Source organism: Pecten maximus, chromosome 19 (genome assembly GCF_902652985.1).
Source record: "Pecten maximus chromosome 19, xPecMax1.1, whole genome shotgun sequence".
NCBI classification, from domain to species: Eukaryota; Metazoa; Mollusca; class Bivalvia; order Pectinida; family Pectinidae; genus Pecten; species Pecten maximus.
Genome location: NC_047033.1, coordinates 2245314 through 2389492, shown reverse-complemented (window position 1 = coordinate 2389492; position 144179 = coordinate 2245314). Strand labels below are relative to the sequence as shown.

The 144179-nt window shown below is 35.8% G+C and overlaps 3 protein-coding genes across 4 annotated transcripts; 1 reads left to right on the top strand and 2 right to left on the bottom strand.

The window, feature by feature from the left end:
- The first annotated feature begins 1253 nt into the window (after window positions 1–1253).
- On the top strand, window positions 1254–44232 carry LOC117317927. 2 transcript variants are annotated; one of them, XM_033872897.1, is made up of 32 exons: window positions 1254–1386; window positions 14434–14469; window positions 17049–17105; window positions 17390–17569; window positions 19260–19349; window positions 19878–19925; window positions 20723–20797; window positions 21835–21918; window positions 22166–22207; window positions 22303–22383; window positions 25424–25501; window positions 25917–25967; window positions 26766–26843; window positions 27639–27686; window positions 28336–28416; window positions 29180–29245; window positions 29727–29771; window positions 30787–30873; window positions 31403–31474; window positions 33940–33975; window positions 34476–34541; window positions 36123–36170; window positions 36515–36586; window positions 36870–36953; window positions 38564–38608; window positions 39060–39134; window positions 40470–40547; window positions 41170–41223; window positions 41640–41711; window positions 42054–42217; window positions 43112–43231; window positions 44080–44232. In XM_033872897.1, exons 2-32 carry the CDS (start codon window positions 14436–14438, stop codon window positions 44185–44187), a joined length of 2319 nt encoding a protein of 772 aa, XP_033728788.1. In that variant the 5' UTR covers window positions 1254–1386; window positions 14434–14435; the 3' UTR covers window positions 44188–44232. The 2 variants fall into 2 exon arrangements, with proteins under 2 accessions (XP_033728788.1, XP_033728787.1); XM_033872896.1 differs by having other exon boundaries at window positions 17360–17569.
- A 141-nt stretch (window positions 44233–44373) lies between these two features.
- LOC117318040 (fibrinogen gamma chain-like) lies at window positions 44374–49242 on the bottom strand. Its single transcript, XM_033873041.1, has 3 exons — window positions 49176–49242; window positions 47373–47728; window positions 44374–44379 (listed from the first exon to the last, which is right to left on the bottom strand). The coding sequence occupies exons 1-3, from the start codon at window positions 49240–49242 to the stop codon at window positions 44374–44376; spliced, it is 429 nt and encodes a 142-aa protein (XP_033728932.1).
- A 6444-nt stretch (window positions 49243–55686) lies between these two features.
- On the bottom strand, window positions 55687–137420 carry LOC117318039. The gene is made up of 33 exons (XM_033873040.1): window positions 136940–137420; window positions 99148–99302; window positions 94754–94964; window positions 94171–94230; window positions 88754–88986; window positions 87489–87566; window positions 86527–86677; window positions 85257–85465; window positions 84597–84670; window positions 83030–83093; window positions 81711–81935; window positions 80917–81110; window positions 77912–78516; window positions 77569–77645; window positions 76408–76773; window positions 75860–75991; window positions 74288–74383; window positions 72683–72797; window positions 71601–71863; window positions 71125–71236; window positions 70794–70925; window positions 70297–70446; window positions 69875–70000; window positions 68676–68774; window positions 66852–66947; window positions 65124–65219; window positions 64514–64705; window positions 64144–64239; window positions 62589–62684; window positions 61229–61324; window positions 60367–60458; window positions 58664–58788; window positions 55687–58134 (listed from the first exon to the last, which is right to left on the bottom strand). The coding sequence occupies exons 1-32, from the start codon at window positions 137016–137018 to the stop codon at window positions 58690–58692; spliced, it is 4869 nt and encodes a 1622-aa protein (XP_033728931.1). The 5' UTR covers window positions 137019–137420; the 3' UTR covers window positions 55687–58134; window positions 58664–58689.
- Window positions 137421–144179: the final 6759 nt, after the last annotated feature.

The following is a 144179-nucleotide window of genomic DNA, read 5'->3' as shown; positions in this document are numbered from 1 at the left end:
ATTAAGTTAAAATCTCTATTGGTACTGCATTACTGTTGAACTGTTGAGCGTTCGCTCCTGGTAGGAAGACTTTTGGGTTCTGTCCCTTGACCCATGTGTTACTGCTCCCATTGCATGCTCAGTATATTGGGAATAGGGGCGACTGGTTCGCATGTTGTCAGTATAAGTTGAACAGCTGTGGATAATTGTCATTAGGACGTTAAACAAGATACAGAATCAAAGCAATTCAGACCATCTACATGTGTCCTAAATATAGCAAATATTCCAGAAGCTATGACATTCATGTATGTCATAGTATTTATTCATGAACAGTATACTAAGGTATGACCAGTGAAATATATAAAATACACATTCATTATTTAGTCATTAGAATATATGTGAAATATATCTCCTTTATTAATGACGTGTTATCATGAATAAACTTATATTCATCAGGTATTGAATAAAGGTGATGTGATGTAAACTTATATATGTTATATCTTTTTGTTTTAATTCTAATGTATTCAGTTTTTTTCGCTGAGAGGTTAATGTGTCCCGATGTGTGTTAACTAGCACGACCATAGGCCGGTGGTTTTTCTCCAGGTACTCCGACTTTCATTCACCTCCGAAACCTGGCACGTCCGAAATAGCCCTAGCCGTTCATAATATGTTTAAAAAAGCAAACTACATCTGTAAATCAAGAGTTTTAAACGTAAATAAATGACAAAGACAAGTGAGTCATGTGGTCAAATTATGACAGAAAGCCTGCAGATAGAACGTATCTGAATCATATAACAGTATATACTTCATTCATAATCATATATATTTACCTCCCTACTTTCGACCAAAGTCTACAAACCACTAAAGTAACCAAAACGTTTAATAGCTGGAATTAGCAGGAAAGTTCCTCTTATAAATAGTTAATATAGATGATGGTTATGATTTATGAAACAAATATTTCGGATATGAGATTGGTCAAATTTTTCGTCGCAATACATGAATAATTTAGCGCGAAGTGTTAGGAAAGAAACACCTTATTTTGCGTCCGATTTGGATCATACACATAGTTCCACGGAAAATGTCCACCTGGTTATGCCATAGACACAACGAATATCTAGTAGTGATATAGATGAAAACCAAATAGTTAGTAATGCCATGGAAACCACGAATATCCGATAGTGCTATGGAAACCAAATATCCGGTAGTGCTATGGAAATAACGAATATCCTTAACCTTAACCTTAAGGGCACCAGTGCCAAGTGATAAGTGAACTATATTGTAAGCATGTCACCTTATCGGATAAGGACATCAAGAGTGCAGTACGTGTCGATAACTTATGACCGATAGACACCTATCTAATTACACAGTAGGCGGGGTTCATCTGCAAGCAGAAGGTGGCTTTTTATGGTGAGGAATTTCAATTTTCCTTTTGATTAGAAATCATTTAAATAACGCTATGCAAATATAATATAAGAGATATAATGCATATCTAGGAGCTATGAAATACATTTGTAAGTTTTATCTAGTATACGATTGCGCTACCTACGTCTGATCCAAAAAGAGGTTTTATATGTTACGTGTATGTTGAATATATCTCTGTAATCATTAATTTAAATAGCTTACCGATTCAAATTGAACAACATAATAACATTCTGTGTAACGATATAAGATTCCGGTTTAATGCAGTTACTAAATATGATATACCGACAGGAAACCGTCTTGTCACGTCATCGCCATAACGTTGTCATGTCATCGCTATAACATGCTTACGCCATCGCTATAACATTCTTACGTCATCGCTATAACGTTCTTACGTCATCAAAATTGCTGTCACGTCACGTCATTGCAATAATGTTGTCGCGTTACGTCGTTCATATAACGTTGCCACATCATCATCACTCTGAAGTTGGCACGTCATAGCTTAGATTTCGTCACGTCATCGTTATAACATTGCCATATCCAAAAACGATATACATATTATGTTAGTGCGAATATATTTGTGAGAAACAAAATTATTATCTTTAATTGTAATATACAATGTAATTTCCTGGTTATTATTGTATAAAAAATATTAAGATATTAGAAAGTCTAACATATATAAAATAAACCATAAATATTGTTGTTGGTGTTATATTTTCGTAAACAAACTATTAGCTTATACAACTTTCAGCTATGCTCATTTATCAACATTAACCCCAGTTGTTCCACATCTTAGGCGACCACATTCTTGTGGACCTGGGCAATATTAATTAAACACAGTTCAGCAATAATCACACAAATCACACGTTTATACGGAGAGAACATTTTTGGGGGATGTTATAAGATTCCATAACTGTATGCAAATAGCAGAATTCTGAGTTCCACCGGAACAGAGTTCGGTTCGGTGTTTAGACAACACTTCCGGAAAAAAATTAGGCCCTCGGAACTTCCGGTTTTCAACGTCTACATTGCCAACAACACTCATTCATACGTTTTATCTGAGTATCTACATCTTCGTTTCAACTGTCATCACTATGGCTGATCAACTGGATTTCCAACATTGGTTGGTACCTTATTTGAAGCAGTTTCTACAGGACAGAGGCGTTTCTTGTTCTTTTTCAAGAAAAGAACACCTCGTTAGGTTGTGTGGTCTCGCAAGTGAACTTGACCTTAATTGACGTTATCTCGACTGCGGATGATTACGAACAGATGGATATCCACAGGAGAACTGTATCAGTAGGTGATGAGACGTTAGTTCTACCTTAGTTAACGATTGTTAGTGATTGGCTCGCTGATTTGAGAGGCCTTCCAGATATTGAAATGTTATCATTTCTGATAAGATGAATATGTATCGGTATGTCAAAGGGACATGTGTGCCAGAGACAAGACAGACAGCACAACCCATGAGAAGTATGGCTTATCGTTAGTGATGCAGGAGATCCATTCTGGAGGATGCACGAGTGTTGCGTAAGTATATATGTATAATAGTACATAACGATTTTATAATGGAAACCATCATTACCTGCTTTACTTATTGTCCATCCGATAAAATATCATGTTTATATTGCAATATTGATATTATAGTATTAATATTATAATTCGGTTAATTAAATCATTACCAATACTCTACTGCTAATTATGATCTGTTCTTAATTTACATTGATGATCATAAGGACGAGAGCTTTATTAAATCTTATCAACTTCATGAGTACAACAAATTGATATATATATATATATATTATCTTTCAGTGACAACGGAACTTGTAAACACTGTGTGGCTCTGCTGTTTGCCCTCGCAAGCTTTTCTGAGCGACACAAGGATCGAGGTACCAAAGTTGGTACAGATGTTGATTCTGCTTGGGACAAACCAATTCCCCACTTACATTTCCTAGTAAAAGGGGGGATGACAAGTGTAGCACCTCTTTCTAGTAACAAGTCCCGGATCAGGAAGTCACGGTCTGCCATAACCTCATCTCCTGGTCTGATATGGTCCAGAAAACCACTTTCTTGGTGATGTATCTGTCAGAAACATTACCACCCCATAAGTCGGAGACAAAAGAGGAGGCACCAGATGGAGTTATTGCTACAAGGAGCTTGTATGTATTATGATGTTTGTACGAACTGTAAGTCTGGGATTGTGCTGTAGGAGAACGAGGTCGAACAACAAAGAATTATGTGCAGTCAATTATTGCTGTAGAATTTGGATAGTTCAATTTGAACGAAGGCGGCAAAAACTTTCTGACAACATCTGAGATGGCCATTTCAATAATGGTGACACTAGAACATACATGTAGTTGATCCAAGTTGTAAATATCTGAGACACTCTACTATTTGACACTCCAAAGATATCTGCCAGAAAACAAAATGCTAATATTGCTAATCGTAACCGCACTAAAGTTAAGATAAATTACTCATAGCGGGATAGTTTTCTTTTTGGGCCAGGCTTCTTCAAGTAAGGATCTCTCTGGTATGTTGTCTCTGCTGCAGAATCTTGTTTAGACCAGTACTTAAGTGTTGGTGATGACTTGTCAAGTATATCTGTAGATATAGTAAACAGATGGAGGAACTAATGTTAAAATGAACTGATATCTTACAATATATGACTGTAATACAAAATCAAGTCAACAGGCTGCATGATTATAACGAATTGAAATCAATGTTATGAATCAAGACCAAATATTGATTTGCTCAAACTGATCTGATTGGTACAAATATAATAGCAATATTTCCATTCCAATATCAAAAATCCATGGTTGACAATTCAATTGAATTCATTGTAATTATATAATAGCAATGACGTGTACAGTTTTAATTCAATACTCCATGCATTTGAGCAAGATATAATATCATACTTACTAAAGAACCATTCAGAAACGCCTTGGACTGAATCCCAGTGTATTTCATTACACTTTCATCTGTACGAGTCACTTTCTCTACGAACAAATCTTTGAGAAGCTTGTCAGGATTTTGGAGCTGTTTTTGTTTTTCCTCTAACTCTTGAATATCTTGGATGCTGATATCTGTCTGGGATGACATATCATTGAGTTCCACCTGATTTGTGTTGTCACCTATGTAGTCATGACCCTCAGGAGCTGGGACTGAAAATATGAAGAGATAATATAGTTAATGTAGATTGATAATGTCAACTCTTATGTACTTTTTATACACTGTTCAGTAGAAATCAACCTACATGTGTTATGATAATATTATACTCATATTATAGCCCAAGTGGAATCTATGACATACTCATACAAATACTAAAATTTTATTTGATGAGATATATATACACTGTAATATGCCAGGTCTGTTTATTTACCTACTTGTATATACACATGTGCCCACTATCTAAAGAAAAATGAGAGAACCAAAATATCATCATTTATATATATATATGTATGCCTCTTACCTTTTTATTTTCCATCCCTAGTAGCATTGCCATCATTTTCAGACATCACAACTTCCTCCACAACTGCCATATACATCTGTGTATTTTCATCCTAAAGTGGAACATTAAAAATCAATGTGAATATGAGTCTAGTACCTTTGAAGTTTAGTACATCAGATCCAGGTGTGAACACAGGTAGACATTATAGATGTATAAAAGTATAGGTTGATACAATGTGTATATGATACTGTAATACGGGTACCACATATAAAATTATTTGTGCGTCCAGTGAATAAGTTTATTGTAAAATGTTTTCCATTTTTGTTTACGTGTACATTTTGTTAACATATGACTTACCATATATGGAGTAAGAACGGATGACCATGACGTCGCCGTTTCTGTTCGCGATCGGTTATCGTCAGCATCACTGCTAGCCTCGCTGTATATTCGTCTTTTATCGGCGGCACTGGTAGATCTTTCGTGAACATGCTGTTTAAAATTGTTGTAATGAAACAGTGATGGATAGGGGTTACTTTCTGTCGGTTTGCCATCGACGGAATGCCTAGAACAAAGGCGATGGTAGGCTGGTAGGTCATAATCCTGGCGACGGAGTAGCTCCAGCCACCGTCTCCTAGCTTTTGTGTCTTTTTTCTTGGTCGGAAAAGGAAAGAACTGAATGCCCCGCATATATCCATATGTTCCTAGCTTCCTATAATCGCTAACACATCCCTCTGCGGCACAATAATAACGCGTTTTTGACGATATACTAGGTCTAGATGACATTTGAAATTTCCGCGTAAGCAAACAATGTCAAACCGGAAGTACCTGGGACCTAAATTTTTGCTAAATCACGTGACAGGCGTGACTAAAATTCGAAAATAATACGGTTTCAGGAGGAACACAGAACCCTGCTATTTGTGAAGCATTCCATATCTATATCTATATGTGTATTTATATGGGGCAAAGAAGTAATTCAAACAGTGTAAACAATAAAGTTTGTTAAATTTTCGAGGCAATCCGCTCCTTTATCAAAACACAAAAAATCACAAATACAATCACAGAATATATATAAGAAATACTGAAAATACAATAAAATACAATAAGAATAATGTTTTAGTAACTGGAGAAACCACAATGAACCCTTCGACAAACGTGGGCGAAGGCGGATACTAGCGTGACTGCATCATGTTTAAACACTAGAACGCTATGCGACCAACGGCAGAGGTATTTTGAATTCCCCCGCACGTGAAAGTATTCCGAAGAGTTCAAACACTGTTAGTGGACGACATTGCATTTATATAAAAAAATGTTGCATTATCGTCTCTACAGTGATTGGTTAAATATCGTGTACAAAGTCTGAAAAACTTAAGAAAAATATGTGTTAGATCATAAGAATTATAGAGAGTGGTGTGAAAAAACTGCTACAAATATTTATCAAGACTGAAAATATAAGAAATACGAATGCCGAAGTGTCCCTACAGGACGCTACGGGAAACAGACGATTCGGACCAACTCGGACCAAGATGTTGTTGCATGATGGCGGGAGGCGACTAAATGTGAGTCTGAAAGAGCAACAATGAATAGATGCCCCAAAAAGTACAGCAATTATGAAAAATTTAACAAATTGAATGAAAACTACTTGCAGGTCAGTGGTACAGCTATGGGCACTTAGATGGCTCCTTCATATGCTAATGTATTCATGGAACATCTTGAATCCCAACTTTTAGCATCTGCTCCAATTAAGCCATTCAGCTGGCTCAGATTCATCGATGATATTGAAATCAAATGGACTTCGAACCGGACATCACTCGATGAATTTATAGATCACGCAAACACGTTCCATCCAACAATCAAATTCACTGCAGAGGTCTCCACGGAAACTAACACATTTCTAGACATCAGTTCAACCTTACTTGACGGGAAAATAAACACAGACCTCTATTCCAAACCAACTGACACGCACCAGTATCTCCGCCCGTCCAGCTGTCATCCCTCACACACAACGAAGAGCATTCCCTATTCCCAAGCTCTACGTATCCGACGGATAGTGTCCATTGATACAGTCTTCGAACGTCGATGCTCAGAACTTAAATCACACAGTACAACAATTGATATATATATATATATATATATATATATATATATTATCTTTCAGTGACAACAGAACTTGTAAACACTGTGTGGCTCTGCTGTTTGCCCTCGCAAGCTTTTCTGAGCGACACAAGGATCGAGGTACCAAAGTTGGTACAGATGTTGATTCTGCTTAGGACAAACCAATTCCCCACTTACATTTCCTAGTAAAAGGGGGGATGACAAGTGTAGCACCTCTTTCTAGTAACAAGTCACGGATCAGGAAGCCACGGTCTGCCATAACCTCATCTCCTGGTCTGATATGGTCCAGAAAACCACTTTCTTGCTTATGTATCTGTCAGAAACATTACCACCCCATAAGTCGGAGACAAAAGAGAAGGCACCAGATGGAGTTATTGCTACAAGGAGCTTGTATGTATTATGATGTTTGTACGAACTGTAAATCTGGGATTGTGCTGTAGGAGAACGAGGTCGAACAATAAAGAATTATGTGCAGTCAATTATTGATGTAGAATTTGGATAGTTCAATTTGAACGAAGGCGGCAAAAACTTTCTGACAACATCTGAAGATGGTCATTTCAATAATAGTGACACTAGAACATACATGTAGTTGATCCAAGTTGTAAATATCTGAGACACTCTACTATTTGACACTCCAAAGATATCTGCCAGAAAAAAAATGCTAATATTGCTAATCGTAACCGCACTAAAGTTAAGATAAATTCCTCATAGCGGGATAGTTTTCTTTTTGGGCCAGGCTTCTTCAAGTAAGGATCTCTCTGGTATGTTGTCTCTGTCAGAATCTTGTTTAGACCAGTACTTTAGTGTTGGTGATGACTTGTCAAGTATATCTAGATATAGTAAACAGATGGAGGAACTAATGTTAAAATGAACTGATATCTTACAATATATGACTGTAATATAAAATCAAGTCAACAGGCTGCATGATTATAATGAATTGAAATCAATGTTATGAATCAAGACCAAATATTGATTTGCTCAAACTGATCTGATTGGTACAAATATAATAGCAATATTTCCATTCCAATATCAAAAATCCATGGGTGACAATTCAATTGAATTCATTGTAATTATATAATAGCAATGATGTGTACAGTTTTAATTCAATACTCCATGCATTTGAGCAAGATATAATATCATACTTACTAAAGAACCATTCAGAAACGCCTTGGACTGAATCCCAGTGTATTTCATTACACTTTCATCTGTACGAGTCACTTTCTCTACGAACAAATCTTTGAGAAGCTTGTCAGGATTTTGGAGCTGTTTTTGTTTTTCCTCTAACTCTTGAATATCTTGGAAGCTGATATCTGTCTGGGAAAACATATCATTGAGTTCCACCTGATTTGTGTTGTCACCTATGTAGTCATGACCCTCAGGAGCTGGGACTGAAAATATGAAGAGATAATATAGTTAATGTAGATTGATAATGTCAACTCTTATGTACTTTTTATACACTGTTCAGTAGAAATCAACCTACATGTGTTATGATAATATTATACTCATATTATAGCCCAAGTGGAATCTATGACATACTCATACAAATACTAAAATTTTATTCGATGAGATATATATACACTGTAATATGCCAGGTCTGTTTATTTACCTACTTGTATATACACATATGTGCCCACTATCTAAAGAAAAATGCGAGAACCAAAATATCATCATTTTTATATATATATGTATGCCTCTTACCTTTTACTTTTCCATCACTAGTAGCATTGCCATCATTTTCAGACATCACAACTTCCTCCACAACTGCCATATACATCTGTGTATTTTCATCCTAAAGTGGAACATTAAAAATCAATGTGAATATGAGTCTAGTACCTTTGAAGTTTAGTACATCAGATCCAGGTGTGAACACAGGTAGACATTATAGATGTACAAAAGTGTAGGTTGATACAATGTATATATGATACTGTAATACGGGTACCACATATAAAATTATTTGTGCGTCCAGTGAATAAGTTTATTGTAAAATGTTTTCCTTTTTTGTTTACGTGTACATTTTGCTTACATATGACTTACCATATATGGAGTAAGAACGGATGACCATGACGTCGCCGTTTCTGTTCGCGATCGGTTATCGTCAGCATCACTGCTAGCCTCGCTGTATATTCGGCTTTTATCGGCGGCACTGGTAGATCTTTCGTGAACATGCTGTTTAAAATTGTTATAATGAAACAGTGATGGATAGGGGTTACTTTCTGTCGGTTTGCCATCGACGGAATGCCTAGAACAAAGGCGGTGGTAGGCTGGTGGGTCATAATCCTGGCGACGGAGTAGCTCCAGCCACCGTCTCCTAGCTTTTGTGTCTTTTTTCTTGGTCGGAAAAGGAAAGAACTGAATGCCCCGCATATATCCATATGTTCCTAGCTTCCTATTATCGCTAACACATCCCTCTGCGGCACAATAATAACGCGTTTTTGACGATATACTAGGCCTAGATGACATTTGAAATTTCCGCGTAAGCAAACAATGTCAAACCGGAAGTACCTGGGACCTAAATTTTTGCTAAATCACGTGACAGGCGTGACTAAAATTCGAAAATAATACGGTTTCAGGAGGAACACAGAACCCTGCTATTTGTGAAGCATTCCATATCTATATCTATATGTGTATTTACATATATCAAAATTGGAATGATACAGAGGAGACTTGCAAGTTTTAGTTCACCTTCGATCATGGAAGGTTTATGTAAAATGTCATTTTGAGAATATATTTCAAACGTTCCAGTCTGTACTTTCTACCATGATAATAAAATCAAACTAAAAAAATAGGTTTGGGAAACAGACTAATATTGACTTGGAATTACCAAAACGGAGAAAAATTGTGCTTAAAATGGCATTATTTTCAGAGAATGAACACAATTATATGTTCTCCCAATGTCCAAATGCATCACATGTAAAATATTAGGGGTTTATTTGATCGAAAAGTATTTTAAATTAATTTTTAATCATTCGCCATTCGCGGCCTGATTGCCATCATAGGGGAATTACCAAAATAGACTCGAAATCGATATTTTTAAAAGAGAATAATCTATAAATTGAATTTCATATAAATAATCTAAGACATCGATGAACTATATCAAGTCCGGCGTAGGAATACATTTGTCGAGCTTGGACTATATTTTTTTTAAATTCCTTTCAAAAGTGATCATATTTATATGAAATAAATTCCTTTAAAACTAATATTTGTTTTAATGTGCTATTAAGTTTGTTTACGAAAGAAATCCTAAAAGTATTAACAATATGTAGACGAAGAGTGATGACGTACATTTCGGCAAGTTCTGTGGTAGACTTGCACAAGTCCCTATTTGTCAAAAACTAAATATTGTACAAAATATCAAAAAAATATAAATATAAGGATTTAATAAAGTTATATTGAGGTGTATGGGAGTATAAACCTCAATAGGTCTTGAGACAAATTTATTTATTTTGTCTCAAGACCTATTGAGGTTTATACCCCCATACACCTCAACATAACATTATTCAATCCTTAAATGAATGATTTGTTGTTTTATTGTTATACAAGTACCGCTATCTACCGGCATGACTTTGAGTTCTGTAGACTACACTCGCTTTGTAGATATTGACAGGCTAGCATATATTTCCATACTAATTTAATTTCAGAATTGTAATTGAAATATTATGACAGCATTGCACAAATAGTAATCTGAACATTTGTTGTATATTGAAAAAATATTCAAGAAAATATTAGCTCATTGTCTTGGCCTCAATTTTCAATTGATCAATTAATGAATTACTCTATGTTTGAAGTATGGAGTAGTGAGAGTTTCAAGTCTTGATCATGACTTACAAATTGTAACGAAAATTCAAAATTTACAAATCATTAAAATGAATTTGTTTAAGAAATAACACAAGTTCAACAGCAATATTATAAAGATAATCAATCACAACATTTCAGAAGTTATAAAACTACAAATAATATTAAACCTGAATATAAAATTAAGAGAATATCATATTTTTAAGTATTTTTCATTTGTTTTTAGATAATCCGGATTTCAGTTTACCGACTTTTTTCTTTTTTTTACTCACGCCCTACGCGATCATATTGTTGACAATATCTAAATGCAAAATAGCGAAGACTAGGTGGTTTCAAACCCTCATCTTCTAGAAATGTCTAAGTTGTACATGTATAAAGAATACTATCTGGGTCCATTCTCTTCAAAATCGGACAATTTGAGGTGCACTTAATACCGTTTCAATAGTACGTGACAATCGAAAATTGGGTCGTGAATTCGGTATTTTGCTAGTTATTTCAAAATACTTCCAGGTAAAAGAATAAAAATATGTTTTCATATGACCTCTTTACACACCAAATATTACTATATTGGATCCATTCTCTCGAAAGAATATCGATTTCGGTTCCACTATCGGCAATGTCGGTAATTCAACGACAATCGGGCACCGCGAATCGTGAATGATTAAAAAATCAATTTAAAATACTTCCCAATCAAATAAACCTCTAATAATTTACATATGATACAGTTGGGCATTGAAGAATATATATCTGGGTCAATTCTCTGAAAATAATGCCAACTTAAGCCCCATATTTCCTCAGTTTGGTATTTTAAAGTCTATTTCAGCAGAGACTTGTTGTGATATGCAAGTCTCTGGTTTAAGTACTAAATATTCTCGTCTTTGCCGAAATAAAAACAAGCTTTATAATCGTTCATTTTAAACATGACAACAACTGCCAATCGCACGTATCCTTAAGGGTCATCTATATAGCAGAATAATGTTGAATTTCAAACACAAATAAATATCTTAAAATTTGCACAAAAATAGTCATGTAATATACCAAAATGTTTGTTTGGACATGTTGTGTCTTAAAATCACAACTAATTTGATGTAGATGTTAACAATTTCTTCTATAGAGTTACTTTGTGGTAAGTTGTAGCATGGAATAATTCTAAGTCACAAAAATAACCAAACCTGAAAAATAGCCCAGCTATCATGCTCACTAGTGTCAGTAGCACAGGGTAGGAGCATTTATTTGACCGGATTTGACTTTATGTACGTATAAACACATATTTTGTTTTGACCTTGAAATGCAAATGGCGGCTGTGGATGATATTACACAAATATGGCATAAAGGGAGGCATTTCAGCCATTACAAATGCTCCTATTTAATACTTTTAAGACATCTGAATATAGTAAGAATGACCTTTTTAAGACAAATTGTTAAACTTGTGAGTTTTGGGCCTTTTTCAGAAATATATATCTTTTACCCCAAACTCAACGGATGAACATTATTTCCTAAAAACAGTCTTCCTGCCATGTCTAGAGTTCTCTATAGTATCTAATATGAGCATTTTGACGTTTGAAATACCTTCTTATATGCCATAATTGTGTGATACTATTCACAACCGCCATTTGCATTTCAAGGTCTAAATAAAATCAGTGTTAATACATATCATAAAGTCCAATCTTGTCAAACCAATGCTCCTATTTTGTGCTTTAGACCCTTGTGAGCAAAACGACATGACTGTTTTGCACAATAAATGCGATACAAATGAGGTAATTATGTCCCCCTGAAACATGCATTTTTCTCATGTTTTGTTGAAATTTACGAACTACTGAACAAATTAAATGTCAACAGCAAGGCCCACAGTTTGACATGATACATATCAAAATTTTATCAAGTTACTTCTATCAAATTGCACCCTAGTACGGATGTATAGCCTTGTAAAATATCAACTGTTTTGGCTGGATTTGCTGTTTAGATGCCCCTTAAATGTTGATATCAGCTGAATATTGCCGTAGTTATCTGTCACTTCGATTGTAAACCCCATGCCAAAGTCATGCAAGAATCAACCAATCAAATTGGTTTAATTTTTGATTGCTTTAATATTGCAGTTACCTCCCTTACAACAGTAATATGTTTCAAGTATCGGCTACAACAAGCAGCCCCGTGGACATAACGAATTATCATTTGTATTTGATTTATTGGTCGTTTTCGTCAAAAGTAAATGGTATCTGAAAATGGGTGGCAACGTTAACGTTAGCTATGACCAGTCACCCTGACCACAAATATCACCTAAATGTAAGCCTGTACACAGTAGTACGATGGCCGATATCGGACGGGCAAAACAGTGTTACTAGTAATACGTTTTTGTCAACGAAAAATGTACGTACATATTGTGTGTCAAAAATATCTACTGCTAGTAGTAGATAAATTTGTACACAAAAAGTGTACGTACAAATCCTGTGTCAAAAACCTGTTACTAGTAACACATTTTTGACACAAAATTTGTACGTACATATTTTGCGTACTCAATGATTGGTCTCATATAGGCAGCATAAATAGTAGTTAAATTTTTTTTTCAATTTTATATTTCAAAAGCTTTATATATGTTTATCCTTTTAAATGCTTAAGCATATACATAAGATATATGATGGTTCCATTTGGCATCGTCATTATGAGTTAGACCTAGATGTGTATGTGCTTTATTTTTAGTAATTGGTTCATCATAAAAGTAAATAATAGGATGGTTTTTTTATCATCGTATCATACAATTACAGATTGTGTTTTAGCACGATTAAATATGATATCCCATTTAGATGCCCAATGTTTAATATTATTTAAATCGTTAGATAAATTTCGAGCTAATTCAAGGGATTCATTATCACTTATAGCATAAAGAGAAGTATCATCTGCAAATAGCTTAATTTTGTTAAAGACACTATCAACAATAGCATTTAATATAAATTAAAAGTATTATTGGTCCGACGAGTGAACCTTGTGGAACTCGTGCCTGAATTGGATCAAATGTAGAAGCATATTCTTCTTTTATTACCTTCTGCTTTCTGTCCGATAAAAAGTTTTTAAACCAGTTTAGAAGATTTCCTTTAACACCATATGATTCTAATTTGTAAAGCAGACTATCATGCTAAACCCTGTCAAAAGACTTATTTATGTCGCAGAACTGATTTCTTTATTTTGATCCAGTCAGTTAACACCCTCTGCTTTCTGTCTGATAAAACGTTTTTAAACCAGTATAGAAGATTTCCTTTAACACCATATGATTCTAATGTGTAAAGCAGATGATAGATAGACAATGATTGGTTAACAGTAGAGTCTTTGGGTGTATAAATTGATGTTGCTATCCGACTCCCACACAGTAACATTTATAAGGACTATAATCACCCTTATTTCGCGCCACTAATAACCAAAGGAGCCACGATGGACAAAAGGATTGTATTGTGAAGTTTCATACATTGTTTGGTATATCTGTACATGCATTTCTGATCTTGGTTTAAAAGAGATACTCATTTTCTATAAACAAACAATATTACTAAACTATTTTCTGGGTGCTAACAGCTTACAACCTCGGCTTAGTATATGCTTGGCTTAATATATGCTTGGCTTGATCTATGCTTGACTTGATCTATGCTTGGCCTGATATATGCTTGGCTTAATCTATCATTATTTATAAATTGTTTCAGCGATGGTAGTAAAACCGCCACCGGGAATGATAAAAGGTAAGTTAAACATTTGTACGGTTTGTTAACTTTTGGACATTTCTTTTCGAAATTTTAGTCGCTTCCTATGCCGTCTATTGACTCTTGCAAAAAAGAAGGACATACTAACTTTATTAAATAGAATAATCCCTTCAGGCTCTACTGTATATATCAATTTGATTTTAATATTGACCATATGTCGTAAGTCTGCAATTATTGTATATGTCAATTTGTTTTTAATGTTGACCATATGTCGTAAGTTTGCAATTATTTTATATATCAATTTGATTTTAATGTTGACCATGTGTCGTAAGTCTGCAATTATTATATATATTAATTTGATTTTAATGTTGACCATATGTCGTAAGTCTGCAATTATTATATATATCAATTTGCTTTTAATGTTGACCATATGTCGTAAGTCTGCAATTATTGTTTTCAAATAATTTTACCCCTGCTTCTCCAAGTTACAATAATCGCGTTTAATTTAGTTGATATCCGGATTATTTCGATTTATCATTTTACGCTTGATATATAATTATTAGAGTTTATTGTAAGCATATCCTTGGGGTGTGTGATCTTAAAGCAAAATATGTGGATTATTGAAATTCATCTGAGAGATTTTTTTTTTTATTAATAATCCTCGTCAATATTTCACTTTACAATATAAAATGCAAAAGCATCCATTCTCACGGATTATTCATAAATTATCTAACTATTTTTTGTCACATGGTTCGATGACTTTCGCAGCTTTTAACTTGGATAGTACATTTCATTATACTTGTCAGGACATTATCCTACCCATGTGTATCATTTATCATCACACGAGGACGAGAGCATTTCCAAATCATAGTGATTAAAACAACAATGCAAATAACTATTACCATATTCATGGCAAGTCGAATACAATGCAAAAACTCTATTGGATTTCGATGAATGTGTGCGTGGACGGACCCCTTATGGGTTGTGGATGAGTGCGTGGTTGGATGAACCATTTGTGGGTTTTCGATAAGTGTATGGTTGGTCGAACCATTATAGGTCGATGAGAACTTGGTGTATTGTAAAACAGGGTATTGGTGTACCACAGGCTTTAGCTTCAGGTCAGTATATGTAGCATAAAAGGTAAGCTCCTTCTCCTACTATATCAAGTGGAACACTCGAAATGTCGGAACTGGGGTGTGAGCTTCTCTTCCCTATGAATTTAAGTTAAATCAGAAGAAATTTCAAATGCATGCAAACTTCAGGAACGTTCCTTAGTTTGGCATCATTAAATATCACTGCATGTTATTCTTTTGTCGAATGACAATGATTTGAAGATGAGAAAATGAATCAAAAACAGCCGTGATAGCCGGCGATGCATCGACTGTGGAACAAATATAGTCTGTGTATTTTAGAGTTGCAAGGGACACTCTGATAGGGCCAACAGCTCTGTAAACAATACTAACCGTATAAAAATAATGATATTTACTATAAAAAGATATAGTAAATACTCTTATATTTTACGGTATTATATCTCAATTTACAGTCTAAACTTCAAACGCCTGTGGGTTCACGTAGACCGAATTTATGCAGGTAAACATTAGGCCCGGTGCAACACGACTTGTCATTACAATTGTTTATAAACAAGTATACCTATTGAATTCCGTTTTCAACTGATAGTCGCCGGTATGAAAAAGTTAATGTTATCTATGGATGCTGGGATTACCCCAATGACGTCACAGCTACTTTTCCTCCCGACAGGTGGCGCTTCTTGCTGAAAGCGTGAATAATTGTCGTCAAATCAATACTTTGCGTCCGTTCCACAATTGATACATCGTCTGACCTTCAAGCTTTGCCTTGCTGATGTAGTAGGAGAAGGGACTAATATTTTTTTTCTATAGGTGCTAATTCTAACAAAAAGCAGACGCTTGTGGGTGGACGAACCCTTTGTGGGCTGTCGATGAGTGTATATGTAGTCGAACAATTGGTGAGAGGTGTATGGGTGTGTGGGTGGTGCTACCCCTTGTGGGTTGTCTATAAGTGTTTGGGTGGTCGAACCATTTGTGAGTTGTATATGGGTGTATGTGGGTGGTCCTAACCTTTGAGGGTAGTATATGAGTGTTTGGGTGGTCGAACCATTTGTGAGTTGTCTATGGGTGTATGTGGGCGGTCCTAACCTTTGAGGGTAGTATATGAGTGTTTGGGTGGTCGAACCATTTGTGAGTGGTCTATGGGTGTGTGGGAGTTTACTCCTTTGTGGGTAGTCTATGGGTGTAGGTGGGTTGATTTCTTTGTTATTGGTCTATGGGTGTGCGGGGGTCGACTCCTTTGTGGGTAGTCTATGGGTGTGTGGGGGTTGATTCCTTTGTGGGTAGTCTATGGGTGTGCGGGGGTCGACTCCTTTGTGGGTAGTCTATGGGTGTGTTGATGGTTGCTTTCATTGTGGGTGGTCTGTGATAACTCGGTGTCATAAAACATGATATGGATTGTAGAACTGGGTATGGGTGGTGAATAGAGTTTGTTTGGTATTACTCCGACTAATTTTGTTTGTTATGTTATGGCGAACAAACTATGATGAAAAATAAATTGTATTTTGATTTTTTTTTTCTGTCTTTTCAAAGGAGTTCATATTTGCCTGACCCTGATTGCAATATCTGCAAGTGCTTTCGGGAACGTTCGTAAGTTAAATAACTATTTTTACCTCAAGTAACACACAAAGCTTTTGATAGGAGATTAAACAGTATAATCAAAATATCATGTAACACAGCAATACTCAACAGTTCTTTGTTTGTAGTGTCAGTACATAGAGCTCTTTATTTTCCCCGTTACAATCAGTTAGCCTTGGATTTACTTTCCAATATATATCAATTCTCAGCTATATTTAATCTATTTTATATCACTGATTTTTAACCAATTGTCGATGTATCGACAGGTTTATCTCGAAACAATGGACTCGCTGCAGGTTTCAGTCCTAAAAGTTACACTCCTTGCCACAAGACGGTTTTAAGTGATCCCCGCTGCTTTAAGGTGATTGAACATCAAACTGTCTACGTGATGCAATGTGGGCCAGGAACTTACTTTAACAACCGGACATGTAGCTGTGATCTATACACCTCAAATTTGCCTCACCACCTGGCACCAGGTATGAAAAACAAATGTTAAGGGCAAATTAACGGCCATCATAGAAGTGTAATATGTGATCGTGTTAATGTCAGAAACTTATCAAATCTAAGATTTGCACAAATTTCCTTGGTACTATTTTAGAAAGATATGCATGAAAACCATCATTAAAGTAGAACGAAATGCATTCATTGAAAATATGTAGTACTTACATTTGGTCATGTACAAAGAAATATTACGCAAGCGATTTAAACTGTTGTGTTGTAGGTCTTTCCAAAATTAAATTGTATGAAAAGTGTTTCAAAAAAGGTATATAGGGAACAACCAACCAATTGAAAAAATATATTTTTGAAACAGCCCCTGTGTAAAGAACGTTGAGCCAAGGATAAAATGTCTGGCAGCCGCTGATTGGCCAGTACGTTATGAAGTGAGAAAATAGATATGTACTCTGATAGGTAACTATCAATAAGAAATGTTGATATAAATTTTGTAAGTCCGATTGATTTTCCCCCAAAACTTCACGTAATAATAGTAAACAGGTAAACATTTAAGATTTTTGAGAATTTTTACTGCGAAATTCACCTATTTTCAAAATGGCTACCATGGAGAAAATTTGAGCTGAAGGACCCAGCTTTTTTATTTTGATAATGTGTTATATCAGACCCTAAACTTTTGTTATAAACCATAATCGTCATATTCAATTCAAGAATTTGAATGAAATAATCCAAAACGTTAACACTAAAGTCTATGGGAAAACAATTGGTTGGTTGGTCTCTATAACTGAAGCTGTCCATGAGAGCAATTGTCTACAAAATGAAGTAGTAGATAACAGACTGAATAGTTACATGTACGATGGATTGTCAAATCATGAAAAATAAAATCAGTGTTGTATGGCGTTAGTGTACAGGTAAGCGAACGTCGAGCGATGCAGTGTAAATAGGTTGATATTGATAAGTTCTTATTCGGAGGCACGCTGTTTCAGTGGTAGGACACATGTCTACATGACCGAAGGTTCTCTAGTTCTATCCTCGGGTCTAGTTCTAGTCCCGGCACGGGTGTTGTGTTGTATCCATGAACAAGATCACTTACTTCGTTGTGTCCCAGTCAACTGGTAATGCGTACGTGGTAGAAGAGAGCAATCTGCCGTCTGTAAGTTGTAAGTTGTAAGCGTGAAATGGCAGCTCCGACTGAATTAACAACAGGCAAATGAGAAATACAATGATCGAGGCAGCTATGTTGCTATGATATAACTGTATAAAAACACCAAATCATTATTCAAAATTATTATAATAAGTCGCAATAAACCACGTATTTATTCGTATTTCTCCGTAATACATCTTACCACAAAACGCAGTGTTCCATATGCCCTATGTTGTTGTTTTTTTCAAGATTCCAGGTTTGAGTTCCTTGTCTAAATGTACTGTATTGAAGTATAAGATTTTGGCATTTAACTACAATCTTTTGTAAGTTGTCGTCAATTTTTTTTTACAGAATTGCCGAAAAATTGAATAACGCGCATTACATATTTTATAGACCATTGGTGTCATTATATGTATTTTAGAGAGAATCAGTGTATGCGCTGTTGGCGATATGACATTTATATTTTATCTTATTGTTATACGATTTTAACCAGTTCTAATCATATCTATTTTGTAGAATGCCATTGTACTGTTTTATTATTATTATAAATTTTTTTTTTTTTTTTTTTTCAGTAAATTGCCAGCAACTCTACAAGGCGATTACCTCAAGCGCCCATCCAGATCACCAAAGCATGTTGTCTTGCACGTCCGGTGCATATACACGTATGTTTACTTTATTTAAGAGCAATGTCATATATCTGTTTGGTCTGATTCTTTTTGTTAAAAACATTTCAATTTGGTATGATTGATATATCTTTAACATTATTTTACATGTAATAAGTACTGTATAAAGACAAAAAAACCAACAGAAAACAAAAACAAAAAAAACAATACAAAATATTAACTAAAAACATGTCTAAAGTCTTTATATTAACAAACCTAAAATTGATAACATTGATGTATTCTCTAATTTACCAGTAATGTACAATAATTGATTTCAAATTCAAAGATCATTTACATAACAATACATATATTACTTCAAGTTTAACATATGATATTGATTTTTTTATTATTATTTCTTCTGTTCCATTGATGTTTGTATAGACACAATTGTGCAATGCTTTATCAGTGTTTTATATTCATTGCATGCTATTAACAATACATAATACATGTGTTTAATTAAAGCATCTAAAACTTTGTCTTGGTGACAGATGCAAACAAAAGATCCGAATGTTGTTAATGCCATTTCAGATTTGGAGAGAGTCAAAACGCAACACCATTGTGTGACGTCCGACTCGAGTGAGTACCACAATAACGTGATAAAATCACGATACTTTGGCGTGACGCCAATTTCCGCAGTCTTATGATATTGGCTGACATATGCTAGTAAATAAAGTAATGTAAAAAGGCATATGATATATATCAATATCTACCTATATCAGACTTTAAAAAAGTATGTAACAATTAACAAAACAAGACAATTATAAGCATATCCAGCACCTGTTAACTGAACACCTGTCATTTACATATCTGACACATTCCATTAATAATGATATTGATTTTTTTTCGAGTCATGGAACGCGATTATCACTTAAAATATTTTTCTCTTAATGTACACTCTCTGGACCTGAATAAATATGTATGCATATTGATGTTAATTCTTTCAGAGTATAGTTTGACATAGGACTTTCAGTGACTACAGTCACCTTAAGTGATAGAAACTATGTATAGGTATTAAAATAATCGAAAAAAAAACTATTCAACATCATCAGATTCTAAATGGATTCTTTAAGCTTCATGAGTTTCTAAAATATATACTGTTAACACTTTTCATGGATTTTAAAAAAGATAAAAGTTTTCTCGTTTATTAGATCCATAGTCTGTTCCCATTCGTTTCCTTCTACTTGATCCCAGACAGCTATACATTTTCATCAGATTAAACGACACCCTCCTTCTCAAATTTATGACCAGAAACGGAAACAATACCCTTTATACGATAGATGATTACATCAGAGGCACAGTTATATGACAACATAATAAGAATATCCCCTTTTAAAATACTTGGAATATAAGTTGAATATATTTACTTTCTTCAGTGTGGAGTCGTTTACAATTTGTGAAGACCCATGATTCCATCGACTGCATGAAGAAGATAATATCGGAGATGAACGGTATGCGGAGTTTAATTTGAGATTTTTTTTTATTATTGTTATGCTATATATAATTGTACCCCATCTTGTTGCTACATAATTATATTCAGTAAATACACTGTGCTTGTTCCATAACATCATTCATGTTGAATAATGATATATTGTGGATTCGCAATGGTTCATCGGTCATTCAATAAATTACCTTTTAACAACAATATATATTTTTGTTGTCTTTGCGAGTCAACTTTTTGCAACAAACAAGCTTCAGTCTCTGATCCAGTCTCACACAAATAGCACTGTCTCTCACAAAATTCAGACAATGATACTAATCTGATAGAAATAGACCTGACAAGTAATATTTCAAAACATCGATAATTACATACAAAATATAGAGACGATATAAGTTCATCGAGTTTCAATTAATTATTCATTTACTTTTACTTCAAAGATCAACATACAAAGTAGAATAGGTAGTAGCTGACAGGCATAATGACGAAAGACGGCAGTATATTGTTGTTTTTAATTAATCGTGATTATATTATGTCGAGGATATAGCATCTTGAAAATATTTAGGGAAAAAAGAACAGCTTCACTTTAACGTCTCGACGTACATTGAAAGAAGATAAATAAATTACATTTAAGAAGTTTAGCATTACCACTGTACATAAATGTGCCGTTTATAAGACCATTTATCATATATTCATGCATACATAAATTATGTCAAACAAATATTGCAGTACTAAGATATAGTCTTTTTTCTAGAGAATTTGGATTATATCGTATGAACTAAGATAATCCTTGAGGGTGTGACAGAAAAATCTCCAATATGAGGGGTGATATACTTGGTTGTCTTACGTGAGGCTCTGCCGAGTGTAAGACAATCACGAATATCATCCGATGTGAACGATGTGAGAAAATGATACTTATTCGACCAGTGATTCTATCATATCTACGGAAGGAATCTTTGTTTTGCAATATTCGAGGACTCGCAATTTGTCCTGTGTTATGTGGTAAAGTGCCAGCAATATTTTCAAGTTATATTTGTTGTGACTTTGCAGATTACTATGGTTCTTGGAATGTCCAGAACGGACATTCGCCCTGTACCTGTAACGGTGTAAAGACCTTCATCAAGTGGCCCACAGGTATGGTGATTGAGTTATTAGCATATATCAATAAAGTTGTAGAGTTATATTGTGTGGGAACAAAATAGATTAAATTATACCATACAGTTGTATTCCCTACGCTCTAAAGCTAAGAAGCTAATCGACTTAAGTGTTAATAATAGGAGCTAGGCAAACAACAACTCTAAAATAGGAATGTCGAGATCTGGATGAGGATGAGAATGAAACAGAAAACGAGTATATCTAATACAGTGTTTTTTTCTTACAGAGGATACATCTCGATGCTACTACCATGACTCAAATTTCAACCGTGAGTATTTCCATTTCTGTAAATAAATGCATTCAGTCCAATAAAAACATCTGTGTTGTGTTTTTAGTTTAATCATTATTATTTCTTACTTGTAGATATGTACAGAACTGTATTTGGTAGTAGAGACACACACAACACAAATACATATGGGAGACGATGTGCTAGTCACAATACTAGTAAGTATTCTCAGAAACCAGGAATATAGTCAAAACCGCGTAGCGGATTCTTACAGAAGTTTGCAAACAAAATTTGTTTCATACCCCGATGAAACTAAAAAAAAATGTGACATCAACGCTTATAATTAATTTTTGAAAATGATTTTCTAATTAAAAACATGTCTTATGTACGATTTTACTGGTTTTAAATGGGATTCTTTCTCTCAAATCAATACGCAACGTCAATTGTTGTATTGTGACATCACATTTTTCACGCCATTCTCGGAATTTCCTTCATAGAAGTATGAAAAGAATTTTTCGACCAATCACATTTGAGTATTTACCATGAAAACAAAGAAAAAATAATTAAAGGAAAGTATTCTCAGAAACCGGATATAAAGTCAAAACACAAATAAGTGTCTCAGATTGTTTTAAAGTAAAAACACAGGTGTTCTCAAAAAGGTGAATGATTTAAGAAACACGATAATTGATCATAACACAAGTGAGTTTTCTCACAAACCGGTAAAAATGTGTCGTAGCAAAATGTAAGTGTTCTCATAAGTTAACGTGTAGGTGATAATGCCAATAGGTCCATGAAAACTGGATGATATTTCTTTACACAAGTAAATGTTATCAGAAGCCGAACACTAGCACGTGTCAGACATGTGTACGTTATAGATGCACTTTAGAAATACATGGAGGTTCCACATGACGCACTAGGAATATGATTATGTTTTCAACTGTCGATATATATCTACTACATTTCATTTAAGCTTTGGTCAGTCACCATTAAATTGGAACTATGGTAATATATTAACTACTTCTATTACTCGTTTGTTCTTCAAATTTGCTATGTATGACAAAACATATGTACAATACAATATTACGATAAACGATATATTGTTACATCAGTATATTACATAGTCTGATGGATAAGAGGGGCCGTGGTGGCCGAGTGGTTCAGGTGTCCCGGCACTTTATCACTTGCCCTCCACCTCTGGGTTGCGGGTTCGTAGCCTAGTTGGGCAATTGCCAGGTACTGATTGAAGGTCGGTGGATTGTTGGTCGGATAGACCATAGCTGTCGTGCAGACATGGTCACGTGGTTTCAGTGTTTCCGTTGGAGGGGTCACTTCTCTTTGTCAAAAACTTTCGATCTAAGGAAAAGTCCATGTAAAATGATATTCGAAATTTTGATACTTGCTTGTAACACGAATCATTGAAGTTTAAGTAAATTAGCTATTGTTTGTTTGTTGTACTTACAATGAAACAAACGCGTAAAAATACCAGTAAAAGCCAAATTAACACATTAATACACCGTTCATGACTTCCGGTTGGTGTAGCTGTGTACCACTACATGTACATGTATGTCGTGTGCTACAAATTGTCATATTCTCTTTGTATATTATACGTGTACTTGTGCGTTTGGTAGGACGTTGATAATGATTGGTCATAAATGATCTGTGGTAAAGTTAGAATTAGATAATTCAGTTAAATAAGGTATATTGGTATTAATAATTAAGAGTTACTAATCATGTCATAGGGTCTGAAGCGAGAAGCTGATGTACTTAACTGTTGCATTGTATACACGTGTCACAGTATACGTGTACGTATTATAGGCTAGCTAGCGTAACACTGTGGATTTGCTAGGGTGCGTGAACCTGCCTTATCACCTCGAAAAAAAACCCATTAATTTCAATTAGGAACACTGTCCCCGAATACATTCCAGGCTACTGGTGTCAAGATACGCTAAATCAAAACACGTGTACTATGTAACTAAATTAAATCAAGGTAACAATTGCAGTGTATACGTATGAAACTTTTCCTTCAGCAACATTAATAAGATACATGTATACTAATTATTGATAAACTATTTATCAATTTACGAACTCGGTTAATTGCTAATATTGTATTCATTAAATTATTAAGTTATTCAGTTAATAAGTAGAGTATAATATAATAATACAACTACATATACATGTGGTGAATTTTGCTAGGTACATGTATTTGGTGAAGTTGGCTAGGTACATGTATTTAAACCACATGAAAAGCATGTCATCCAATTCAAATAACAGTTACAATTGATGAAATTGACAAGTGCTTATAAAAAATAACCACTAGGATATACATACCGCATTCTTGATTGTCAAATTATTGCAAAAAGGCAATTGTGAAGTAAAGCATAGTTGGAGCTGGTTGGATATTATAAACATGTATATAAACTGTCAAGGCTGTATTGGATCTTTGAAATGTTAAGGATAATTAGTATATGTATGTATAATAATCCGTTTTGATGAATCTCTCTTTTAATCAATATATCAATAAATAATGTTGCTGAATCTAATGTCTTGATTATCAATATAACGTTCATTAAATAGAGCAGCTGTTGCCCATTCATTCCTTACAAGACTGTCATTTCGAATTTTAATTGTGAATTTCTGTTAACATTTTTTTGAGTGTTCTTGGAAACTTTTATGAAGTTATATTAACAGCTGAGGTCATTTAAGTCTATCCGACCAACAGGTCTTTCAGGCCTTTGATTCTTCTGGTAATCCAGCTTGTCTCCTTATCCAATACCAGGAAGGTCCTTAAATGGTCCTGGCTATAGATAGGATGTTAAACAAAATAAACCAAACCAAGTGGGTAAGTGTTGTAAAGTAGAAATAGAGAACAAGGAAATGCATTTATTTCTTGTTGTGTTAATGCATATTTCAGCCACTCGGTGCTTATTTTTCATTGATTAGATATAAATAATATAAACAATAGTAAAAGCAACAACAACAAAAAATACTAATTTAAAAAACAACAACCCCAAACAAGCAAACAAAACAAAACAAAAAATACCCCATTGTTTCTTTTAATTCTAAGTTTATTTACTGTAAGATTAGTATAGTTTATAAAACTTAAAGCGATCACTAATCAATCTGGGTAATACACGAGTTTATCTAAATATAGCTTTCCTGTGTACAATATACTTATCTACGTACAACGAAAAAGTCTATGCCTTTGACGAGAGTTGATAATATCCTTTAATTAGTTCATGTTATAATTTCGGTATTTAGTGTGGAGCTACCTGGATGCTGTGTCTAAGGCCCACACATCTACTGACTGTCTGGAACTACTGGTTCAAATCATGACGGGTACGTACATGTAGATACTTTTGAAATATTGTCTGAATATCTAAGGAAAATCTTATTTATAAAACCTACATTTCTTCACTTCTCGAACAGTAATCAGTCATACTAATCAATTTCTAACTAATGACTGGCAGTTAAATGCAGTAGTATTTTATTGCCAACATAATCCGTCGTAATTATGCCTACAAATAATGCCTGTCATGCATTATACTACTTTCTCGCATATATGGTATCGTCAAACAACTTGTATACAAATGTAGTTATATTTATCTGTCTGTCATCGAAATTCACCTTGGATCGATTGTGGCGTCACAAATGGACTGACCTGAGATCGTGGTCTTAAAATAGATCATCGACATGGCTGCCTCCGTTTCACTTTTCACTACACATTTTAACTTTAAGTTTTTATGTTTTACAGAAGCTTACCACAATATTGGTGCCAATGAAAGCTGTTCCTGCCAAGAGAACGGTATGATACTCGAGCTGTTGTCATATACATGTTTCGCTATGCGGAAACGACAGTTAATAATATTTACTAAGTTTAAATAAAATGGGCTAACGGCGCTGATACAATCCTTTACAAATGGTCAAATATTCTGCAAGCATTCCATAATTATATCTTTAAAGTCAAACATCGTGTAAGCACTTACAAAGCCTCTAAAGGTTTTGTCTGACACTTATTCTAGTCTTTTACTGATATGTAACTATTTTTATATCATAGTGGCTTATAGCACATGCAATATGTGGATAGCTCTATCGGTGATAGGGCTCCCGGCAAAAGACGAGTTTATTTCCTGGTCTGTTTGATGGATAATACATACAGCATATATTAACTATTGAAGCGTGAAGAGCAGCCTCAGTTCATCGCGGCATGCAATGAACATTTACCATTAGACATAGTCTATTTGATTGCATTGATCGACAAAACGATTGTCTTATAACGGCATAAAATGTCTTAAATTTCTAATCTATTCTTTTCCCGTATTCATATTTTTTTACTATTTGAAAACTATCGAACAAGTAATGTCTAGCCATAACTACTTCTATCATTTTAAACTATAAACGTAAGTGTACCTTCACATATTTTACAAATTTCATTTTGGTTTTGTTGTGTCATTTAATTACCATCTTTACGCAACATTTATTGGGTCCGATGCTATTTTTAGGGGCTGTTTAAGACTTGAAATACCAACACCCGTGTATGTGATAACCGCTACTGTGAAAATAATCAGGTGTTACTTATATATCATAATGGATTTTAATACAGATCACCATGTCGCAACGACAACAACTTTACCAGCCCTTCATAACAACGACTATTGCCGCCACTACTCTTCTTACCAAGGTAATATTAGTTGTATACTTGTTCAATGAATCTGAGATATGCCATGAAGAATGGAGCTTTGTCCAAGTTCACCCGACGTTTCCACGTATTGCTATTTCGTTTCCTGTTTGAAATGCGCTTACGTTTGTTTATAAATCAAAAATCATCGCAGCATTCTCTAACACAAAAGAAAACCAAAAACCATCCGCAATATTCTCTAACACAAAAGAAAACCAAAAATTTAAATGGCTTCTATTAATTGTTTGAGTCATTTTAACACTGACTATATATCTTTAAGATATTGTGTCAATATTACTATAATCATAAAAATATGAGCATAGTAGTCACAATTATATATCATGCAGATCAAACAAGTTCCTTGGTGTCATAATCAGTTTCGAGAGTATCTATAAACCCAATATAAGTTTGTTGCTATCTTCCGTGAATGTTTTGGTAAAATTGAATATCAAAATTGTTTTTTTGCGTGTAATAATGTAAAATCAATCATCAAAGCAACGGAAATATAGTGTGGCTATGGCATATTTTTGTATGAAGGCCTTTAGGTATTGTTTTGATAATTAAGATTTTAAAATACCTTTACTTACATGTATTAAAGTTTTGATCATTCCAAATGTAGCAATGTTTCATGTGATTTTTGCATGGTAAAGTTATCAAATAATGAAACTTATAAAGATATTACAGTACTGCGTTTCGTTTATATTGTTGTTGATATTGTTGTTTATAGTGTTGTTTATGGTGTTGTTTATAGTGTTGTTTATATTGTTGTTTATATTGTTGTTTATATTGTTGTTTCAGATATTCACAATCTTATTCACCACGACCAATGTCTGTCAGACCAAACAGGTATTTTAATCTTTCAAATAAATCTACGGAAAATATACGTTTCTCCTTCTGGAACAGATTGTTTCATTGTTCTGGTAGCTTTCATGGGTACTGTGTAAATATTTGTATTTTTTTTATGTTAACCTCGTTTATCGAACTTGAGTTAAAACATTATTGCGTGTTCATATCGGTATTGTATTTTTGTTTTTATTTCATATCTAGGACAAATGCTTTTAGTTTTATTCATAACTTCCAGCTCACCAAAACAACCCTCCTGAGTGTACTGCAAACATACACTTATTGACGCATGCCGTCTTCCTAACAGACAACATGGGTGTATGCATTAACAAGCATTAGGGTTAGAGATCTGTGTTTGCATGTTAGCTATGTCTGAAGTCAATATTTTGTTCGAGTTTTTAAAACTGTGTTCTACCTGATTAAAAGGTAATACATTATACTAATATATGACCGGCAACCTGAAGTTATCGGGAATCTCCCTGCAACCTCTTCATCATTTTACATGTATTACATATATAAAGTGGCGCAAATATAAATATTCATAATAAATATATCCAGCATCTTTTCTGTTAAATAAAGAATTATGTAATGTTTTTAAATCACTTGTTAATGAAAACAGTTTTTATATAACAAACGTGGAATACTGTTGCAGCATTTCAAAAATTGAGTGCGTTGGTTTATTCTGGATCAAGAACTAGAACCTGTGCCGAGCATCTCGTGTCTGATATGTACGGTACGTATAAGTACATATATATATAAATCACCATAACATCTTGTGTCTGATATGTACGGTACGTATACGTACATATATATAAATCACCATAGCGACTTGTTTGTGATATGTACGATACGTATTAGCAATATATAAATCACTATAGCGACTTGTGTCTGATATGTACGGTACGTATTAGTAATATATAAATCACTATAGCGACTTGTATCTGTTGCGTATTCGTAATATATAAATCACCATAGCGACTTATGTGATATGTACGGATCGTGGTAGTAATAAATATAAATCACCATAGCGACTTGTGTCTGATATGTACAGTACGTATTTGTAATATATAAATCACCATAGCGACTTGTGTCTGATATGTACGGCACGTGTTATTAATATATATAAATCACCATAGCGACTTATGTGATATGTAAGGCTCGTGTTAGTAACATATATAAATCACCATAGCGACTTGTGTATAATATGTGTGGTCCGTGTTAGTAATATATATAAACCACAAGAGTCATTTTGTCTGATGTGTACGATACGAATTTTTGATATATATAAATCACCATAGGGACTTTTGTCTGATATATAGGATAGGAATTTATGATAATTATCAATAATCATCGCGATGTGTGTCTGTAACATTACAAGAGTAAAACAAACAAAAAACAAAAAACAATGGGTCAATTGTCTTGGGAAATGGCATTGTCTTTTATATCAGTAAATCTCCATCGATCATTAACTTCTGTGTCATTATATATTGTAACAGTTGTGTTCGGGAAGATGGCACAAACACCAAGTAACTGCTCATGTTCAGCTGCGACCCATCTATCACGTAAGTTATATCTTAGAAGTCTGTATCACATTCCATACATTGGTATACTTATCTATTTGTAAACACTGAATTGGTTCTTAATAAAACAAAATCATTATGTAATTAAGTGTAATTATGTTAATATAAATGATATATCATATCCAATGTATGATTTGCCCGTTATCTTCGGCTTCAATACATAGTCGGCAATCGGCATGTATACTGTTCGCCTCCTAGTTGTTTATCTAAAATACATGTCAATCAGTTTACAATATCATACACATAACACCATGGTTGCACTTGTCAATTGTCTGATGGAAGTGACATTGCCGTCACTGAAACGTAACGTCGTTTCCTTCTCTATCTAATCCTATACTGATATATACCAAAATCAATTCACACTGAATTGATTCATTGATGATAAAGATGAAGAAACCAATAATATGATAGAAAATAGAGCATGATAAAAAATACATACAGTTGCCTTTTGTTTTCTTTACAGACTTTGACCCCCTTGGGACATGCGTACACATTCCGATATATGAAGGTAATCATCGTATTATATATGTTTCACTTCAACACCTGTTCCATATGATTAACGATACTGGTTACAGTGTATCTTTTTGATATTTAGACTTTTGTTTGCAATGAACGTGGCTTTTTATCACTCACCATGTCCGTTGTCTGTCGACTAGATTTCGTACTCATCCCAACTGTAGATATGTCTCATGATTGAGTGACAGAGTGGCGATAATTCCTTAGGGCGCACAACTATAAGCAGTGCATGTTCTAATTGCAGTGCTAAATAAAAATTTTGAACAACATGATATTCAAGATTGCCATCATTGCAACTATCGTGTTTATTTTGCTATCACTATTTCATGTGGACAGATAGTACTATAAATGTAAAAAAAATACTTGTCTGCAACTCTGATGGGAGACATAAAATGAGGCAGTCATAACAGGGAAAATGTTTTGAAATTATTGTTATAGTTCTCCTCGACAGAAAGTGACACGAGTTCCTTTACTGAGTAGTTACGCATTTCTCACCAGTGTTAGATTACAACGATGATGCTGCCTTAACTTCCATCTGATATAATACTGAATATTGACTAGATAAGGGTACATATACAGGACCTTTTTCCGATTGTACTACAAAGGTTATTGTTGGTAAAACAAATACTGACCTGTGTTAATTTTCAATCTGTCGTAATGGAAATCGACTAAAAACGCCTGAAAATTGCGAGTATCTTGTTTTCGATTAGTCAAAAACTGTTGAGTTGATGGTTGAAAAAAAACATTATAATGTTATAATGATTTTACAAAGTGCCTTGCAAAATACTTATATGATCTTTTATATATTGGTTCATTTCTTTATACTTGATTTTGAGTAGACCAGCGAAAAAAACATTGATTACGCCAAATTACCATAGTAACCTTTTGCGACAAAAATGCACGAAGGTACATCGACAGCGGAAATAATCCCCACGCGTATAGTTTAGATACTAATTAAACTTTCGTGGAAATAAGAATATTCACAATTGTTCATGTTTTATTTCCAGAAATTACTAGTAAATACGTGTATAGTAGTCACCACTACCCTACCCAACATGGACACACAACTGCACCGTGTAACACCCACCATAGCAGTAAGTTAAGTGTATCCTTGGTCGAGTATTTGTGATGATGTGACGTGCAAATGCGCGTGTTTAAAGAATTTTAGAACATTCGTAGCTGCAAGCATTCACCGATATTATGATTGCTGTAAGTACAAATTATGTATGTTGTTTTCTGTGACATTTTTTGTCGATATGACAATTAGTCATTGCCCTGATCTATTTAAATCTAGTTATCGCCTAAAATTGGAGTTCGCCGAAATAAGTATATTTGTACAGCAACGAATGCAACTGCTATGGATTTGTCTTTTTTCATCAGTTAGTTAATGGTCATTACTAATATACAAAATGCATCAGTTATGACGTGAAAGCAAGCAACAATAAACAATTAGCAAAAAATTGAATAAAACTGGTTCAACATTTATAGTTATTTGATTTTAGTATGTCTGGTACTAAAGTAATAGTTTACGTAAAGATTCACGTTATGCCAAAAATAGATGAAACACGAAATACCGACTACAAGAAAGGCGATAAAATATTAATTCTGATAACATACTTACAGTATGGAGCTCACTCTACAGCCTATTGAGAACGGACTCAACTTGCCTCCATGATGCCATACTGAAGATCGCGTGTAAGTAGCAGGGAATCGCTATCATTGGTATTACTCTGACTTTTGTAATATCTTACAATGGTTTACAATACACTGTTTCTCTAACCGCATTTAATTTTCATCGACCTTTGATTACAGAGTCGACTGTAGCATATTTTTTCATCAACGCCATCTTTCGTAATTTCCTTTTCCTTTATACATTTTGATTTATTCACTCCGAGAATGGTGTTTTAGAATATGTAACCATTGTATATCAATTATATCAATTCAATGTTATAATGTTGGTACGTTTGAAAATGTAGTCATGCTGATTTTTTATTTTAATCCTTAAAAAAATATCAATTTTACTAATCTAACGTTTTGTATATGGCTACATATTCACTTACTGATTGGTTTATCTATCGACACTACAACACTGATAAAACACATTACCTAGATCAGAATAAATACGAGGGTTGATTGATATGTTGTGAGCTTCTTATTGAAGGAGGTACTCAGGGATGTTCTTTTTAAGTCCTACTATTCTCTGACTATAAAGGACCGTGTACCCAAGGGCTGGTCTCATTTGGTTTGTTTATTTCGATTTTAAGGTTGAATAGACAAGCGACTTTTGCAAAATGGACAAAATCGGCTAGAGTGAAAAGTCTGTCATTGCCATTACTACCATTCACAATTGTGGCTTTAAATTTATTGAACATTCGCCTGCTTCACTTGATCTAGCTCCGTCAGACTTTCATCTATTTCCAAAGCTAAAAACAGCTTTTTAAGACACCCTTACCCTAACCCTTGCCCCAACTCTCACATGCAGTGGATGACTTTCCTACCAGCCAAGAAAAGTAGTTGTATAAAAAGTGGCATTGAGGCCATTAAATACCGCTGGCAAAAGTATATAGATACTGAAGGAATGTATGTTAAATAATACAATATGTCCGGCAAAATTCAAATCCTTCAACACGAGGCTCACAACGTATCAATCAGCCCTCGTAGCTCAAAGATACCAGGCATAATGATGAGATAAATATTATGATACCATCGCATATGTACAAATGAGGATTTAGACATATTAACCCAAAAGTCCCATATCATTGAATTAATAAAGAATATCACAGACGCTATTCCGTTTGATACATTGGTATTATTAATGAATGAACGGCGGTTTCCTTACTGTCCTCGAATGGTGATCAAACGGTATTTTATATAAAAATATATAGGACTTCGAACTTCTGTTATCTGTTTGATTTTAAATCGTGTGTTTATTACCAAAAACCATGATATGTGATTGGTGGTTATGGAATATATTATTGATACTAACATCTTTATTGTCATGGCGGGAAAGCTTCATTGGTTCAACAGCTATCCCTTAAAACGAGATTTTAATCCTCATCCGGCTTGAATTATGTTATTGTATACACATGCGGGTTAATGTTGCATTGATAATTAAACAGAATAAAAATCGTGATTTTTTTAATAAATTCATTATTTAATCATTTCCCCGTCAGTTCTTTTTGTTTTCTCGACCGGATTTTAATGTTATGTATCCACCGTCCTTATCGGGATGTTTTCGTCAGTCCTCGTGTTCTCGCGTGGTTACGTGACCGGCACGAAATACTACATTAACACTTGGTCGTTAAATATTGCGAACGCACCCGACTAACGTATTTGCCCGTACAAACAAAAGTGATACACTTGTCCATCGTACTTAGAAACCGAGGAAAAGTGTTGTACATTCTTCTATTTATTCACGTACAGTTACATTACGACCTTATAAACTGGTATTAATTGACGGAGTGCCGATTAATTGACTACTTGTTAAATAATTTTGATGATGTTTGTCATTTTCGTAAGAATGTACAGCACTTTTCGTTGTTCTCATACAAATACATTCACGCTGTTTTATAGTCCGGTGCTCTAGAACGATTTATAGAGCAAATGTTAATGTCCATGCTTCAATATTCGAACTCTTCAGAGTTTTAAGTATTGAAATCGGCATATAGAAACGAACAAACGCCGATAGATAAATGCAATTGACCTTTATTAATTCAATTAATTACTTACAGATTGTTTCTAAAGAAATAGAGTATAGTTAGAAGTTTTCGATTGTACATGCACGTTTAAAGTTTCAACACTGTGGTAAAACCACCTTTCCCGTCGTTGCCATGACAGCCGATCCAAGCGGCGATCACGATTGCACTGACAAAGTGAAAGTTGAAGTCTTATAGGCAACATACCTTTTTTCCTAAACCTACATTCACAGCTCATATTTATTTATTATCTGTAAACAATGTGACGTCATCGGAATGTATAAGCTGCAACAATTTACAAAATTGCATATTTTACATTCGGGTAGTGTAGCCGAATGTAAACAATTATATGGCCATGTTGACCTTTATTACTAATACAAATGTTTCGATGGAAACTAGTTTTATTGAAGCTCAACTCATTTATAACATACTGATTTTACATACCATTTCCCTTTATTTTAACAGCAAGAAGTCACACTGAAGCGTGCTCTTGCCATACAGGTAATTGATGATACACAACGATATTCATAAAATCACCGTGTCATTTACCACTAATATAGTCTGCATAGTGGTACATATTTACATTGTAAAGCGGAACATGTTAACAGTGTTGTTTGTAGCGCCAATCTTTATACATGTTTCGTTATATTCAAGGGATTTATTCACTGCGAAAATATTAGTGAAATGAGAGCAAATCAAAGCGACATGCATATCGACAATTGTGTAAATGAATCATCCATAAAAAAGTATAACAAAGGGTTCCTTAAATTAACCATTAAATATCACTTCAACCAAATGTTCCTCATATCGGACAATTCATTCCATCCAATCCATTGTTCCTAAATTCTGTATAATCGCTGTCAGTTCACACTTATCCACATCTTAACGTATGACTATTTGTATGGATATACTATTTATTGGTATCTGAAAGAGGAAATTCCTATTTGATAGAACGATTAAGTAAATTGAACGTAAAATAATGTTTATATCTCTTATTGCAGCTACCAGTACCCCGGCACCACACCATAGTCACTCTGTAAACTGTCATGAATATTCGGGATATAAGGGTAAGTGTTACTCTTAAGTTAACATAATGAATAATTTTACAAAAATTGCCTCACACCTGACCTTAATTCAAATAAAACAAAACTAGTTATAAAAAATATTAAATGTTGATTTACTTACAACGCTTCAAACGTAGAATTTTGAGTATTAAATTGTGTTCTTTGAATACTGAACGAGCCCTTGTTCTTTTCTACTATGTTGACATAATAACAACTAATACCTGTAATTTATCACAGATTTGATGGCCTTGTTGTCGACGAATATGTGTTTTAATTAACTTTTATGATATTGTGCTCTTTGAATACTGATCGGAGACTAGTTTTCTTCTTTTGATATCTATTGACATAACTTTATCTCTAATTTAGTAAATTTAGATTATATTGTGATTACACTCGATTGTCACTGTATATAAATTATATCATGATTACACTCGATGGTCACTGTATATAAATTATCTTGTGATTACACTCGATGGTCACTGTATATAAATTATATTGTGATTACACTCGATGGTCACTGTATATAAATTATATTGTGATTACACTCGATGGTCACTGTATATAAATTATATTGTGACTACACTCGATGGTCACGGTATATAAATTATATTGTGATTACACTCCATGGTCACTGTATATAAATTATATTGTGATTACACTCGATGGTCACTGTATATAAATTATATTATGATTACACTCGATGGTCACTGTATATAAATTATATTGTGATTACATCCCGATGGTCACTGTATATAAATTATCTTGTGATTACACTCGATGGTCACTGTATATAAATTATATTGTGATTACACTCGATGGTCACTGTATATAAATTATATTGTGATTACACTCGATGGTCACTGTATATAAATTATAGTGTGATTACACTCGATGGTCACTGTATATAAATTATATTGTGATTACACTGGAGGATCAATGTATATAACTTATATTGTGATTACACTCGATTCTCACTCTATATAAATTATATTGTGATTACACTCGATGGTCACTGTATATAAATTATATTGTGAATACACTGGAGGATCACTGTATATAAATTATATTGTGATTACACTCGATGGTCACTGTATATAAATTATATTGTGATTACACTCGATGGTCACTGTATATAAATTATATTGTGATTACACTCGATGGTCACTGTATATAAATTATAGTGTGATTACACTCGATGGTCACTGTATATAAATTATATTGTGATTACACTCGATGGTCACTGTATATAAATTATATTGTGATTACACTCGATGGTCACTGTATATAAATTATAGTGTGATTACACTCGATGGTCACTGTATATAAATTATATTGTGATTACACTGGAGGATCAATGTATATAAATTATATTGTGATTACACTCGATGGTCACTCTATATAAATTATATTGTGATTACACTCGATGGTCACTGTACATAAATTATAGTGTGATTACACTCGATGGTCACTGTATATAAATTATATTGTGATTACACTGGAGGATCAATGTATATAAATTATAGTGTGATTACACTGGAGGATCTCTGTATGATGATGTCCATCTCAACCTGTTATTTATCACAGAGTTGATGGCAGTGTTGTCGACGGATATGTGTGTTAGTTACACGAAAGGTAAATATACACCAAATACGTAGGTAGCGCGATACTTTACGTTTCTAACGTTATATTTATATTATTTTTGTTTACGTTACTGATAATTGATAACTTATTATCATCAAAGAAATAAAAACAAATCCTGATATACTCATCAATATATTTAAAACTTTATCACTTTGCTGTTCAATTGTAAATTAATTCATCTTGATAGCAGCTCTTTCAGTAATGTTAAAGAAAAAGAGTTCGGCAATCGATAAACAATGGCTCGTGAATTGCTCGATTAGAATCTGATTATGGATACATTATATCACAAGCATATGATATTGGCTGGACAATGTAAATGTGTTGATTTTTCACAGTGTGGGGTCCATTAAAAATCCTTGGGTCACAGCGTCAGAGTTGCCTTGTAGAAGCTATAAAAGAAATGGCAGGCAAGTAGGAATTGTTTTTATTTTACACCGTTTGCCACTGATTGCTTGCATATTAATGTAATGTTATCATACTTACATAATGTTTTGTTATTGTATTAATACGGAGAGTAGTATTTACTTAATAATATTTTTCTTGTTAAGTGTTCGAAAAAAACCTTTTTCCGTATATTGTTAATAAATACAGTCATAAAGCCTTTGAATTTTTAAGATGCAGATACAAATTCCCATTGCTTTTAAGTTTGCTGATAACCTTATCATAACACAAACATTTGCTTCTTTTCAGGAAGGTTCAATCATTTTGACAGAAAAACTTGTTCATGTTCCCATAACGGGACGTATGATTTGGTATTCCGTAACGTACATGGAGGTATGTTTATATGTATACATGCACATGTAGGAAAATTATACTTCCTTGGTATAGCCGTCTTTGCAGTAAATCAGAATTACCTAACGTAGAATTAACATCTACTTATTGTCAGATTTTAAAAATAATTATCAAGCTGTCTTCATTTGTGATGCTTTCTTGGGCAATTTTTTTTCTCATAGAATGAGATGTTGTTTTGTTTGGATTACAACGTAACATTTGGTTTAAAACATAACAATATTTATATGTATCTATCAATACCGATGAGTATATTTTCCTTGCAAGTACGTAGCAATGTTATGGAACATTGGTGCCATGGGTGTTACCAGACAAATCACATCGATTGGCTCACACTGTCGTTAATATAAAACTAAATGATCACTCATTGGGAAATATTAAATTGGTATCTGACGTCATTTCGTTAAAGTTGGAAATGACTTTCTTTACTTATTACTCTCGGCATTTAACTTTCAGAAAAATGAGAACGAAATTATTCCACTAGGTATTAAAATAGCAATTGTATGAATACACATAATCTTAATCACCAGAAGAGGCAGCTGCGGTATAAGTCACAGCCGTCACCAGACAGGGACGGTTCTGGGGTTCTCCCCTCCCACCCACTTAGTTGACCACTTCATTATGTGTCGTTGAAAATGTTGTCCGACATTTTGCCTTCAGTTGTTAAACCCGTTTGATAACCATCGGATGATTTGAAGTATACGTTACCATTTCTTGTTTCTTAGAACCAATTAATTGATTTGATGTTTTAGATTTGCCTTCCTAATTTCCCCAAACGGTAATGTCATGCTACAATAGTATGTAGTCCTGTTTGGCAACATAAGTACTACGTTCTGTATATTACACTGCACAATCACATCGTATACATGCTTTTATCGAAATTCTCGCTACAAACAAACTGTGAATAATGAGAAGTTAATGACACGCGGATTTTATCTAGAAATATTTTCATATTCACGGAAGTGGCTTACTCCTCATGATCGATAGTTGCTTTATCGTGAAATAAAAAAGAAATAATTTGATATCAGTAAACAGTCTTGAAAATTAGGATATCATAGATTACATAACCAGACTACTGATATCCCTTAATACTATGTTAGGCTATAAATGGGTATGAATTACAATTAGATAAGCCAACATATAGCAAGGAATGATTGAGAATTTGTAACCATTTTGGTTATCATAATTTACTAAAACAATCCAGGAGCACATATATCAGAATATGTCATCATGATATTCACTCCTTATCACGACGGCACATTTATCTGTTGGTATGACGCTGGCCTTCATGGCCTGTGGGTCACTAGTTCGAGTCCCTCTATGAGCACTTTGTTCTATCTTTCAACTAGTAGTTACTATACCCCACTGTGTTCTAGTCGATCCAGCGGTAAATGTGTATGTGATAGGTTGGAACTGGAAATATTGCTGTGTAACACCTTGAGCGGCGAACGGCTGTCCGTCTGTACGTGGCCAATAATCACAGCTATATTGCCTTGATATAGGACATATCAATATTTAAATATGTAAATCGTTGCCATAATGTTTGATGACTGTTTTTATAATCGACGTCTGCTTTTAATTCAATACAAAACCAGGACATTACCAGGACTGTAAAGATAACTTCCGCAGTACTTACACAGGTAAGTGAACCCATTACCATATATACATTATCGTTGTAGTTCAAACGTTGTAGTCCAAATCATAATGAAAATAACATTATAGAATGTCTTATTATTTCATCAGAGTTTTCAGTGTTTTTTTTAAATATTACGATTTTGATAGCAATGACTTTACATACACTGTATTTGAATTCAATCTAACAGAAAAGTTGGTAAAAGTAATCGTTAGTACGTGATCGAATACAAATAATTTGCCTTTCTGTGTTGGATTGTATAAAAAAAAACTAGGCTGGGCAATTTCAATTTTGTCTGTTTCAATGATGATTTATTTGGTAAATGTACAGCCAAAGGAAGTATCATTTTTTAGTATGTTATATGACGGTATGCTTTGGCAATAACGTATTTATATTGTCTCTGTTACTTACTTGTGAGAATACGTGTCCTCGGTCATAATAAATAAGACTTATTACAGCTCTGCTCACCAATGTTCTCGGTCACCATCCGACCACAACAGGAAGTCAAGGGCAATGTATGACTCATCAAACAGGTAATTATCTTACATTCAAGGCTTGGACCACGTGATGTGGTGTTGCTATGGGATTTAGAACACAACGAAGTCCATCATAAGGTGGAAGCATGGTGGTTTAATGGTAGGGCAATAATTGATCTACATGTAGCGTTAAAAGACCTTTTTTCAGTTTTGATAATAGGCACCGCCATTTTAAATGTCCATGTTCAGTATTACATTATCATTGAATACGTCCAAACATTGATTCGTTGTATGTTTCCGGGGAGACAATATTCCACGGTAATAGAAGCCAGCAATATCATCACCGTATCAATAATGATAAACACGTGTTAACATCATATTCATTCATGTTCAAACATGAGTATACGTTTCACGAAAATAATATCTTATGCTTAATATATTAACTGGGTATTTACTCGCTAAATCTAATACCGCAACAATAGTGAAGCTAAATCCTCACAAATATTACCTACTATGCTGTTCACATAAGATTATAAGTACACCGTCAATGGTATATCGGTTGTAAGGCCCGTTTTGCGTTGTTTGCTTCCCTCCTGACTGGTTTTACATTTGGTACCTTCCCCTTCTTACGAGTCAAAATGACAAAACAGCTCTTTTAGGCAGTTTTGTGCCTTATCGCAACTATAAATATTTATTAATGAACCTATTTTCAGCCGCATTAACAATATTTCTTCGTTTAATATGATGAGCAATTAGTTGTGTAAACTTTCGGATTAGTATGACTATTCTGGCCTGAATTTCTTGTATCAAGTTCGAGATTTTCACTACAAAAAGAGTTGCTAATGGTTTAGTTTTATATAACAAAACAACTAATGACTTTGTTTAGGTTAATACACGGAATCGTTTAATGCCATGCATTAATCTAAAGAAGACAATAAATGTATACCTGTTTTATGCTCTACATTCCGTAAAAGGCGGTAGAGGTGAAACAAAAACCAACAGCATCACACCGTATAAAATATGGCAACAATGAGTATACAACTGTATCATATAGCACATACATCACATGGGGCCGCGGTGGCCGAGTGGTTAAGGTGTCCCGACACTTTATCACTAGCCCTCCACCTCTGGATTGTGAATTCGAAACCTACGTGGGGCAGTTGCCAGGTACTGACCGGTGTTTTTTTCTCCGGGTACTCCGGCTTTCCTCCACCTCCAAAACCTGGAACGTCCTTAAATGACCCTGGCTGTTAATAGGACGTCAAACAACAACAAACAAACAATAGCACATACATCATTTGATCATGAAACTAATACAATCACAAATTACATGCTTATTTTGAAGTATGAACATGTAAAAATTATGTTGTTATATATCATATTTGTTTCCAGTGTGGGCACAGCTTCACTTATTGGCAGGGACTACCAGTCGAACCTACTGTCTCATGGATCTTATCAACCATCTAGCTTGTAAGTCTTATATGCCTACAATAATGTATTGCTTTATGTTACTCAGCAACCATCTAGCTTGTTAGTCGTATATGCTTACAATGATGTATTGCTTTATGTTTCTCAGCAACCATCTAGCTTGTAAGTCTTATGAGCCTATAATGATGTATTGCTTTATGTTTCTCATCAACCATCTATCTTGTAAGACTTACATGCCTACAATAATGTATTGCTTTATGTTTCTCATCAACCATCTTATGTCTTATATTCTTAAGCGTTTGTTTATCTTTAACACTACGTATAGCATCATATGAATGCTGGGGTAGAAATGGCATTCATACATTCTTTTCACAATTTATACATTAGAAATACAACTACGTAACCGTATTGTAGCATCATAGTAATCTTACAGTACCTTCCATAAATAATAACAATAATATTCTTCTTTTCTTGATATTTACACTCTTTATATATATTGTCTGTAATATTCGTGATTGTACTAGAATTTGAGTGATTTTACTAGAATTTGCATGATTTTACTAGAATTTGTGTGGTTTTACGAGAATTTGTGTGGTTTTACGAGAATTTGTGTGGTTTTACGAGAATTTACATCACATTTAATATCGGTATTATCTTTTTTCAGTGTCGACTCATAGTCATACTGACACGTGCGCTTGTCATCCTGTACATGTAACCGGTAGGTTTTCGGGGCTTTCTTGTTAATACATTCTATTGGAACTTTGAAAACATAATCTTGTTTGTCTGAATTTTGTACGAGGGATGCTAAAGCTTATAAATATCAATGTCTGCAAACATCTCGCCCCTTCTCCATCGTAAAATCACATCTTGATAATATCGGTTAAACTAAAGAATTTGCTGTATTTGTCCATGACTTCCAAAAGTTATGAGTAAATCTCAAAATGAGAGATATTGAATTTGTCCTTAAGTTTATACTATATTTGTTTCCATTCATTCTATTTCGGAAGCGCTTAAAGCTGTTGGTATTTAACATGTGCGCTAAATGGCAATACAGATGTCGCTTTTAGTTTCCAATATTAGTAGAATTATTATATATCTTACCCAACAAATCTATAAACATTCTTTTGAGAATAGTACCTACAACACCTAGGCCTGTGACGATCCACCCTACGTCACATCCAACCACTACTCAGGCTGCAGTGACAGGTACGACCAAATGTCCGTCGTTGTATCGAATTAAACGTTTAACATGCAAGGGATGCCTTGTGTTCAGGGATATATTGATAAGATTAACGTCAAATTCATCAAAGAGCTAAAGATAAATTATCAATAAACAATTGAAGTTGTAGTTTCTCTAAATGCAAACTGTTACGTTTTGCAAATACTTGAAACGGTACATTTTTTTTTATTTATTTTATTCTTATTTATTTATTTATCTATTGATTTATTTTGCATATTTAATGTCAAGTGCGTTGAATTGCAATGATTTCTAGAGCAGATATTCACGAATAACAAATACATCAAGCACCTTGTAACGTTTATTTTAAGTTAACTCATGCCAGAAGTTGGAAACCCTCATAGCCCTTGCCCATAATTCGTACCTTGTGGACAACGCTGCCCCATGTCCATCAGGGGGACATTCGAAAGCTGAGGCGACGGTGGTAGACCTCTGCAGTGCCCCAGCATCTATATCCTGGCATAAGGGATATAATGTATGAAGTTTTATTCCTGTGCTTTGTATACCGATACAACTTTTACGTGTATATGTGTTTTACGTGTGATATAGGCCTAATGCTCGCGCGCAATTTCCGCTGTCGTATAACTTTTAACATGTGAGATTCTTTAAAAGAAGTTTCATAATGTAGGCAATGCTTTACGTTTCCTAATTGTAATTTTTGTCACAGGACAGAATGTTTCCCCTTGCAATAGCTTCTGTGAGATAGAATTAAGAGCCAGGATACAACCTAACCTTTTATTTCAATTTGTGTTTCGACAGCTTCAATAGGTGTTTTCAAATTTAAAAAAATACTCTTTTTTTTGTTTTTTTTTTGAGTAAAATCTTTTTATTCAGGCAAACCATTTTGATATCACAAATATGTCCTCTCACAGGAGGGTTTGCACACGTCATTCATTCTACTTTTTTTCACATTCATTCTACTTGCATATTATGTCTTTAAATATAATTCATAAAGTAATCATTTCGGTAATTCTCTCTCTCTCTGTCTCTCTCTGTCTCTGTCTCTGTCTCTCTCTCCCTCTGTCTGTCTGTCTGTCTCTCTGTCTCACTGTCTCTCTCTGTCTCTCTCTCTCTCTCCACATAATTGTTTGGACAAGTAAATATACAAATAAAGTAATAATAAATAAATCAATCAACAACTCTTTCAAAAAAAGAATACTACAAAAAATAATGATAATCAAGTGAAGAAAATAAATGCGTAAATATGTTGTTGAAATTTTAGTATTAATCTGAGTAGATACTGTAAGTTTGATATTATTCATGTTTTGTAAGATACATTGTACAATTTCAATGAAAGTACATGCAGATGGGATTTGCATTGGATGTCTATTGTAAAGAATAGGGCTTATTCTGAGGTTTTAATCTGCAGGTATTAGACCACTGTAAGGATATCCCACAGTATTCCGCAATAGCTGCGTTTGCGGGAAACATTTACCTCGGTGATGGATTGGCTGGTATTTTCATATCGTGTAACACCACAACTATCAAGGTAAATGTTTGTAATATATGAATGTTAACATTATAGGTTTCAAATGTCTCATCGATCCAGCTAAGTATCTGAATATAAACATTTATGTAAATATGCTTGATTTCAATGGCCTAGGATTGCACAAATGACATTCGGTATGTTGTAATTGTGAATTCGATACAGCAGAGTCAAAGTGAATTTAAATGTATCATACAACTGTTCGTGTTTTTCCTTAAATATATCAATATACATAGATGAAACATATATATCAATGTAAACATCTTGAAACTGCCTTAATGGACAAATGTAGTGTGCGAAATACTTAATGTAAGCATACACAAATTTCAAACGTCTCAGAGATCAAGGCACTCTAGAATATAACACGACGCGGTATAAATGCTCATCCAAGGAGTGTTGCTCTAGTATATGTTTCTGTATTTTTCACATTTATTAAAAAAAAAAACAGTTCGTCGATTTTAGTAATCAGTCAGATATTCCTCAAATTGCTTTCTTTGTCTGTAGCTGTATTTAATCTTTAAACAATATGTAATACTAACTCTGCAATTGTCGTCTTAGTGAAATCCGCTAGTCCACTTAAATACATGGACATATTCAAACGTTCTAATATCTATTGATAATTATGAAGGATGCCTATAATATATTAGAATATTAGATACATACAGCCAGATGTTGTATTTGTAGTATAGGGCGCCTTCCAATTTAGGGTTGGTACTTCACCATCATTAATGGCAAGCTAGCAGCATAGTTCAATAAAAGATTCATCTATTTAGTTTTACTCCTTAGGTATACTAAACATGTATTGAGGTTCATTTATAGTGACTGATTTGAGTGATGACTTCATATTCCAGATAGCAACTCAGCGCTGTGATCACCCTATGGAGGTTCTTACTGTTGTGAGAGGTTCAAGAGACCAGTATACACACATGGCGGAGAATTATTACACCATACAGTGGTGAACTTTCTTGGAAGTCATTGAAAGTAAAAACAAAATATGTCATTTATTTTATACGTGTTTTTATGTCTCAGTAGAAGATCATTCATACTAAAATATGTCAATTGTCGTTTACAATGACAACTTACAAATATGGCGGTATGTGTACTTACCTACACATTTACCAAGGAAAACAATTGTATTATTTTCCTTATAGCTAAAACACAAAAAGAAGATTACAAACTGAAAGCAATCTTGTTGCACGGGTTAAACGGCATCGCTATGACAAAGGAACAAATGATGATGGGCACAAAGACGACTTTTATTATCAGGGTTATATGAGGACGGGTGTCAAAGAGACACCAACAGTCAGGGTCTTATAAGGTGGGTTGTCAATGAGACACCAACAGTTAGAATCATATGATGATGGATGTAAAGAGGACAACAACAGTCACGGTCATATGAGGTCGGGTATCAAGGAGACTCCAACAGTCACGGTCATATGAGGTCGGGTATCAAGGAGACTCCAACAGTCACGGTCATATGATGACGGGTATCAAGGAGACTCCAACAGTCAAGGTCATATGATGACGGGTATCAAGGAGACTCCAACAGTCAAGGTCATATGATGACGGGTGTCAAGGAGACACTAACAATCACGGTCATATGATGACGGGTGTCAAGGAGACTCCAACAGTCACGGTCATATGATGACGGGTGTCAATGAGACACCAACAGTCAAGGTCATATGATGACGGATGTCTATGAGACACCAACAGTCGAGGTCATATGATGACGGGTATCAAGGAGACTCCAACAGTCAAGGTCATATGAGGTCGGGTATCACGGAGACACCAACAGTCAAGGTCATATGATGTCGGGTATCTAAGGAGACACCAACAGTCAAGGTCAATTGATTACGGGTATCAAGGAGACACCAACAGTCAGGGTCATATGATGACGAGTGTCAAGGAGACACCAACAGTCAAGTTAAAATGATGACGAGTGTCAAGGAGACTCCAAAAGACAGGGTTATATGATGACGAGTGTCAAGGAGACACCAATAGTCAGGGTCATATGATGACGGTTGTCAAGGAGATTCCAACAGTCAGGGTTAAATGATTACGGGTATCATGGAGACTCCAACAGCAAGGGTCACAAATGGACGAATAATATTTGTTATCATGAGGACGGGTAAAAAGAACACACCATCAACCAGGGCCATATGTCGACGAGTGTCAAGGGGGCAACACTAACCGAGGGCAAATGAGGACGGGTATAATGGACAGAAGAACAGATTGAAACATATTACGAGGGGATTCATACAGAGACAGGTCGACCATGCTAATGTGATGTGGACAAAAGTCAATAAAGCGGATCATGAAATCAAGGAGACTCAAACAACCATTTTCATAAGAGAACATGTGTCAAGGAGTAGTTAGGACATATGAGGACACGTGTCAATGAGTTGTTAGGACATACGAGGACACGTGTCAAGGAATAGTTAGGACATACGAGGACACGTGTCAAGGAATAGTTAGGACATACGAGGACACGTGCCAAGGAGTAGTTAGGACATACGAGGACACGTGCCAAGGAATAGTTAGGACATACGAGGACAGGTGTCAAGGAATAGTTAGGACATACGAGGACATGTGTCAAGGAGTTGTTAGGACATACGAGGACACGTGTCAAGGAGTAACAAGGACGTTTGAGGACATATGTGGGCGCATCAGAACATGTGTCAGTGAATAGTTAGGATATATGAGAACATGTGTCAATGTGTATTAGGAACATATGAGAAGATATAAGGAAATGTGTCTTAGAGTAGTAGGAACATATAAGGACATATCTCAATACTTAGGATGTTTTTCAAAGACAAAACGAGGAAACGATATGCGAGGTTTCACATTGCCTTAAAAACATTTTATTTTAATATATTCATACTCATAAACAAAAAAACAAACGTCGTTATGATATATCAAATGTACACATATATGAACTTATTTGACAATATGATAGTTGTATAATGAACATATATAAACCAACACGGCAGTGGTAGTTCTTCTATTAATACATCAACATTTGTGTCCTCATAATATGTTTATCAGTTATAGTCACACATATGATTATTAAGGTAACATCACATATTACACATTCGCTTATAACAGTACATCATTTGTCGTGAAACTGGTCTAGTTCGATCATTGGCAACTTGATAACTTATTTTTTATTTTGTCTGTTTTACGTTATGAGTGTTGGTACGGCCTTTAAGAGTATAAAACAAGAAATGATTATACAGATGTAGAACTGTACAGTATCGCCTACTGCTTGGGTCAAAGGCTCACCTGATTATCTATTTATCTGTTACAAAATATCATATACCAGCAATAACTTCAAACCGTGGCCTTACACCAACATAAAGCCTTCAATGTGTTATACAAAACACACTTTTATGTCACAAATATTCCACATAAAAGTAGAGATACTGCAAAACGACGCACTTTAACGGGAACGTTATTTTGTGGATATCTAACGTGAATCTATTGCGATACATTACATATGTACTAATGACAGTTTCAATATTTACAACTGTTTTGCGATACAAAGCTTTTGGATGTTAGTTTTATGAATCAATGTGACTATATCCTATTTAATTCTAGAAAGCTGAAATAAATACGGTTTAAATGCATTTCGTTTTTTCAAATAAAATGCTCTAAACTTTGTAGAGTAACAGTAACAACATTAAAAGTCAAACAAAATCGGCCATAAATCAGTGGTCGTCTGAGTTTTTTACAAGTACAATGTACCTACAAACTTAACGAATTTTAAAATCTATATACATGTATAATAATTTACAGTAGAATGAAAACAAGGTCACTGAGACCTAGTTAACCAAAGTGCTGTTCCCCACGCAGACCACCCAGACAGGCCATTGTTCCAGAAAAATTCGTTTTGGACATCTAAACGATCCGAGTTCCCACCAGGCCACAATCGGCCATTAGGGTTACACTCGGTACAGTTATTGAACCACCACCCTGCTCCGTGAACTGTTGCACAATTAAAACCTAGCGATTGGTCATTGTCATTATCGTACGTACTAAATTGTGAACCATTTGAGTATGCTAAACTGTCATTCATTGTTAATGTAATACCATTCTCTACAGGGAGGATATAAACTGAAGAGTATGACATGGCGTATTTATTTACCTCGTCTTGTACAACAAAGTTCTTGTAAACAATGTTTCCGATATCACTATAACCATATCCAACAGCTTGTATGAGAAGATCATACTGCCTGCTATTAGTTAAGTAGTAGGCATTCTGATTCCCCCACCAAAAGTCCCTGGTACCGTCATTTTCTTCATAGATATCCCCGAAACAGTCTCTGTAGGAGGTCCAGTCCCTGTCGAACGGAATACCACTTGTGTAATGACGTAGCTGCAGATAGGTCCGAAGGTCATACTCCATCCTACACACGGTCGGTATGGGTTCTGGTGCCAATGGTGGCTGTATCAGAAACGTGCCCATCTGCCCCGGGTAGTATTCGTAGCCTTCTGTACAATCTACAAAGCAAAACATTATTCCTAGTTATTATGATACATTTTCTCCGGGTTGGTAAGTTTGCTTTTTGACATACTTTTTGTGTATCCAAAACAATTTATATTTTCTGTTTTTGTTTTTTTTTTGGGGGGGGGGGGGGGGGTTGTTTTTTTTTCAAAGTTTTTTTGTATTTATGATAACGATTATGACCGAACTTGACTCGCGGATTGTAGTCATTTAACAGATCTTGCAATATTTTAAGTGCAGATTCTACCATCACAGATTACCTTTTTTCATATCGAACACTGTAATGACCAAATTAATATTGTCTTAATATAGTATCAAAAGTGAGAACATTTTCTCTCAGTTGGTATCAGTACTCAGAATACGTAATGTTCAGTATCCGTTTTTCCTCAGAGTTCAGAATGGTAGATCTCAAGGTACGAGTTACTATATCATGATATTAATAGAAAGCATTGTTATTTCTCTTCAGTGGCGGTGTGACAGAAAATTTGTTGCTCGTGAAAAAAGGTTGCTAGAAGTACATATGCGCATGCGTCAACATTCCAGAGTGGCATGCGGGGAAAAGTGGAAGTGTCGATACTGACGACTAATATTTCCACTGTTTTGTACACTATATCAACCTATAAAATGACTCTTAACGAAAACAGACATGTTATATGTCATAATAAAGCATCCGCTGAGTTTCTCTGGAATTACAGATGTACTTTAAGCTTCCTTACTTAACTAGACAATCTCATTTAATAGGAGTGGGTACTACCACTCTAAGGAGATAAGTTCCTTTTGCATAACTCAAACGTAATGCAGTTATTTTTGATACGGAACTGGGCAATTTCATAATTTCAACAAAGATATAATTTTCATCAAATTATGCTTTACAATTAACTTAAAATAAACATTCTAATTTTCAATTTTTTTCACTTACAAAAATTGTAATTTCTTTCACATTACATGATGTACAAATAATGCAAATATTCCATGTATAGAAATCATTTAAAAAGTGGTAGTAATTCGATAAATAATGTTTAACTGAATGAAAACGAACATTCCAATTCAACCTTTCCTTTCTCATACATGTGTTTTCCTAGGAAATAGGTTGCTGTTACAAGATGTATAGATAATCCAAATATCTAACAAATGGAAACATTTTTAAAAGTGCCATTCCGACTAATTTCGGCTGAAATTCGATGGGATCTGTCAAATCATTCCATCAGATCTACTGACTGCCTAAAGAAATTCAAAATCAAACTTTTTTCTAGCAACTTTTTTCACGAGCAACAAATTTTCTGTCACAGCGTGTGATTACTATTATTACATTTAACAGAAACCACAAATGCAAGTTAACAATAAATACTGATATATGGATAAGCGTGGATAAATATAGTAAAAGGTTAACTGCATATTTTGTTTGAGACGACACAGTATAACCACTACCAAGCGTTGACATACCTTCCATAAGACGTTCACATGTGGTCCCTATATATCCGTTGACACACTGACAGGAATCATTTACCATGGCGCCCCCATTCAAGCAGGGAGTCGGTACGGTACTGGTCTGAAAGTATAAAACATTCATGTCTGTATAACCGTCGATGGAACATTAAGCGTAAAACTGCCTTCTTTAGTATTAAATGTATTGTCCTATAATTCGCGTTGTGATTAATTGTTTGTAATGAAACTTTATACCGGAATGTATGAATGAATGAAGTACGACGAGTGAGAGCCCTCTTGTACGAGGACAAGTTTGTGTTTCTCAAAATAAAATCTAGTGGAAACTGAAAAAAAAAAGTGTTTGCAATCATGTGAGAGTTATAAAACAACAACTTTCCAAGGGAGTCACTTTGATACTTTATATTTCCGGTTAAACGTTTAAGTTTCTTTTGTATGCAACCTTTACAGTATTTCGCGCTGTCATAGGGAATTGTTCTTGTGACGTCACGTCTTCAGGCGACCGTTCAAGGCAAAAATACAATCAAAATTTAACTGCAACATTTTAACCAATATATTCCACCATGAGGATATCCGCCTAACGCATGAAACATGATATTCCGAAAATTCCAAAACTTTAGGATATTCCGTACCCCGTAGAGTCTAATTCAACAGAGTCTAACACATTAGCAGATTTGATTGCAGTATAATTTCCCAATGAATGTCGAGTCAACCGGGACATGTGAACCCCATCTTTACATAAACATAGGCATGTTACTATCCAGAAATGGAACATTAATAATTGGGAAATTGAAATCATCACACTTATAATACAGCTTAGTTGTAAGCTCTTCCTTTATGATGTAAGTAAATGTACCAAATGTTGATTGGTAAAAAGTTATTTCTCTTTCAATCAACACAAAATAAAAGATTATCACAGATTTTAAAGAAACAATATCTTAGAAATATCATAAATACATTATTATTACGAGACAAAAACGCAGAGATTTGTTTTTCTTAAATATGTGAATCTACGACTACATACCGCCATCAGTGGTTCCACATTGCTACCGTTTGTTGACAGCTGGTAATATTTTGCCTGAAGATTGCCATTTCCATTTGAACACGCACTGTCCAACTGCGATGAACTCAGTTGGCACGTTTTAGGTTCCAGGTATACGTAGTTGAACGATGAGCAGTTGACTTCACTCAGACATTGCCTTGCACAGGAAATTTCACTGCTCACTTCAACGTACTTATAGATTAAATTTTGGTCTAAAACTGTCGCGGGACAATCATTTCGTGTTGAATATGTTACCTGTATGTTGTCTGTAAGAACAACAGACAGTATGTTGGAGACAATTAACATCTTATAAAACATTATTTTAACCGATATGAATTTCATACTGAAGACTGCCTCGGCCGATCTCCAATCGCCACATGTTTAAATTCGGGTTACCTACAGTATATATTGGATCGTTGTCCAATGACAGCACAGTACGTCTAATCGCACTTACAAACTACTTCGATCCAGTTACCCCAATATGTAGCCCATGGATATGGTACGATGGATGGCAGGTCATATCGGGTTTAGGGGAGGGGTAGTTATGTATGCGTATATACATAAAGCATGACATATATCGACCATCTTCACCACACGCAGTTGTATTGTATACACACTTAGCACCTTTTCATAGAGAAGATCACATACTCACGTGCATTTTATCCAAGTTCATTTTATTCAAGGTCAATTTATCGAAGGTCATTTTATCCATGGTCACTTTTTCAAAGGTCACTATCCAAGGTCGTTTTATACAAGGTAAATTTATCCAATGGTATTTTCTTTTGGAATTGTCATCTCACTGTTTATCACTGGACGTGGCCGCTGTCACCATTCCCTAAGGAAGGTTCGGAAGTTACCCTCATGGAGTGCGTTAACTTGTAAATTATGTTACAACCGTAGAGTACTTAACCCCGCAGATTACCTTATCCCGTAAATTACATTACCCCATATAGAGTAATTACCCCCGCAGATTACCTTATCCCGTAAATTACATTACCCCATATAGAGTAATTACCCCCGCAGATTACCTTATCCCGTAAATTACATTACCCCATATAGAGTAATTACCCCCGCAGATTACCTTATCCCGTAAATTACATTACCCCATATAGAGTAATTACCCCCGCAGATTACCTTATCCCGTAAATTACATTACCCCATATAGAGTAATTACCCCCACAGATTACCTTATCCCGTAAATTACATTACCCCATATAGAGTAATTACCCCCACAGATTACCTTATCCCGTAAATTACATTACCCCATATAGAGTAATTACCCCCACAGATTACGTTTACCCCCGCAATTAAGTTACCCCCGTGTATTACGTTACCCCCGCAGTCTACGTTACCCCCGCAGATTACGTTACCCGCGTATATTATGTTACCCCAAAGAGTACGCTTCCCACATAGATCACGCTTCCCCCGCAGAAATGCCCACAACAAATATATAGGTCTCATGTAAGTTAATCATCAAAACAATACTTAACTGACGAGAGTCGTATGCTTAAGTTTAATATTCATTGCTCGGTATCAATTATTTAACCAACCAGTGCAAGTACTACCCACTTATGTTTTACGACCAATAGAAAATGAATCAGTTTGGTAGATGAGACTTTCGTCTGTAAAATTATTAAATGTTCATCTTTATTAACATTGATATTCATACATGCAGTTATTGTACTTAAATTATGTCGACATTTTGGTTCGCGTATATAACCTTCAATACATTCTAGTTCACACCACATAGTGTCGACATTATTAAGTAAATTTGATTGTTTATATAGGTTCATTTAGGTTAAAAGGATATTGGTTTGAAAACAACTTGTATTCTTCCGAATTCTCCGTAGATACTAGTTCACTAATGGAATCTTTCCCTACCTTGAGGGTGTGACAGAGAAATCTCAACCTGAGGGGGAGATTCTTGAATGTCCAACCCGAGGCTTGCCGAGGGTTTGGACATTCAAGAATCTCCCCCGAAGGTTGAGATTTCTTTGTTACACCCTCAAGGTAGGGAATGATTATTATTCTCCCACCTCTTTTCTTTATGTGTTTTCCCATCGGCGATCTCCGTCTGTTTGTAAACAAGTACGCATGTAAAAAAAAACGCGGGAAATATGCACACATTTCCATTCATCCATTTCACGTGGGGTGACGTCACTCACTCATCACTGTCCGACTCGGAGTAAATCACACGAGGTCGCTTTGAAATCGACTTTGTGTTGTCATTATGGCTGTGGAGAGGGATGTTAAATGTTCCCCCACTGATTGTGGATCCATAAAACACCGATCTTGTGACATCAGACGGAGTTGGGCACAAGGAAATGCTGTTGTGCGATCTTTTTACTTGTGAGAGTTGAACAATTTTGTCGCGATCGGTGCAGGTAGGTGCACTTGTGCTCTCAGTTTCAGTTGTAGGCCTACAGTTGGGGATTCATTTGTATTTGAAAGAATGGCAGACATTGTTTGTTTTTGGAAATTGTTCAGTTGTCTGTAGTTGTTTAGAGACTGGGGATTTTGTATTATTTTGTACACAATTTGTTTGTTGACGTAGCAGACGACGTAATGTAAACAAAAAAAGTAGTTCCGGTAGTAGTGTACTTCCGGTGAAGAAAGTGAGCGCGTGCAATCTGTCACGCCCTAGGGTATGACAGATTGCACGCGCTAAAAAAGACAGAGAAATCTTGTACACTAAAAACGGGAGACAAATCAGTGAAAGGTGGGAGAAATCTAGATCTTCGGGTTGATTGTTTGCCCGTTAGAGCAAGGCTTTGTGTTCTGTTTCTTGGCTGAGACACACCGCGGTCTTTGATGATACATGTAGGTATTACGTCTACTTAAGTGAGGTATCAATATAAAGTCGAAATCAGAGAAGGCTGTCATTCAATAGCCAAATAAATTGACAGGACAATATTGCACAAAATATATATAGAATACACATCCGCAGTAACAAAGTGGTTTCATCTTTAAGACCATTCCTGATATGCCCCTTGCCGCGTGTGTCACATTGAAACCATTCCTTATATGACCCTAGCTGTTGTTGTCTCATCGACATCCTCCCTCATACGACCCTGGCTGTTAGTGTCTCATTGACACTCTCCCTCATACGACCCTGGTTGTTAGTGTCTCATTGACACTCTCCCTCATACGACCCTGGTTGTTAGTGTCTCATTGACACTCTCCCTCATACGACCCTGGCTGTTAGTGTCTCATTGACACTCTCCCTCATACGACCCTGGCTGTTAGTGTCTCATTGACACCCTCCCTCATACGACCCTGGCTGTTAGTGTCTCATTGACACCCTCCCTCATACGACCCTGGTTGTTAGTGTCTCATTGACACCCTCCCTCATACGACCCTGGCTGTTAGTGTCTCATTGACACCCTCCCTCATACGACCCTGGTTGTTAGTGTCTCATTGACACTCTCCCTCATACGACCCTGGTTGTTAGTGTCTCATTGACACCCTCCCTCATACGACCCTGGTTGTTAGTGTCTCATTGACACTCTCCCTCATACGACCCTGGTTGTTAGTGTCTCATTGACACCCTCCTTCATACGACCCTGGTTGTTAGTGTCTCATTGACACCCTCCCTCATACGACCCTGGTTGTTAGTGTCTCATTGACATCCTCCCTCATACGACCCTGGCTGTTAGTGTCTCATTGACACCCTCCCTCATACGACCCTGGTTGTTAGTGTCTCATTGACACCCTCCTTCATACGACCCTGGTTGTTAGTGTCTCATTGACACCCTCCCTCATACGACCCTGGTTGTTGGTGTTCCATTGACATCCTCCCTCATACGACCGTGGTTGTTGGTGTCTCATTGACACCCTCCCTCATACGACCCTGGTTGTTGGTGTCTCATGGACACCCTTCCTCATACGACCCAAGTTCTTTGTGTCTCATTGACACCCTCCCTCATACGACCCTGGTTGTTAGTGTCTTATTGACACCCTCCCTCATACGACCCTGGTTGTTGTTGTCTCATCGACATCCTCCCTCATACGACCCTGGTTGTTAGTGTCTTATTGACACCCTCCGTCATACGACTGGTTGTTAGTGTCTTATTGACACCCTCCCTCATACGACCCTGGTTGTTGGTGTCCCATTGACATCCTCCCTCATACGACCCTGGTTGTTGGTGTCCCATTGACACCCTCTCTCATACGACCCAAGCTGTTGGTGTCTCATTGACATCCTCCCTCATACGACCCTGGTTGTTGGTGTCCCATTGACACCCTCCCTCATACGACCCTGGTTGTTAGTGTCTCATTGACACCCTTCCTCATACGACCCTGGCTGTTAGTGTCTCATTGACACCCTCCCTCATACGACCCTGGTTGTTAGTGTCTTATTGACACCCTCCCTCATACGACCCTGGTTGTTAGTGTCTCATTTACATCCTCCCTCATACGACCCTGGTTGTTAGTGTCTTATTGACATCCTCCCTCATACGACCCTGGTTGTTAGTGTCTCATTGACACCCTCTCTCATACGACCCTGGTTGTTGGTGTCTCATGGACACCCTTCCTCATACGACCCAAGTTCTTTGTGTCTCATTGACACCCTCCCTCATACGACCCTGGTTGTTAGTGTCTCATTGACACCCTCCCTCATGCGACCCTGGTTGTTAGTGTCTCATTGACACCCTCTCTCATACGACCCTGGTTGTTGGTGTCTCATGGACACCCTTCCTCATACGACCCAAGTTCTTTGTGTCTCATTGACACCCTCCCTCATACGACCCTGGTTGTTAGTGTCTCATTGACACCCCCCCCTCATACGACCCTGATTGTTAGTGTCTCATTGACACCCTCCCTCATACGACCCTGGTTAGTGGTGTCTCATTGACACCCGTCCTCATACGACCCTGATTGTTAGTGTCTCATTGACACCCTCCCTCATACGACCCTGATTGTTAGTGTCTCATTGACACATTTCCTGATATGGCCCTGGCTGTTAGTGTCTCATTGGCACCCTCCCTCATACGACCCTGGGTGTTAGTGTCTCATTGACACCCTCCCTCATACGACCCTGGTTGTTAGTGTCTCATTGACATCCTCCCTCATACGACCCTGGTTGTTGGTGTCCCATTGACATCCTCCCTCATACGACCCTGGTTATTGGTGTCCCATTGACACCCTCCCTCATACGACCCTGGTTGTTGGTGTCTCATTGACATCCTCCCTCATACGACCCTGGGTGTTGGTGTCCCATTGATACTTTTCCTGATATGGCCTTGGCTGCTGCGGTGACGTTAGACCGTGTTCTAAATCGATCTTCCGGCCATGCTAGTCTATACTAACGGGTACATCCAATCAAAATCCATGATAAATTATTCTCGGAACGCCTCATGAATCATGTATGTGATTTTCAACCTAGCTATGGCGATTGAAACATATCCCAGCAACATATTACCTGATCATAATTTACAGCTATAGACAAACAAACAAGAAGATGTTACATATCTTTATTGTGTTCATATAAAACAAATACATTTAGTAAAAGTAGACAACATTATACTGTTCAATATAAAACAATTAGGTACTCGTTTATAATGATCACCTGACATGTTTTCTGAGGAGGAAATAAAAATAAATAAATTTGATTGGATGCATACAGTGTCAATAGCAAACTCATAATAAGCAAAACATATACTGTAGATAATAAGAGATTTAACACATAGATAACGCTGTAACATATGAACAACTCAATGTTCCTTATCCTCATACACAGTGTAAACATACAAAACATATTTAAAAGAGAACATGATCCTCATAATCATCTCTCCCGTTGAACTCTATCCAACGAAACATGAAATCTGATTTGATTTGGGTGTGTGGATGGTAAATTAGGTATATAGTTAACCGAAAATATTCGAGATATATAGTGAACCTAAAATATTCGAGATATACAGTTAATCTTAAATATTCGAGATATATAGTTAACCTAACATAATCGAGATATAGCTAACCTTAAATATTCGAAACATAAAGTTAACCTGAAATATTTGAAAAACAAAGCTAACTTAAAATATTCGAGAAATATGGTTAACCTTAAATATTCGAGATATATTGTTAACCTAAAACATTCGAGATATATAGTTATCCTAAATTATTCGAGATATATAGTTAACCTAAAACATTCCAGATATATAGTTAACCTAAATGTGGGTAAAAAGTTGAAAGTACCGTAGATGACATATTCAATATCAGAGGTCAAAAACCACATCTCAAAATTATCAAACTTAATGCTCATTTATGGCGAAATAACGAAATATGTGTCGAGAGTTCACATGTCTAACCATAATTTATTTATATTTAATACGACACAATGCAAGCAAAGTGATCAGGGGCTCACATAGGTTGACCACTCCTTCGATTAGTATGATCAAGTGTCATCGTTAACTCTAATCCTTGACCAAAGACCACTGAAATCTGGTGAGACGGAGGCCTAGATAGTGTGTTATCGTGTGTATATGAGTTAACCCAGGGTTCACGAAAACTCTAATGTGGACGCACGGATTCACGGAAGCTTTCACGCACATTTATTACTATATGCAGTCTTTACTTATGGGTGAAGAAGGGGCGTACTAATTTGCAGAAAACACGAGACAGCACATTTAAAGTTGACTCGAGACAAAACATCTACACAAACACGAGAAAATACTTACAGTAAACACAAGACAAAACGCTATCTCTGTTGTCAGTACTTATATACTGTACATAGCGGAACCCCACGTAAGGATCGAATAAGTAATTACCTCTTTATCATTTATATAAATATATATCTTACTATCGAGGTCGTAACTAGAGAGATTCTACATAACATTATATCGGTATACAACTGTAAGAAGCACTTATATATTTTAGCATAGTTTAATTGACATACATGTTGTATTGATTGCTATAAAAGAGTTATTAATAAAATAAGAAACACTATGAAATGACATACTTAAATATAACAAATATGAAAATAGCATAGCCATTATTTTTATAATAATAATTTACTACACCAATAGCTGAGTATTAAATAACATAATATATAATTAACATTAAATAAAGCAATTATGTGTACAATATATAATATCAATAAGACACTTTAATTTGATACTTGTATATGTCTATTAAAAGTCGTTAACTCTTAAACGTCATATCCATCATCAGCCTTGTCCGAAATAATATCATAGAATGTCCTCACAGCACCACAAACATTGTCCAAACACACAGATTATGACCCGGAACTATATCCGAAATCTCCACACTAATAAAGACGGTCAGTGAAGCATGCTGTCATCTTTGATATTGCACTTATGATTGTGTGGTCACCGGTGTAAATGTGTCAGCTGACAGAAATATATTATTGAAGCTCATAGCAAAAGGATTTGAATCCTTTCATAGCAACCATTCCGCACTGTCTTCCGTTTCTGATGTCCTTGAAATCAGCCTATTTGAACAAAAATATAGCTACCGGAACTTTTAAGTGTTGTCCTGTTTAAACACGTCCTTTATCCTCATTATCGGCGACATTGTCCACGGAAGCCGTCTTTATGTTTTCTATACCAGAACTGAATGTGAATATTCTTATTTGTACACAAATTTCAAATGTACACTCAATACTTTGCACAGCTGATGGGAATAAGTGTTCTTAACAAGTGATTGGTGATTGAAATTGAACGTCTGATCGGGAAACATGACCTTAACACGTGAGTGGTATCTCGCGTGAGTATATAATGTCCTGTATTGTTTTCCAGGAAGGACATGAAACGTCAATACTATATTACAAAGAAGAACTTAATTATCAGTACCAGGTCCATCTTTAGAGTTCATTTCAGTTCGTTTTCAATAACTCCATAGGAAAACACCATAATAACGTTATTGATTCCGGATACGTTTCCGTAGAGGTCTTCTGACCTGTGATAAAATTTTAAAGAGAATTAGTTTCATTAACCAAACCTGGAAATATTGAAATCGCTATCATAGTGTGTATTGAATTAACTACTACATATCATTTTATACTTATAATCATGCAGTAATAAGATAGTATAGAACACATGATTAATGTTAATTAATGTATCACTTTTGAAAACGTTAGCATGCGTCTACAGTTACAGCATTACATCAATCGTGTACATAATCTTTTCCTGGTGCCAATTTGGTGATGTAGTCCATAATTCAAAATCAGTGAAAATCTAAATATATTGAGTTCTCGTATTTCATTAAGCGAGCCATAACTTTTGTAATGATTTTATTTTCTAGGTTGAGATTTTCCGCAAAAATAGCGAAAATTATGATAATTCGAAATTGATAAATAGTACAGTATACTATTATTGTTACCTGTATGTTGATAGTGAACATATTATCAATGTAATAAATAAGATGTCCGTGTACACGTATATGTATTATTGACATCTTCAGCTTGATCTACAATATCAAATCTTACTTCATTGCTATAACATCGACATATGTTCATCTGTTAAGCTTCAGTCGGTAACTTAACCTCCTTGTGACTTTAGGGTGGTTCTGTATCTGTTGGTATCGTGCGGAGTATAACGTCCTGACTGTGCACTGGGGACAACATATGACACACAGAAAAGGTTAGACTGTGCACTGGCGACAACATATGACACACAGAAAAGGTTAGACTGTGCACTGGCGACAACATATGACACTCAGAAAAGGCTAGACTGTGCACTAGGGACAACATGCGACACTAAGAAATACTCAGACAATATAAACCCCAGTGTATAACACCTCCATATGCTGTCATTTGTTAAGAATATAGAAAATCATCAATATCTCAACGGTTGATAGTTATCTTATAAAAGTATTTGCTTGTCGGGGGTAGAACTGCTTAACTATGAAAGGGGAGACATCATATCGAGGTGTTTTACTACGATGATTAACTCATAATCATTGTAAACAAATTAAATGTCATGCGTTAAACAATTTTATGTAATTTACAGGTGCCTAAATTAAAACATTTATTTAAGATTCTGCAGACCAACATGACAAAACAAACATTCTGTGCTCTACAAAGTTTAGTGTTCTAAGCATGAAACTCAGTATGAAACTATACATATAACTTAGACAGATTGTCGTCGATAGACAAGCATATTTGTTACAAAATACCAAATAGAAACTGTTCAGTAAATCTATTATGTAACAGGTAAATAGGCTGTAACTGTCATTAACGACGATCGACTCCGTACAGCTAATAGATGACAAACTAAAAGATAGGCAAACTATACAAACATGCACAACTATAATCTATACACATTACTTCATTCATGGTAATAAACGATCAACAAGATAACGCAAAGTTTGATTCAAGATGAACACGATGACTCAAATTTAAACCCAGAATTAACTTGATGATTAAAAGCATAATTCGGTAATTCGGTAACAGGGTGACTGAAAGTGATTATTAACGATAAGCCCGTTGACTCAAAGTGTAATTAATGATATCACGGTACATCAAAGTGTAATTAACTATATCACGGTACATCAAAGTGTAATTAACTACATCACAGTGCCTCAAAGTGTAATTAACGATATCACGGTACATCAAAGTGTAATTAACTATATCACCGTGCCTCAAAGTGTAATTAACGATATCACGGTGCCTCAATGTGTAATTAACGATGGCTCAACATGATTCTTGACGATTACCATGGCGACTCAATGTGATAATGAATTACGAACCCTGCAAAATGTGACAATTAACTGTTATCACGATGACAAATTTAATCTACGATTAATTATCGAACAGTACGGCGACTCAATGTGATAATAAGCGATGAACACCCTGACTCAATGTGATGATAAGCGATTAACACTGACTCAATGTGATGATAAGCTATTAAAACGCTCACTCAATGTGATAATAACCGATTAACACCCTGACTCGATGTGATATTAAGCTATTAACACGCTCACTAAATGTGGTAATAAGCGGTTAACACCCTGACTCAATGTGATGATAAACGATAAACACCCTGACTCAATGAAATTTTAATTAAATAACAAAATCTAAACGACGGTAAACATTTTTCGTTATACGGTAGGTAGTACGTTCACTTTCTAATACGTATAAAATGTTGTAGAGTTTAAATATTAGAATCTTCAGTACGTATGAAGTTTTACCTGACATATGTGACCATTGGTAGTACGGCGACACCGACAAACGCTGGGACTTGGGCACCTCTGACCTTCGGGACAGCGGGGCCAACACGAAGCTGTAACGAACATATTATATTTTACATTGATACAAGCTATAGCACAATTTGCATTTCCATAATTGATTGTAGTTCCCGCTTTAATATTTCCGAAATATATATATATAGCTTAGAAACACAAATGACGAAGGAAGACAACTTTTTGACTCGTGCCCTGACCGGGCCTCGAACTCACGATCTACGGCACCCAATCGCCTAGCCAGAAATACCCGCAGCTTATACCGCTGCGCCACATCGGCGTTCTTAAAAAAGAACGTTTCAATGGCGCAGTGATGGTCGGCCCGATACCCTGACATGATCATTGTGGAAGTCGTCTATAAGATGATATGAATACTTGGATCGCAATGTATTTACATACATGGATACGAATTGTACATATATTATATATATTTTTCTCGGTACAACTACGACAGGAAATTCAAATCTATATCTTCGGATCACCAACACATAGTGTATATGATACATTGTGCTAATAAATAGATATATAGCTTAGAAATACAAATGACGAAGGTATATATATATATAAACAAGACGGTAAACCATAGAACATCCATGATGACATATAATAATGAATCAATAGTATAATAGTTCTGCTGATACTGACTGCTTGAAATCGACATTTCAACATTAAGCTGACTAATCATCACACTATTGAATTTTGAAATATTCATGTATGCATCTGCAGTGGCTTTATCTGGTATTCGCTTATCGAGTGTCCGTGGTCCAAACAACAAAAATAGCTAGGTGTCATTTGCTTACAACATACTTACCATATTGACAGTTAGGTCCATAATACCCTCTCCTGCACGTACACTTGTCATGTGTCCGACAATAGCCTCGCCCATTACAGTTTCGTGTGCACTTGACTGTTCCAACGGAGCATAAAACGATTTCACAATGAATTTTAACCAAATATCACATTTTTTTATATACAAATATTTCAATTGATATTAGCTATCTGCATACATATTAAAAAAATAAATAGCTGTATTTAGATATTATTATACAAGTTTATATATATTGTGCATTATGTTGTCAAATATTCGAAGAAAACGTAATGAAAATGTATCCCCGATCCCCGACTTTTTTCTGTTATTTAGAAAATATACAACCTCTGATTTATGTCTCCGTCAAAAGTAGCACTAGGATGGAGATGTCGCAAACAAACATTTGTTTATGATGATACGGGATGCGTATTTCGACAAAGAACAACCGTAACACATATTTCAAGAATAAAGCCCGAAAGAAGTCCTTTTATTCCCAAATATTCGTGGAAATTTACGCAAGGTTGAAATTAAAGCTAATTACGTGGATCCCTTTTGATCGCGATGCTTACCTCCATGCGTGTAGAGTGCATATCTAAATCGCGAAATGAAACCCCCGCCAAAATAGCAACGTTTACAGTATACCCAGATCTACTGCATCAGTGTTCATGTTGAAAGTGACATTAACGAGTTTGTGTAAAATTATTTATTAGGCAATAAACGGCAAACTATTTTATGGCAGTATGAAATCAATGAGATATAGCATGTGCGCAATGGTAAAAGCGGTGACGTTTTTATTGTAAAATTATATGTCAATATTGAAGTGAATGAGGAAAAAACTACCATAGCATTGTGATAATGGCGTAATATTACTGAGAAGCTCTGAAGCAATTCAAAGGCAAATATGTTATGGATAATGTGTGCTGTGAACATGGTCAATCGCGAGGACCTCCTCGTATTTATATAGCGATAAGCAAATGACATGAAATAGACAGAATAATGATCATCGCCAGAACTGTTTCGAACCTTTAATTGACTAAGGTCATTGTAACCATTTATTGCAGGTACCAACTGAGGAAATTATATTCGTATACTATATAATTGTTAAAATTCACGAGGCTGATATTTCGCGGTTGTTCCGGTCGGGCCTAGTTCACAGGTATTAAAGTTGGTACACCTAAGCCTTGTTAACATCCTGCAGTAAAAACTATCTATGTACTTATTTGTAAACGCATATATATATTTAGGTCGGGTATTTACTTTCAAATTATGTCAATTTAAAAGCGGTGAATATGCTGAAATTAATGCCCCGCGAATATCAAATATTAAACAGGATTTACCCTTATATAGTAACTCAAGTAAGTACCTCTTTGACAGAAACGTCCAGTGTAACCATGGATGCACGTGCAGTGATTGACGCCCACACAACGGCCCCCGTGCAAGCATACTCGGCGACAGTGCGCTGTGAGGAAAGCTGGTTATGTTAGTGTGTGACGTCACATGTATCCGAATAATGAGTAAGTATAACGTTAAAATAACAATGGCCTAGCTGCAAAGACTGTTGTTTTCTGATGTCTACCAATCTTCATGATTTCGCTAAATTCTTGATTTAGAAAGGACGCACTTTTGGCTATGGTTCATACTGACGGCTAAATTTTTTACAATATAACAAAATGTACACAAACAGGCTAACCAAAACGTCATATTCACGACCAATTTTGTATTTGAGCGCCGAATAGGGTTTTGAACGACGAGGTAATATATATTCCTCATTTAATAATCCTTTGTGTTTGCAAATACAAAGATTTTAATTTGTCATCTTTTCGGATAAATAGATACAAATTCAATCAAATCAAAGATTTTCTTTTAAAATGAAGAGAAGTGATGAGATTTCTCATTTCGGTAACCTTTTCATGAAAATAGCGAAACATTAAACATCTTGGAAACATCAACCTTTGCAGTATTAAGAAATGATGTAAACGTGATATACAAACACTTTACACATGTGATCTTAATTTTCAACACTGATGCACACTTAATATACTAAACCTGACACGTGACATCAATTTTCATCAATGACGTTAACGTGATATGAAAATACTGACACAGGTGATTTCAATATCTACAAATGCTGTAAACATTATTTACAAATACTGATATAAACGTTTCTATGACAACAAATGATGTAAACGTGACATTTCAAACACTGACACCTTTAATTTCAATATCTGACATTGACTTTTACTAAAGATGTACATGTATATAAAACATCTTTAATTATTAAATTACAACGTAATATCTACAACAATGGTATTTCACTCTGTATTTTATTGCATTGTGTCTCGTATTTTGATTTTTAATCAATTTATTTTTTTCTAAATTCTAAAATGAACATCTAAACGAGTGATTATGAGGCTGGTAGTGAAAAGCATGCGATATACAGGTGAAATTAAGCTGATTGTTGCCATAGCTCTGTGATCACAAAAACTGGTGACAGGAAAACGGGGACATAAAATGAGAAATAACATATAAGACCTGTCGTTATCAACATTACTAAGTATAAGAGACGACATCAAACTGTGGTAGGTACATGTAGTGAAAATCTAAGACGATTATCTCACTGTATTCTGACAATTGTCCGTAAATGAGCAACCAGTCCGAATCAGGTATCCCCCGTTTCTAACTCCTAACGATAAAGTGGTATAAAGAAAGACCCATTCTCAGAAACGTCAATAGGTCTGATGGACGGATACAAAGTTCGATGAGTGTTTCAGATTTTCACTACAGTAACAATCCTTATACAAAACTCACTTATTTTCACCCGGGATTGTGCAGGAATGATTACTTATCGTGACTTAAATTATTGTGAACAAACAACATAACCAAAGTGACGAAAACGACAACTCAGAGTTATTTCTTACCAAATTGGCATCTGCGACCATGGAAACCGTGGCGACATTGACAGCGGTTGTAACTGGAGCATACCCCACCGTTTTGACATGGGAATCGGCATACAGCTGTGGAACGTTAAACTTTGAATTATATATTGTGATAATTCTATATCAAATATTGTGTTTCTGTTATCTATAGAATATATTTTATAATACATTACTATATATAATTATATTGTAGGATATCAATAGATTTATGTAATTGTTATATAAAATATATTTACTTATTAACGCTTTTATTATCCATTTTATAAATTGATAGTGTCTGTTATATACGCAAGGTATTCTACTATTTTACTAAATTTATTATTCTGGGATTGCTCAGTACAAAGTATCCTACCTCTCTCACATCGAGGTCCACGGTGTCGAGCGCGGCATCTACACACTCCTGGACTTACACACTTTCCACCGTGTTGACACTTCGGTGAACATTTGGGTTTATTGCACACTTTACCCTTGTAGTTCGGGGTGCATCGGCACTTATTACCAGGAAGACATGCACCACCATTTTTGCACGGCGGATTACAAACAGCTGTAAAGATATACAAAGCATACTCTTAAATAGAATAAGGAACATTGTCTATAACTAATACTGACCTCACACACTTAATTATATGTATAAAATAATCATTTCTGAAAACGATACAATGTTTCTTCAGATGACGAATAGTGAATTGCACTCTAAATCTTAGATATACTATAATGCATCGTGTAATTTAAAACAGCACAACTACTTTATACGGGTTTGATTTGAAATATACTAAAGCGGGAAATATTTTAAATTTGACATTCCAAGATAGTGAATCATACAATACTTTGTATTCTCCAAGATTTTAGTGATTTTGTAATATCTTTTGTTTCGTTTCGTTGTTTTTTTTTTTTTTTTTCCTGACGATTCTTTCCACACAATAAGTTTCAGACCGGTATGATTTCTCTTTGTTCATCCTTACGTATCTCACAGCGATATCCTCCATAACCTCCATGACATCTACACTTGTTGTGTCTGATACATAGACCGTTATTGATACAGGACGGATTGCAATGCGCTGAAAAGGAAGCATATCCGGTTGATCTACTGACATTTTATTTGTTCATAATCAAGGCCAATACCGATACAATAATAATAATAATCCCATATGTGAAAAAAAAATAAGTCAAACAAGCATGGAAGTAGTCAGATATACTGACAGACAACTTTAAAGGTTAACTACATACAAACTGATAATTTTGCATCAAATCCATAATGATTTTATGCTTTAATTTTATTTGTTAAGCTGTAATTATTAAGATCTGGAGTTAATACATATTTGATAGGAAATGACGATCAAAAAGCAAACTTTGTATGTACATCCAGAGATAATTATGAGGTATGTTAATACAGGTAAAATGACTTTAGGAAACAGAAACGTGTATGTTATATTCATGAAATGTAAATAAAATCAATAAAACAATAAACGGAGATTTGTTTATAGACACCATGCAAATAAGTGTTGCTTCCCAGGCAGTTATCAAACGTGCATGTCAAACACAGCGGAAAAACTAGATATTTTACAGTAAAACATCATCATAACGCTTCAAAACCAATGAATAACCGAACAGGGGCACGTGATTTAGCGCTAAGGTTTGTTTGTCCATGTACATGTAAGGTATATTCTTTATTGTTTTAGTCCAAGGTATTGTAAAGTTTTTTTGGGGTTTGTTTTATTTCTAAAATTATTATAATGCGTCTGATATATGTTATATTGATTGAGGGTAGTATGTTTTATTTGAACAATTGCGATACATCTTTACACAACAATAGAAGGTTTTATGGTTCTAGTCTAACAAGAAAGTCGATGGCAGACGATAAACGAGCATTGTATACACGTAGAAGGACTTTTTGTCTTGCGTGTTATGTTGTATTCCTTGGAAAATTCTAACGATTTGTATTTGAACGCACTATTGCTGTTTTTGATCTCTCCCAAGACATTCCCCCCATCCCATGTTTTAAATAAATAAGGTTAACGCGCATTCGTATTCGATAATGATTATTCTAATATTAACTTAACAAAACATAGAATAAAGACTCTCATTGTCATAACATCAATGAATAGTTACATTAAATGAACTCGACCTAGACTTACAAGGCTGAACTTGACTATGAATTACCCAATCAACTTCCGAGATATCGGGAGTTTACATCCGGGTAATTATTAAACTCACTCCGTATAAATCTATACTTATGCCCCGTTTTGTTGATGTTTGTGTTAAAATTTCAGTGTTGTTTAATTGTTTTGCTTTCCCCTTTTGTTAACGTTATGAAGTGACCTTCGAAAATTGCCTTTTATATAAGTGCGTTGTAGTCGTGTAAGTACACGTTAGTCATTCCCCAAGACATTTATGAACATGTCATCCTCTTATACAATGTCAAATTTTAGCCAAACAGCTAAGCAACAGTTCTTAATTTTATTTAGTATCTGTAAAGAAAAAATACATACAATCTGCTCTACTTTTTATATAGTATTTGTTCCTGGTGTTAAACGTTGAAACGCCATTGCCCAGCACACAATCAAGCGTTGTCTACACTTTCTACGTTATATACTCAGCGTTTCTACATTTACATGGTGTTAATGCTACTTTTAATCACTAACATGTATATATATATATGTGTGTGTGTAATCACTATGTATTACTTGTACCTGTTTCGCACCTCGCTCCAGTGTAGCCCTGCCTACATAGACATTTATTTACACTTTGGCAAAAACCCATATTCAGGCAATGTGGATTGCAAACAGCTGTAACAAAGTATAATAAATATGCAAGATGATATACACATTGTTATTGTAATTTCAGTAAAGGTTGTATTTTTCGATTGTTCAATTGTTTGTGGTTGTATAGCAAATTTGAAACATAAATGATATAGATTTGTAATGACATCACAAATGAACTTTATTTTGCTGTATCAACTTAATTAATCATGTATCTTATCTATAAGGATTTCATTTAATTTTATCATGAAAAATAATGAACAGTAGAAATTTTCGAAAATTGCAACCTTAAGAGTACATTTTTGTATATTGAAATGCTGTTTTAGATTTTGCCAGATACATCCAGTGGATTACAAGTGTCTGTTATATTTTGTGAGGGTTCGTTATTCAAGGTAATCAAGAGAACTGCAATACATATATTAGATAAACGTCCACAAGTTTGACATTTTATGTTTCGTGGTAAGATATTGGCGCATTGTATGGATGCTGTGCAACACTCAAAATCAATCTTAACAAGCTCTACTCCATATAGCGACTATACCCGAGAAAGTCAATGTTGAAAATATATTAATATAAAGAATTATGAAACTAAGACAGCAATTGTTTTGGTAAATAGCTCAATCATTGTAAAGCAAAATCAAAGCGATTCGGTAGGTCCTACAAGAAATAATATATTACCGCTTTTCGGCTTAAGTCGTGTAGCATTCCTCACAGACATTAAATACGTTGATAAGTGTTGCCAATTTGTCAATATATATCTATAAGACATTTAAAAAAATAGTTCCGTACATCGCTATATCAAAAATGCATTTCACTGTGCATTAACAAAGACCGTTTAATGATGCGAACTTACAGTTACAGTCATTTAAGTGTTAGCATAGCCTTGAACAAAATAAATATCACGATTAAGGTAAAGGTAATTGAGACTTTTCTCGGAGGAAGAACCACATTCACAGGATAAAAAACTTATAAATAAATAGCATAACATAATAAAAATAATCATTACTTTTGTTGTCCTTTCGTGGATATTTGGTTTGTTTTTGTTTAACGTCCTATTAACAGCCAGGGTCATTTAAGGACGTGCCAGGTTTTGGAGGTGGAGGAAAGCCGGAGTACCCGGAGAAAAACCACCGGCCAACGGTCAGTACCTGGCAACTGCCCCACGTAGGTTTCGAACTCGCAACCCAGTGGTGGAGGGCTAGTGATAAAGTGTCGGGACACCTTAACCACTCGGCCACCGCTTCGTGGATATATTTAACAAAAAACTGTTATCAGAAATATATATTATATCTTATCTTAATTTTGCACCTTTTGCGCTAAAACATTTCGTTACATTATCATTGCGCTTACTGCTAATAAAGTATATATTTTTCTATCAGTATTGAGATAATGCCGATTTAACGGTACTTGGAACTTATCTTTGATAACACGTTAATTAATGAGTACCCATGTAATCTGCGCAATAGCCAGATGTATTAATTAAATGATTTAATTAATTTCATGGTTATACAGAAACCTTGAAAATCGTGATTGGATTATTCACAACTAACATTTTAAATACTGCAGTACTTCTGAATAATAAAGTGAAATGGTAAGCTTGTAAATGTATTGATTTGTGTTAATGCACAAAATGCACAATTCCAGAACAGGTAAACATCTCAAAAACAATGTAATGGAATAAAATAGCAAAAACGGCATCAAATGTATTTAGCAAGAGACACCTTATTGTGCCCTGTAGATAATCACGTGACTTACGTCGGTGACATATAAAACCTGTGTATCCTTGGCGACAGGCACATACTCCCGGGGAGACACAGATACGATTCCGGGGGCAGTACTGGTTACAGGTGTTTGCTAGAAGAAGTAAAATGAGGTGTTCAAAGCACACTTTTCATACGAATTGTACGACGTTTCAATTTGATTCTGAATCTTTATCAATTATTATTGAATGATTAACTTGAATGAAGTAATTATGTATTTAGGTATGCATTACAGAAAATATAGTGTACGACTAAATCAAGAATCGGTTTATGATTGAGTGCATTATGATTTTTCTGGCCAACCAAACATGACGTAACAAACAGCGACGTCATTTTGTACGTTATGTGTTAAATATATAATTCAAATCCAATGAAAATGTTTGTTTCAAGCGACTCAATTATTTTGATAAAACAAATAAATATTCTGTATGTTGATATCAACAACAAACGCCTTAACATAAAGTTCTTCTGTGGCTAAAACAAGAGAGAAACGAATCGAACAAGAAGCCCATGAACCGTCACAGTCACCTGAAACCAAATTTTATATTTCAATCAATTTAACTCTATTTAGCCCCACCTATCACCCCGGGTGTCAGTCATGGTCAATATGTACATAGCATCTAACTGCCATTTCATACTGACAATTTTAATAAGGTTTGAATTAATTCCAACGGAAAATAAACAAATACTCCCCAAAAATCTGATTTCCCTTAATTAACTGTAGTAAAGTTCAGCCCCTCTCCAGAGGAAACTTGAGACTTCAGGGTGATAAAATTGATAATTTGGGTACTTTGATTGTTCCGAGTCTAGGTCTTAAAAAGTGACTTTCACTCACGCTTTAGCAAGTTTTGCCTCGCATATCAGGCCCCTGGTGAATGAAAATAATATAATTCACAACTTTGAATATTTTTTGACCGTGAAAATTTATATCAGGGGTTTCAGAGTAGTCCAAAATATAAGTTATTTACGGACGCACGACGCACGGCGACGGACATAAGGCGAGTATAATAGTCAGCAGTCATTCTTTCTTGTACCATTATAACAAAATTATATGCCAAACACGCTGAAATAGACCAGAGAAATAGCAGTGTGCAATTATTTGGAGGAAAACGCAGCCAGAACTGGAAAAGTTATCTAATGCTTCCGTCAAAAGAGTTTGAAACAAATAGACTAGTTGTGTAGTATTATACATACCTGTACAGGTTGTGCCGTTACCAAGGTAACCGTATGGACACGCACTACACTTGTAATATGGATAGCGTCTTGTTTCCCTACAGGTAGTAAGTGGCGAACAAACGTTTCTTTCACACATGTTCGCACCTGCGAATAATAATATCACAAAGTCAAATGTACCAAGTTATGATTTATAATAACGACGTCATTTAACTTTACACTGATATATTACGGACTACATATCAAGGCGATTTGGACAGTCCACCATATGATGAATACGAAAACCTTCCGTTTTGTTATTTGTATTGAAGATATACCAAAAGACATGTAGATGACATGTCGCACATCAAAACTAATTCCGGGTCAGTAAAGTCATGTTTTAACGCCATGTACAAACACAAATTTAAACCATATACATGTTTACATATTAACGACGTACTTACTTTGCGCCTTACACCTTTGGCCATCACCAAGGTAGTTTGGCGGACACTCTCCACAGGCGAAGGCATTATGGGTAAAACCAGGGTCAGACATAGCCATGTCTCTACATTGTACTCCGGGAAAACACGGTTTGGAGGCACAACTTCTGTCGCCTTTGGTTAAATAGGAATAAGAAAGTATGACAAAACTCCATGAAACTGTGAACCAAACATTTGTTTTATGATTTATAATTTTCAAAGTACAATTAATTATATGTTTTAGTGATTGTATTCTATCACAAAACCTAGCTTGACTTCAAAACAAAAACCATTAACCCTTAGTAAAAATTATTTCTTAAATATAATTATCATATGAAGTCCGAAAATTCCTTTTTCTATTATACGACTACATGCGGTATTTCTCTATTCATTGCTTGTGTAGTTTACCAAGTTACCTCCCCTAATTTCGGAGTTGTTTTTTTTCATACGCAGACATTCTCCTATTTGATGACGTCACTCACATGTGATTCCATTTCCTGTCATGCCCACTGGACATTGGCCACACCTAAACCCATCTCCTACGTCAGAGCACGTAACACCCTGGTAACAAGGGTTACTTCTACAGGCGCTAACTCTTGATTCACACCGAGAACCTTAAACAAGATACAATCCCTTAGATAAAGCAAATCACAGGTTTCTAATCAACTTGAAAATTTAATGAATATCATAGAAAACGTTTTATTTGAAAATTAAGATGTAAGAAATATAGGAATAGTAATGTATAATACGAATGAATGAAATAACGGAAAGATTCCTATAGTCGACCCATATTTTTTTGTGTATAATACGTACCAGTATAGCTAGTCGGACAGTTACATTCATAGCTATTGGCTGTTCTGTTGTAGTTTACAGTCCGACTGACACACTCCCCGTGATGTTTACATCCGCACTGGTACAATACCACCTACGTATACAACATTGATGTTAGTTTTTGTATGCTCTAGTTTTTGTGAGACAGTTAAGGTGAAATGACGGTTGTGTGGGATTACTGACGGGCAATTTATAGTACAAGCACACTGAACGGTAGATCGACCCTCAACCGGCCATTGTACTGGTAACGCTCAAACTTTAAAACTGAACATTAAGAACAACCAGAGATAATCATATTATATTACAAAATAGATATGTATAAATCAAATACTGTATATTGATGTTTAGACTATAAACTTTTGAACATCAAATGATATTCTTTTAAAATGTATTTTCCCTATTTCTTCGGGGTCTTTTTATTCAAATAACTGATATAAGTTCGTTTAATTTTCACTTACAAGTAGAACTACTGTGCGTTTCCCGCCACATTTGTCCGTTATTGACACTCGGAACACTTCAGCACTTCCGTTTCTCCTCAGTGACCTAACGCTTGACTTCCACTTAAACATCCCCTGCCGACTTATATAGGCATCCTCTCTATCCACTTTGAAACTCAGTGGTGATCCTTCCGGATCTGACGCGTTAACACGTGTGTAAATAGTGTCTCCTTGAATCATTGAAAAAGATGTTTGTTTCGGCCTCGCTACCGGGCGACGATTATCTGAAAAGGGAAAACATTTAAAAATAAGATAAGTAATTGAATCACAATCCTTGACATTTGCTTACTGTGTAGGGAGTGCAACCTGGGTCATACGAGGATGGGTGTCTAGACCACCAACAGCCAATAGCATGAGGACTGTCAAGTAGAAACCAAGCGAAGTAAACAAAACACAATAGAAGTGAGCAAATAGACAGAGAAGAATAGTGGAAAACATTTGAGGACAGCAGTTAATGTCCTCATTTCAGAAAACATGAACGAAAAATCCCAGCGTAATACAGTGATATGTACAATTTGTAGTAGGCCTAACCCTTGCCATCCGTAAAACAAAACAAAGAAGCTACCCCGAACCTATAAGGCCCCCTCTTAAGTCATGCGGTATACAGCAGGCATAATATTCCCCAGCAAACGGAAGATATCGAAGACTATTCAAATAAAGTCTTGGCGATGATATATAGAATGTTTGATTCGTGTCTGTTGCTTTCCAGCATGGGAAAAACAAATTTCTGGCTTCGTTTCGTGAGTATCAACACTATACTAAACTCACATGCTTATTTTCGGCTTTTGATACTAATCACGTCGTACTTACTGATGTGAACCCTCATTATCATTACACATATCTTCTGTAATTCTATAATGTAATATGACAGGAAAAAGAAAGGTTCATACGTTTGTTCTTTGTAGATTTTACTTTTTATCAATTTAAACATGCGATTTTATTGAATAAAAATATATTAGATCGTATACGTTTAAATAATAGCATTTTATATTTTCTTTAGGCAGGTTTATTTTTTAGTTTTAAGTAACAGATGTAGGACTTGCCTTCGCGAGGTGACCACATTGTCACACTCTGTGCTGGTAAACACTGCAGACAATGGTTGTTCGTGTTCGTTTCGCCTCTGTTGAAACATTTATCGTCGATAAAACAAGAGTTTTCCTGCCAACAAAATCACAAATGTAGTTGAATAGTGTTCTTACATTACGATTCAATGCCCGTGTCGACAGTAAATACAGGTACATAATGTAATGATGTTAATATACAACGTCTTGTTGACAGTAAATACAGGTACAAATTGTAGTGAAGTTAATAATCAACGTCTTGTTGACAGTAAATACAGGTACAAATTGTTATAATGTTAATATACAACGTCTTATTAACAGTAAATACAGGTACAAATTGTAGTAGAGTTAATAAACAGCGTCTTATTAACAATAAATACAGGTATAAATTGTAGTAAAGTTAATAATCAACGTCTTGTTGACAATAAATACAGGTACAAATTGTAGTAAAGTTAATAAACAGCGTCTTATTAACAGTAAATACGGGTACAAATTGTAGTGAAGTTAATAAACAGCGTCTTATTAACAGTAAATACAGGTACAAATTGTAAAGTTAATAAACAGCGTCTTTTTAACAGTAAATACAGGTACAAATTGTAGTAGAGTTAATAAACAGCGTCTTATTAACAATAAATACAGGTATAAATTGTAGTAAAGTTAATAATCAACGTCTTGTTGACAATAAATACAGGTACAAATTGTAGTAAAGTTAATAAACAGCGTCTTATTAACAGTAAATACGGGTACAAATTGTAGTAAAGTTAATAAACAGCGTCTTATTAACAGTAAATACAGGTACAAATTTTAGTAAAGTTCATAAAAAACATCCTGTCGACAATAAATATAGGTACAAATTGTAATAAAGTTAACAAACGACGTCTTGTTGACAGTAAATACAGGTACATATGTTATGGTGTTAACAAACAATATTCTGTCGACAGTAAAGCTTGTTATATAAACAAATACAGAATCGAAACACAACTTAAACGTGAATTCGTTCATTCGGGTTCGATTTCGCCAAAATTAAAATGTGTATATTTAAATAGGTATATCAAACTTTGATCCGTCATACAAACCTGTTAACAAATAGGTATTACTCTCAGTACACAAAGCATGAACACATTTTATGAGACAATTTCTAGAACGGTAGACAATTATAATTGTATTTTTCATTTTTCAAAAGGAATTGTGCATTCCTGGATTGTTGGAGATGATGTTCATGTTATTTTCTGTTTTTAATGTTTTTTTCTGACTTGGGCAATCTGTGATCCAGTCAGTACATTGTATATAAAGGGTGAATAATTAACTTGAAATTAAAAATCAAAGTTGGTTAATATGTTGCATTTTTCATATAAAATCTTTTCACGTTATACGTTATTATCTTGGGATTTCAAGAATTACTGCACAACTATCCAGATGGCTGAATTTCCCAGCCAATGGTCTTTACGTTATGTTTATGGAAATGGGGCCAACATCCTTTTATTCAAAATACGTCTCTCTACAAATAAGTGCCACTTCTAAATTAATATTCAATATTGATTTTAAAAAAAGAAGTAACATTTAGCTCTATAGAAAAATAACGCATACCCGGAAGCTGCAGCCTGTTTCCATTGAACACGTCTGACAAACGCTGTCAATGGCGGAGACCATGGTGGACGACATGTGTCCGTGAGAGTCAAACACCTGTAACAAAAATCAATCTTATTTTGTATCTTTTTAGATATTAGAATCAATTCTAACATACATTTGTTATGAACAATACGACGCCAATCACTTTTGTCTAACATTTACTTGGTACTTTTGAATGACGCAATCACGACCATGCATAAATAACAAGGTTTTATGTTATACAAGGCCAAATGTAGATTTAAAAGAAGCGTTTCTTTGACATTTCCAATAACGAAAATAAAGCGAAAATAAGAAAATAAAAAACAGGAAGCTAGATTTTACAACAGCCATGAGACATGTACCGAGAACTATATTGTAAACAATTACACATCAATTTTGATACATTTAGGTACGTTTTCGTGTCAGGTTGATTGTGTTTGTACGGATATTGTAGCCTTGTATCTTTATATATAGACATATTTCCATCTGAGGTAAATCAATATAATTGCCATTTTAAGACTCGCACGTGCCACTTGCACGTGCCATTTTCACGTGCACACACCATCTTCATCACGGTATTGCTGTCGATCACGTGTAACAGTAGGTAAATCAGTACCCGCATTTTATTTGGAGTACAGATTTTAGAAACAACTGAAGATCATTCGCCTAAAGGCTGTTTTGATTATATCGAGTAATTAACGTGACTTCAACGGACTTAAAATGATTTGCTTTTTAAATCTAAGATACCTATTTATATACCGCAATAACTTTTCGTCCGCGCCTTTTGAGGGTAAATCGTTTCCAGCGAATGAAATGTATCACACCAATCACATCAGACATGTTTGTGAATTACATCCGAGGAGTTCCGATAGAGTACGAAATGTATAACATCAGACAGGTTTGTGAATTACAACCGAGGAGTTCCGATAGTGTACGAAATATATAACATCAGACATGTTTGTGAATTACATCCGAGGAGTCCCGATAGAGTACGAAATGTATTACATCAGACATGTTTGTGAATAACATCCGAGGAGTTCCGATAGAGTATACGAAATGTACATGTAATTTGCCGGATGTCACTTAAGTGACATGCATCCATCTTTATATGGATTGCTAACTTAAAACTTATTACAAAAACAATAGCATTTCAGAATATATACACAACGTATCTCAAATGAACCGAACTTGTTAAAATATTTAGTTATCCATTTCCTTTACTTCATGTTAAATCCAATGAAGATTTCATTTGACATTAATTTACAATACATTTTCACATAAATGTCAGTTCCATTTTCGCATGAATTTAGATTACATTTGAATTAACGTTAATTTCATGTTGAAATTAATTGGATTTCATGTTCACATTTATTTCAACAACATTTTCACATTAATTTAGATTTCGTTTGCACATTAAAATAATTTTCCCCAAATATCGTTCATTCTGCAGTCTTTTGAAAAATCTCTTTTCTATTTCAGCACCCTGTATGAAACATTTGAAGCGTGATGCGTAGACAATAGTGAACTGATTTAAATGTCGTTTATACTCACATAAACCTGATATGTTGTGAAGTCCGTCCCCCGGGACTCTTCGGGTAACATACACTCCACTGTCTCTATGTTTATATATCTCATGATCGCCCTCTCCATGTTGCTGCTGGGCACCCAGACTCCGTCCTTAAACTATAGATATCTCTGTACAATATCTAGTCACACATCAGACAACAAATTAAACTTCTATTTCTCTATCATAATATAACAATACAAATATAAACGTTATTTTTACATTAATTGTGAATAGGTTATACAAATTATTTCAATCATTACTATTAACCCGAACAGAAACCAGCGACAGGTCTTATTCTGGCCGGAAACCCGAACAAAATCCACGTGGTCGGTTAGGTGACCTCATACCTTTCCCTTCTCGATCGCGGAATCGAACCCTGGTCACCTAGGTAAAGGGTGTGTTAACCACTGTACCATACGATCATAATATGAAATGTAATGGTAATAATAGCCGGTCACCATAGTAAGTTGATCTCTGTATCATTATATCATATCATTAACAAATCATTAATAAATCATTAAGACCTGTTTACCTGGATATGTCGCACTGCACATCCTCCGCTAAAGTTTTTCAGGGGGCGTTTCAGGTACATACGTACACTACCGCATCCTCCTGTTCGTCTTTCGCATGTCGTAAAAAGTATCTGAAGGACTGGTCGTGGTGTTGTGGCCATTGTTGTCTTCAAGACAGTTGTTGTAGAGGATTTACTGCTAGGTGTCGTAGTCGGTGTGGTTATCGAAACAGTGGTTGTCGGGGTTGTTTTTGTGGTCATTGGAGTGGTGGTTGTAGTTGTTGGAGTTGTAGTTGTAGTTGTAGTTGTCGGAGTGGTAGTTGTGGTTATTGGAGTGGTAGTAGTTGTAGTTGTCGGAGTAGTAGTTGTGGTTGTTGGAGTGGTAGTTGTGGTTGTTGGAGTGGTAGTTGTGGTTGTTGGAATGGTAGTTGCAGTTTTTGGAGTTGTAGTTGTAGTTGTTGGAGTGGTAGTTGTGGTTGTTGGAATGGTAGTTGTAGTTGTTGGAGTGGTAGTTGTGGTAGTTGTAGTTGTTGGAGTGGTAGTTGTGGTTGTTGGAGTTGTAGTTGTTGGAGTGGTTGTTGGAGTGGTATTTGTAGTTGTTGGAGTGGTAGTTGTGGTTGTTGGAGTGGTAGATGTGGTTGTTGGAGTGGTAGTTGTAGTTGTTGGAGTGGTAGTTGTAGTTGTTGGAGTGGTAGTTGTGGTTGTTGGAGTGGTAGTTGTAGTTGTTGGAGGTGTGTAGTTTGAGTGTGTTGTATGTGGAGTGGTAGTTGTGGTTGTTGGAGTGGTAGTTGTGGTTGTTGGAGTGGTAGTTGTAGTTGTTGGAGTGGTAGTTGTGTGTGTGTTGGAGTGGTAGTGTTGGGTGTAGTTTGTTGTGTTGTGGTGGTAGTGTGTTTGTTGGAGTGGTTTAGTGTGTTGTTGGAGTGGTAGTTGTGTTGTTGGAGTGGTATTTGTTGTTGGAGTGGTAGTTGTGGTTGTTGGAGTGGTAGTTGTAGTTGTTGGAGTGGTAGTTGTGGTTGTTGGAGTGGTAGTTGTAGTTGTTGGAGTGGTAGTTGTGGTTGTTGGAGTGGTAGTTGTGGTTGTTGGAGTGGTAGTTGTGGTTGTTGGAGTGGTAGTTGTAGTTGTTGGAGTGGTAGTTGTGGTTGTTGGAGTGGTTGTTGGAGTGGTAGTTGTAGTTGTTGGAGTGGTAGTTGTGGTTGTTGGGGTGGTAGTTGTGGTAGTTGTTGTTGGTGTTGTTGTCGAGGTAGACGTTGTCGTTGACACTGAAATAATATTGATATATATACGGTGAATTAAACGTTGATAGGAATAGGAAATTCATAATTCAGCAATTGCAAGTTGACTCATAATTAACTGATGTATAGCCATTAGAAACGATATTTCTAAGTGATATTTCTAGCTTAAGTAAACAATAAAAATACTGTTTTTTTTAGTTTTGCTAGAGGAACAACACTTAGTTAATGATATGAAATTAGTCGTCAAACTTTTCTTTTTACCCAAATGACCTCCCGTTTTCAAAAACGATTACCTAGACTTGTGAGACACTCTACTCCTTGGAAACCATAGTAACATATACATCCATCATCACTGCAAAATCCGTTATTGTAACAATTTCCTGGGCAGAGCGTCACATTCATATAACTGTCACGTGACGCGTTAGTTTCTATATCAAATGGCTTTGAAACCAAGGTAGATTCGCAGATACTTTCGGTAAGTCTTAAAATATTTGGTTTCCATGACGATTCATCGTTGACCATTGCCATTGTTATACACAATTCTATGATGATTTGTATTTTCTCGTTGATAAAATCTGTACATGTGTCGGCTATGTCTGACGCCAACAAGAATTCACCACACCTTTCACTTGCAGTTGCTTCGCTTACAGTTTCTCTTATATCAACATCGGCCACGTCTTCATCACCAGAAAACCTGTAATCTGGAGGTACCACGGCACTATTCCACCAGTCGTTAGTAACATCCTTGAATCTTTTGAATGGATGTGTTGTCAAAAAGGGTTTCATTTCCGGACATGGATTGCCTGCTGTTGCCAAGGAACAATCACACGTGATATCGAATTGGCTATCAATATTTCGTGTCGGTGGTCGGTCGAAGTAGCTTCGTCCAGGAGCAAACCTATACAAGTAAAAAAAACTGCCATAGATCTGCTATGTTTATAACAAATGTCCATGGCGTTACAAAGCAACTCAATGCAATTTGTGATAACTTTCCAGATGTCTTTTTAAGTGTTAAATAAGGAGCTTGATATTCAAATTAGGATGAACCATATACAAAGGAAAGAATATCTTTCCATCTGGTGTTGATGTATCCAGAAAAAGAGGATTTTAAAATACTTAGTACAAATGTCGTGGTAACATTGCTTCTTTAAATGTACACAAGAAGAAGAATTCGCTCACACTTCAAAAGTGGAATCTTGTTTGACCTCGATCTCCTCTTCCAACGTTAGCAACTGCAACAACTTACAACTATGTATAATTCTAAGTCTGATTGTTTAATATCCATCTTTCTACGGAACGTTTCCATTTCTAGAAAGTATCATCCCAACATCCCCAACATACGACAGGTATATATAAATGTACCCTAGAGGGTCAGAAATCGATTGTGATGGTATAGACAATTACGTGACGTGATATATTGAACATTGTGCAACAAAATGGCTGCCTCCATTTGATTTTGCTCCCCCTATTTTGACTTTAAAACGTTAAATTTGTTGGTTTTCTGAGCTTTATGATAAAATTATCTTGAACTTGTATTCATTTCACACGAGGCTCGCAAAAATGAAATCTTCGAACACCGTTTTCAAAAACTCACATACAAGCTCATTCAAAATGCTACATTATTCCATGATGCATCATCTGGAAATATCTATTTCATCGGACTTTATAGAAGCGAGTTTTTTTAAGATATTTATATTTATAATAAGGTCTATATATTCAACATGTATCAAGTATGTACCATGTATATATAAAGTGTATAGGAGATATAATATATGACATAATAGTAAAGTATATATGTGATTGAAGTGAAATTGAGTGTGTGAAATATATATAAAACAGAAGTGATGAGTGAAAGACAACAGATTGAGTATTTTTGTGTATTATGGACTGTAGCTGGAGCTGCCTATCTCCAGTCCATTGTATGGTGTATAAATGTCTAGGAAAATGAAATTGTATATAACCTTAAAATATAGATATATATATATATATAATTTAATTTTGTATGAAACACGCATTTTCATTGGCTGAAATAATTTTGTTATACCTCCATAACAAAATTTTTGACGTTGCAAAATGTAACGTCATTTTTGATTGGCTGATGAGTTGCGTAATAATTTATCACAGAAAAGAGTTCGCCAAAGAAAGTGAAATATCTTGGTGTGTATAAGACGAAATTAAATTATAAGAATTAACATTAATTATTTTTCTGTTATACAGTCATAACATAAAAAAACTGGAGTGTACTCTCTTCATAAACCGCTTCGCGGTTTATTTAGAGTACACTCCAGTTTTTTCTGTTATGACTGTATAACAGAAAAAATAATTGATGTTAATCCTTAAATATATATATATATATCTATTTCACAACTGACAAATTAAATGATGAAGGAAAAAGTCGATACCACTCCTGAACACACTACTTTTACTATTAAAGAATATCCATCTAAACTTGTATCTTAATCGGGACGATACCACTCCAGAACGCACTTCTTTTACCAATAAAGAATATTCATCTATAAAATATCTTAATCAGGACAATACCACACCTGATAACACTTCCTTTACTCTTTAAGTATAGCCATCTATACTTATTTATCCTGCAACTGCCACCGCATTGTCGGAATACACCCACCATATATATTTTTGCTGTATACGGCAGTGACGGAAAACAGCTGTATTTTAGAATCTTAGCACGTGCGTCAGTTCGACTGACCTACTTCAAAGTGAAACTGTGTTTAAAAGGCGAACATATTTCTGTCATGTTTGACACCGTTTCACTTCAAAATTATTAATTTTGGTGATTATTTTCATGACTGTTGCAGGATAAACAGGCTCGCAAAAATGAACTTCTTAGACCCCTTTCATATGAAATGCAAATAAAAACATATAAAAACACTTTTTATCACATAGCCCAGAACAATTGCAATTTGTCACGTTTTAAAATCAAAATGTGGAGACCAAAACTAAACGAAGGAAATGCCGACAGAAAATCACACATATCTCAGATTTTAGAGTTTGGAATATAGACAGTACAAACAGATTCGTGATGATCCAAAGACATGTTAAGATAATAATTTCTATAATTTCTGTGTCTTCATCACAAATTAGAAATACACTTTTTTTGTTAACACAGCATTCTCAACGTTGTTCACGTTCACCGCGAAAGCAGTATACACAAGGTCGAAAACAAATGTTAAAACAGAAAACAAAATCACAATAAATGAAGAATAGTAGTATAATCTAGCAATTTACAACAAACCGTTCCTAGTCAAAGAATGCAAATCAAGAAAGGATATACCTCCATGAATTGGTACTAGTAGGGGGCGCCGGGAGTCTGTTTACTTCCGGTCCGGTAGATGATATGTCGAGCGATGTGATTGGTCCACACAGTCCCTCTGCCTTTCCTGTGTAATAACCGGACACGTGAACGGCAACTCCTATCTGTCCGGAATTGATATCCACACGCACACGTGCCTCTGCGTTAAGCAGTATCTAGAAAGCAAAACATTTGTATTATAAAGGATTATGACCTAAAACGATACGTTTAGCTACATCGGACGTAAGTCCCATCACCGAATAGTGAGCGGTGGCCAATGCTCCGTCATTGAAGTCTTTGCTTTACAAAAACGGACGTTTTGAAGAACTCGCACACGATTTTTATTCACTGTTAGCGTTTAAAATTCGATCTTTCGCGACAATTGATGCAACATTTATAGTAAGAAAATAAATGAATACGTTTGCCTATTTGTTTAAAGAAAGATCAGTCAACTGAATATCCTCACTTCTTTTAGTATTTTGGTTCTTTTTCCTGTCTATTTGAATAAGTTAAAGTGAAATAGTTTGTCACGAAGATAACTACACAATAAGAATATGAATATAAGGTTTGATTGAACTGATCCAGAATTTTCGCAACGCGCAATTGTATTCCTAAGTTTTTTGTACGATAACTAGTATTCGCTTATGCAAACACTTTCCATTTCTCTGTCTGATTTCGTAACAATGATTAAAACGTTGGGTATACCAACAATACTTTGCCACTACTTTCTCCTTCTGGTAAATTGTCATGTTATTAACGATTAACTTAGAACTTACGTGAATAAGGCGATTGTTCCGTCCTTCCAAAACTTTCATATTAGAAACGATGGGTCCACCACTGCCATGAGACTGTAGCCGGAAGTCTACTTCAATGTCGTCATTTTCATTTCTGGTATTTTGCCGACACGTATCGATAGTAACAACGTTTTCTCTATATCTTAATACTACCCCACATATACACAGTCCGTCCTCCCTCAAACAATACCCAACTCGCATGTGTATCTGAAATCAAAGACATAAAGGAATTATATTCGCCATAATGTTATTTTTGAGCAGTTTTTTTTGTTTGGTGAAACAGTGGTTGGATATGTAGTCATATGTAAAGTTCATATATAAAAACATTTCAACAGTGAAATACAGTGGAAACAACAGTGAAATACAGTGGAAACAACAGTGAAATACAGTGGAAACAACAGTGAAATACAGTGGAAACAGAGAATAGAGTAAGAGTAGTCTAACCACAGAAAAACAACAAAAAGTATGAACTTTGTAAACAACAGAATCCAAATTACTGCCTGAAATTGTTCAATCATGGGTGTAGTAGGTCAGAAGTGCTCCATTTGTTGCCTTTGGATAACTGAATTGATATAAAGAATTTCCAGGAAAGAAACTAGAACTGTGGCCAGGATGGCTGACTAATACCCCGCAATCTGCACGAGTCAATGGACAATTGGAACTGTTATTTAGAGGCTAACTAAGATAACCCGTGCATGTCCCTATTTCTGAAATTCAGAATGGCTGGAATATATGTTGTTCCTAATAATGATAATTAAGTCATACGTTTTGTTGAAATCAGTCCATCGGTTTTGGAAGAGTTGTCTGGACAATAAAAACTTGTTTATAGTGACCAGTTACCATGGCAACAAAAAATTGGAATTTAAACAGCGGCATGCACATCTGCACATGGTCATCGCATTTGTGTGAAGTTTCATTGGAATCGGCCCACTGGTTTAGGAGGAAATGTCCGGACAAGATGTGTCTACACACAGACGGACAACCCGATTCAAGTATTACCCCACCCCCCAGCCCTACCCCCTAACTTTATCGCGGGGGGTATAAAAACAGTAATAAGCCGAATATCTCCTAGTGTCCTCAATAAACAAAAACACTGTATAATATGTTAGTGTGTTACGCGAGCGCGTAATACTAGATATTAGCCACACTCCCGAATTATAATTGTTATAACAACAGGCTCCATTAATTGATAAAATACATTTATAAAAATAATTAATGAAATTAATTAATAAAATCAATTAATAAATTGATTGATTAAATTAATTAGATATCATCAGTGGTAGCGTGTACTTCATACTCACCTCTATATTACTGTCAACGCTTTGAAATAAAACGTAGGTCCCTCGTCTCATTATTCTCTCTTTTCTAAGAAAGTAAATTTTAAAAAGTGTTTTCATGTTCATAACAAGAATGTGACAGAACGAAACAAACACATGTGGAGGTCAGAATGTTTGAGTGGTTCATCGATTTCGTTAAGGAATGTTACAAAAACAAGTTTAACGTATATTAACAAAGATAAATAATAACTTAAAGCAGTTTTGTTTTGCTAAAGTCGTTTAGGACTTCTATAAATGTAAAAGTTCCCCTACCTGATAAAAATATTGCGTATATATATTATGTATGTAGTTTTGGATGTACATTTTGTATTTATCCTGCAACTGCCACGGCATTGTCGGAATACACCCACCATATATATTTTTGCTGTATACGGCAGTGACGGAAAACAGCTGTATTTTGGAATCGTAGCACGTGCGTCAGTTCGACTGACCTACTTCAAAGTGAAACTACGTTTAAAAGGTGAACATATTTCTGTCATTTTTGACACCGTTTCACTTCAAAATGATTATTTTTGATGATTATTTTCATGACTGTTGCAGGATAAATAGAATACATGGTCAGTGTCTTAAAATATAAGCTGTATTTTGGCGAGGGTAAAGAAAGACAAAAGTGGCGAGCCTTTCCTTACCCTCGCCAAAATACAGCTTATATTTTAAGACACTGACCATGTATTCTCTATGTATGTTTTGTATATATATTTATTGCATTTTTGCCAGTGAATAATAGAAAATTATCAAACTAATAAAACTTATATTTTCACTGCAGCGATGAGCAGTGAAAATATAAGATTTTGCAGTGAAAATATAAGATTTTGCAGTGAAAATATAAGATTTTGCAGTGAAAATATAAGTTTTGCAGTGAAAAGATAATGTTTCCCGTTTTTGACCAATCAGAGCGGACCTTTGTATTCACCTCGTTGAAACTTGCCGATATTTCCAGTCGAAGCGGAGATAGATAAATGGGTTATTTTGCTGTATTTCTGAAAATTTTCCTACTAGTTTTTGACAAAATACTCACTTGATGTTAGTTATTCATGCACAGATTCTCCTATAACAGCAGAAAACTCTTAAATATTGCGTTGATCGGTCCTTTCAAAATGGCGCCGTCAACTTGACGTGGAGTAACGTCACAAAGAGATGACGTCATTACTGATTCCCGCACTTTTTGACACTATTAATTTTTCGATGTTTTTGATTTTATTTTTAAGTTTATGAAATGCAATAAAAAGGAAATTGAATGGTTTCCCGTTAAATATAACATATATTTCACTCGTATGACAGAATATTTCGATATTTTTCACTCGTGCTTTGCACTCGTGAAAATATCGACATTCTGTCATACTTGTGAAATATATGTTATATTAAACGGGAAACCATTCAATATCCTCTATATATTGTATACATTTATATATTTGTATCTATATTTTGTATGTATGTTTTGTATATATATATATTGTATACATTTATATACAATTTGTAAGTATATTTTGCCTATAATGTCATGTTAAGTTCCTTATGAACGGAATTTTACCTCGAACTGAACGTTAATAATTGGACCCCTGACACTGCGAAACACGTGGCGGAGGGAAGATCATACACAGTTATCTACAACAGAATAATAATTATCTACAGTTCATTATTCCAAAAACAATTTTAGAAAACAAAGACTGAAAACCCAAGTCTGTTATCGTTAAAAGATTTTACAAAATAGAATAATGACAGACCTATTGTTTGCTTTCTGTGAACAGTCCGGGTAATTTTGAAGCAGAGTATCATTGTAGTAGTTAGTGACTACCTCACTGAATAACATACGGGAGGTCCGTTATATGCCATTTATAGTAATATGGGTAAAGTGTATTGCCCAAGGACACAACAACGACAGAGAAGACGATAAAATTAAGTCCTTCTATGATGAATCGTCCCTCTATGACTCGTCACTGATGTATATAATACTGTATCTTTACCGTCCCTCTAAGACTTGTCACTGATGAATATATAAAAGTACGATACATTTGTTTCGTCCCTTTAAGACTCGTCAGTGATGAATATAATACTTTACTGTACATCTTTACCGTCCATCTTGGACTCGTCAGTGTTGAATATAATACTGCTCTGTAATTAACAAATTATTCTATAAATTTCATTATGTTCAAAAAATAGATTACATGTGTATATTCTGAATCTTACTAACATAGGTTTTAGATAGAGTGTCTCCCCATAGTCTCCCGTCCTGGAAATAGATATCGCCGGTCATATCATACTCTTCTGGCTCCAGATTGTACAGGTTTCTGGCGACCCCGACCTGGATTTGATCCAGAGCACATATATTCCGTGGACAACGTTTAACTCTCCGAAGGGGTATCTTACAGGAGGAAAATGAAACTTTCGAAAAACGATCTTCTGAAAATAAATATTTTGAAAAAAAAAATAACAAAATAAACATTTGGTTATGAAATCAGATTTTTTTTTTGTTGCTTGATAATACATTTTTGATATCGTTTTACATTTTCCCTTTATGTTTCACAGTAAAAAACAACCTTGTATATTAAAGATTAAAAAAATATGGAATGTAATGAATAAATATTTGGAAAATAAATGTATAATTGAAATTGAAATTGAAAGCTAATTGTAAATCATTGAATTACATTGGGAAAGTCATAGATTGAAGATGTAATCATCTTTTAAACCCGTTTTACTGACGAAATAATCATTAGGAAAGTTAAAGTAAATTAATTGTGAAAAGGTCATTATACATTCACATTATTATCAATAATTTAACAACTGAAACGAAATAATTTTGATATCATGAATTAAACATATTCAACTAATTTGCAGTAACATTTGGAATATTAATCAAGATTGAGAATGTGAAAAGTGGTAAATTCATAAATATTGGCAATGGTAACATCAATCCGGACAACACTTGAAATGAAATAGCAAATTAATTAACATCAGGAAAGTAACAATTAGTTAATTAGCGACGGATAGTTCAAAATATTTGTTTACTGGTACATAATTTGATTTAATTTAATTCATTTGAATTTCAACAGACCCTAAGGTCCACTTTCAGAAAAAACAACAAATTAATAAAATATAACATAAGTCTTAGAGCAAATGAAATACATACTAAAGAGAAAATACAGTATATAAAATGGCTATTAGAATAGTATAGTCTAATTATAATTTAAAACACAGAAACTTTAAAAAACATTCTCTGTACTACAATGTCCTTCAACCTGATGTATGAGTGTTGTTGGACCTGGTAAACATATTTCAGAGCAGTATTCTGACTGCGTACCATACTTATGTTACACCTAAATATTACATTCTGAGTAACATATTTTTTTTGTTTTAAAATATAATAAGTTACATTTTGTCAGATACACATATTAAATACAATATTAACGATCAGGGCCACTCCCTTATTCCACACAAACGATACATAAACGTTACAGACTTACCTCCGTGGGAGCCGAGTCTGAAAATGAGGTTAGCCCCACACGAGTTAGCTCGCCTTCTCCTCCGCTTGTTACACAGTATAGGTAGTCGTGATACCCAGGTGAGGTTCTGGACTGGGCCATCCTCCGTCAGCGTTACGTTACCGTCCTGGATCTGTCCGGCCATCATAGCATATAGTTTGTAGTATTTTGTTCAAATTTATTGTTAACAATTAATAGTTCATTAAGGAGGTGTTGAAATCTAATGGACTTGGAAAATAGTCTTTTTATGATTTTGGAGGGGTTTTTTTTCGAATACAGCAAAATAGAACACAGACTAGTGTGTTTTTTTTATATAAAAATGAAAAGTTATTAACGGCCAGCTAATTAGATAGGTTGGCGGTATACACTAAGTATAAGTTTAGTATTAATTAATCTTATCTGATTTCGCTATTCCTTATCAAACAATTGAAATCATGCGTGGCGTTATCAGATAAAAGTTAGCGTGATGATATCATTGTAATTGTGCTGTCAGTCTCTATTTCATTTACAGACTAATCAATTTGTCATTTTTGTATGTCAATAAAATATGTTTAAACTAAATAACTATTCCATTTACAGTACATGTGATAAGCCTAGATTATAATCATAAGGTTTTGTTACTTTTTGTTGTTGTTGTTTTGGTTTTTTTTTGGGGGGGGGGGGGGGGGATTTATTATTTTGTTTTCTGTTTGAAGAACACTTACGTGACAATGCAATATTTAAAGTATTCCATATCTCGACGAACATGAAATATCCTATTTAAAAATGCATGCGTGCAGATACGATAGACCACGCCCACAAGACCTCCCGCGATGTTATAAAACATGTCTCTATTTCATTACATCATATCAAATATTCTAAAGATTCAAAGAGAAATGTGGAGATGTAATTTTGATATTAACGAGAACCTTCCGTTTGGTTGTACAGAAGTTACCAGAACCTACCTTAACGCCCAAGAAATACGGGTCACTGGATATCTCACCAGAGGGCACTCCAGATACCGGCTGCACTGCGCATGTTATCTGTAAGATTAGATAATAACGGTCAGTGTCCCAATTACACCTAATGAAGATGATGGCGATTACACGCGTGAATCGGTTATCAGATGTGAAACTACATACAACACGTGCAGAGGAATCTCCCCTATTTACGCATGGGCGATAAAACTCACATCAAGTTCTCACGGCGGCCATTGCGTTACGGAGACCGACATTCAGCCAGTAACACGTGCATTGTTTGTGAACAAGAATGCGGTAATCATTCTTAAAAGTTTTGTACAAGGAAAAGTTATCCTTAACATTACTGAGGGCGTTGTTTAAACCAAACCCTGTGTGGCCATATTTACAACAAAGGAGGCACATTTTACAAATCAGACAGTTTAGTTATTAATGATGTAAGAGTATAATATCTATAATGACATACTATCTTAACGTAGGGGGGTGTATCTAATATAAACAACCCACAGGACGTGTATTTCTTTCCTTAACAGTTCATGTTCTTTGCTGATTGTAATTATAATCTGTAGGCGTTTATCGCACGTTCTCCTCTCCGCGCGATTGAACACAGTTATGAAGATGTTACATGGTTGTTATTTCTTGAATTTATCTTTATTAATCAAATATGACTTTGGTAAATCAATGAAACACTCAAATGCAGTTATTGAAATATACTAGGAAACAGATATAGGCCTACACAGGTCTGTAGCGGATTGTTACAGCCTCCCCTGTGTAAGGAGTAAGGTATGGTTATCCGGGTCGCATGTCTGTAAATTCTACTTCCGGTTTAATCAATGTTATAAAAACGTTTGAAATTTTCTATCGGTATCATTAAATGTCGCCCATGATGGCCATTTACAATGTCAATGTATTTTGTTATTTTTGAGTTTGAGGAACACTAAGCCTTTATATATTTCACCATTTTGTAAATGATTTGAACAAAAGATAAAACTGTTGAAAAAATATTAATGGGTGCAGCGTTGGAATAAACAAAGCAACATAACGAATCCTCGATTATCTTGTAATTTAACGCAAAGTTTCCACTACGAAAAAAAAAGATTAAATAATAGCGTCCCAAGAAAAAGAACGTTTATGGTATATTTCTGATGTCAGATGAGAGGAAATAATCCTATTGGCAAGTCACCATATTACTGTGGGACATTCAACCTTAATGTAGCTTATTTATTAAACTTGGTTAACGGTAGTATACTCACCGATCTACCCGCGTACACGTCATTTCCTACACGAATTGCGTCACTTGTGTCCGTTCGGAATGTTTTGCGAATTATTGATGATAACCCTCTCTCTCCTTTGTACCAAACGACATGGAATGTGGGTGACGTAGAAGCGATGACGTCATTCGGAATGTGGAAAGTACAGTTTAATGATATGGAACTACCTTTCACGCGCACACGTATAACAGGTTTTGTAATCTCTACTATGTGATCTGAAATAAAAACAAAAATGAATGTTAAGAGACATTACAATTACAATGGAGTTTTCGGTTTATATCTGCCCATTTAGAGGCATACGCACATTCAGGTTTTGAACTACAGAACATATGACATTTTCACTAATCAAGTGATTAAGCTAATCACCTTTTGAACAACATGACCCAGAACTAAATTTGTATGGCAGGTGTCGTCGTGACCTAGATTTGTATGACGGGTGTCGTCGTGATCTAGATTTGTATGGCGTGGCGTCGTCGTGACCTAGATTTATATGGCGGGCGTCGTCGTGACCTAAATTTGTATGACGGGTGTCGTCGTGACCTAGATTTGCATGGCGGGCGTCGTTGTGGCCTAGATTTGTATGGCGGGTGTCGTCATGACCTAGATTTGTATGACGGGTGTCGTCGTGACCTAGATTTGTGAAGCGGGTGTCGTCGTGACGTAGATTTGTGTAGCGGGTGTCATCGTGACCTAGATTTGTGTAGCGGGTGTCGTCGTGACCTTGATTTATATGGCGAGCGTCGTTGTGATTTAGATTTGTATGGCGAGCGTCGTTGTGACCTAGATTTGTATGGCGGGTGTCGTCGTGACCTAGATTTGTATTACGGGTGTGGTCGTGATCTAGATTTCTATGGCGAGCGTCGTCTATGAAGGAGACGCTTACCGTCCCTGAACATCCGGTCGTATTCTCCTTTACAGGGGTCTCTAGGTAGATCTATATTTATGTACGTATTTTGTCCTGGTTTATCGATTTTGAGTTAGTATTACGTTAAAGCTACATTGTATTAATTATAATGTAATAAAAGTGTGAATTACTTTGATACCAATTCCATGCTGAACATAACTTTTTTGTTATTAATAGCAACGAAATAACAACGTGTCATCTCACGTGACATTGACGCCTGTTGCGTTTAGAATGTACAATGTGCAAAATATCACACTATTTTCTGCAGATGTCGATACGTGACCGACCCGATGACAACTTATCTAGGTCACAGGTTCATTATCAAAAGATCATCAATCACATAATGTTCTTAGGTACCTCAACATAATAACTCCTTTGATAAAACAGGGGTTGTTTATATCATCACAGATTTGTTTTGGTTAATTTATTGTTATTACTGCTGAAGTTAACATTCTCCCCGATTACGCTAAAAATAATTTATAAGATTCCATTTTCGTTATCCCGAGGACGATATGAAATTGTGGAAAAAAACCTTGAGTGCACAGATACTGTATACAACATGAACAGATTAAACAGTGTGACGATATAATGAACAGATTAAACATGAACAGATTAAACAGTGTGACGATATAATGAACAGATTAAACAGTGTGACGATATAATGAACAGATTAAACAGTGTGACGATATAATGAACAGATTAAACAGTGTGACGATATAATGAACAGATTAAACAGTGTGACGATATAATGAACAGATTAAACAGTGTGACGATATAATGAACAGATTAAACAGTGTGACGATATAATGAACAGATTAAACATGAACAGATTAAACATGAACAGATTAAACAGTGTGACGATATAATGAACAGATTAAACATGAACAGATTAAACAGTGTGACGATATAATGAACAGATTAAACATGAACAGATTAAACAGTGTGACGATATAATGAACAGATTAAACATGAACAGATTAAACAGTGTGACGATATAATGAACAGATTAAACATGAACAGATTAAACAGTGTGACGATATAATGAACAGATTGAACATGAACAGATTAAACAGTGTGACGATATAATGAACAGATTAAACAGTGTGACGATATAATGAACAGATTAAACATGAACAGATTAAACAGTGTGACGATATAATGAACAGATTAAACATGAACAGATTAAACAGTGTGACGATATAATGAACAGATTGAACATGAACAGATTAAACAGTGTGACGATATAATGAACAGATTAAACAGTGTGACGATATAATGAACAGATTAAACAGTGTGACGATATAATGAACAGATTAAACAGTGTGACGATATAATGAACAGATTAAACAGTGTGACGATATAATGCAAAATAGAGTGTCACGGACCCAACTAGAATACAGAATTGTCAGAATTTGTATTTATATACTAATATGACGTCGGGAAGAAAATAAAACACGATTACCACACTCTCTGAAATTTGGTTTGGTTTTTGCACAGGTGCCTGACTCGTTTTATAAAATAATAACATATATAGTACATATAAATGAGAAAGGTTCTGAACTCCCCCAGGCTTGAAATCTGATGTATTTATTTCTAAGTACCGTAGCTTCGGTTGTATTGGGTGGATTTTTTCGAAGTAGGACTTAAATTGAAGAGAAATGGTCAATCTTTAAAATAAGCTATAACATGTTGTCGATTTCTCGATATTAGTTTACGAAATCGGGCGTGAAACTTCAAAATCCCCTCGATTTTGTTTAGTCGGACAAGTTGACGTATCGGGGTCACCACACTTTGACTCTATTGGACATAACTTTAAATACGAAGTCCACGGGTTAATCAAGAGGTACGCTTCATCAGATCACCGAATACAACTATTACATACACTTACTTTATGTATACGAGCACCCTATCGACGGCCCCGGGACTTTTTATGCATACTGATAGCAGATTTTCCCCTTGAGTAGCCATGTTGTGTCAGTCGCGGTAAATTTGAACCAGCATTCTGATTGGTTAAACACATTTCTACAGATTGCTTGTTCAAATTTACCGCGACTGACACAACATGGCTACTCAAGGGGAAAATCTGCTATCAGTATGCATAAAAAGTCCCGGGGCCGTCGATAGGGTGCTCGTATACATAAAGTAAGTGTATGTAATAGTTGTATTCGGTGATCTGATGAAGCGTACCTCTTGATTAACCCGTGGACTTCGTATTTAAAGCTATGTCTAATAGAGTCAAAGTGTGGTGACCCCGATACGTCAACTTGTCCGACTAAACAAAATCGAGGGGATTTTGAAGTTTCACGCCCGATTTCGTAAACTAATATCGAGAAATCGACAACATGTTATAGCTTATTTTAAAGATTGACCATTTCTCTTCAATTTAAGTCCTACTTCGAAAAAATCCACCCAATACAACCGAAGCTACGGTACTTAGAAATAAATACATCAGATTTTAAGCCTGGGGGAGTTCAGAACCTTTCTCATTTATATGTACTCTATATGTTATTATTTTATAAAACGAGTCAGGCACCTGTGGTTTTTGTAATGGTGACCGTCAACAGCTACGGTCACTTCAGAACGACCTTTCTGAGTGCAAGATGCACGTGCGTGTGTGGTGATTTTAGGAGGCTGTGGTGCCGACTTTATAGTGCAATCCTACTGAAGCATACTGCCGAAGATACCAAGCAGGACTCTCTGAAGATCGTAAAGTCTAACAAATGACACATTTACAAGGCGGCCATATTCAGCGTCTAATGATACTAACACAAGGTAAATAGATTTTGGTTCACACCAGCTAGTATGGTCATATAAAGTATACCCATGTCCATACAACCGACATGTATGTTATAAGATAATAGAACTGGGTGTTCCAATATGGTCAAACAGATGTCTGTTGTATGGTAATTGACAGCAATCATGTCAATCTCAGTCAAATTCAGGTAAACAGGCAGAGAATACGGATAAAATAACAAAACCGTAACTCTAACTAAAAAAGGGACAAAATGTGAGCAAAATATAGATTTGCATCGAGACCCTGAAAAAGTACAATGAACATCCGACAAGCGCCTCCTGCTTCGTCGATGACAGCCGCCTCGCAAATCTGGGTAAAATCTGGGTTTAGTCAAAATTTCAAAATGAGGACTAAAATTATGATATTGAAAATACCAGGTATATCAACAAGTATCGAAATAGCCCGATAGTCCACGGGGATATATAAACAAGTATCAAATAGGCCAATCCCGATAGTCCACGGGGATATATCAACAAGTATCGAATAGGCCAATCCCGATAATCCACGGGGATATATAAACAAGTATCAAATAGGCCAATCCTAATAGTCCACGGGGATATAGAAACAAGTATCGAATAGACCAATCCCGACAGTCCATTGAGATATAGAAACAAGTATCGAATAGACCAGTCCCGATTGTCCACGGGGATATATAAACAAGTATCGAATAGGCCAATCCCGATAGTCTATGGCGATATATAAACAAGTATCGAATAGGCCAATCCCGATAGTCCATGGGGATATATAAACAAGTATCGAATAGGCCAATCCCGATAGTCCACGGGGATATATAAACAAGTATCCAATAGGCCAATCACGATAGTCCATGGGATATAGAAACAAGTATCGAATAGGCCAATCCAGATAGTCCATTGGGATATAGAACCAAACAAGTATCGAATAGGCCAGTCCCGACAGTCCATTGGGATATAGAAACAAGTATCGAATAGGCCAATCCCGATAGTCCACGGGGATATAAAAACAAGTATTGAATAGGCCAATCCCGACAGTCCACGGGGATATATAAACAAGTATCGAATAGGCCAATCCCGATAGTCCGTGGGGAAATAGAAACAAGTATCAAATAGGCCAATCCCGATAGTCCACGGGGATATATCAACAAGTATCAAATAGGCCAATCCCGATAGTCAACGGCGTTATATAAACAAGTATCGAATAGGCCAATCCCGATAGTCCACCGGGATATATAAACAAGTATCGAATAGGCCAATCCCGATAGTCCATTGAGATATATAAACAAGTATCGAATAGGCCAATCCCGATAGTCCACCGGGATATATAAACAAGTATCGAATAGGCCAGTCCCGATAGTCCATTGGGATATAGAAACAAGTATCGAATAGGCCAATCCCGATAGTCCACGATGATACAGAATATTTAGTTAAGAGCATGATGTCGACCAATCTGCTTTCTGCGGCACGTATTTATTGTCTAATAAATAGTTTACTCGTATTTGTATTAAACATCATTACTTACCAATACAGCTATGTAAATGACGTATATAGATTTGTATACAGCATTACTTACCAATACAGCTATGTAAATGTCGTATATAGATTTGTATACAGCATTACTTACCAATACAGCTATGTAAATGACGTATATAGATTTGTATACAGCATTACTTACCAATACAGCTATGTAAATGTCGTATATAGATTTGTATACAGCATTACTTACCAATACAGCTATGTAAATGACGTATATAGATTTGTCCCTGGGAACATGTTGTTAGAGGAGCTGAAACAGAAAAATAAACAACAAAAAACAGTTTAGTTTATAAAATAAAACAAGTAATTTTAGCATGTTCTCTCATAAACGCTTATGTTACAGAGCACACGATTGATTACATTAAAATCACTCCCTCCGCTAGGGATCGAACACAGAACCTCTGGCTTACTAGTCCTACCAGGGTTACATTTATAGTAGATCTAGTATAGATATACTGTTAATTTGTCTCAGAGTCGAATGGTAACAAGTTTGTTTATCTTAAAATAACAAATCTTTACAAAATGCAAATGAAAATAAAATTAAGTGTTTTACCATTGTTACCAAGAAAATATATAGCTAGTCTTGATGTGCAAAAGCTAACTATAAATTATGTTTCGTTACATGTTTGCGTAAAAGCTGACTATTAATTTAGTCTCTTTAAATGTTTGTGTAAAATTGCCATTTGTTTGTTTTGTACAATCATTGTTTAAAATGTTAAAACAATATTCATAGAAATATTTGATATTAATTTGTCATTGATATAAAGACTTACTATAAGCACAGTAAGCGACTGGACAGCCGTAAATCCACTCTAGTCTATATATAAAGAAGTCTCTACAGTTTTTAATTACTACGGGAAAGGAAAAGGCACAGCAGTCCTCATAATTAGCACATCCTTCGCCATTTCTAGTTTTTCCCGGAAGTGGTAAACCCTCAGCCGGAAGTCGTAACCATACCGGCGCAAATGTGCCACAGCTTTTACTCTGAAATGAAAAAAAAATAAATTAAAAAATAGTAGCATAGCAACATATACGTGTCCGGTGACAATTCATTCTTTGTCTTCTTATCTGATGCTTTATAAAATATGTAAACACAATCATGTTTATACCTTTACCAGTCTGACTTACCAGAGATACGTCCCTATGTCTCTCTCTATCTGGAGGTCATGTACTTTTACCGAAGGTCATGTATTTTTACCGAAGGTCATGTATTTCTATCCAAGGACATATATACATGTATATATCCAAGGTCATGTATTTTACCTAATGACATATGTTTTACTCAAAGACATTTTTTCTATCCAAGGCATTATTTTTATCCAAGGACATTTTTTCTATTAAGGACATTATTTCTATCCAAGGACATTATTTCTATCCAAGGACATTATTTCTATCCAAGGACATTATTTCTATCCAAGGACATTATTTCTATCCAAAGACATCATTTCTATCCAAGGACATCATTTCTATCCAAGGACAGTATTTCTATCAAGTACATTATTTATACCCAAAGACATTATTTCTATCCAGGGACATTATTTCTATCAAGTACATTATTTCTATCCAAGGACATTATTTCTATCCAAGGACTTTATTTCTATCCAAGGACATTATTTCTATCCAAGGACATTATTTCTATCCAAGGACATTATTTCTATCCAAGGACATCATTTCTATTCAAGGACATTATTTCTATCCAAGGATTTTATTTCTATCCAAGGACTTTATTTCTATCCAAGGACATTATTTCTATCCAAGGACATTATTTCTATCCAAGGACATTATTTCTATATAAAGACATTATTTCTATCCAAGGACATTATTTATATCCGGGGACATTATTTCTATCCAAGGACATCATTTCTATTCAAGGACATTATTTCTATCCAAAGACATTATTTATATCAAGGACATTATTTCTATCCAAGGACATTATTTCTATCCAAGGACATTATTTATATCCAAGGACATTATTTATATCAAGGACATTATTTCTATCCAGGGACATTATTTCTATCCAAGGACATTTTTTCTATCCAAGGACAGTATTTATATCAAGGATATTATTTCTATCCAAGGACATTATTTCTATCCAAGGGCATCATTTCTATCCAGGGACATTATTTCTATCCAAGGACATTTTTTCTATCCAAGGACATTTTTTCTATCCAAGGACAGTATTTATATCAAGGATATTATTTCTATCCAAGGACATTATTTCTATCCAAGGACATTATTTCTATCCGGGGACATTATTTCTATCCAAGGACATTATTTCTATCAAGGATTTTATTTCTATCCAAGGACATTATTTATATCCAAGGACATTATTTCTATCCAGGGACATTATTTCTATATAAAGACATTATTTCTATCCAAGGACATTATTTCTATCCGGGGACATTATTTCTATCCAAGGACATTATTTCTATCAAGGATTTTATTTCTATCCAAGGACATTATTTATATCCAAGGACATTATTTCTATCCAGGGACATTATTTCTATATAAAGACATTATTTCTACCCAAGGACATTATTTCTATCTAAAGACATTATTTCTATCCAAGGATTTTATTTATATTCAAGGACATTTTTTCTATCCAAGGATATTATTTCTACCCAAGGACATTATTTCTATCAAGGGACATTATTTCTATCCAAGGACATTATTTATATCCAAGGACATTATTTATATCAAAGGACATTATTTCTATCCAAGGACATTATTTCTATCCAAGGACATTATTTATATCAAGGGACATTATTTCTATCCAAGGACATCATTTCTATCAAGGGACATTATTTCTATCCAAGGACATTATTTGTATCCAAGGATATTATTTATATCCAAGGATATTATTTATATCCAAGGACATTATTTCTATCCAAGGACATTATTTCTATCCAAGGGCATTATTTCTATCAAAGGACATTATTTATATCCAAGGACATTATTTCTATCCAAGGACATTATTTATATCCAGGGATATTATTTCTATCCAAGGACATCATTTCTATCAAGGGGCATTATTTCTATCCAAGGACATTATTTCTATCCAAGGACATTATTTATATCCAGGGATATTATTTCTATCCAAGGGCATCATTTCTATCAAGGGACATTATTTCTATCCAAGGACATTATTTCTATCCAAGGACATTATTTCTATCCAAGGACATTATTTCTATTCAAGGACATTATTTCTATCCAAGGACATTATTTATATACAAGGACATTATTTATATCCAAGGATATTATTTCTATTCAAGGACATTATTTATATACAAGGATATTATTTCTATCCCAGGACATTATTTCTATTCAAGGACATTATTTCTATCCAAGGACATTATTTATATACAAGGACATTATTTCTATCCAAGGACATTATTTATATCCCAGGACATTATTTATATCCAGGGGCATTATTTCTATCAAGGGACATTATTTCTATCCAAGGACATTATTTATATCCAGTACATTATTTCTATCCAGGGACATTATTTCTATCAAAGGACATTATTTCTATCAAGGACATTATTTATATTCAAGGACATTATTTATATTCAAGGACATTATTTCTATCCAATGACATTATTTCTATCCAAGGACTTTATTTCTATCCAAGGACATTATTTCTATCCAAGGATTTTATTTCTATCCAAGGATTTTATTTCTATCCAAGGACATTATTTCTATCCAAGGACATTATTTCTATCCAAGGACATTTTTTCTATCCAAGGACAGTATTTATATCAAAGGACATTATTTATATCAAGGACATTATTTCTATCCAAGGACATTATTTCTATCCAAGGACAGTATTTCTATCCAAAGACATTATTTATATCCAAGGACATGTATTAAGATTTTGAAGATAACGGACGATCCCTCGACATGACAGGAATATGCATGTGTATTCTTTCTTATCTACTGACTTTGATTTGAACTAAACTCTAACACTCGTCAATTTGGGAATAGCGGATAATTTCTAACAAACTTAATTGGAAACAAATCGTATAAATAAATAAATGACGACGGTTGCTGTGAAAATCGATATACTGCCTCTTTACATCTCAAGTTGCTAGGGAGAGCGAAAACATAACACACTGTTGGGTAGCAGATTTCTATGATACTGATCATTGGAAGTTTGGGGAAACATAAACACACATATATCGTACAGAACTAATTACATTTTAAAACACACTATAAACACATACATATACAACGTCAGATTTGGTGAATGATACCATAAAGTGTTAATGATATGATGTTTCTTATTTTTAAACAATTTTATTGGAATATTTTCGGAAACTGAATTGTCACAAACATGAAGTAGAGAAGTAGTAATGTAATCATCAAGCTAAACAGAATTAGTGATACAATAGGTCCATCTTATTACAGGGAGTTGTCAGTAAAGATAGAGGTTACCCGCTGATGTAGATGTACTTTATCGTGTTACAGGGAGTTGTTAGTAAAGATGGAGGTTACTAACTGATGTAGATGTACTTAGTTTATCGTGTTACAAGGTGTTGTTAGTAAAGATGGAGGTTACTAACTGATGTAGATATACAAATGTACTTAGTTTATCGTGTTACAAGGTGTTGTTAGTAAAGATAGAGGTTACTAACTGATGTAGATGTACTTTATCGTGTCACAAGGAGTTGTTAGTAAAGATGGAGGTTACTAACTGATGTAGATGTACTTTATCGTGTTACAGGGAGTTGTTAGTAAAGATACAGGTTACTAACTGATGTAGATGTACTTTATCGTGTTACAAGGTGTTGTTAGTAAAGATGGAGGTTACTAACTGATGTAGATATACAAATGTACTTAGTTTATCGTGTTACAAGGTGTAGTTAGTAAAGATAGAGGTTACTAACTGATGTAGATGTACTTTATCGTATTACAAGAACATCTGTATTGGATTTTCGTCTTCGTGCTATATCTAATTACCGCGAATATAGTGAAATTAAATTCCGTATAATAATCAAATATGCAGTTGTCGTTAAAACGATGAAAAATGACATGGATTCTTAGAATTTTTTTGTATTTATTGAATGAATCATTTCTGCGAAGGTAAAATCAAACTTGTCCATTTTATGAATTTGTTTTCTAACAGGTCTTTTCGTAGCCTCAAATTGGCATTAAACGGGACAGTTACCTCAACACAGGATGTGGGGATCTCCGCGTCAGTTCCGTTGAGTAGAAATCTGTACCATCCGGGTGACAGTTTATCATCACACAGTTGACCGGGATTGAAGATTGGTCGACGTCTGACGTCATCAATTATTGTATACTGACCTTCAACACACGGATCTGCAAAATAAAATGCAAAGAAATCAAAATGTACTCAAAATTAACAAAAGCATACCTAAAAAAATAGTCGTGAAGATATTGCAAAGGTTATAATACTACTCAAAAGGAAAACTGTCTTTCGGAGTAACCATTGACAGGTGTCACAGTAAGTAAAGGTACTTGTCACAGATAGGTGTGGACTTGTGTCACTGTATGAAAGACACGTGTCAGTAAGTAAAGACGTTTGTCACAATAAACAATTACACTTGTCAGAGTAGGTAATGACACTTGTCAGAGAATGTAATGACACGTGTCATACTAAGTAATGATACTTGACAGAGTAAGAAATGACACGTATCATAGTAATTAATGACACGTGACATAGTAAGAAATGACACTTCTCAGAGTTGGTAATGACACGTGTCATAGTAAGTAATGACACGTGACATAGTAAGTAATGACACTTGTCAGAATTGATAATGACACGTGACATAGTGAGAAATGAAACTTGTCAGAGTTGGTAATGACACGTGTCATAGTAAGTAATGACACGTGACATAGTAAGTAATGACACTTGTCAGAATTGATAATGACACGTGACATAGTGAGAAATGAAACTTGTCAGAGTTGGTAATGACACGTGTCATAGTAAGTAATGACACATGACATAATAAGTAATGACACTTGTCAGAGTTGGTAATGACACGTGTCATAGTAAGCAATGACACTTGTCAGAGTTGGTAATGACACGTGTCATACTAAGTAATGATACTTGACAGAGTAAGAAATGACACGTATCATAGTAATTAATGACACGTGACATAGTAAGAAATGACACTTCGCAGAGTTGGTAATGACACGTGTCATATTAAGTAATGACACGTGACATAGTAAGTAATGACACGTGACATAGTAAGTAATGACACTTGTCAGAGTTGGTAATGACACGTGTCATTGTAAGTAATGACACTTTTTTTTACAGATGGCAATGACAGGTCTCACTGTACGCAAAGGCATGTATCAAAGTAATCGATGATATTTACCTATCCCAGTGAGCCACGGTATGTATCAAGGTAAGTAATGACACAAGACATGCTAAGCAATGACACGTGTCACAGTAAGTAATGACTCGAGTCGTAGAAAACAATGGCATGTGTCACAGTAAGTAATGACCATGTCAGTGTAAGCTATGACACGTGTCATAGCTCTAGATAAATGTAACAGTAACTACTGACATGTGCCAAAATAAATATTTGGCATTGTCAAAGGTTAAATGATTGTATCTAAACATAGGATATTAGCACCATTGAATCATTGAAGTAGATGAAGCTGCTCCATTATTTTAGGACTCTTCGGTGATGCTGAGAGAATTCAGAAAGCTATTATTAGGTCGAAAGAAATATCAAAATCTACTAGGGGAGGTAAGCAAATAATATGAAGTGACATGTGTCACGTTAAACAACAGCAGATCTCACAACATGAAGTGACATGTGTCACATTAAACACCGGAAGATCTCACAATATGAAGTGGCATGTGTCACAGTAAACAACAGCAGATCTCACAACATGAAGTGACATGTGTCACAGTAAACAACAGCAGATCTCACAACATGAAGTGACATGTGTCACAGTAAACAACAGCAGATGTCACAATATGAAGTGACATGTGTCACAGTAAACAACAGCAGATCTCACAACATGAAGTGACATGTGTCACAGTAAACAACGGAGCATCTTACAATGTGAAGTGACATGTGTCACAGTAAACAACGGAGCATCTTACAATGTGAAGTGACATGTGTCACTGTAAACAACGGAGCATCTTACAATATGAAGTGACATGTGTCAGAAAACAACGGCAGTTACAATGAGATATCCGCGTATATGAACTTTGTAATGGGATACTCTACATACGATCAAAGAGTTGGAATAAAGCTTACTGGGTTAGATTGTGTAGGTGTTTCTATTTATTGCCCGATGACCAGTGTCGCGGTCAGTAATAACCCACGGTCAATAGTTTACTTGGCCGTCTGGCTAGACGTCAAATAGTGCATCGGTTTTATTGTAGTCGACTGCGGGTCGGTTCGTTTATGCCCACTTCAAAAACGCGAGATAAGTGATATAAAATACCTGAATACAATTTGCGCAATGAAATAAAGCGCCCTCTTGAAATATTTGAAGCAACTTGTCAATGATTATCGCCACAGGTCAGAAGAATAAGAATTCAAATATTGTTTGTTTCCTGTGTTTATCGCCCCGTGAACAACCAGGGTCATTTTGAGGCCGGGTCTAGTGTAGTAGTTGGTGACTAAATCACTGAACAACATACGGGCGACCCAAGGGCACAACCACAACAGCACAGCCTACCCAAACCGCCCTACCCAAACCGCCCCACCCAAACCGCCCTACCCAAACCGACACGGGTAGGAGTGTTGAACCACACACCTCGGATCTTCACCTGAGGTTACATAGCCGACGCTCCTACCCATATTCTCAGATATTCTGTCTCGGGACAGATCTACGAGCTTAAATACTCACATTGTGTCAACTTTCGTTTGGAAAGAAGATATTATTTACCTAAGCACTTTTAACATATGATTATTTAGCAGGTCGTTGTCAATCTGATTTGTCTAAAAGAGAAGCCCTTCTTATTTACACAGACTAGAATTTAACGTCTTTACTCCGCCATCCATCTATAGAATAATTCAAATATATTTTAACTAGAAATCTAAGGTAAATGTTTCTTTTTAAAATATCCTCCGTATTTGTTCTGTAACGATTAAACACATTAACTTCTACAAGATGTAATACCTACACTACATATCTTCTCAGTCTTAATTTGGTTTATTTGGATATAAGTTTGAGTAGACCCTGATTTGTATACCGAGGCTGTATTAATCAACCTAATACCCCATTCTCGCTTTGTACGGGTATTATAGAGCAAATATTGGCGCTACAGATAGTGTTTGTTTTAACTCCAAGTGGAAGACCTTGGTAAGAAGGGAATGGTGCCCGCTATGATATTTTCTGTCTCTTATAGCTACTGTTTTACAGTAAAATATTTTTTAGTTATTTCGCATTTTATTGCATTTTGTTTATAAATGTTTGATGAAATTTTAAAAGATCAGGTTTCATTTATGTTTTTATTATATTCATAATTATCTGCGGAAAAAACTTGTCTGAGATATAAAGGGTCGTGATAGCTCAGTCGGTTAGATCACTGGCCGGAATATCTGGGTGAATATCATCTCCGCTAGCCAAGGCTTCTGATTACGTTACACTCCACGAACGTGTAGTGTAACTTAATCAGAAGCCTTGGCTAGCGAAGATGGGTGAATATCAGAGGCACTTGGTTGGACGCTCTCTACCCGTTTCGATTTGTGTGTCTCGGGAAGCTGAAAAATGACCGGTCTGTGCTTTACCCTAATTGTTCCGAATGACACGCGACGGACTTCCCTTTTTGTCTTGTGAGGTAGTCACCAACTACTACAAGGAAACACCGCCCGGCCGTTCACGGAACTTTAAACCCAGCAAACAAACAAACAAACTTGGTTATATTCCCTGTACCAAATGAAGGTTGCAACTTTGTAGTATGAACCAACATTTTAAAAGGGAAATCATTAACTGACCTAATTTAATGACTGGTTTTGTTTTTACAAAGCCTTGTGAGCTTGATCTTGTTTTTTGAGAGTCAAATCGATCAATTTTGTGTTTATCAAACAGTTCCCAGATAAAAAGTGTTGCCCTGAATCCAGAGAGATGGTCAAACAGGACTTGGGTGTCATAACCGTAACCGTACATTACCTTTATGAACTCGTCGAATAGCGAAGATTGTCATAACAGTTAATAAAACTTCGCCATAGAAAAAGACGGGATAACTTAACAGAGATATCCCGTAAACGGAATGAATACCGTTTTATTTAAGAATTAATTTGAATGTTTCTGATGCTATGGATATATGATACAAACGACTGTGTCTAAGTAAACCGCGAAGCAGTTTATGGTGACAGTACACTCTGGGTTTTTGTGTTATAGCTCTCAGACATATAAACGGCGACATCATTGTTTTACGTTATTGGCTGATAACACATTTTTTAAGCCAAAAATTTTCTGGTTACAAGGAGGATTAAATTATTTAGGAAACAATACACCAATTTACATCAGATTTGAGTTCTGGCATCCTGTAACAAACGTTTGATCCGGTATCAGATGACAATTAGAATACATGAGCTGCATGGCCTGATTAGCATTGCGCTGTCTAAGCCATATAAATTATACATCAAACGCTGTCTTCTGTCCGGCCTCACTTCTACACACAACACGTACAGGGTGACGCAATGGGCTGGTACAATGGGTAGTTACAATGGGTAGGTACAATGGGTAGGTACAATGGGTAGATACAATGGACAGGTACAATGGGTAGGTACAATGGGTAGGTACAATGAGTATTACAATGGGTAGGTACAATGGGTAGGTACAATGGGTAGGTACAATGGGTAGGTACAATAGGTAGGTACAATGGGTAATTACAATGTGTAGGTACAATGGGTAGGTACAATGGGTATGTACAATGTGTAGGTACAATGGGTAGGTACAATGAGTAGGTACAATGTGTAGGTACAATGGGTAGGTACAATGGGTAGGTACAATGGGTAGGTACAATGAGTAGGTACAATGGGTAGGTACTGTATAATAGGTAGGTACAATGGGTAGGTACAATGGGTAGGTACAATGGGTAGGTACAATGGGAAGTTACAATGGGTAGGTACTGTATAATAAGTAGGTACAATGGGTAGGTACAAGGAGTAGGTACAATTGGGAGGTACAATGGGGAGGTACAATGGGTAGGTACAACGGGTAGATACAATGGGTAGGTACAATGGGTAGGTACAATGAGTATTACAATGGGTAGGTACAATTGGGAGGTACAATGGGGAGGTACAATGGGGAGGAACAATGGGTAGGTACAATGGGTAGGTACGATGGGTAGGTACAAGGTTTAGTGATGAAGACCACGGGAACATTTTATGGTCGGCATCATGACCTCAGACATGTTTTAAGCTTGTTAATAGGCCTATTGGGTCCGTTGTCACCATCCTCTTATTTGAGATGGTGACAGATTTGACCTAGATTTGTATGGCGGGTGTCGTAGTGACCTAGATATGTATGGCTGGTGTCGTCAGTCTGACCTAGATTTGTATAGCGGGTGTCGTCAATGAAACAGAAGACGCTCACTCTTCCGGGACACCTGGTCTGATTTTCCCTGTTTTTGTTGTTGTTGTTTTTGTTGTTGTTGTTGTTGTTTTTTTCCTTTTTCATGAGTGTCTATGCAAATCTATACCATACATTTTGAGTTTAAATTATGTGACATAATAACTAATAAGCTAGCGAGGAACCATAATGAAATACTTCCACCAGTAACATGTAAAATCCGCAATAGGGGACAACCTTATTTAACGTAACATTTTGTACAGGAAATCGTTTCTTTTAATGCAATTTTCTAAAAATGTTTTCAACTTCATCAAAATCTTCAAATGAAATACAGTTTAGCTTCCAGATGTTGAGCGTTCTTACATTACAGCTCTTCTGGCTAATTTATCCACTGTTGATTTCAAATAATGTATATCATGTATACCATAATCGTGTTTTAGGTTATAGGTAAACCATGGATTTACATATATAAAAAATGTACCAATTAAAATAAAAATCAGTTACAGTAAACATAATTTATCAATAGTAAAACAAAAAGATCATGTCAAATATAATATGTTTCATATCAAATTAAGAGATTAACAGAAAACTGAAAGAAGATTTAAAAGTAAATCCAGTATGTCTACCGATTACCAACACATCTTGTACATGTATAATGTATAGTTTTGAGAATACACTGAACATGTTCCGCCAGACTTTTCCTGTTAGAAGTGTAGGTGTATGTACATGTAACGTGTGTTGAGTAGGATCCAAACAACAGGTGGGCCAAAAGATTGTTCTAAACTAAACCAGTGATGTTTTCTTTATTATCAATTTGAAAGACAAAGCGGAAACAAAAAGCGCAGATCTGCACATTCCGTGCTGGCAGTCACAGCATACTGAGGAGAGATAAAACAGAAATAGCCCAACCGCTCGGAAGGTTGTCAACCATAATTTGTGAATCAGTCATGAACGAAATCTTAGTGAAAATCGCGTTTGCATTTAAATACCTATCTGTCGCCAAGTAACGAGATAGATTGGTTACTTTGTTCAAAAGATGCTTCCAGCCACGGTATACGATTCGAGAATATACCAAATAAATTCCGGTACAAATGTATCCGTTGTTCGGAATAACCTCTGCTACAAATAATTAATCGGAACACCTCGCCTCCGTCTGCGAACGTAGGCTCTAGTTTCGGAGAAAATAACGAGGGGTTCCGGATGACAAATTATTAGACACTCGGAATAACTTCCGTACTAGACTGGATTACCTGTCGTTGTTTTTTTCTATTCTCCGCTAGGCTTCGTTTCGAAAATACATCGTATTCATGAGCGCAGCCTAGCGGAGAGAAATGGTACTAAGGCAGGTAATCCAGTCTACTTCCGTACAAATTAATAGATATTCGGAATAACTTCCGTACAAATTAGTAGACACTCGGAATAACTTCCGGTACGAATTAACCAGACGTATGAGGTAACTTCGTGTATGGCTTAACTCCTACATACACTTAAAACACAGAATGACTCGATTAGTCTTATGTACGAAATGACCGAAAACATCGAAGGCTTAGAAACAAAAATCACGTCCGTCCATACCAAGCACTGAATAGTATCCCTAATAAGTTTATTAAAAAATAAGTGTCGTCTCCAGGTTTAAACATGTACTCAGCTGTAGTCCGTCCCTGTGCTTATCATGATTGTGTTTAAAGAAACTAAGTTAACCTTTGGGTGGGACAAGACTCCTGAGCCTATTTTTACATCATGATTGTGTTTATCTCTTGATGTCCAACAATGTTATATATTGTTATGGAGTGGGGATCTCAACAATTTCAAATATATAACCGAGAAGTTCCTTAGGGTGGGGGAAAACTCCAGGCCTATTTTTACATCAGCATTGTGTTTATCCCCTGATATCCAACACTTCTATATAAGGTGAGGGGGTGGGGATCTCAATGGTTTTAAGTAGCCATCAAAAGTACTTGCTTTTATATATATTATATTCCCCTATTTGGACCCACCCCTCTCGCCCCGTGGTTGGGGGTGGAGTCAGGTCACTATTTATGCAAAACATGTTCCCTTTCCCTAAGAATATTTCTTACCAAATTGTGTTCAAATCCATTCAGTACTTTATGACAAGTAGCGGTTTAAAGGATGCTTCTATTTTCTCTATTAGGCCCCGCCCCTCTGATCCAAGGGGGGTCAGAGTCATCTTTTATATTAATTGTTGACCAAATTTAGTTAAAATCTATTCAGCACCTTATTATTGAGCGATTTAAAGGACTTCCCTCTATTCCCCCCATTGGGCCTCTCCGCCCCTCCCCCTCCTCCCCTTCCCCTCCCCCTCCCCTGGGGGCGCACAGCCACCATTTATGCATCATCTGTTCATTCAGGACTTTTTGACTAGTAGCGATTTTAAGCCCAGGTGGGCTAACAAGAGCTGTCAATCTTCATAATTCAGTTTATTGAACGACTGTATACGATGATGTAATTGTGTAGTGTTCATTCTCAGTTTATATGTTGTTATATCCGTATGCTTATGTGCCGTAAGATTATAGAAAGCGTACATGATATGAGCAGTGAGAATGAGTTCATTCGAAGGCATGTGTATGTGTAATTCAACACGTGTACACGCGTACTGGTTAATTTCACACCTCAAACATGACACAGTTGATACCTAAAACGTGAAATGACCTCTCCTACTCGGTCAGTGCCCTGGGAAGGAGTTCCGTTGAAGTATGATGTCTCAGTAATTACTTTATTAATTTCTTCATTTCAGAGAGCAAATACAAACATTCCAACAGCTCACTAAATACTGGGCGTATTTACATTTCATTAACGACTGGCGACCAGAATTTGTCGTATTAGGATCCCCGTGGTAAGGTGTGAGGTTAAGTTGCACGCTATACTTGATATTGTTTTCCGGCTATTAAATGTTTGTTTACGTATAAACTGTGAAGGCTTTATCAATGAGATTTTAAACGACAGAATCGGTACTGTATTCCAAAGTTATGGGTGTAATTTCGTAATTTCGCCTACTGTATCCAAGAGGTGATTACTAAACAAGAAATATCTTTAAAAAAGATAAACGGCATAGTTTTAAAGCTGGTGGTTATAATGTAAAACTGATGGTGAAATAAATTAACGAACTAAAGCGTTTTAGCACGAATAACAAAATTATATCAGTTTGAATCATTTTTGGTGATAATAAGACTGCAAAGTGAACTATGTACTTTTTGTATGGCTAATAGAGAAACAATTGAACACCTTTTCTGGGAATGCCCTTATGTTCGTGTTCTATGGGAAATCATAAAAAAATAGATTTATAACTAATTTAAATATATTGTTTGATATGAATTGTACTTCAGTCCTGTTAGGTTGTAAGAATGACTCTCAATTTGATGTTATTAATTTTTGTATTTTACTTGTGAAAAAGTATATTTATTCCTGCAGATGTAAAAGTATTATCCCATCTATTGAAGGGATCCGGTCAATTTTGATGTACTATAAACAAATTGAAAAACAAAGTGTGATCTTTTATCCCCGAACAAAGGCAAACCGGATAAAAGAAAGATGGATTTCTATCAGCACAGCACTGGATCTAGTTAATAACTAATAATATTAAGTAAGATTGAAAATATATTTTGTACTAGAAAATAAACGTATATATGTAAGCAGAAGTAAGAATTAATCAAATAGCCATGTTTTGTTTCTTTTAGCAATGTGTTTATATATGTGAACTTGGAAAAATAAAGCAAGTGAAAAAGAAAAGAAACAAGAGATCCCAGAGGGATCTTGGCGCCCACCATTGAATGTTCTTTATAGGTTCCATGTCAGATTGATCTTTTCTCTACTTTTCTCTTCTTCTAAGTCTTACTAATCTGTGTAAACTCAGAAGAAACCTCTAGTACTTTTCAAACAAGGGAAACCTATATATAAAATTTAAGATTTAGGCACCAAGGGGAACCTATATATATGGAATTTGAGAAAGATTCCTTCAGTGCTTTCTGAGAAATAGTGATAACAAACTTCAATTGTCAAAATCCAAGATGGCTGCTTGTCGGCCATGTTGTTTTCCGATTTGTCTCAAAATGCAATATGCATAACTAGGCACCTGGGGGAACCTACATATGAAATTTCAGGAAGATCCTTTCATTAGTTTCTTAGTAATAGTGATAACCAGTTTCAATTTTCGAAATCCAAGATGGCTGCCTGTCGGCCATGTTGTTTTGTGATTGGTCTCAAAATGCAATATGCATAACTAGGCACCAAGGGGAACCTACATATTAAATTGGAGAAAGATCCAATCAGAACTTTCTCAGAAATAGCGATAACAAACTTCTATGGTCAAAATCCAAGATGGCTGCCTGTCGGCCATGTTGTTTTCCGATCAGTCCCAAAATGCGATATGCATTACCAGGCACCAAGGGGAACCTACATATGAAATTTGAGAAAGATCCCTACAGTACTTTCTCAGAAATGGCAATAACAAACTTTAATGGTCAAAATCCAAGATGGCTGCCTGTCGGCCATGTTGTTTTCCGATTGGTCTCAAAATGCTATATGCATAACTAAGCACCAAGGGGAACCTACATAACAAATATGAAAAAGATCCCTTTAGTACTTTCACAGAAATAGCGATAACAAACTTCAATTGTCAAAATCCAAGATGGCTGCCTGTCGGCCATGTTGTTTTCAGATCGGTCTCAAAATGCTATATGCATAACTAAGCACCAAGGGGAACCTACATAACAAATATGAAAAAGATCCCTTTAGCACTTTCACAGAAATAGCGATAACAAACTTCAATTGTCAAAATCCAAGATGGCTGCCTGTCGGCCATGTTGTTTTCAGATCGGTCTCAAAATGCAATATGCATAACTAGGCACTAAGGGGAACCTACATATGAAATTTGAGAAAGATCCCTTCTGTGCTTTTTGAGAAATAGCGATAACAATCTTCAATTGTCAAAATCCAAGATGGCTGCCTGTCGGCCATGTTGTTTTCCGATTGGTCTCAAAATGCAATATGCATAACAAGGCACCAAGGGGAACCTACATATGAAATTTGAGAAAGATCCCTTCAGTACTTTCTTAGAAATAGCGATAACAAACTTCAATTGTCAAAATCCAAGATGGCTGCCCGTCGGCCATGTTGTTTTCCGATCGGTCCCAAAATGCAATATGCATAACTAGGCACCAAGGGAAACCTACATATAAAATTTGAGAAAGATCCCTTCAGTACTTTCTCAGAAATAGCGATAACAAACTTCAATGGTCAAAATCCAAGATGGCTGCCCGTCGGCCATGTTGTTTTCCGATCGGTCCCAAAATGCAATATGCATAACTAGGCACCAAGGGAAACCCACATATCAAATTTGAGAAAGATCCCTTCAGTACTTTCTTAGAAATAGCGATAACAAACTTCAATTGTCAAAATCCAAGATGGCTGCCTGTCGGCCATGTTGTTTTCCGATCGGTCCCAAAATGCAATATGCATAACTAGGCACCAAGGGAAACCAACATATGAAATTTGAGAAAGATCCCTTCAGCTCTTTCTCAGAAATAGCGATAACAATCTTCAATTGTCAAAATCCAAGATGGCTGCCTGTCGGCCATGTTGTTTTCCGATCAGGTCCCAAAATGCAATATGCATAACTAGGCACCAAGGGGAACCTACATATGAAATTTGAGAAAGATCCCTTCAGTATTTTCTGAGGATTAGCGATAACAAGAATTGTTTACGGACGGACGGACGGACGGAGGGACGGACGGACGGACGGACGACGGACCACGGACGCAGGGCGATTTGAATAGCCCACCATCTGATGATGGTGGGCTAAAAAAAGACTGCATTTGAATCAGGAATATGATTTTAGTAATGTGTCATTTAAAAAGATAATCCACTTATTCAGCTTGCATTCAATCTTAACTCTGTTTCGTTTTTAACTGTATATCTGCATTTTGCATTTACCGCTACATTGACCAATCACATACTTCATCTTGACCAGTAACGCCACCCGTCATATCCGGGCCCAAAAGAAAATTATACGGCTATGCCGAAACAGTTCTTGTTAAAAAAAGCAGGAGGGTGGGCCAGGGGGCTAGATAGTCTAAATGACACATACATGTAATGCCGGACTTGTCGGTAGGTATTAATATCCTAACTCTAGATGATCTTCTTCGTGGTCCTCGCCACCTAGCGTTCACGTGACTAGATGGACAATAAACATTGTTATATATGTGAACTAATTATAACGGGTGGCGTGTGAGAGTTTTAATTATCTATTTTACTTATAAGGTATAAAAATTATTGATATGTTGTCGAATGAAGGATTTAAATATAGCCCTTATATAGCGTATAGAAATCATGGATACGTTGTCTAATGAAGAGCTCTAGTTTAGACCTTATATAAAGTATACAATTATGGGTACATTGTCTAGTGACCAGGCAGAACAATCATAATAAAATAAAAATCAATCAAGTGACGAACGAACGAATGAAAAAATCGAATGAACGAACTAACTAACGAATGAATGAATGAATTGGCAAATAGTAACCTGCAGTTTTTAATCATAGTGTCTACTTCCTATGTTCCATGGACGTATTTGGGGGATAGAAGTCTAGGTTTCCGTCGTCCCTGGTTTTTTCAACATCATAACATGTAATCTTTTGATCTTTTAATTGACAGAAATGTATTTGAAATATATATCGTCACAACTTATCATTTCCGCAATTAGCACGAGATATTTAAGTATTTTATACCACAAGTATGGCGACCCCGTATGAAGGATGTTATTATTTATGTTTATTCCCCGCTAATGACTGTACACAGTGGTATGTTGTATGGCCGAGGTAACTCCTAAAAATAATTTCGTCGGAAGCGCCATAAAGATTACATAGCCCGTAAAACTTGTCACACCCGGCGTCGAGTTCCACCTTATCGCTCTAGTGTAAGTCTATATAAGTGACCCCCAGCCTCAGGTTTGTATATTATCGACATGATTACAACATCAACTGATAAAGTATACGTGTATATGTCGTTTGACGACTGTGACAAGTGCAGAGTGCATCGTGTCATAACTAAAGCTCTATCATTCAAGGCTAATGTTTTAAGGTTTTCAATTTCCTTTTTCTTTTTTTGATTCCAACAATCTTGTAAAAATGTACGATTTGTCGCCACAAAAAGTGTCGTGTTATTAAAACCAAAAGAACATGTCGACATGAAAGCGAAACCGTAATTCTCAATGAAATTCGATAAATCTATGACAAACTGTGGATAAAACATTAAATGATTTTTGTGGAGACACTCGAACAAGGATAATCAGACCATGCGTTCCGAAAAAGTAAGCGTCTTCTGCTTCCAGATCACACACAAAATGAGAACCAAAACTTTTGCCAGCGGAGCCAAGAGAGCATCGAAGAGTCTGGTTTTAAATATTTCCAACGAGATCATGATATCAACCGTAAACCTTCTTTTAAGGTAAACAGCACTTATTATTTTATGTATCACGAAAGAAAAAGTAAGCAATTTAAGTTTTGGCAACCAAGAATTGAGAAATTTTCTGCTTTTTTTGCGACGACAAAATGCCATTCAAAAATGAAAAGGACCTTTTTGTCATGATAAAGCGTTACAGAAAAGAGAAAAGTGTGAAGATGATTTTTAATTAGTCACAATATAAATCGTAACTTTTCCCTTATTTGACAACACCAACCAATAAAAAGTAAAAGTAATATCAACATTTATCATGCATCCCCTTCATCCCGTATTCGATATCTGTACAAACAAGACACATACAGTGTGTCAGGTCAGGAAACCTACAGATCAAACTTGACATTCCTACAGCGATAAACTAGATACCATTACATACACAATGACTTACGACAGAGAAAAAATCCGCCTAATGTAACTTTATATTACACCATAATATACAAACATATCTTCAAAGTGTCTGTCGACATAACTCTCGCCCTCCAACTCCGCCCCATCACGAACTTTACTCGTAATTTGTGTCGGTAATCCCCGGGCGATATCCGTACCCACACCTTATTACACACACACTTCAGATCTATCACGGATTATTGTCTGATCCCGGGGATAACGTAAGGCTGTCAGGTCAGCTTCACTCTAAACTGATGATCGGTTTTAACTTTTGCTGTAGTTGCTGATCAGATCGAGGCTAATCATAGTCACCAAGAGTCTTTATGCCCAGTGTTCAAATACCAGTTCAGCTATACGGTACTTCAGTACTGTTTTATTTTATCAAAAGGTGACACATTGGAATCGAGAATAACGACCTCTAGAAAAAAAAAAACGTATAACGAGGCATCACATTCTCGAAAAGACAAATATGAGCGAATACACAATACATGAGCACATTTGTAAATGGACAATGTACAATCCGGAGTTCTGTGTTCAACAAAAGAACTATGACATGAAGCCCCTCTAGTACCATACATTTCAATATGCGTCTGCGTCTGGTTAGCACTTTTAGAAAAACAAGTATTAGCCCCTATTCCTACTATATAAAACAAGTCAACCAATCAGATTGCCCGTTGGCAAAACCGCTCTGAAATATGCAACTAACTTCCGCTCCACAGTCGATGCGTCGTCGGCTATCACGACTGCTTTTGGTCAATTTGCTCGTATCTAAATCACTGTCACACGACAAAAGAATAACATTGGTTGATATTGAAGGATCCTAAACCAAGATACGATACTGAAGTTTATGTGCATTTGAATTTTTAGCAGGATTGGACTTAAATTAAAAGTGAATTGAAGCGTAGATTCAGAAGCCTGGCGTATTTCTAAAAAAACAAGCAGGCATTCAAGCAGAATATGATGTATTCATTTATGCTGTTTTTGTTTTTTTCCTTTTTTGAGCAGGTATTTTTGTTCTCTTTTTCAATGTTATTTTAAAGAAAAATTAATGTTGCAACGTGCCATGTGTAAGTACATGTTTAAGCAAAGCAAATAATTCTGTTAACAACCATGCACTTATGTGAAATGTGCCATGTTCTGAAACATTTCAAAACGTTATTTTCCGAAAAAATAACAGTAAAACTGACCCTGAAGAAAGTTTAACATAATTGAGGTGTTTCAGTATTACGCTAAGTAAAATTGCTTACCCGAACCATACATTATACTAACTAATTCCGAGACATCAAGGCGTGTTCGACTACTATCGGTTACATTTCCAAAGTCCTCATCAAACGCGCCGTGATTTACCACTCCTGGCGAGTCAATACTGTCCCGTGAGAATGTCTCGTTACCAAGCCAACGATATGTTGGTCATATGATACTTCAGGGCAACTTACCTTCATTTTATTCAATTCTCAAAATGAAAAAGTGAAACATATATGTTTTGGTGGGAGTGTCTGTGATCTTTTAGAGGCCAGAAACGACAGTGAAAAACCGGTGACAAAAATACAGTTTATCCTGTAAAGGGTATCACTTTGTCTGTATATAATGTATATGGTCGGGTTTCAATGGATACACTCATTATGGACAAATAGCTGGATCAAAGAAAACTTTTCTGTGACATGCAAAATGACTTACATGCGATAGAGGAGAGGTGTTACCGTCAGAGTTAATTTACCTGTGTATGGCACGGTGTGCACATATTACTACCCGAGATCTTGTAAAATACCACAAATGATTTTAAATAGAGGTTACCGAATGATAAAAGAGTTAAATCTCATTCGATTACGCATTGAGTCTAAGATTAGTCTCACCTGTGTTCAAGCTATAAAAGGTACGATATTTACATCATGATTAAGAAACATACAACAAGTCCACGGAATAAGAGATAATGATTAGAACAGTCACGGAATAAAATAATGATATCACAGAATTTAATATAATCAGAAATGACAAAAGTGTATACATTATGACAAATAATAAAGTCGTCCATTCATGCATAAATACAATCTGAGATAGTCAACGATTTTGCGTCTAATATACATGTACATACACAATGTACATATACATACATGTACAGTACAAGAGCTGAAAATAAACGCAGAGATAAAACAGTTGAATCAACGTATGTAACTTGTACCACAATATAAATAGCTACCTCAGGCAAAAGTACATTGTCTAGACACAGCTTTAGAAATTGATTAAAATTTCTGAAATAGTTGTATTAGTGATTTACATATAATTATATATATATATACATGTGTATATCGGTACGCTGTATAACTGATGCATGATCTGTGTTAAGTAGGGCATCACAGTCACTGGGGTTATTTGGTGCAATGATCTACATCATCTGCACAATACGTTTATCCTATACAAACTGTCATTAAGCTGGTGCACAGTTCACTTCGCGTAAATAACAATGGTTATAGAATGTATTCCACTTTCATTTCACAAAGATTACAAAAATTCAATGAAAGCTCGGGGAAATGAAAATTTAAAAGATGGAAATGTGAATGAACTGGTTAAAATATGTCTTTTACGATACGATAAATCTAGGTAAGATCCCGCTATCGGAATATATTTTTATCCTATTTTGATACGTCTAGCTAACTTTAAAGTATAATGCCCGTATAAATTTATACTGCACAGTACTGCAGTACCTTGTTCAAGGATACAACGTAGTGCGCGTGCCCAATTAATCTAACCTGATTAAAATTCTATGTTCCATTTTATGAAATAATTTTTAAATGTTCAAAATTGGTATGTAACTATTATGGGTACCATAATAACGAGTTGACGGAAAGCAATCTTCTTATTACGATAACGAAAACAAGAACAAAACCAAAGCAAGGTGATTTTTAAATTTATTTATTCAAATTGAGAGTCGTTTCCCTGAGAATTGGACACATTGGCCCCACCCCCAACCCCTCAAAAAAGGTCGCTGCCTCTCGCGCGAGAGAGTGATCAGGCCATCCCCTCACGTCTCCTGATCACATGCCTATGCTTCCATCCGGGCCATTCATCATTAAGAGTGAACAATTAAGTCGATTTGTAACTTGTTTCGTATCTGTTGTAAGATAACTAAAGTGTATAATATATCTTTTTTTTGTCGTCGTTTTTAGAAGTAACATGCATTTCACTTCTAAAATGTTGAGATAGTTTGAGTAATCTATAATAAATTCGTGTATCTAATACCGATTCGTGAACTATATTCATGTAATGGATATATCCTGAAAGTTTGTCCGTCTTCCTTGACTATAGGCTAACATTCTATAGCTTGTGCGCCGCTCGTGCCAGACATTGTGGACGATTGGACTTGGCAGATGAGATGAAGCGATAAACAGATTGGTATATTAATTCAAATCATCCTTGACCACTTGTTCAAATTAAAGGGCCAAACCCTCTCTGTCCACGTTTCCTTATCTCAAACCGTAAATTGGAAGGTGTCGACCTACTTCGTACGGACGTCCAATGAGGTTAATTGTAGAAAGATCCAATCTACATTTAGGTGATTATCCCACAGGTTTAAAACGTATGTATTAGGTATTACTCCCGATAACCCCTAGCCCAAAGGTCACGCATTAGTTATGCAAAGTCATTAGGGACATCCATTTCTTGTCAAAACTTCCATTCAAGCAAAAAATGTCATCGTATAATGTTTCAATTTTTATCAAAGCATTAAGTCCGTGTACCTGGTCAGTGTTTTAGAGAACCATCCATCATAGCTTACCTGTACAGGTAAAATATAAAGGTCAACAGGTAAAACATGAAATCCGAGTTTAAACGAATCTCGTGAGAGAAAAACAGTAACTAATCAGAAGGTTTGGATGTGACGATGGCAGTGACGGTTAACATACTTTGGACACAGGCGACAATTAAACACCGGGACAGGTGGAAACACGCCATATTGGGAACGACCGCACCAAACATTTCCAGTAGGCCAAAATAAATTATAACAACTACCAACCAAGCTGTAGTTATATAAAATAATACCTGTAAAAACACATGATTTTTTTTCTCACTGGGAAACAATTAGGGTCTTTTCGTAACCGGGACCAAATTACCATCAAACAAATGTGACAGAAATTCCTAATGAATTCCGAATGACATTTATCTCCCACATCAAACTGTGACAGAAATTCCTAATGAATTCCGAATGACATTTATCTCCCACATCAAACTGTGACAGAAATTCCTAATGAATTCCGAATGACATTTACCTACCACAGCGAACTGCGGAGTTATAGAAGGAAAACACCCGGGACAAGGTAAACATTGTTTTATAATTCCGTCTAAAACGGATGTTCTGACAGTTGGTACATTATATTAGAATAAGAAAAGAAGGAAAATTTAATATTTTCTTTGTTTTTAAGCGCAAATCTATGATTAAAAGATGCATGTATGTTTGACTTTAGGATAGGTTCTCACGTACAATTTGTATTATCGCTTAATTTTGTTCATTGTGAAAATCCTATCGATCACGTGACATTCCGTTATATTTCATCATTATGTGTGATTAGAGAAATCAACTGGAAAACATTCGGCAATATCCGTCATAATATTGATTTGACGAAGCAGCCTCATTGGTTTCCGATCACTCTAACAGTATGGCGGAAAGACACGAACAGTTTCCGGTTAGAAAATCGCGTGATAGTTCTTTTATAAATGACACACACGGTCTCTTGGTAGATTTATATCAGGGTTCAGTACGGAAAGGTGAAAAGTTCTGTTAGTTTAATCACATGTTGGTTTGGTGTTTAGTAAATAATATCACGTGTTGTACACGGTACAATTCTAGAAACTGTTTCATCAAAGCTGCTATTAAAGGAAATTTCTTTGTCCGTCGAAAAGATTTATTGAACTTCAAAGAATTTATATCATTCTATTTAAATCCTGCTATGCCTTCATATGGAGAAATCAACATATATACACAACATATATAACTAAATTTAGTTCTGAAAGGCATTAATTAAAGCCTAGCGCCCTTGCATAATGCCCGAAAATGAGACTTGCTTATCATATTGACGAACAAATAAAAACGGACAAAGCACAAATGACAAACTCTGTTGAAGGAAATCCACTTTTATTCAATATTGTACCCCTAGGTCCATCTGTATCCAATATTGTACCCCTAAGTCCATCTGTACACCCTTTTCTGTGTCGATACGACGGTCAATGGGAGTGAAATTTACATCTCTAACATTACCGTGGTGTCAATCATCAAAAGGTGACTTAATCCCGGATAAGGTCGCTGTTATTATCAATCTGTAATGATCTGACAGTCGGCCCTCCTCCTATCGCCGAGATGTCCGTGATTGAATGACCTTGTCTGAGGTCACGCGCCGGGGTCAGGGTTCGGCCATTGTCCAGATCAGCCGATACAATCTAAATGCCATACAGGGTTATTATTTCCCGATCGATTATTGAACTTGATAGGATCGGCTTCCGCAATGAACAATGATCTTTCAATATCGATTTCATTACACACCTTTGACCTGTCGCTTCAAACGCGTATATTTCCGGACAGATGACTTGGTACTAATGATCACGAGTTAAAGGCCAAGATAACGAATTAAAATCTCTTCCTTTTCATGATTCGTGTACACTTCTAAACACGGATATTTCATTCATTTTTAAAAGAGTATTTTAAGATATACTTTTCATTTTTAATTTAACCACACAAAGCAATATGAAACTCATTTCATTTTGAAATAGATATTGCTTTCATTTTCCAGTTCATCATGAGACTAACCTATACAGGAAATAGTTTAATTTCGTTTTCACATTATTTCTGAAATCCGAAACGTTTGTTTGTTTGTTTGTTTGGTTTAAGGGATTGAACGTCTTCGCAAAAGCCAGGGTCATATGAGGACGGATATCAAGGAGAAACCAACAGCCAAGGTCATATGAGGACGGTTATCAAGGAGACAATAACAGCCAAGGTCATATGAGGACGGATATCAAGGAGACAATAACAGCCAAGGTCATATGAGGACGGTTATCAAGGAGACAATAACAGCCAAGGTCATATGAGGACGGATATCAAGGAGACAATAACAGCCAAGGTCATATGAGGACGGTTATCAAGGAGACAATAACAGCCAAGGTCATATGAGGACGGTTGTCAAAGAGAAACCAACAGCCAAGGGTCTAAGGGTCTTATGGGGACTGGAGTCAAGAAGACACCAGACGAAAGCCAGGGTCATATGAGAACGGATGGCAAGGAGACATCAACAGCCAGGGTCATATGAAGACGGTTGTCAAGGAGACACCAACAGCCAGGGTCATATGAGGACGGGTGGCAAGGAGACATCAACAACCAGGGTCATATGAGGATGGGAGGCAAGGGGACAATAACTGTCAGGGTCAAATGAGGCAGTGTCAAGGAGACACCAACAGCAAGGGCCATATGGGAACGGGTGCTAAGGGACATATAGATGAGATGAAAATGGTACTTATGAATTCTTAACGGTCATCACCACTTTAAACGTTATTAGGACCAAAAATGGTGAGGTAGTCTAAAATTGTACGCATGATTGTGCGAGACAATGATTATATTATCTCCATTTCAGTGTAGAATTGTAGGGAAATGACACTGAAAAAGTTGTACACCCTGTACCCAATCCTACTGCTATGAAAAAGGCAATAAAATATGTTATAAACTCAACATCAATACAGATGTAAAGATATATATATCAAGCATATTATACGCCCCTGGTGAAATTGGTAATATGAATTGTTTATTTTACAGATTTGTTTTCTTTAGTTTAAATGTAAACATTAACACAGCGGTATGTTTTGTACCACAGAGAACTCGTACGTCCAGTACAACAGGTTAACACCTACAGAACATCAATAGTCATTGTCACTGCTTAGACCTCGTACGTCCAGTACAACAGGTTAACACGTACAGAACATCAATAGTCATTGTCATTACTTAGACCTTGTACGTCCAGTACAACAGGTTAACACGTACAGAACATCAATAGTCATTGTCATTACTTAGACCTCGTACGTCCAGTACAACAGGTTAACACCTACAGAACATCAATAGTCATTGTCATTACTTAGACCTCGTACGTCCAGTACAACAGGTTAACACTTACAGAACACCAATAGTCATTGTCATTACTTAGACCTCGTACGTCCAGTACAACAGGTTAACACCTACAGAACATCAATAGTCATTGTCATTACTTAGACCTCGTACGTCCAGTACAACAGGTTAACACGTACAGAACATCAATAGTCATTGTCATTACTTAGACCTTGTACGTCCAGTACAGCAGGTTAACACGTACAGAACATCAATAGTCATTGTCATTACTTAGACCTCGTACGTCCAGTACAACAGGTTAACACCTACAGAACATCAATAGTCATTGTCATTACTTAGACCTCGTACGTCCAGTACAACAGGTTAACACCTACAGAACATCAATAGTCATTGTCATTACTTAGACCTCGTACGTCCAGTACAACAGGTTAACACGAACAGAACATCAATAGTCATTGTCATTACTTAGACCTCGTACGTCCAGTACAACAGGTTAACACGAACAGAACATCAATAGTCATTGTCATTACTTAGACCTCGTACGTCCAGTACAACAGGTTAACACCTACAGAACATCAATAGTCATTGTCATTACTTAGACCTCGTACGTCCAGTACAACAGGTTAACACGGATAGAACAGCAATAGTCGTCATTACTTAGACCTCGTACGTCCAGTAGTACAACAGGCTAACACTAAACACGTACAGAACATCAATAGTCATTGTCATTACTTAGACCTCGTACGTCCAGTACAACAGGTTAACACCTACAGAACATCAATAGTCATTGTCATTACTTAGACCTCGTACGTCCAGTACAACAGGTTAACACCTACAGAACATCAATAGTCATTGTCATTACTTAGACCTCGTACGTCCAGTACAACAGGTTAACACGAACAGAACATCAATAGTCATTGTCATTACTTAGACCTCGTACGTCCAGTACAACAGGTTAACACCTACAGAACATCAATAGTCATTGTCATTACTTAGACCTCGTACGTCCAGTACAACATGTTAACACGTACAGAACATCAATAGTCATTGTCATTACTTAGACCTTGTACGTCCAGTACAACAGGTTAACACCTACAGAACATCAATAGTCATTGTCATTACTTAGACCTCGTACGTCCAGTACAACAGGTTAACACCTACAGAACATCAATAGTCATTGTCACTACACAGACCTCCTACGTCCAGTACAACAGGTTAACACCTACAGAACATCAATAGTCATTGTCATTACTTAGACCTTGTACGTCCAGTACAACAGGTTAACACCTACAGAACATCAATAGTCATTGTCATTACTTAGACCTCGTACGTCCAGTACAACAGGTTAACACCTACAGAACATCAATAGTCATTGTCACTACACAGACCTCCTACGTCCAGTACAACAGATTAAGACGTACAGAACATCAATAGTCATTGTCATTTCTTATTGGAGTTCATATCGAAAGTAGCCTGCTATAGCGGTGTTTTCTAAACTGACGGACAAATATATTGTCATCCCCTTTATTTCCGATGTCATCAACAGAATATTGAAGTACAAACACCATTGAGACGAGGATCATATAAATGTACATAGTTATTTTACAAGTAAAAAGGCATTGGGTAGTTATTGATAATGAACTGGTTCTGATGTTTTAAACATTTTATATAGAAAAAAAAAACAAAAACAAACAAACAAACAAACAAAAACAACAACAAAAAACAAGAAATACTTTTAAAAAGTTAAACGCCATAGTTTTAATGCTGGTGGTTAAAATGTAAAACTGCTGGTGAAATAAATTAACGAACTAATGCGTTTCAGCACGGATAACAAAATGATATCAGTTTGAATCATGTTTGGTGATGATACGAATCAGGAATATAATTTTATTAGTGTGTCGTTTAAAAGGATACATCCACTTATTCAGCTTGCATTCAATCTTAACTCTGTTTCGTTTTTAACTGCACATTGACCAATCACATATTTCATCTTGACCAGTAACGCCATCCGTCGCGTCATATCCGGGGCTAAAAGAATATTATGCAGCAATGTCCTACACCATAAATCTAAAATTATCAAGTTTCTACATTAATGATGTTAAATGGAATGCATACATAAATGTTTACTTTGTTTGTCACTAAATATTTAATTAATATACATTGTGTTATACCGACAGTGTGGTCCCGTGATCTACAGAACTCTTACTTATATCAGTGTACATGTAGGTATCTGTATGTATATTATGATATGAACAATGGACAATAAGAATTACGCAAATTATAGAAATTTTTATTTTGATAACTTAAAATTGGACGGTAATATAAATTGAAAAAATGTCCAGGTACTTTATGGACATTTAAACTTAAAAGTCTTTATGGAGTTTTGTACAATTCTATGTGATAAGTCAGGAAAGGAAAGGACTAATAAAGGCTGAGTCTGTTGTCCAGTGCCTTTCGCCAACACCAAATCTTGATGGTATTCTATGTAAAAATACCTTGTTTTTATACTTGTTGTGTTGACAATAAAATACCTTGTTATTATACTTGTTGTGTTGACAATAAAATATTTTGAAATTGAAAGTCAGGTCAGTCTCTGTGATATCGATCATTCACTGACACTGATTTCTGTCATGTTTACGTTCGGGACTTGTCTGACTAGGTACAAATAATTACGTTACTCAAGTAAACCAGAGTTATATAATTCACATATTAAACAAACTGACCACTTGTTAAATACAGGGATTCCAGATAAACATATACACCTGGTCAGTTCCCTCGTTACCTGGTCAGTGTTAATCGGGACCGACTGCCAACATTGATTGCAAGTACCAGTTACTTCCGATACCTGTGTGCGCAACTTCCGGTTCATAGAGGCTACATTGATCAGGGCGGCTGAATTGGTAGCGAGATTTAATATTTGTTAAACCAAACAGTCTGAACAGGAAATTAAAGAAGCGTAACCTACACCCGAACTCTGAATCAGCTACTACCCCGTACAAATGCATAGTCCGGTAACCGACCACCATGCTTATAATTACCAAGTTACATTGTACCTGTTCGTGTTAATCTATAGATAGTTAGGGTAAACTCGCTAAAACTGAAAAATTTACCTTCAGTTCTGATAATTTCGTCCCTTTCTTGTTAAAATTCCAAGCACTACATGCACTTTTTCTATTTCAGACTTTTTCAAAGTTATGCTATCCCGAATGCATCCGGAAATTCTCGATTTTTTTTAAACCCGGGGAGTTCCGGATGATCCCCAATGTTGTTTTTGTGTGTTTTGCTTTGTTGTTGTTTTTTTCTGCCGCGTTGTAGACTCTCTAGATCTCCAGACATCCGTTTTCGGGTTAGATATTACTATACCTACGAGACTTCCTACAATACAGCTGTTCCTCTAGTGATCCTCCGTTATATAACATTGTATTGGTGTAGTGATGACAGTCAGTACGTGACATGCTTTATCACAACTCCATAACATCCTCTGACAGAGTTCCTATCTTATGTTTTCTCTGTAGTCTCGACCATAACTTGACAATATATACCAATTAGGACAACAAACACATGCTTTACATTGTATTAGCAAAACCTAATCGTTATGGTCGGTGGAAGTCACCGACCGCGGCTCGTTATTCACACTTGTTAAGTGTTATAAAGGCTACAAAAGACAGACAACATCTTTACTTTGGGCGAGAAATCTTCAGTCTATCTTTCGGCCGTTATCGCCGTGACATCTGTTTTCGTTCTCAGCCTATCGTGTGCTATCATCAGTCACGTGACAGGTATTGTGTGCGGAATTACATCACGCCGACACCTCGTTGAGATACAAATCAGGCGAGATTTAAAAGTGATTTTCTATAGATTTACAGTTAAGCTTCGTATTTGAAACTAAAAACGGTTTCCCTCCAACTGATAATACGTAATATACGTCTACATGTACAATATGTGAGACGACGGCCTGCCAATATGGCGTGTCATGGAATATATTCTTGTAAATGTCTATTTTTGCCTAAGTTATAAATGCAGCGATTGAGCTTATTCCCCATTACTTATACGCATGTTAGGCATAAGAAAATAATTTATATGTGTTTTTACAGACACATTAAGAAAAAAAATGGACGAATTTATCAGGATACGTGTGATGATATAAGTACACGGAACTTCATCAAGTTACTGGTGGGTTTTTTTGACGGATACAGTACATTTATCATGGCGTCCGTTTGGTTTTATCTATCGAATAGTGATAATGTTAAGCCAAGTTAAAATTTAAAAAAAATATGAAGAATTTATCGCCAGCCTATTTGTTAGATTCGATAAGAGAGTGATGCAAGTTCACCACTAACAGCCGGGAGCTCTTAGAGAAGACTTTATAGGTTTCAATGCAACGTTTCTAAAGTGATAGTAATAATGTTCGGATAAGTCTCAAGCATAACTATAAAACTATCAACGATGAGAATAAATAAAGAAACAAATAAAGCTCTCATTTACTTCTGGTGAGGTAAGCAAATTGTTAGGCATATAATTATCAAACAATTAAAGGGAGCCTGAAATATTCATAGTCATCCATATTGCCTTTATATTGAATCTAACAAGTGTTTAATTATTATATTTACATTTACATAGGTTAAACTGTCTTCTACCCTTTCCTTAAGTGTTCATTTGAAAGAATTGCATCTTTATGATTTCTGGGATAGATTCTCAACTCATCTGACACTCATATTAGATGTAGCCCAGATAAACATTGAGGTAATGGATGACTAGAGCGCCAAATATAAATATCAAATTATTTTACGGAAAAGGTTTAAACAAGAGTTTAATTAACCAGACTAATCTAGACAATTGTCTTACTGATCAGTCTGATCCGGACAAGAGTTTAAGTGAACAGGATGGTCCGGACAAGCATTTAACTGTTCAGGACTGGAACGGCTATTAAACTGACAAGGCTGGTCCGGAGAAGGATCTGAGAAAGATCTGACTAACCCTTCTGAAAAAATACACATGCACTACTGGTTCACTGAATACAATGTCCACAGAGCTGGTATCAGAATGACAAAGGTGTCCAAAGGACATGGAACATATAACTTCACACTGGCTAGTGATCAGACTGACCACTGATAAGTTCAGACTGACCAGTTATAAGTTCAGACTTACCACTGATAGGTTCAGACTGACCAGTTATAAGTTCAGACTGACCAGTGATAAGTTCAGACTGACCAGGGATAAGTTCAGACTGACCAGTGATAGGTTCAGACTGGCCAGTGATAAGTTCAGACTGACCAGTGATAAGTTCAGACTGACCAGTTATAAGTTCAGACTGACCAGTGATGAGTCCACACTGGCCAGTGATAAGTTTAGACTGACCAGTGATAGGTTCAGACTGACCAGTTATAAGTTCAGACTGACCAGTTATAAGTTCAGACTGACCAGTGATAGCTTTAGACTGACCAGTGATAGGTTCAGACTGACCAGTGATAAGTTCAGACTGACCAGTTATAAGTTCAGACTGACCAGTGATAAGTTCAGACTGACCAGTGATAAGTTCAGACTGACCAGTGATAAGTTCAGACTGACCAGTTATAAGTTCAGACTGACCAGTGATACGTTTAGACTGACCAGTAATAAGTTCACACTGGCTAGTGATAAGTTCAGACTGACCAGTGATAAGTTCAGACTGACCAGTGATAAGTTCAGACTGACCAGTGATAAGTTCAGACTGACCACTGATAACTGTGTAATCAGTAATGGCCATTATCGTTTCTCTTTAATAACTTAATAAGCCGTGTTAGCTTCCGTCGTCAGTAATTAAACGTCGCTACAACAGACCCAGATAAAACCTCGAAAACCTAGAATTATACAATTATCAACACACGCCGTCAGTAATAATTACAGCCCCATTGTCCAGTTCTTTTGTGGGTCAGATAAAGATATCGCTTGGGAGAGACATCAGCCTGTTCCACCAGCAGGACGGCCGCGCGAAATGTCCTCAAGATTCGTCACACTTGTGAGATGACGTCACATACGCGGAATACAACTGTAGCGATTTCAAAGAATGGATACATGGTTTTATTAGCACCAAGAAAAATATTAACCAAGGATAAAACTCATATATAAACCAAAATCAAAAGGATATAACAGTTTTATCATAAAATGACTATTTTGACTTTGAAATGCGTTTGTAACGATACCGATTGTTATATGAAACATTTGAAAACATTTATTTATATATTTTTACAGCACAATAACGTTCAAATTTTCAGATTTGTTGATTTCCACGATGTTTGACCTTGTTGGTCAATTCTAAGGGGAAGTAATTCATAATCTATTTAAGATACATCCACTCAACCAGCTTTTTATCAAGATCACTTTCTAATTTTCTACCGAGAATCACGTGACACCTGTTTGCAAATCAAAATGTGCAAAAACGTGATTTTATTGTTCTATTAACTCTGCACTGTCACTTTATAAAGTTAACAAACAAAATAGAAAGTTACCAAACCATAATATCAATTAATGTTGTGATATCTTTGAAGTAGAATATTCATTACGTCATCATTAAAATGACTACGTGTTGTCTGACGTCACAATTTGAAATTTGACTTTGGAATCCGATAACACTGTTACAATTACAGGATTAATATAAGAAAAAACACAATTGAAACGAAAATATAGGTATCAAACTGCCTTCTCTATGGAAGTAAATTATAGGATAATATATTTCCCAAGAATGGAGTTAAATGCTTAAATAATAATATGACGTTACGTTTATAAGAAGCTAAGAATGCAATATGACGTCATATTTGTAAGATGACGTCACGTTTCTGAGATGCAATCACGTTTTGTCTGATAGTATCAAGTCGCTCAATATATTTTTGTGTGATGAAACACACCAGCTCTAACGAAGTTTGTTGAACAGATGACAAAGGTGTGTTTTTACAACATTTACGGCAATTTTTACTTCATATATCACCTAGCTATCGTAGGGTACGTTTTAGAATATTGACAGTATTGTTTACTTTCACTTAACAATATTACTCCGATATCTATGGGTACATCGGTCTTTTGTTCCAGACGAGGTCGAGTGGTCAGCGACAACACTCACCGTCCTGTCACAAGTAGGTGACAGATTACCGCAATAACGCATGCGCACAATCAGTCGATTAAAGAATGTTTATTTTATATCAGCGATTCGATCTCATTATTTCATCTATAAGCTGAGACAGAAATATATCAATGTGTCCGGGGGTGATATGAGGAACGTCAATTGACGCAAAATAGTATACAATTGTACAAGATATGTTTTGTTGGTATTTTAAACCAAATAAACAGGTGCCCTGATCGCAATTGTTTATAGGTGTTGTACAGGGACCTCGGTATGTAAACAAGCCGGGTCAGTAAGTTTACCTATGTTTCCACTTAAAATGATGGCAGGTCACGTGAAACGACATTCACAGTGTGCAGGTACACTCCAAAAGAGATGGAGTTCTCTCTCTAAATCACTGTTCAGCGGAAAACGGATAGACGTGATGAATTCACAAAATGAAAAGTTCCCAACCCGTTGGTCAGTATATGTTAGACATGTAGGGACCGTCTGATCCCCGAGTACCTATACACAGGTTCGCTATTTTACAAGGAATATACGAAAATAAAACCCCTTAAAAATCTGCGTCAGCTTATCATTTGCAACATGTTGAACAACTAGCATTGTATCTAGGGAACGCAATCCGTCGTTTTTAACAACTAACTGTTTATATTACATACTTCATGTACAAATACGTACAGTGTATATCATAAAAAAGTCACATCCTTGTGATTATGTCGGCAAATCTGGATGATTATAATGGCAGCGCGCGAAAAATAGATATTTCTGAGTTGTTTCCTAAGGCAATGAAGATCTGATAGGTATTCCAACAAACGGTTCTTGTCAATGTTTGACATAACAATATGATAGAGGTTGTGAGTAACACAAAGTCCGTTTAGTCCATGATCATCCGAATCTTACCACCCAAAGCTTGTATCCCTCTACGGCACAGTAGGTAGACTTTAAGGTAACACAGCCACCCCATGTTCTGACAAACTATCCGCGACTTACTTTAAATATCTGTAAGGATTGAATGCTAAACTTCATCTTTTCTTCAAAGAAAATAGTGGTAGCGAAATGGAATACGTGCATAATTCGACTTTCAGACAACAGTTTAGATCATTCAAGTCAGTGCCATCCATGTTTGCAAATTCAACGTTGATGAAAGACCTTTAACGAATTATATTAAATCATTTTCATGGGGAAAGCTAAAAAGGAACCAACTAAGTTCAAGGTGAGGATAAAGACTGCAACAACAGGTCAGAGAAACAGATCCTGACCAACAGCGAAACAATGATGAAACAACAGGTCCTAGGTAACAACAATCAATGGTCAAACAACAGATCCTAGGGAACAACAATCAATGGTGAAACAACAGATCCTAGGGAACAACAATCAATGGTGAAATAACAGATCCTGGGCAACAGCAAAACAATGATGAAACAACAGGTCCTAGGTAACAACAATCAATGGTGAAACAACAGATCCTAGGGAACAACAATCAATGACGAAACAACAGATCCTAGGGAACAACAATCAATGGTGAAATAACAGGTCCTAGGGAACAACAATCAATGGTGAAACAACAGATCCTAGGGAACACCAATCAATGACGAAACAACAGATCCTAGGGAACACCAATCAATCATGAAATAACAGGTCCTAGGGAACAACAATCAATGGTGAAATAACAGGTCTTAGGGAACAACAATCAATGGTGAAATAACAGATCCTAGGGAACAACAATCAATGATGAAACAACAGATCCTAGGGAACAACAATCAATGGTGAAATAACAGATCCTAGGGAACAACAATCAATGATGAAACAACAGATCCTAGGGAACACCAATCAATGACGAAATAACAGATCCTAGGGAACAACAATCAATGGTGAAATAACAGGTCCTAGGGAACAACAATCAATGGTGAAATAACAGGTCTTAGGGAACAACAATCAATGGTGAAACAACAGATTGCATGGAACAACAATCAATGGTGAAACAACAGGTCTTAGGGAACAACAATCAATGATGAAACAACAGATCCTAGGGAACAACAATCAATGGTGAAACAACAGGTTCTAGGGAACAACAATCAATGCTGAAACAATTGGCTCAAGGGAACAACAACCAATGGTAAACACCAGGTCATAGGGAACAACAATCAATGATGAAACAAGAGGTCCGAGGGAACAACAATCATGGTGAAACAACAGGTTTTAGGGAACAACAATCATGGTGAAACAACAGCTCCTAGGGAACAACAATCATGGCGAAACAACAGGTCTTAGGGAACAACAATCATGGTGAAACAACAGCTCCTAGGGAACAACAATCATGGTGAAACAACAGGTCTTAGGGAACAACAATCATGGTGAAAGAAACGATTGAAGGAATGAACGATCAAAGATCAAATGATCCAAAGAAACAAAATTCAAGGATGACTCAATAGATCCAGGGAACAAAAAATAATCAGTGATTAAACAACAAATTCTAGAGATCACTATTCAAGGATGAAACAACATATCGTATGATAAAACATCAGGTCGGAGAAAACAACAATTCACGGATGAACATTAGATCTGATGAAGGTTAAACAAGCATTCACAAATTTATGTTAAATTTCACACAAGCACACGTTACTTTATTATCTGTTTAAACGTTGTTTTTTTAAATAACTCACACCCAATATGTAATGATAATGATGATTAGTGATTTGAAGGTCTTACACGTAATATAGTATTATACACAGCAATATGGCCATCTTTAAGGAAACGCTATACCCAAATTCCGTTCTGATTCCGTGTTAACACTCACGCCGATTACGTGATTTACTGGCGACATTTTGATCCAGGATAACCCGGGCTATCAATTCATGCATAGAATATCCTAAAATTGTCTTCTCATTTCGGAAAACTTGTATATCAAAGGAACTTCTTCTCGTTCAACAAATACTTCACGTAAAGTTAGGCAAACTACTTTAACTACCCTTCCTTTGAAACATGAATTATGTAAATACAATTCAAACAAAAATGTTTTCTTTTCGTCATAGGAAACAACTTCCCGTCAAAGGCGGGTAATTTGACGTGAGTTTGCGAGATCTTAAGCGACAGCCGCCATTGTTGGTGATCTGAGAGCCGACAGTATGGGTCACCGTGGGTCAGTCGATCATGATCCGGATAAAAGGTTCTGTAAGCGATGTTTAAGTGAAATATAATAATTACCAAAATTTTCCGACGGGGCATTGTGTCACTGTCAAGTGTTGTACTGGAGGAGAAGTGACAATTGACGACCCCTTATTAACTTTTGATCGCGAACAAATACTGATGTCAAACGCGCACATGTATCAGTTTCGATTAGGACGGTCCCTGTCAGTCAGACGCTTGGTTATGAATAGCTGGTTTATTCATGTACTTCAGACGGCATTGGAAAGTCGCACAATGCTATTTAATTATGGTAAGCGTATAATACCCGTATCGCTGTTGATCGGCCTTAAAGAGTTGTTACTGTGTGTAAATATTGTAGATATGTGATCTCCAAAACCTGGCCATTGTTGTACTGAAATCGGTATGTATACTTCAAATTTACACAAATATATGAACGATAGATTTCGCTTTTTTCACACGTTTGTCCTATAGAATAGTAATAATTACACATGGTTGAGGTCACGGTATCTCCGATAAACCTGCAGCCTGAGTTGATGATTACTAACCACATATTTAAAAGGCCACTCAGATAACAAGAGAACCACCCGTAGCGGCCAAACCAAGATATTACAGCTTTCCAAAAGTCAAACAAAAAATTGACATTCGCTAAATGAGACATGCAGTTGGAATTCCGTAATAATAGCAGCGATATAGAGGTCTCGTCGTTTTTTTATTACTATTTTTACTTACATAGTGCGTTTGTAAAAAAAAAACAAAAAAAAAGCAAAAAACAAAAAACAAAAAAAAAACATGTTTTTTTTAAAACTAGTCCAGTACTAGTCCAGTTTTTCATCAGTTGAGTTAGTTTGTTTACGATGCAAATAATTTGAGAAAATCATTAACCACATTGTCCCGTACATCACATACATCGTGTATTTATGTGCAGATAGGCTCTATAGCTGAATACAATAAAATAATTAAAATTTGAATTTGAAGTTAGCTCGGTCGGTTAGAGCGCTGTCCACGTAACCTCAGGTAAAGAGGTGCTTGGTTCGACGGTCCCGACGGGAAAACGTGAGAAACCGGTCTGTTCTATCGTGGTTATGTCCTTGGACAAGACGCTTTACCCAATTGCTCTGGATTACAGGCGACGGGTCTCCCGTATGTTTTTCAGTGAGGTAGTCACCAACTACTACAAACAGACCACTCCTTTACATGACACTGGATATTCATAGGGGGATGAACCCATCAAACAAACAAACACATTCTTAAATTAAATCTGTCCCGAACAAAAACTAAAAGAAGAATACAAACCCTCCTAATGTTATGGTTTTAGTCGTTCCATTGATATTTCAGTAGGACAAAGCTATATCAATCAAAACCATATTTGTAGCTTAATTGCAGTAAAATGTACATTTCTTTTAAGTATCAACTATATATAAATAGACAAAACAGATCACGTCGAGATACAGGTTATTCATGTAAATCTTATTTACTTGAACATTCGCCAGGTGGCGTTGTATCTATAGGTGGGCCCACCTTCAGGTGTAAATTAGATCACCCTTTTCATGGTACAACAGATTTGATGTCAATGGTCACGCGTGAGTGCGATAATATATAATTTATGTAAGGTATTTATGCAACAATAATGTACATTTCCAAGTGATTGTTCCTGGAGGGAATTCCACAAAATATATCCACGCGAAGCGATGACCTTAATATCATGCCTGATTACGTTATAACTACAGGTGGAGAAGTTCGCTGTCTCTCATGGTAATAATATATTCAACGATAAGCTAAAATTTCATCAAACATTAAAAAATCAGAGGAGAAGTATGTTTGGGCGACGACATGTGTTTTATATTATGTATTATATATCTAGAGGCATATTTCTACATGATGGAGCAACACTCAATTACATATAAATATGTATACTTTTACTTTCAAGGTATCTATAACCATTTTTCCAGCAAGGAAAAAGTTTCGAAAATTCCAGGTGACTTTAATTTATCTATGTATGCAGAAAACAAGTTAATGCAAGGTATATCTGTACAAATGAAATCTGCCGTACGAATCCAAGATACATCGCACAATTAAAATCTAAATTTGTTTTATATCGCACAAATTCAAGATATACTGCGCAAATCAAAGATATACTGCTCAAATCCAAGATTTACCCCATAAATCCAAGATATACCTCAAGAATCCAAGATATACGAAAAAAGAATCCAATATATGATTACCCCCCTTAATTATAGTGATATGTACACCATATACCCCCGTTAATCAGGGTGATATGTACACCATATACCCCCGTTAATTACAGTGATGTGTACACCATATACCCCCGTTAATTACAGTGATATGTACACCATATACCCCCGTTAATTACAGTGATATGTACACCATATACCCCCGTTAATTACAGTGATATGTACACCATATACCCCCGTTAATTACAGTGATATGTACACCATATACCCCCGTTAATTACAGTGATGTGTACACCATATACCCCCGTTAATTACAGTGATATGTACACCATATACCCCCGTTAATTACAGTGATATGTACACCATATACCCCCGTTAATTACAGTGATATGTACACCATATACCCCCGTAAATCAGGGTGATATGTACACCATATACCCCCGTTAATTACAGTGATATGTACACCATATACCCCCGTTAATCAGGGTGATATGTACACCATATACCCCCGTTAATTACAGTGATATGTACACCATATACCCCCGTTAATTACAGTGATATGTACACCATATACCCCCGTTAATTACAGTGATATGTACACCATATACCCCGTTAATCACAGTGATATGTACACCATATACCCCCGTTAATTACAGTGATATGTACACCATATACCCCCGTTAATCAGGGTGATATGTACACCATATACCCCCGTTCATTACAGTGATATGTACACCATATACCCCCGTTAATCAGGGTGATATGTACACCATATACCCCCGTTAATTACAGTGATGTGTACACCATATACCCCCGTTAATTACAGTGATATGTACACCATATACCCCCGTTAATTACAGTGATATGTACACCATATACCCCCGTTAATCAGGGTGATATGTACACCATATACCCCCGTTAATTACAGTTATATGTACACCATATACCCCCTTTAATTACAGTGATATGTACACCATATACCCCCGTTAATTACAGTGATATGTACACCATATACCCCCGTTAATCAGGGTGATATGTACACCATATACCCCCGTTAATCAGGGTGATATGTACACCATATACCCCCGTTAATCAGGGTGATATGTACACCATATACCCCCGTTAATTACAGTGATATGTACACCATATACCCCCGTTAATTACAGTGATATGTACCCCATATACCCCCGTTAATTACAGTGATATGTACCCCATATACCCCCGTTAATTACAGTGATCTGTACACCATATACCCCCGTTGATTACAGTGATATGTACACCATATACCCCCTTAATCAGGGTGATATGTACACCATATACCCCCGTTAATCAGGGTGATATGTACACCATATACCCCCGTTAATCAGGGTGATATGTACACCATATACCCCCGTTAATTACAGTGATATGTTCACCATATGCTCCCGTTAATTACAGTGATATGTACACCATATACCCCCGTTAATTACAGTGATATGTACACCATATACCCCCGTTAATTACAGTGATATGTACATCATGTAAACCCGTTAATCAGGGTGATATGTACACCATATACCCCCGTTAATTAGTGATATGTACACCATATACCCCCGTTAATTACAGTGATATGTACACCATATACCCCTGTTAATCAGGGTGATATGTACACCATATACCCCCGTTAATTACAGTGATATGTACACCGTATACCCCCGTGAATTACAGTGATATGTACACCATATACCACCGTTAATTACAGTGATATGTACACCATATACCCCCGTTAATTACAGTGATATGTACACCATATACCCCCGTTAATTAGTGATATGTACACCATATACCCCTGTTAATTACAGTGATATGTACACCATATATCCCCGTTAATCAGGGTGATATGTACACCATATACCCCCGTTAATTACAGTGATATGTACACCATATATCCCCGTTAATCAGGGTGATATGTACACCATATACCCCCGTTAATTACAGTGATATGTACACAATATACCCCCGTTAATTACAGTTATATGTACACCATATACCCCCGTTAATTACAGTGATATATACACCATATACCCCCGTTAATTACAGTGATATGTACACCGTATACCCCCGTTAATTACAGTGATATGTACACCATATACCCCCGTTAATTACAGTGATATGTACACCATATACCCCCGTTAATCAGGGTGATATGTACACCATATACCCCCGTTAATTACAGTGATAAGTACACCATATACCCCCGTTAATCAGGGTGATATGTGCTCAATTTACTTTCGGTTCTACGAGTTATATGTACACCATATGCCCTCGTTAATCCGGATACGGGTACTTATTGTGGTTTGCCTCATTAAAACCACCTAATCATTATCATTGTTTATTCTGGAATTACATATTGACCTGTTTGGGTCAGGAATCATGCAATCCGAAAAGATTCTTATAATTCTTCTTAAAACACTTTTACTGGTAAAGATGGAAGTTTTGTTTTCCGAGATCCTTAACGAAGACACTAGTAGTAATCCACAGAGTTATACAACAGTTACAGTTTTAACGCCATTGTTAAAGCAGTATCTACGAGATACTTAAGCATAAAACATTTATTGTAATCTTGTATTTTTCTCGGGACTACAGAGTTTGCGGATTCTTGACCAGATATTTACGTTCCGTGTTCCGGGTAGTGCTAACATACACGAGCCGGCTAACTGTAGTATCAGTCGTGGAGACTATTTATTTACCCTACGTATTACTGGCGAGTTTACTTTATAACCTTTTCAGAGTGGGGAGAGCCATATTGATATTCATGTCAAATGTGGACAAGTTATGACTGCAATAGTAAATTTCCTTAATCTGTCTACATACAATATTTGACGTTTATACTAAATCACCAAGTTATTTAATGAGATATAAATAGTTGTGTACGCGCGGCCGTAGATACGATCACCTACGACGTAAACGTGCCCTGGTAGTTTATAGTGATGTTTTGTTACGATACGCTCACAAATACTTTCCACTTTGCACGCAAACTATGTCTGTGAGTTGATTTTAATGCACTTTAAAATGGTAAATCCCGATTTATTTTAAGATAAATATATCTGCATAATGACAATTATTGTACAACTCAAAACTGCATGTAAAATCGTTTAAGATATATACACAATGAATACATCTCGGCATTTATACACAGTCTCTGAAGTAGGTTTGAAAGTTGACAAGACCTAACATCTGTAATTTTAGTCGATGTCGAAGGTCATTTCGCTTGAGGAATACAAGAAAGTATGTTTTTAAAATCGTGTTTACTTATGAAATTTGACGTTTCTATTCGATATGACGGCACGTACAGTGCTCACAGCTGAGGCAGTCTCTCGCTATCTCTCCTATACATGGGGATTCAATAGCGTTTTGTACATTCAGCAATCCCATACAGTTTTATTGTATTATAATTTTCAACATTACTGAGGAATTCTACCTTCTGTAAACATCCACTTGTGTACATGTACGGTCAATGTAGTCTCCACCTGTAATCACATTACGGATGATATTGTCCCCTCACCCCCGTGTTAAATTAACGGGTATATACAACATGTACAATGTAATAGGCACTAACGTGCATTTTATTGTGTAGCATTTTATTGCGTTTATGATGGTATGAATACCATAGGATACAAACATGTTCTATTCAGCGTGTTAGCGCAATATTTAGAATACATGTACAAAGCATTTTCATTGTTTCCCATGGTGTTGTTTTTTTCTCACTGCCGAGACAATTAAAATCGTATTTCGTCATTTATTTGTGACATCACAGCCGTGTTAAAACATGGTTTCTTTTACGATAATTTATGACATAAGCGTATCGCATCAGGTCAGCAGTTTGATATTGTTAAAGAAATTGAAGTCAGAGTCATACAAACACTTTTTATCAATTTATTAATACTGTGTATGTTGCAAATATTTAGTCTAAATACACGTACTACGTTTCCATTTCCATGGAGTGATCACGCGCCGATTGATGTTTGATTAGCATGCACTTTCTCAATGAAGCGCTTAATTGGTGTATTCAGGTAAAAACCTTATCAATTAGACCGGTAAGATAAGGATTAGAGGGCTTACATTAATACACACACAGGTACACTCAGGTATGTAAAGGGGGCTCAACTGCTTACTTCCGGGCTCTACACACTGTGATGAAAATTACACAGTGGAGAGATATAGTACAGAAACTGATTAAACATAAGGTTATGTCTCCTGGTGGTAACAAATCCACGTGAATTATCAATTACGATTTTAATTGTTCTGAATAAGGCTGGTGGAAATACTCAAAACTTAAACTGCCTCGCTGTTTTTTCAGTATTAATATGTCAGCATTTTTTTTATTCAAATTGATACAACAAGATTAAAGGACTAACTCAATTAATTAGCATATAAATCCTATTTTCTTAAAGATCAACTTGTCAACAAACCATTTATCAGAAGTTACAATAACATGATAGTGTTTCTGATAAGGTATTATGACCCTTACGGCATTGAATGTTGGAATTAGTGATGAACAGTTTTACACAAATTAAACTGGCTGGTAGATCATTTCAAATTCAGCGAGGAATGTGTCGAGTAGATATTAAATAAACATCTGTAGAATCCATTGATCCACAAGACCACAGAAAATATTCTGTTATTGAGACATGAAACTGAAATGTTTGTTAACATGAAAAGTATTACACAAACGATATAAAGCTATGTAAACAATTGTGTTAACATAATTCATCATGCATGTCCACTTGTCTTGCATGTGGATCCTATCTACCTATATATTGTCGATCATATCTACAGTGTGCGTTTACATATTGAAATACTGTCTTTTTATTTTTACAGTTTGATAAAAGTGTATACTCTTACACAGAGATTATCATTTAAGCACTATACTACAAATTACTTTGGAGAAAAAAATGTATTCTATAACTTGTGGATTTCTTTATTATTTTGATTTAGTACTTCAGACGTGCTTTCTGTCTGTGTTTTTATCTTTTTTTTTCTGAAAAATGAAATAATGATTAAAGCAAATCTTACCTGCCTGTACCTTGGTATATCCCAATAAATGAATATGTAAAATACACATGTATGTTGCGATTATTAAGCTCACAGCCATCGCTAACAACACAGTCCCGGCGGAACTACATATAAACACATATATTTATATAATCCCCACTGTTGTCTTTAACAGATCGTGTAGGACCTGAGACTGTCTGTAGCGAACACGCCCGCCATCCTCCAGGGTCAGCCTACTCGAACGGACCCGAAATATATAACGCTACGTTCACTTAGCGCGAGACGCATACTCTCTGCTGGACTTGAATCAACTATCGCGCTGTGTTGGATTTTGAGTCTGTCATCCTCCGTATCAAATTATAAATTCAGCTATCAAGTAAAATTCCATTTTGGTAATTAATACATTGAGGAAATCCATGTAGCGACAGATCAGTGTACAGATGCCGACTAGGGTAGTTTGACACGGTTTTGGTTTTTAAATGTCCGCGTTAGGTGAATAGCTTGTGGCCACTTGAAAAGTGTTGTAAATCAGAACTCCCAACAAGTACGTAAGTACAGTGTGTGCTCGTGTTATCCTGGTACTGTGTGCACATCGGGACACAGCAAAGATTTTACATAAGGCTCGCCATCAAAGTAAAAGTTAGGATTTGTGTGTAGTACCGCGTGTGATGATGTAGTCGTCCGTTTCAATGCGCATGCTCACTGCCCGTTTTTTTAGCCGAACTCAAAATTGAACTTTTTAGAACAATTTATTAGTTTCATATTACGTGTGTAACTTGGTGCACACTTTACATGTGGAATGTAACCTACAGCGGTCCACGAATTATATTAAGTTTTATATTTATAGTGAGGAGTTCAATATTATACATATTATAATGAGGAGTTCAATATTATACATATTATAATGACGAGTTCAATATTATACATATTATAATGAGGGGTTCAATATTATACATATTATAATGACGAGTTCAATATTATACATATTATAATGAGGGGTTCAATATTATACATATTGTAATGAGGGGTTCAATATTATATATTTTGTAATGAGGAGCTCAATATTATACATATCATAATGAGGGGTTCAATATTATACATATTGTAATGAGGGGTTCAATATTATACATATTGTAATGAGGGGTTCAATATTATACATTTTGTAATGAGGAGTTCAATATTATACATATCATAATGAGGGGTTCAATATTATACATATCATAATGAGGGGTTCAATATTATACATTTTGTAATGAGGAGCTCAATATTATACATATCATAATGAGGGGTTCAATATTATACATTTTGTAATGAGGAGTTCAATATCATACATATTATAATGAGTTCAATATTATACATATTTACAACTCCTACATATTATTTGAAACCCTTGCAACATGGTCATTGTTTTAGGGCATTTGAAATATGTATCTCATTGCACTCATGAAACCGTAAACGCAACAAAAACGCAGCTGAATAAATCTATGATATACATTTTACAATTATAGCGGTAGCCCCAGACAAGCTTCATCACACGTGTAAGCCGAAAAATAGTAAAGTTCGGCGAAAATGTGTAAGTCGGTTTAGACAAGTTTTACTTCCCGAATTAAATAAACTCGTGTTTATTGAGGTAAATATTTTTGTATATGAGTGGAAGCCTGTGGGTTTTATTACCAGAAGTGTTGTTGAAAGTCTCTCGTATGATTTCGGTGCTGTATATTGTAGTCATCATCTGCTACAAATAACGTCCTATTAACAGCTAGCTATAGGGTGAGAGGCGGAGGAGAGCCGGAGTACCCGGAGAAAAAACACCGGCCTAGGTCAGTACCAGGCAACTGCTCCATATAGGATTCGAACTCGCAACCCAGAGGTGGAGGGCTAGTGATAAAGTGTCAGGACACCTTAACCACTCGAACACCGCAGCTCCCAGGCGAAACACACATTCAAAAAAGATAAAATGATAGATAAACAAATAAATGAATGAATGAATGAATGAATGAATGGATGAATGGATGAATGAATGAATGAATGAATGGATGAATGAATGGATGAATGAATGAATGAATGAAATACGGCGATGGAGAGGTACAGTATAAGTGTCGTTACCAAGCATCAACAGTCAGCGAAAGTTTATAAATAGTATCCAGGTAAGAAATATGACGTTGTGTGACGTCGGTGCGATACATGACGTTTTCTTCCATCTACTGACGTAACGATTTGAATGTCCATACCACAAGTGTGTCATAAAGGCCTTCACGAAGAACAAGAGACAGAAGAGAAAGAAAGATGAAAACTACGAACTTGTATTGACTTTATGGCATGTAATCTGTTGTATATAGAGGAATGGTGTTACATAGATCCCCAGAGGGTCGACTGGAGGGAAACCAGTTTCCTCTACTCAAATCAACAGGTATGATTCACTGAAACCTAAGATATGTCGGTTACATAATGGCTTAGTGTTGTAGGGAAAGGTTACACTATCGTGTTACAAATGTCACCCAGGCCAGTTCACGTATTATTCTCATGGTAAATATCCGGTTAAAGTTACCGCTAATTAACTGGTTCTCCGATCATGATCTTTAATCAGTCGACGAATATTAAAAAAACGAAATTGTACAATTGTGAGTAGGTCAATATTTTTTTTCAGAACGCTTCGTCAGATAGACAGATAACCAGACAGCCGTGAATGAATGGGGGGGGGGATCCTCACCAGACCACCCATTCTTGTTCCAAATGGCCAATTAGGGTTCCGAATGGAAGATCACAATGAGCAGGTGTAACCCTTTGAAGCCGTTCACGTCCGTCGTCACAGTACGGGATACCATACAAATCTGTAACACTGGGTGAGCCTGGACGGTTGTCGCGTGTTCAACCTTTACTGCCGTTTAGAGATAGACAAACAAATCTTTGTCTCAATATAAAAAAAAAATAAAGAGTCACTCGAGTTTCAAATCACTGCCACGAGTTCTGCTATCGTGACTTAGGATCGGAAAGACTTCTTTATGACCCTCACCCAAAATTATATACATTGTCAAAATTCAATTCCTCCACGGAGAAAATGAAAAGTACGGACTTAAAATTTGTATTAATGTATCATATGGAAGTCTTACACGTGAATTACGCTGATAGTTTTGAAGTTAAAATTCAGCACATTATGTAAACTTAACAGGTCGCTACCTAATTGGTAGAGATCAACGCTGTCTGTAACGGGGACCATATCTATTGCTGACAGTGACAATGAAAATGACAATGACAATATTTTATTCCCATAAACATATAAAGTGTAGAGAAGTATATACATACAAAATTGTACAGGACATATGATATAATACAAGAACACATTTGTTAAGCAAGAGATTATCTTAAATATTGTTGAGTCAGGAGACAGGGGTTCTTGTCGTGGCGCTCAACAGTATATTTTATGCAGAAAGTGCATGATTTCATAATTTTACAAAATAAAGTATATCATGTTACATCTATCCCCCTTATGAAATTTGAAAATCTCCAATGACCATGTACACCTGTCCTCTCATTATAAATGTGACCAAATACGCTAATATACGTTTCTCCTATCGGAGACTATAATACGAAAGATCCCACAGAAAATATATATGGAAGGATTTCTGATTTCTTTATATTAAATCTGTGTTCATTTTAACTTTAGAATAGAAAGGGGGGAAACATGGAACGGAAATGATAAGTGAAATATTCTTTTGGTCAAATTGTCATAATAAAAGTTTGATCTTGACATGCTGGTAGATTTGGTTAATTATCATTCATTTATTCCTTTGGCCTTCCGACCAATCAGATCGATAACAACTGTCGAGGACGTTTTGTTAACGAGAAAATAGGTCCTCGATACCGTTATAACCATATTACAGTCTGTTATGAAGCGTCACAATGGAGGCGTACCTATCAGTCGTCTGTTAGTTTACGTACGTATATTCCAGGCGGGAGAACTGTGACGTAATTGTTAACAGTCACCACGTGACGCCATGTAGGTGCCGGACGTAACGGATTAAGGTAAATATTTTCACCAACATCACCCATCTACCGCCTGTCATATCAACACGCACAACAGCATTGACACCTTTGCGAAAGCAGGGCACGTTTAAAAAAAAAAATAGACGAAACATCCAATCGGAAGTTTCGGTTAACACCCGGACACTTTCCGATTGTCTAAAGACTTAGACATCATATCAGAGTGTAAACAAACAGCGTGCGGCCGTGAATCTTGTCGTTAATGGGAGCTAACTATAAGGTCAACTCTGGTTCACAAGAGTGTTTGCCAACTGGTAGGAAATTAATGATCGAGGTTCACATGTGTGTTACGTCATCAGGTGTTGTGTATTACGTTGCCAGGTGTCAATTAACGACGTCCAGGTGAGTACTCCAGTGATAAGTTGTGTAATGGGATTAGAAGGTGAGAATGGACGTGTGTTACAATGACCGAGGGCGGCCTTTATACACACCGTAAACCAGAAACATATACAGGGGGAAAAAACCGGAACCGACAAGGTTAACTTTGAAATGAAAACAAAATCGGAGACAAATTTATCTGAACTGTAATACAAACAAATATCATGAAGCTGGAATTGCATCTATGTAATCCTCTACCCTGTAACAGTTTACGAGAGTAAAAACATGCTTTATAAAAAGCATTTTTTAAACCAAAAGCAATGAAATATCGCATATCCAAAAGGGTTGCTTTTCTAATCATATTTTAAACATTTTTTCATCAGTTTTTTTTGTTTCCAATAAAGATATTTTTTAAATCATACATATTTTTTACAGCTCGGTATAGTGGATATTTCGATGGATATGTTACCAGGCAGTTTCTGGTTATGGAGTCCCGGTTTGTAACATATGGCATTGTGAAACTGTTACAATTCTAACATACATAAGTGTGTTAATTACTTTTAAAACAATACGGCTCAATAAACCTACTGTGTATATTGTCGTAATTGTAACAGAGATACATTTACTCCTTTGATTGTTTGCCAACTTTAAAACTTTGTGGAATTTAATGATTTTTTTTCGTGATAATGACACTGATTTAATATTCTTTCTATCAGGATGTGAACAAATTCCGATAGCTCAATGTGTCTGGTATATCGAAGTAATATGTGTATTGTTGATGTTATTTATTATAAATTCCGATATCTCAATGTATCTGGTATATCTAGGTATTACTGTTAATATTGTCGTTGATGCTATTTATAATAAACAGAACTACCTTGTTATTTTTACACAAAGCTGTCTACATGTTGGCGATTTAATGATAATATACTGCGCTATCAACTGAAAAATATACCCCTGTCTATCCGGTTATATGGACACGATTCCGGTTTATCTTTACATTCCAGTCTATCCGGATATATGGACAAGGTTCCGGTTTATCTTTACATTCCAGTCTATCCGGATATATGGACAAGGTTCCGGTTTATCTTTACATTCCAGTCTATCGGATATATGGACACGATTCCGGTTTATCTTTACATTCTAGTCTATCCGGATATATGGACACGTTTCCGGTTGATCTTTACATTCTAGTCTATCCGGATGTATTGACACGATTCCGGTTTATCTTTACATTCTACTCTATCCGGATATATGGACACGATTCCGGTTTATCTTTACATTCTAGTCTATCCGGATATATGGACACGATTCCGGTGTATCTTTACATTCTAGCCTATCCGGATATATGGACACGATTCCGGTTTATCTTTACATTCTAGTCTATCCGGATATATGGACACGTTTCCGGTGTATCTTTACATTCCAGTCTATCCGGATGTATTGACAAGGTCCTGGTTTATCGTTACATTCTAGTCTATCCGGATATATGGACAAGGTTCCGGTTTATCTTTACATTCTAGTCTATCCGGATATATGGACACGATTCCGGTTTATCTTTACATTCTAGTCTATCCGGATATATGGACAAGGTTCCGGTTTATCCTTACATTCCAGTCTATCCGGATATATGGACAAGGTTCCGGTTTATCTTTACATTCCAGTCAATCCAGATATATGGACAAGGTCCCGGTTTATTGTTACATTCCAGTCTATCCGGATATATGGACACGTTTCCGGTTTATCTTTACTTTCTAGTCTATCCGGATGTATGGACGCGATTCCGGTGTATCTTTACATTCTAGTCTATCCGGATATATGGCCACGATTCCGGTTTATATTTACATTCCAGTCTATCCGGATATATGGACACGATTACGGTTTATCTTTACTTTCTAGTCTATCCGGATGTATGGACGCGATTCCGGTGTATCTTTACATTCTAGTCTATCCGGATATATGGACACGATTCCGGTGTATCTTTACATTCCAGTCTATCCGGATATATGGACACGATTCCGGTTTATCTTTACTTTCTAGTCTATCCGGATATATGGACACGATTCCGGTGTATCTTTACATTCCAGTCTATCCGGATATATGGACACGATTCCGGTGTATCTTTACATTCTAGTCTATCCGGATATATGGACACGATTCCGGTGTATCTTTACATTCCAGTCTATCCGGATATATGGACACGATTACGGTTTATCTTTACTTTCTAGTCTATCCGGATGTATGGACGCGATTCCGGTGTATCTTTACATTCTAGTCTATCCGGATATATGGACACGATTCCGGTGTATCTTTACATTCTAGTCTATCCGGATATATGGACACGATTCCGGTTTATCTTTACTTTCTAGTCTATCCGGATATATGGACACGATTCCGGTGTATCTTTACATTCCAGTCTATCCGGATATATGGACACGATTCCGGTTGATCTTTACATTCTAGTCTATCCGGATATATGGACGCGATTCCGGTGTATCTTTACATTCTAGTCTATCCGGATGTATGGACAAGGTTCCGGTGTATCTTTACATTCTAGTCTTTCCGGATGTATGGACACGTTTCCGGTGTATCTTTACATTCTAGTCCAGTATATCCAGTATATTCGGATATATGCACAAGGTCCCGGTGTATCTTTACATTTCAGCCTGTCCTGGCGTATCGACATGGTTCAGGTATATCTTTTTCCTGTCCCAGTGGCCTAGTTGCCATCAATGCTTGAAGAAAAAACATGTAATACACAGTATTTTCGAAAGAAAAAACACACACAAAAAAACAACAACAAACAAACAAACAAACAAACAAACAAAACATAATAAAAATAAAAACATGGTTGAAGGAAAATACCGAGACTGAAAGAGATTAAAGTCTATATTTCGCCTAG

Coding starts and splice junctions, on each gene's coding strand:
- LOC117317927 (XM_033872896.1), top strand. CDS start 14,436: ATGGTAGTAAAACCGCCACCGGGAATGATAAAAG. Junction 30,874..31,402: donor GTGTAACACCCACCATAGCA/GTAAGTTAAGTG, acceptor ACATACTTACAG/TATGGAGCTCACTCTACAGC. Junction 38,609..39,059: donor CTTCCGCAGTACTTACACAG/GTAAGTGAACCC, acceptor GACTTATTACAG/CTCTGCTCACCAATGTTCTC.
- LOC117318039 (XM_033873040.1), bottom strand. CDS start 137,018: ATGGCTGTGAGCTTAATAATCGCAACATACATGTGTATTTTACATATT. Junction 88,987..94,170: donor TCATTTACATAGCTGTATTG/GTAAGTAATGCT, acceptor TTTTTATTTCAG/ATCACATAGTAGAGATTACA. Junction 58,789..60,366: donor CCAATGGTCACATATGTCAG/GTAAAACTTCAT, acceptor TGTTGTCCCCAG/TGCACAGTCAGGACGTTATA.
- LOC117318040 (XM_033873041.1), bottom strand. CDS start 49,242: ATGGTAAATGATTCCTGTCAGTGTGTCAACGGATATATAGGGACCACA. Junction 47,729..49,175: donor ATGTGAACGTCTTATGGAAG/GTATGTCAACGC, acceptor TTTGCTTTGTAG/ATTGTACAGAAGGCTACGAA.